Source organism: Lacerta agilis, chromosome 12 (genome assembly GCF_009819535.1).
Source record: "Lacerta agilis isolate rLacAgi1 chromosome 12, rLacAgi1.pri, whole genome shotgun sequence".
In the NCBI taxonomy this organism is placed as follows: domain Eukaryota; kingdom Metazoa; phylum Chordata; class Lepidosauria; order Squamata; family Lacertidae; genus Lacerta; species Lacerta agilis.
The window spans coordinates 10558073-10679968 of NC_046323.1; the positions used below are offsets into that span (position 1 = coordinate 10558073).

Consider the following 121896-nt stretch of genomic DNA (forward strand, 5'->3'; position numbering starts at 1 on the left):
ATTCGGCAAACAATAGTCATACCCACATTTGTCTTATATGCCTGAGAGTGATATACTTTCCAAATGAATAAGAGCCCTCCATGAATATTTACAACACGCATTGTGTCCCGGCAATGATAAACAAGAAGGAATGCATTTGCGAGGCGAATTCATTTGCTGTTTCTCCGTCAGTGTCAAGGCAATGCATTCTAAGGGGTGTAGATCATGTTAGTGAATTGTTATGAAAGCGAGGCCTTTGTGTACTCCTTGTTTCGCTACCAAAGATTAATTTGAAGCAAGGAGGGAGTTGAAGTACCAAACCCCAGAAGTGCGCGGGAAGGAAGGCAGAACATATACATTCATAAAGCCTTGCCTAATGTCATCCAAGTGTCCTTTCACTAAGAATTCATCCATTTAGAAGGCAAAGGAAGTGTTTGGTAGACCTACTCCAAAGAGGAATTTAAGTGGTGTGCATTTTATCTGACAAACGAATAAATGGATTATCAATCTATTCTAAAAGAACATTTGTTCGGACTGGGGTGAAAACATTCTATAGCACTTTCCCTGGAAGCTATCTCTTTGCAGCATCTCTATTCATTGCAATGCTATTTTCTCTCTTTGTATTTGATGCCCTCCTTTCTTTGTTTGTTTTCTTCTCTTTCATCTCTTTGGGACATTCCTTTGTGCTGCATCTTCAGCTTCATTCATGTCTTCATGCCATCCTCCCCAGTACTAGGTGCGGTTTTCCTCTCTCAAACTATATTCTTTGATGCCTAGGTTTTCCCCCCTTGAAAGCTTGGGCATTCCTGCTAATTTAAATCTGTATCAAGGCATAGCCTAGTAAACCAGCGACTCTCCTTTTGTCGCTCCTCTGCCTTTGGGAGAGATTTTGTTGATGCCTTTAGTAAAATGTTAATGTGTGCGCAACACATGTGCTGAATCTTCAGGCTTCAACCCTCAAGTCTAGGAAGCTGCCTTCTCTTGGGTCAGAGTATTGGTCCAGTCTCGCTCAGTGCTGCCGACATGAACTGGCAATGGCTCTCCGGGGTTTTGGAGAGAAAGCTTCCCTAACCCTACCGGGAAAGGTCGGAGGTTAATCCTGGAAAGTTCTGTGTGCAAAAGATGTGTTCTGCAACTGAATTGTTGGAAGTCTAGAGCAGGAATGTGTAACCTGTGGTCCTCTAGATACCATAACCTCCATATTCTCCAACATTTCTCCGATAAAAATAGGGACATCCTGTTGTTGTTGTTGTTGTTGTTGTTGTTGTTAATACCCTGCCCATCTGACTGTCAGGCTTTGGGGGATCAGATCCCTCCCCCAGTGGTAGCATTCAAGCAGATCAAACGAAAAGAGCGTTCTTATCAGATAAGTTATTTAATAATCACAACGAGAGACAAAGGAAGGCATAGCACATGAAAAAATGGTCTTGCTACCAGTAAAGGTTCACCCCCTCCATCCCCCTTAACCTACATCACTCCTATGTTGGGTAATCTGAGCTTGTTGCCATTCTATTCCATCACTTTCCAAGCCTATCTAGTCTTAGGGAAAAGGGTGGTGGGTTCAGGAATGCTGTCCAAGGACACTGAACCTGCCAGCTGTCTCTCTCCTGGTGTTTCCTCTTCTAACCATAGCTGTCAACTTTTCCCTCTTTTTAATGCGAAATTCCCTTATTCTGAATAGGATTCCTCGCGAGAAAAGGGAAAGGTTGACAGCTAGCTTCTAACTGTTCCTCATCCAGTATTTCCCAGCTTTCCCCCTCTGGACTATGCCCTTCTGCAAACCACTGTTCTAAATCAATACTGTCCTCCTGCCCTTGGGAAGGTTCCTACCATTCCTCCTCAGTCCAGTCCCTGACTGGGTTGCCCTAGCCACTCTGGGAAGCTGCCAACATAAATAAAAACATAATAAAACAAAAATAAAAATAAAAATACATGGACAAAAACTTCCATCTACTAGACCCAAAACATTTAAGCAATGTTGACTAAAGTTGCTTTTGGGGCCCCTCCAGGATTTGAGGCCCTGAAACTTAAGCTTCATTGGTTTCATAGTAGATCTACCCCTGGTTCCTAGGATCTGCTGGTGAAGGACGGGTAATAAGAAGCAGAAAGGAGGAAGAAGAGGAAGAAGGGAGGAAATAGCAGTATATAGTTCTACTTGACTCCTAAAGGAGACAAAGGAATCAGCTACGTTAGTAATGTGTTATAACACTGTGGTACTAGATGGCGCTGTAGAGTTCGATCCTCCAGCAACGTGATTTCCCATTAAGAGCTTTACAACACATTTCCCTGAAACGTTTTTTTTTGATGTGTCTAGATCCAGCCAAAGAGGTAAACAGTTGAACTTCCCATGGGAGGAGTTTCTGTAGCTCTGGTCCAGCACAGAAAAGGCTGCTCCTGCCTGATGCAAACTGACACACACACACACACACCACACGCTTTTGGGGGTCCAAATCAAGGCTGCCCCACATAGAACACATTACAACAACCTAACATAGAAATTGTCAAGTTTTGAACACACACTAGCTAGCCTCTAATAGAACACTTGTTTATTCCATAATACACATGCAAATGTGCATGGAGTGCTCTGTCCTCCATTTTAAACCACAGCCAGAAGCATATATGAAAGCCACTTAAGTAACACAAACAACGCCTATGAATATCTGAGGACAGGAACAATTACTGTACAATAGTCCATATGTATTATTCAACCTCCTTAAGCACGCGGGCAACAAAAGAACAAACGCTTCCCTAATAAAATTAATTTCAACTGAAGCGACCAAAGAGTCATGAGAACACTTCCCTTATCCTAAAAGACAGGGACACATTGGCTTCCTGATCTCCTTCAATCCAAAGATGTGAGCCTTACTTTCATTGTTGCTGCTTTTGTTTTTGTTGTTCTGTTGCACACACCTGTTGTTTATATGAAGGTGAATTTCGGGTGCAATTCTAGAAGACCACCAGAACAACCATGAACTAGCCCACCCGGCAGACCCCTCTTTCCTTATGTCAGCTTCCCTCAGCAAAGGGCTATTGTCAAGTTGTACGCTTGGTCAGAGAGGGAGCCTAACTATGAGTTTGAGGAGTTTGCATAAATTGGGCTTCATGCATACAGCTCTATGGGTAGATCTACACATAAGGGGGGGGACACTGTAAAAGTCATAGATTAAATCTTTATGAAAAAACCGCTATGGAAAATTGCATAGAAATTACTTTTGCTCTCTAGCGCCATCTGGTGTTGCATGTTATAACACATCCAAAGCAGTTTCCTTGCGAATGTAGCTGAATCCCAAGCTGACCGCGAAGTCAGTATAGCACATTATTCTTCCACTTTAATCTGACCAAACCTTCCTAACAAGGACTTCCATCCTATAAAGCTTGTGGGGGGGAGCAACACTGCAGTGTGGGGAAATGTTGTGATATGCTGTCTGTTTTTTCCTTCGGAAATATGTTGGTGGCCTCAGTTGTTCCAGGTCTTCCACTGTTTCTGTGTTGGCCAGGCCTGTTTAGAAGTGGCGGGTTTGTGACAGGTTTAAAAAATGATGGATGAAGAAAGGATCATTTTGAGTGCAGTGATACCTTGGTTCTCGTAACGGCTTAGTTGACAAGCAAAGTTGTCTCCCAAACGCTGTAAACCCAGAAGTGAGTGCTCTGGTTTTCAAAACGTTTTTCAGAAGCTGAACGTCCGACGCGGCTTCCGTTTGAGTCCAGGAAGCTCTTTACCAATTGGAAGCCGCAACCTTGGTTTTTGAATGGTTTCAGGAGTCGAACGGACTCCGGAACAGATTAAGTTTGAGACCGAGGTTCCACTGTAGTTTTAAATAGGGACGGAGTCAGGGAACAGGTGGGTAGCCGTGTTGGTCTGCCATAGTCGAAACAAAATAGAAAATTCTTTCGCAGTAGCACCTTAGAGACCAACTGAGTTTGTTCTGGGTATGGCTTTCGTGTGCATGCACACTTCTTCAGATACACTGAAACAGAAGTCACCAGATCCTTAAATATAGTGAGGGAGTGGGGAGGGTATTACTCAGAAGGGTGGTGGGAATGGGTGATCAGCTGATAGGTGTGGAAAACCTGTTGACGACTCTTAACGGCTGCAATTAGTCTTGCAGGGAAAGGCAAGGGGTGAGATGGCTAAAGATAGCTTTGTTATGTATAATGAGATAGAATCCATGTCTTTGTCAGACCAGTTTCTCCATGGTTTAAGTTTGGTGATTAGTTGCAATTCAGCCACTTCTCTTTCCAGGGAAAGAGAAATTCATTTTCAGGGAAATTCATTTCGATTGGCTGGAGTTTCCAGCCCGTGAAGAAGCAGAAGTTAACTCTCAGTGGGGAGCTAAGCAGCAGTTGAGAATTATTATTTTTCATGATGGGGAATAAAACACAGAAAGGTGGGAGCAGGTTAATATCTCACCCAAAAAAAAAAAAAAAAAAACATGAAGAGAAGGGTGTCTGAACATTTTGACCTCAGATTCTAAAACACTTCCATGTGGGAGAGCTCAGTCAGTAGAGCACAGAGCCTTATCTGAGGGTTGTGGTTCAAGCCCCACGTTGGACAAAGAGATTCCTGCACTGCAAATATTATCCAAACATTTTGTTTTGTTTTTGGTCGCTCTTATGATGCATTTCCTATTTTTTGACCATGTGTTATGTGGCCACCACAACTTAACAAATATTGAGCTCCAAAACGCTAGTAGTTGCAAAACAATAAAATAGATTGTGTGCTAGCCAAATGACTTTTTTTTTCTTTTTTCTTTTTGCTTGTTTGTCCAGGCTACACTTACAAGGTTTTACTTCTTTAAAAAGACCTTGGTACATAGTCTCAAAGTAGCATGAACAGAACTAAAGAGGTGTGAATAATCATTCTCCCCGCCCCCCCAAAAATCCATTCCACTTCGTTCTGACTTACTGAAATTTCCGTTTCATCTCGTAAAAAGTAAAGTTTTGTTTACAAAGTTTCTTCTTCAAAGGGAAAGAATTCCAAATGCCTTCCAAGAGATCATCACAGCAATCTTTTGGCATCCGCCGCTAGAACAGTGGCGAATAGCAACAAGCTCGTATCAATATCCTCATTCTATTACAATCTTGGAACACCTCCAGGAACTAATCTTCCATATTTTGTGATTTCTGTTCTGTTGGCTTGTCAAATACTCTTTTATCACGCAGCGCATGCTTTGACTTCACAAACAGGACGAGCTCTTATGCCGCTGCCGCCGTTCAGTTGCAGGGCGGGCGTTGCCAAAGCACAACTGCCATGCAGCAAAGACCTTGTTCCTACAACACCGGTTATTATACACAAGTAGTTATTGCTGTAATCTCCCGTTTGAAACAAGCGTGTTGTTCTTATTGTGGCTTCCCTGCTACCTATGAGCCTATATCCCACTTTTCCAAATTAGCTCTCAAAGTTAACAACGGCAGCACATAAATGCCATCACAGCAGCTAGAGAGAGAAAGAAGATTTGCAATCTCCAATATGGGCATCCTTAACAGTGCTAGATTCAGGACATGTCGCATTGTTGGAGAGCTGTTGGGGGTCCCGGCACTGTTCAGTAGTGAAACATCTGCTTTGCATTCAGAAAGTCCCAGGTTCAATCTTGTCTATGCTCTGGTAACCTCAAGGTGGTTGTTGTTGTTCAGTCGTGTCCAACTCTGCATGGACCAGAGCACACCAGGCACCCCTATCCTCCACTGCCTCCCGCAGTTTGGCCAAACTCATACCAGTCGCTTCGAGAACACCTGTCCACCATCTCATCCTCTGTCGTTGTCTTTGTCCATGGAGTTTTCTTGGCAGGGATACTGGAGTGGCTGGCTGCCAGTTCCTTCTCCAGGTGGATCACATTTAGTCTAAACTCCGCTATGACCTGTTCATCCTGGGTGGCCCTGCATGGCAAAGTCATAGCTTCCCTGAGTTAATCAAGCCCCTTCGCCACGACAAGGCAGTGATCCATGAAGGAGTACTACTGCATGAAGGTTAGACTACTGCAATGCATTATACGTAGGACTGCCTCTGAAGACGGTTCAGAAACTTCAGCTGGTGCAGAATTCAGCGGCCGGGTTGTTCCCTGGAGCAAGACGGCTTGAGCATATTACACCGATCCTGGTCCGACTGCACTGGCTACCAATTTGTTTCCGGCCCAATTCAAAGTGCTGGTTTTGACCTATAAAGCCTTAAATGGCTCAGGACCGCAATACCTCGAGGACCATATGAACCTACCCAGACCTTGAGATCATCTTCTGAGGCCCTCCTTCGTGTGCCTCCTCCTCGAGAGGTCCGGCGGGTGGAAACATGAGAACAGGCCTTCTCTGCAGTGGCTCCCCATCTGTGGAACGCTCTCCCCAGGGAAGTTCGCCTGGCACCTTCATTACACACCTTTAGGTGCAGGCAAAAACGTTCCTTTTAAGCAGGCCTTTGGTTGATCCAGTTTACATCCTATGCCCTTTTAAAATGTGTTCTGGGGGTGCGGAGCTATTGGGCTGTTGCTTAATTTTTATTAGGTATTTTGTGGTTTTATATCTTGATTTTATTCTGTGAAGCACCCGGAGACCCCGGGGTAAATTCAATTAACAACAACAACAACAACATATGGCACCTCCAGACAGAACTGTCTGCCAGTCGGAGTAGACAATACTAAGCAAGATCACCACTGGTCTCAAGAGGCATGCCAATTCTATGGGGCTGAGGCTTCTACAGCACCCCCCAATGTCCGCTGGGACGGGGCTCAGCCCCCGCAATCTTGAGGTGACAGAGGAGGCTTGGCAGGATGTCACCCTGACGTGGTGCAGCATTTCCAGATGCTGCACAGCCTGGTGGGAAGGCGCCCCTCCTGATGTAACAGGCGTTACACGGATGTGCAGCCCCCACAATGCTGGGCGCAACTCAGTGCCTGTGGGTCTCAATGACTCGGTATGAGGCAGCTTCCTATGTTCCTAACTCATTTACTGCTCATAGTCAGCAGAAGAAAAGCTGTCTGGATGAACCAGTGTAGTGTAGTGGTTAAGAGCGGTAGACTCATAATCTGGTGAACCAGGTTCGCGTCTCCACTCCTCCACATGCAGCTGTTGGGTGACCTTGGGCTAGTCACACTTCTTTGAAGTCTCTCAGCCCCACTTACCTCACAGAGTGCTTGTTGTGGGGGAGGAAGGGAAAGGAGAATGCTAGCCGCTTTGAGACTCCTTAGGGTAGTGATAAAGCGGGATATCAAATTCAGACTCTTCCTAATATTATCAACCAGGGCTGGACCAATAGATTTTGGTACCTGAGATAGATCCCAAAATGGCTCCTTCTTCCCCACCTGGGAAGAAGGGAGGAGGGAAGATCTACATCAGGAACAAAGCGTGGAAAGAAAAATCAACATCAGGATCTTGCCTCCTGAGGCAATCTCTTCACCTTGCCTCATGCGTGGGCCAGCCCTACTATCAACATACTTACTCCCGAGACAAGTGATACATTCCTGATGGTTGGAGTCCATGAGACACTTCATCACAATGTTGAACAGTTCTTGAAGCATCTGGTGAAGGTGCGAAGACCACAATCACAGAAGTGGGCCCATGGATTTAGGACAGGAGAGAGTGTGTGGAGGAAGGGTGGAAGTAGACAGCAGGTTTTTGTTTTTATTTTTGCTGCAGATGAAATGCTTAAAGTGCGTGAAACGGAGCTGTGAAAATTGCAGCATAAATGGAGCTTCTCAAAGAAAATGGACAGAACAGAGAGAGTGAGGTGAGCTTCAAACAAGACCGAGAGTGTAGCTGCACATGCATATGAGAGGAGATGCTGAAGCAAAACCCACTTAGGTAAGAGAAAGCCAAAGAGGAGAAGAGAAAAGTCAGTTCCCCGGGAGGACTCGTCCAGTAATAAACTCTAGTCTCTGGATTTGATATCAACTCTAATAGGGGTTTTAGCTCCAAAAACCTGCATAGTCCTCCTCTCAGCCATACCTACAGGCCTTCCTTCCACAGAACATTCCCAAATGCCATCATCCCCAGGCTCCCCACTAGATTTCTCATGCACATGTTCACAGGAATCCATCACAGGCAAGTTCCTTCAAAGTGTCAATAGTCGGCTTGCAAATCAGGAAGTACTCCTCTTTGTCCGAGTTTGCAGAATTGAGAAAGTTGTGAGAATAATGGGGTACCCCAGGTGGACATTGCTTCGGGGTTGGAAGGTTAGAAAGCTCCTATGCTGAGGGGTTTCTTACCAGCTTCTCTATTTTCTCAGATCTCTGCCTCAGCAGACTGGGAAACTTTGTCGATCCTCTGCAGTTTTGCAAGGAAAGGAGGAGGGAAGGGCACAGAGAGAGATTCATCCATCTCTTAAGATTTGCCATGGTCGTTATTATTATAACATTCTTCTTCATGATTTCTGCTGTGACTCAAGTCCTATCACAGCAGTGGGGAACCTCAACCCAAGAGTCCCAAGAGTCTGCTATTTAGCCCCAGGCCACACCCACATTTAGGCCACACCACTCCTCTGCAGGCCATGTTATCCCTGGTAGCTATATAGAAGCTCTGGGTTCAGAGGTAGTCTATCAAACATTAAAAACTTCCCTAAACAAGGCTGGCTTCAGATGTCTTCTAAAAGTCAAGTAATTGTTTATTTCCTTGACCTCTGATGGGAGGGCATTCCACAGGACGGGCGCCACCACCGAGAAGGCCCTCTGCCTGGTTCCCTGTAACCTCACTTCTTGCAGTGAGGGAACCGTCAGAAGGCCCTCAACGCTGGACCTCAGTGTCTGGGCTGAAACATGGGAGATGGAGATACTCCTTCAGGTATACCTGGCCGAGGCCATTTAGGGCTTTGAAGGTCAGCACCAACACTTTGAACTGTGGTCAGAAATGTACTGGGAGCCAATGTAGGTCTCTCAGGACCGATGTTATGTGATCTTGACAACCACCATATACAAAGATAACAGTTTTACATGTAATGATCTCCTAGCCTGCTAGTGCAGATCACCACTAAATTGAGGCTGAATAGCTCAGTCGGTAGAGCATGAGACTCTTCATCTCAGGGTTGTGGGTTCAAGGCCCACATTGGATGAAAGATTCCTGCATTGCAGGGGGTTGGACTAGATAATCCTTGTGGTTCCTTCCAACTCTACAATTCTATGAAGTGGGCTTCAAGAAGCATACACTCCCATTACCTAAGCAGTTCGACTGCCCTGCAGCATTATCCCTGCACAAGGCCTTCAGCAAGTGATGTTTCAGAAGTTGTTGCATTGCAACTCCCATCAATTTTTGGACATTGGCCTTGATGGCTGGAGCTGATGATGATGGGAACAAGACTCCGACAACCTCTGCAGGGCCCCAGGCTTCTCATCGCTGTCATGGACTGATGAAAGTATCAGCCAGATAGAAAACACGGTCGGTTTTCAGGCTGTGCGAATCAACCCTCAGCCCTTATTTATCTTCTCACCAGACTGGAAAAATAGTTTTCTATCTCAGCTTTGCCTTCACTTCTTTCCCAGTAACACAATCAGCTCTGTGCAATAGATAATTCTGCAGGAACATGAGTGGGATTTGGCCCTCATGCCCCCAGGTTATGAAGAGTAGTGTTGTATTAAACATTTTAACAACTAGGGACGATAAAGTTTGAAATTGATGGCAATGTATGGTGAAGTATCTTAAATAATATAAAATGCCCCTTTGGCTGAAAGGCGCCTGCAGTTGATAAGTTGTTAAATTACTGCTTATGGCTGACTGACTGCCTTTGGAATGTATGGGATAGTAAGGGGCAGAAATGATTATTACTACATGGATTGGAACCATTACCAGAGAAGCTGATATTACAAATGAGGAGTTATTCATCATGATTTAAAAGATTGCATTCGTACTTCTGCACATCTGGCAAGACCGTTTTGAAAAGCATTATACCCTGATTTTAAAGGCTGGATAATTGTTGAAAATGACAAATCTGTCTCCTCCTGCGGAGAAAATGGGGTATAATTTTATTTTATTTTTTTTCAAATCTGCACCAGGTCTGACATATCTATGCTACCTTTTCCACTGATCACATTATCTAGGGCCTCTCATTCACTCTGATATCCAAACACAGCACATGGATACTTCCTATTCATTTCGATGGAAAGAATAGGAAAATGTGCATAGGGGACTGTCTCCTTTTTATATGTGGATAGGGAAGGCCTGGCGGCGGCAGCAAAATAACTCTGTGTGCATGTCACAGGCCCTCCACACATAAGGGACTGCTGGACAGAGGAAATGTGATATTTATGTTGAACAAAAACTGATAGCTGTTGGCTTAAAATATCCAATTCTTAAAGGTAAAGGACCCCTGACCGTTAGGTCCAGTCGCGGACGACTCTGGGGTTGCGGCACTCATTTCACTTTACTGGCCAAGGGAGCCGGCGTACAGCTTCCCGGTCATGTGGCCAGTATGACTAAGCCACTTCTGGCAAACCAGAGAAGCGCACGGAAATGCCGTTTACCTTCCCGCCAGAGCGGTACCTATTTATCTACTTGCACTTTGACATGCTTTTGAACTGCTAGGTTGGCAGGAGCAGGGACCGAGCAACGGGAGCTCACCCCGTCGCGGGGATTCGAACCACCGACCTTCTGATCGGCAAGCCCTAGGCTCTGTGGTTTAGACCACAGCACCACCTGCGTCCAATTCTTATACCCCCCCCCAAAAAAAAAGAAGTGTCTACCCTAATTCATTGAACTCTGTTCCTTCTACCTCTTTGTGTAACAGTTTTATTGTTTAGTGGCCCAAGGCTATGTGATTGATTCCCCTCTTCATCAGATGTGTTTAATCCGTGATGCACTTGCCGTATTTAAGTATCTGGAGCTATGAAATGAGTAGGGCTATATGATGATTATTGGCAATGGTCAGGGCTTTTTTTCATCCGGAATTCGCCCTCTCAGGTGGGTGCCATTGCCGGTTCTAAGAGAACGAGGGAAGTGTTCTGATGTGTGGAGGGAAAACTTAAACACGATACAGTATTCCCCAAAAACAGACCAGAGGCAATTGTACTTCATCCAGCAGAGCTTTACTGCTACTGAAGGCAATGTGCATAATGGTCATGAATCCAATACCTTCACAAATGGCACTGTCCATAAGAAATTCAGTGCAGCACACTTAACTTAAACTTATAATAACTTACAATAAGACTAAACCTTAACGCTCTATGTATACAGAACACCACACCAGAACAAAGAGATAGAAAGAGAAAGTGTGAAACCCAGGCTCCTTCTAGTCTTACTATTATGGCCAGCATGACTTTGACAGAAGAGACAACAGAACCAGTTTAAACCATCTGTACTCAGCTTCTCAGAAGGTATAACCCAACACCATATCCTTCTATGAGAGCCAGTGTGGTGTAGTGGTTAAGAGCGGTAGACTCGTAATCTGGTGAACCGGTGTTTGCGTCTCCGCTCCTCCACATGCAGCTGCTGGGTGACCTTGGGCTAGTAACACTTCTTTGAAGTCTCTCAGCCCCACTCACCTCACAGAGTGTTTGTTGTGGAGAGGAAGGGGAAAGGAGAATGTTAGCCGCTTTGAGACTCCTTCGGGTAGTGATAAAGCGGTGATATCAAATCCAAACTCCTCCTCCCCTCCCCTTCTTCTTTCTTTCTTCTTTCTTTCTTTCACACAGAAAGAAACCTTGTCGAGACCCTCCAAGTGTCCCTGTTTTCCAGATACAGCCCTGGATTTACAGAAGCCATCCCAGTTTCTGATTTGATACTGGGATAATCCCACTTTTCCTTAAGACATCCCTGATTTAATTGGAGAAATGTTGGAGGGTGGTGAGTTAGGTAACCCCCCCCCCAAGCCAAGCAATTACAACCTTTAGGAGACATCTGAAGGCAGCCCTGGATAGGGAAGTTTTTTATTTATGTTTATATGTTTTTATATATGTTGGAAGCTGCCCAGAGTGGCTGGGGCAAACCAGTCAGATGGGTTGGATATAATAATGGTGGTTGTTGTTGTTGTTGTTGTTGTGTGTTGTTGTTGTGTTGTTCAGTCGTTCAGTCGTGTCCGACTCTTCTGTGACCCATGGACCAGAGCCCGCCAGGCACGCCTATCCTTCACTGCCTATTTTCATTGAAGAAATGTCTGTCCCTTCTCTGAGAGTCAGGGAAAAAAGGGGATTGGTCCCAGCCACATTTGGTTCTGCCAACCGTTACTAAGTTCAGTCCCAGCTTCAGTCTGCATGCAGCCCCCAGCTAATAACTTCTGAGGAAACGGTCCCTCAGCGACATCCCAGAGGTCTTACTTAGTTCTGTGGGAATGGAAATTTCCATTGCCAGACTAACTGTAAGTTTGCCTTCGGCTTTTGGCAAGGGAAGCATGATGCAGGCCCATCCGTCAGTGTGGTTTTGAAAAAAATGGCTGACTTGATCTTTCATATGCACACGGCGAGTTTGTCTGGAAATTGATTCCCGGTCCTATTAGTGTGTCTGGCGAGGAGGCCCGAGGGATCTGAGACATACAGGTGCTATAGTAACTTATAGGAGTATGGGCATCCTTGCCGGTCCTCGCATCACATTGTTCCTGCGTGGCAGATGGATGGGCGTTGTGGTATGGGAAATAAAAATATGATTAAGGCCAGTGCTTCCCCCCCCCTTCCAAAAAAAATGTTTAGGGGTACTCTCATTTTGACTGAAGGGGAAAAAATCACCATTTTATAGTTCAAATTGGGAAAAATAAATACAGTAAATGGACAAAAGTACAAAATTCACAAAATGTTTAGGGGTATGAGTACCCCCTGCGTACCCCCAGAAAAAAAGATCTGATTATGTCAGCTTCAGGTAATCTGACCTCCCAAACATGACCAGGGCCGTAGCTAGGCAGTGGCAATGTGGGCCCCCACCAGGGGCACAGGCGAGGGGGGGGGCAAAATTGGTTGCCAATATATGGTAACAGCAGCCAGAATTCTAATGGCACAAAAATGGAAACAAGATATATTGCCGACGAAAGAGGAGTGGATAATGAAAATATTGGAACATGCGGTGTTAGATAAAATGACAGGGAGAGTTCGGGAACAGCGAGATCAGAAATTTATTGGAGATTGGAAAAAAATTGTAATTATTTGAGGGAAAATACACAATTAAATACGTTAGTAGGATTGCAAGAGGCTTTGTAGTAAAGAATAAATATTGTTGTAAGATGAATAAGCAATGATTATGTTAGATATGAATATTAAAGCAATGATATATGGAAGAAATATAAAACCAAAAAGGGAATAATTTTGGAAACCATATGGAAGGTTTGAGGGAAGTCCTGGCCAAAGGAGGCCAAATATTAAATGATCCGTATGTAATAAATTGTAAATATATTGTATGTTCGTAAAGCCAATAAAAAGGATTATGCAAAATTGGTTGCCAAGACCCTCTGCCGGACACCCTGTCCGGCCAGCGCACCCTGCCTGCAGCCAGGCAGAGTGGGGAAGAGGGCGTGCTGGGCCTGGGCGGGCAGCTGCTCCTGGCTTCCCCCCTCGCTCCTTGGCCCTCCTGGCAGCCTGGCAGGGGAGCCTGCACATGCCCCAGCGCCCCATCCTGTTTGGCCAGGAAGGTCCACCAGTCTTGGCCCCTGACGCCGTCCAGGCCCACCTCACTGTCTCTCCGGGCGCCAGGGAGAGTCGCCAACTTCAAAGCTTGCCTAATCCAGAGCCACTTCTCTCTCTCTCCTCTCACACACCCTCCTTCAGGGTGCCAACCTGAATAAAATATATGGGGGGCAGGTAAACACCAGCCTGTATAATTGAGATGGAACACATGAAGAGGCGGAGCTAGCCATTCCAGCACCCGGAGCGACACACATGCTGTGCACCCGGGGGCAGGGCTAACTGCCTGCGGGGGCGGCGCCCACGGCAAGCGTCCCAAGGGGGTGCCGCGGTGGTCACCCCCCCAGGGATGACACCCGGGGCAGCCCACACTGACCGCATCCCCCCTCCTCCGCCAGTGAGCACACGCACACTATTTGAATGGCAATGCCCATTAACTGGGGTGGGGGGGTGAACGAACCTTGGCCCCAAGGAGTTGCCTCCCATGCCCCCCTCCCTATTAAAGTGGGGGTACTCCCCACTTTATGCGACTTCACTTATGCACGCAGGGGACCAGAGCGTAACCCGTGCGTAAGTGGGGAGACGCCTATATACCATCATCTTGATGTCCTCTCTCTGTTTTGGCCACTTTCAATCAGAATTCATTACAAAAAAAGAATTCATTACAAGGTGAAGTGCGTGAGGAATTTAATGGGTGCCAGGAGGGTGGAGGAGAGGCAGAAAGAAGAGCCAATTTGCCCATGGCTAGGGGGAGCAATCTGGGTGGTTCTGCCACTGGCACAAGATCACTTAGTTATGGCCCTGAACATGACCAAGGTGACATGGAGCTGGACCATGGGAGGAGGAGATTTTCAGATACATGGTTGTGTTTTCTTGGGGTTGCATCAGTCGCAGGGAAATGGCTCTCCCCCTTTTGTCCCGCAACACCTTTTTACATATCTGGGACCTGTCAATGTGACTCCTTTTATTCTTGTCTCTAGGATAAGCCGTGCCTTCTGACATTCCTCCTCCGACTTGCCTTCTGCACCTTTTATCCTCTTTGCAGTTTGCCTCCGAATGATTGTCAGCATCCATCTGAAATTGTGGCACCCCAAAATGAACAGAGGACACCAAATGAGGCATTGCAGTTGCTGGGTAGACGTGCCCTATGGACCCATCTCAAGATCTGCCTTAATTTCAAATAAGAATATAATTTACATTGATGGATAACACAAAGTCATATGTATTAGGTTTTTCATTTTGCATTTTATGCTGGACAATATTTATACGCTTTCTTTTCACCACCTGTAAATTATGACCTGAAACAACCATAAGACTTAATCATAAAATGATATTGAGATGTCTCACAGCCATAAAGAAAATCTGCAGCCTACCTCACCCCCGAGTTTGTTGTCGACATTAACACATGTTCAAAATGTTGCTGACTTTCTTATTTGATGCACATCATCTAATTATAATAATAACATTTAAAAATATGTACAATCAATCACTATTAGAGAGGAACATGCCCAGAGAAGTGTCAGAGCTTGGAGGAGCCAAGAAAACAGTGAAGCAGGCACAATCAAAATACAGAACAGCTCTTTCATAAAAAAATAAAGGAGTCAAAATCTGTCAGAGAAGTCAGCTATACAAATTAAATTCCTCTCCAGGCAGATGTGCCAATAAATGGCTGGCACACGTGTGGCAGGCAGGCCCAAATTTTCACTGATCAAAACCATATAACAAGGGTAATAGTTTCAGTGCTCGTGGACAGAAAAGAAGGAGAAGAAATCCTGCGTTCCATTTATGTCTTAATTCCCCTCTGTCTCTCGCACAGTAACCTGGGGCAGTGAAGTGATAGAAAGGTGAATCTTGTTCACTATCTATGCTGGTTTTATATGATTTTATATGATTTCTTTTGCAGTTTCCAGTGTAATAAGAGTGACTATTTGGGGGCATTCTAGAATCATGAATCTGACCATCTATGGTCTGATGAGGAGAAAGAGATACTGTATATAAGAGTAAAGAGTCCCAGGGACGGCAAGAAGATCAAACCTATCCATTCTTAAGGAAATCAGCCCTGAGTGCTCACTGGAAGGACAGATCCTGAAGTTGAGGCTCCAGTACTTTGGCCACCTCATGAGAAGAGAAGACTCCCTGGAAAAGACCCTGATGTTGGGAAAGATGGAGGGCACAAGGAGAAGGGGACGACAGAGGATGAGATGGTTGGACAGTGTTCTCAAAGCGACTAGCATGAGTTTGTCCAAACTGCGGGAGGCAGTGAAAGATAGGCGTGCCTGGCGTGCTCTGGTCCATGGGGTCACGAAGAGTCGGACACCACTGAACGACTGAACAACAACAAATTTGGGAAATATTTGTTGACGTGATCAGAGTGTCTTGTGTGCTGCTGAAGAGAAGCGTCAATGGGTGGACTGCAAGTTGGACACATAAGATCACCACCACCTACACCACCTACACAAAGGATATTACACATGCTCCTAGGGCCTAGCTAGGTCTGAGCCTTGGCCATGCTAACTGGGGTTGATGGGAACTGGAGTCATACAACATCTGGAGGCTATGGTTTTCCCAGTAGTAATGTACCGAAGTGAGAGCTGCACCATCAAGAAGGCTGATTGCCGAAGAATTGATGCTTTTGAATTATGGTGCTGGAGGAGACTCTTGAGAGTCCCATGGACTGCAAGAAGATCAAACCTATCCATTCTCAAGGAAATCGGCCCTGAGTGCTCACTAGAAGGACAGATCCTGAAGTTGAGGCTCCAGTACTTTGGCCACCTCATGAGAAGAGAAGACTCCCTGGAAAAGACCCCAATGTTGGGAAAGATGGAGGGCACAAGGAGAAGGGGACGACAGAGGATGAGATGGTTGGACAGTGTTCTCGAAGCTACTAACATGAGTTTGGCCAAACTGCGGGAGGCAGTGAAGGATAGGCGTGCCTGGCGTGCTCTGGTCCATGGGGTCACGAAGAGTCGGACACGACTGAACGACTGAACAACAACAACAACAACACCTCACTTTATTCAGTGCCAACCCTGATATAAATCTAGTTTCCAAAACAACAAACAAAAATCAAACCATTTAAAACCGTTTTTCAGATTCCAGATCTTCAAACAACATAATTTCACAGCTGATTTAGAGTCGTCTTGGCTGTTCTTCATGTTGAGGTTGTTTGTTTTTCGTTTCGTTTCGTCGTTGTCATTGTTAATTATTATTTTGTTTTGCCGGACAACGAACAAAACAAAGAGCTTAATTAAAACGAAATTAAAACCAACCTAAGGGCTCCTTCCCCACAAAACCACACTCACGTGACCGCAATGCTCTAGTTTATTGACCTCATGCAGAATCAGTCTCTAAAATGTAGCCAGCAGTACGAATTGTTAAAGTGGACCATCCGTCTTTGTGTGACAAGCTGTGATAATTGGATTGTCTGGGAAGGGGGTGGGGGGTGGGAATAACAATTGGAGGCAAACCTCAGCATGGAATTAAAAGCGAGTCAGTCTCCTGGTTAATAGTGTTATATAAAAATGCAAAGTGGCTAATGATAAGAAAAGGAAGTTCCATTAAGCCATGCGCCTGGTGCAGAAAGGTATTATTGACCCACAGAAAGATATTCAGCAGCAACGGTCAAGCAGCAAAAACAGGTGCAAAGCTGTTATGGGCCAGAGCTTCTCCATCTGTAGGTTTAATGACTTTGGATGCTAGATAGTCAGGGATAGCTGCTGTGGTTGCTTGTTTTGTAAAGGTCACACAAACAGGCATACTCCGAGATTGGGAGCAGATCAACAACTAACCAGACTGCTTTGTATGGCCGATACTTCGCCGCATTTTAACCTTCAAAAGTTTACTTGGAGGAGATGGGTAGCGATTAATGATCGCCCTATTAAACGAAACGGGAAAGAGTTGGTGAGCAAATGAGCTGGGAGGGCGGCGGACCGGGGCCACTCCTCTGTTTGATAATGAGACATCATCATTATAAGATTAGCTGGCAGGGTGAACGACACCCTCCCAATAATGCGCACGTCGCTATGACAACCGCAGAACTCGACACCCCAGAACAACTTTTATTGTGCCGTATGCAAAAGATGACACCGGTAGCGGCAACAACACTTTCGAGGTGGCGCCTGCGGATTTGAGCTGGCTGGGCTCCCTTCTAAGTCGGCGACGCGGAATTGGCCAAAAGTCCAGGGCTCCGACTTCTGGGGTTTTGTGGCTCTGGGGTGCATCTTGCAGGCTTCGTTCGGCTGTCGCCCGCCCCAGCTTTTCTCCTCCTCCTTGTTTACATGGCAAGATTGGCCAGAGGGTTAATGTGTCTCTCCCAAGATTGCTAAATTGCTGTCAAGTATTAGTGTTGGAGCACGCTGACATAATTATCCCACTGTACCCTATATAATTAGCAGAGCTAAGCCCAGGCCGCATTAATACCCTGATTAATTATGGCGGGAGGCATAAACAAGGGTATTAATGCTCCGAAAGTGCCGGGATAGCTCTTTGACAGCCCATATGCTTGTCTGCAGGACCGCTAGGGATTGTGCCGAACCGGGAGGAGCTGCGCGGTGCCCTGACTGTAATGAGAAATGAGGAAAGTGCTGAAAAATTGATGCCGCCTGCAGATTGCACAATCCGCTGAACAGCAGGGGGTCGGCTTCTTACATCTCCTGCTCTCAGTACAATATGCTAATTTCCCCATGCAGACCGAGTGTTAAAAAAGGGGGAAGAAGAAAAGATTTCGCACACACACACAAAAGAGAGGGGGGAATGCAAATGACAACACAAAGATCACTGCAGAGAAATCCATGAGCTTTATATGGATTAACTGTGTTGGAGCGGCTGCTCTTGCTGGCGTTTAACGCTTTCGGTCCCAGCTCCTGCCAGCGTTTCCCCATTTTTTTTCTGGAGGCAAAGGGGGAAGAGTCAAGGCTTCGGTCCGAAGCCGCAGGGATGGAGTGGAAGTTGGTCCCGACAGTTCTGTTCCCTCTCTAATGGCATGGCCATGTCCACACAATAGATTTAAAGCACTGTGATACTACTTTAAACACTCGTGGCATCCTGGGAGATGTTTAGGGTTCTGAGAACAGCCTCAGCCCAGTATACCTGAAGGAGCATCTCCACAGCCCAAACACTGAGGTCCAGCTCCGATGGCCTTCTGGTGGTTCCCTCACTGCGAGAAGCGAAGCTACAGAGAACCAGGCAGAGGGCCTTCTCGGTAGTGGCGCCCTCCCATCAGAGGTCAAGGAAATAAACAACTATCTGACTTTTAGAAGACATCTGAAAGCAGCCCTGTTTAGGGAAGTTTTTAATGTTTGATCTTTTATCGTGCTTTTCATATTCTGTTGGGAGCCTCCCAGAGTGGTTGGGGAAACCCAGCCAGATGGGCGGGGTATAAATAAATACATTGTTGTTGTTGTTGTTGTTGTTGTTGTCCTCCTTGTAGAGCCACCATTCCCAGAGGGATTGATTCGGTGGTGTGTGTTCAGTAGACTAGGGGGACTAGGCTAATCTCCTAAATGTTCCCTTGGCGCCTCCTTCCCAATGCCCAGGAAGCTTCTGCCCGGTTTAGGGAGTTAGGTGCAATGCTCATGTGATCAAAGTCAGGACGTTGTGACATCACACACATCAGTCCCGTCACGCTCGCAAGCTGGCGCCTCTCGCCCTAACTGTTCCCTACGAAAAAATTCACCGCATGCCACTGGACTGATTGTTATGCTCCTCTGGGAATGGCAGCTTTTGAAGGGAATAGGGATCTCCAGACAATTCTCAGCATTCTTAACAAACCACCATTCCCAAAATTCTTTGGAGGAAGCCATGACGGTTTAAAGCAGCACCATTGTGCTTGAAAGGTATGGTGTGAATCTGGCCTACGTGTGACAATCCCCTCTGTGGCTGCGTCACGGACACAAATCGTGTCATGCGAACGACACAGTAGAGAGGGTGAATCGGTCTTCTGGCAGCCTATGTCATATTCACATGCATTCAATTATTATTAGCGGCGGGTGGAGAAGAAAATTGATTCAGTTAACATATAAACCAAACTTACCTAACTCGCAGTTTCGGAAACAATACAGTCGTACCTTGGGTCTCGAATGCCTTGACTCCCAAACAAATCGGCTCCCAAACGATCGAAACCTAGAAGTGAGTGTTCTGGTTTTCAAACGATTTTTGGAAGCTGAAGTCCGAAACTGAAACAGCCAGCTTTTGAAATTTGCACTTCTCCAAAGATGGATATGTGAGCAAAAAGTAAGGGTATAAATGCATATTTTTGTGGAAATGACCTTTAAAAGGCATTCTATTGAGGGAAATAGCTTTGCAGAAATTATTATAGTGTAGGAAATTGCATACAAGAATGTCTGTATTAGGAGAAATTCACAAAAAAAAAATGCTGATGAATTTTTGTGAGGACTTAAAAAAACAACTGTGGGGAACTAAACTTACGGTTAGATAAATAAGAAACGAAGTGAAACTGAAATTGAAATATTTGCCAACCCCTAGCTATAAGTATCACATTAATCTGTGATTTAAAAACAAAAAACAAAATTTGCTTTTTAATTGTATTTTGAAATTATTTTCTCTCAAACTATGCTCATTCTTTCAAAATATGGATTTATAAAAATTATCTTTAAAATGCATTTTAAAATGTGTGTGTATATAACTGCAGATACAGCTATAGATACAGTGGCACATTTCAGAATCACAAAAGCCACTAAATAACTCAGTTCCAATCCACACGTCCATCCAGGAGTTACAGATCATGTCCACATGCATCAGATTTCAAACCCGTGAGTCAGACACAATGCTAAACCATTACTGGCTACAAACAATTTCCAAAGAGCTAGCAGTGTTCATATTGCAACAGAAACAACAAATACTACTATCGCATAAACTTTTCTATTACAGTCTGAAGATTTATCCTGATTTCCAGGTATGTATAAGCATGCCGGGGGGTTGCAAACAGTGAGGTCATAAAGAAATGAAATAGAGGGGGAGAAGTACTGGTGGCAATAATTATCTGATTAACGGTGACCATTCGAAGAAAAAAAAGTGTTGATAACACAGACATCCTGGCATTCGTAAGCCAATTTACACAATTGCTCAATGGGAGAGAGTTTTGTTTTTTTTAACGCGAACATTTCAAGTCTCCTTCATCATCTCATTTAATATTGCAACTGCATTAGCGCTGCAAATGGATGGTTGTATGTGAGGTTCCTAAATTGCATTGCATCTCCACACAGTTCAAATTAATTTGTCTTGAGAAATGCTACCAGTCTCCTTGTCCTCCAGGCTGCCAGATGTCTTCTATTTGATATGTTTTACCTTCCTTTCAATGCTCATCCTACAGTTTAAAATACTGTATGACAGCTCCATGGAATATAATTGATGGTCCTTGTTTCAGACACAATAGGCTCCAGACTGTTGCTTGCTTTGAAATGTGAATATAGCCATCCCATTGCAAGCAGGGGCATACCAAGGGAGGGCGTAGGGGGCGGAACGCCCCACGTTCCATAATGGAGGGGGTGACAAATTATCAAGGAACAATTACTGCCCTACTAGGGTGGTTCATAAAAAACCTTTTTTAAAAAATGCCTGCTCCAAAGGTCTTATCTTACTATACTAGGGATTATATAGCTATATATGAAATTTCATGCATATCGGTTAATATCTTGACCCTCCTCCACCAAAATAGCTGTTTACTTGGCTGTTTTCCTATGTTGTGAAGGCTGAAATTTCAGTTCAGTGGAGCACTTACTGTTGCCAACCCTAACCCTGTGGAAAGCCATCTAATTAGACTTTAATTCGATTTTGAGATGTTTTTAGGATGTTTTTTAATTATTCTTTGATTTTATACCAATGTTATGTATCTGATGTTAGCCACCCTGAGCCTGACTTCAGCCGGGGAGGGCGGGATATAAATAAAAGTTTTTTATTATTATTACTTGTTATTATTCCTTTGTAAGAAAATATGAAATAACGTAAAACCATTTGGGGGGGCGGGGAATCAATGGGGGGGGGGTGACAAGAAATTTTCCGCACAGGATACCACTTGACCTTCCTACGCCTCCGATTGCAAGCAGAAAGAAACCGCTTTGCATATTGACATGACTGGTGTCAAGGCTAAATTAAAAACAAAACATCGAGACCCTTCGCTTCTGAGAGAGTTCGCTCCTCCTGCCTCACCCCTTGCTGCGCACACACATACAGTGGTACCTCGACTTACGAATTACTCGACATACGAATTTTTCAACTTACAAATGAAAAAAGTGCCCGCACGCCTACAAATTTTTTGACATCCGAAGGACATCCGTTGGCGGTTTTAGATGGGGTTTACTCCGAATTTTTCGTTTCCAATGCATTCCTATGGGGAAATCACTTTTTTCGACTTACGAATTTTTCGGCCTACAAATGTGCATTCAGAATGGATTAAATTCGTAAGTCGAGGTACCACTGTATATTGAAGAGACGGTGGCAGGGACCACCCAGGAAATAGACCTCTTCTGAGATTGAGGGAATCTAGGATTTGCTCAAGTAGAAAGCAGCAAATGTTCCTTCCATCTTTACTCTGAAAAACCTTCGATTTATCTCGGCCACTTTAGTTTACTTGGTGTACAGAGCTTAAACTTCAATTTATCTGTATTACTATGATATATCAAACCCTTCATTCTTGTCTAGTAAACTCAAGAGATTAGTTGCTCCCTTCCTAGGAGAGTGCTGTGACATTTAGACCTCTTATTGCCTAATTGTGGCTTCTCCGCTCAGGCAATCACGTCTAAATAGGAATGCAACCCTTAGGAACGATTCTGTCCTTCTCCCTCCTCTCGCTTTCAGAAGATTCTGTTTTGAGTGCCTGGCAGAAGCGGAAGTTGCACAGCCTGTTGATTAATATGGGATGCCATCGCGCCGGCTCAAACCAAGCAGAAATCATGGAAAGAGGGAAAGGACCGTAGGAAATGGCACTCGAGGCACCAATCTCTGCCTGTGTTTCTGCAACAGCTGTTATATCTGACCTTTGTTACCTGGGCAGACATACTGACCTTAGAGGAGATTAACTTAGCTATATAGAAATCATAAAACAGCCTCGTAGCCTGATCTGAAGCATATTTACTCAGAAGTTCCCCCCACTGAGTTCGGTGGGACTGATTCTCTGGTAATTGCGCTTAGATTTCAGCCTTGGTGTTGGATGCATATAACTTAGAAAGAGTCCGAGCTCATAAAACATGCTCCATCAGATATTTTTAACCAACTCTTTACTTCTTCCTATGCATATTGCAGCTGTCACAAACACACAAGCATGCATGAAATATTGGTTTAAGTCAAAGCGAGCTGCCTCCGTGCCCTTTTCTCTTAGACTTCTGGAGTGGAAATTTCCTTACAATATATTGGCTTCCCCCACCCTTTCTTTACTACGGCTAAATTACAAGTTGTGGAGGCGGTCAACAGAACTGACACACATGTGGATCCTTAACAAAGTAATTGGCTGGGCACCTAGATTCAAAACACAGGGCTTTGCACACTCTCCAGCAGGAGAGAGCCCCCAACAATCTCAGAATTAAGCTTGCTGATCAGAAGGTCGGCGGTTCGAATCCCCGCGTCGGGGTGAGCTCCCGTTGCTCCGTCCCAGCTCCTGCCCACCTAGCAGTTCGAAAGCACATCAAAAGTGCAAGTAGATAAATAGGTACCGCTCTGGCGGGAAGGTAAACGGCGTTTCCGTGCGCTGCTGTGGTTTGCCAGAAGTGGCTTTGCCATGCTGGTCACATGACCCGGAAACTGTACGCCAGCTCCCTCAGTCAGTAATGCGAGATAAGCGCCGCAACCCCAGAGTCGGACACGACTGGACCTAATGGTCAGGGGTCCCTTTACTTTATAGCATGGAATATATGTTACAAAACCCTTTTGCATATCACATTTAGTCTGCTTTAATGCTCTTGCCACCCCCTCTACTCCTCTAGCAATGAACAGACCACAAACTCTTAAGAAAGTTTAAGAGCTTTACTTACTAACTCCAAAGGTCTGATTCATGCATTGTTTCATGCTGCAGCAAGGAGAACACAGGTAGAATGCTCTTGGGTGTGAAATACAGAATATAGTTTCAAACACGCGGTCTGAACTTGGAGCAAGAGGAATGGACAAAATGCAATGGTGTGAGGTCTTTCAAAGGTCCTTGTGGCAGAGGCAGTTTGAGGGTAGCATGACTGGTTCAGCTGTAGAATGGAGCACAAGAGCCAGGAGGGACTCTGAATTTTAGCATTGCACAGGGCGCCGCTGAAATTTGAGAGCCCCAAGTCTACCACTGCTTGTAGACTTCTTGGCAGAACATTTTTGATACTAAAACCTTACCATTCTTAAATCTTGCATGGTGAAGGACCTGCATTGACACTGTGTGGTTACTGGAAATCTGTGTGGCTTTCTAAGCATGAACTGAATTCTATTGCTATGTGCCGGTCTCTGTGCGTCATGACCTAAAGGCAATTAGAAGTTCCCCTGCCCAAGCTGCATTCACCCCATTTGTTTTGTTTTGTTTTTTTCTCAATCCGGGTTTGCTGGCGCCTATCCAGCCACAAACACCAGCTGATCACAAGGAGAATGCCACGTTGCAGCCATTGATCCAGCAACATCTGCCAACTCATCAGGACTCTCTCTTATTCCCTGCCTCCAGGGTTCTTCCCTTCACACTTCCCTCCAGGCGATTCTTTTAAAGAGAAGTCCTTTGACCAGCATGATGCGATCTGTCAATTACCAGGGTCTCTGAGCTCAGTCCCCACAAGTGATCATGGCATATGCTGACCGCAATAGCAGGATTTCGAGCCTGACCCTTGTGGCGAGCGAAACTAGGTGGAGACACGGTTCCTCATTTCCGATGGAAGGGAAACTGTCCCCACATCAGTTCAGGGAAGAATCTGAAAAAAGCACGTTAAGCGCAAGTAGATAAATAGGTACCACTTCAGCGGGAAAGTAAGCGGCGTTTCCGTGCGCTGCTCTGGTTCGCCAGAAGTGGCTTTGTCATGCTGGCCACATGACCCGGAAAAACTGTCTGCGGACAAACGTCGGCTCCCTCGGCCAGTAAAGCGAGATGAGTGCTGCAACCCCAGAGTCGTCCGCAACTGGTCCTAACAGTCAGGGGTCCCTTTACCTTTACCTTTATATGTTTATATATATTTATTTAAATGTAGGGAACATACAGCATCTGCTGCAAAGCATTGTGATCCAGATCCAGTGCAAGTTTGTCACCTGTAAGACCACTGAAATCAATGGGATTTAAACTGGTCACACCCACAACTTACTTGCCCCATTGACTTCAATGGGATTTAAATGTCATGATCTGTAGATGGGTGCTAACTGTGATTCAGTCCCTCTTGCATCCAGCCAGGATGCCGTACATATGCATTGACTTAAGAACAGCTCTATCAGGAAAATACTAATATGCAATTATCTTCTAAGAATACATGGCGTTCTTGTTGGAATGGTCTTAGGGCATTATGCAACAATGCCTATAATGCTGTAGGAGAGTGGAAGAATAAATCTGTTCAATGTGTGTAATTGCAAAGAAACACAAAAAACGGGAAGCTCACGAAAATTCGATAAAATTAATCATATTATTATAATAAAAAAATATTTAGGTGTTCTGCTCGTCGGAAGGAGAGAGTGTTGAGACAGATTCATTTAACTGCAAAAGGCTATTCCATTACGAAACAACTAAAATGGCCTTCTTGCAAAGCATGAATGAACTCCAAATCAAAGAGCATCTGTTGAACTACGGGAGATTAGTTGCATAGTAATGGGGATGGAGCTGGCGGGTTGTCAGTCCATTTTGCCATGCACGTTCAGTATCCAGTTGTCTGCTTGCAAACAAAAAAGGCCCAGTGGAATCAATGGGACTTTCAGTGTATTTAATTTCTTTTGAATGGCATCCAATATTTTTATTTAATCATTTTGGAAGCTCTTTTTTCCCCCAGACACATCCCCGTTATCTTATAAAACCCTGTTATTTCCCTCCCGCCCTGCATATTGAATGTAGAACAGATCACAGCTCTGTTCAGGTGTCATGCATTTCCTATCACATGATAGGAGACATCCAATGGCGGATTTACATATAAGCTAAACAAGCTATAGCTTAGGGCCCCACTCTCTTGGGGACCCCAAAAAAATTCGAAGGGGGGAAAAACTGGATGTACATTTCCAAAATATAAGATAAAAATAAAATAAAATAAAATAAAACCTACATACAGCAACAGTGTTTTGTGTTGTGTAGGCTCCTATGATGTAAGTAATGGGCCCCGCCTGTTAGCCTGCTCCCTAAAATATCCCTGGTTTGCTCATTTCTATATATAGGGTGCCTACATTCTGCATGGTTGCATGGCAACATGTAGCACGCAGCTGCAGAATGCAGTACAGCACAGTTGAATGTAGGTCAAGGTGTTGTACCTGTTATCTAATATTAAACTGATAATCAGGCAGCACAGACTATGCCTACTGGGGGATTTCATGTAATACATAATTTATTTATTTTGATCCCATTATAAAATTACTTTAGAAAAACATTCATCTTTATTATTTAGTAGGCCTGTATTATTATTTACTAGTACAGTTCCCTATTACCCCCCCCACTTGCTACTATAACACTATATATAAATATTATAATTATATTAAATATTTTACTTACTTACTTATAAAGGGTCCCCTTACCTTCAGTAGCTTACGGCCTCATCAAACCTAAATCCAGCCCTGGGGACAGCAAGGGTGCATTTTTGCAGCCTCGCCACCTCTGTTGAGCCAGAGTGGAACCTGCTCACTGCTGCAGATGGCCAGCCCCGACATGCGGAGAGCAATGGGGCCTGGTTAGCATTATGTCAACCCAGGAAACCCAGCCAGATGGGCAGGGTATAAATAATAAATTATTATTATTATCAGTGTTTTTTTTTTCCTTTAAAAAATAATATGTTTAGGGGTACTCTTATTCCATCCGAGACTCAGGAAGCACCGTGACAGGAAATGCGGCCGCCATTGGGGGTAGCAATGGAACTGACAATTCACTGTGCTAGAGAAGAAACGTGTTTTTTTTTTAGTTTCTTCTCCCGTTAGATTCACAAAACGTTTAGGTGTATGCTTACCCCTGCGTTTCCCCCAGAAAAAAAAAACACTGGTTATTATTATTATTAAAACAAAAAACAATTTTTCACTTTTGGGAATATGGCAACCCTGTCAGGAGTGCGTGCAGGAGCCAGGCCCTGTGACCAGCAGGGCTTCACAGGACTGGGGCCTTCCTAAGTTTGTTCTGGAGAGGCGAGGAGAGGCCGCACAGGTGAGGCCGCTTGGTAACTTGCTGCACTTGATGGCAAGAGCAGGGAAGGGATATAGGTCAGCATTTCCCTTCGGCTCTTTGCCACAGCAAACCGCTTCCTGCCTTGCTGCTTCAGGCCTCTTGATTCCTGCCTCCTGCTTCCTGATCCCCGGACCTCGGCTTCTGGACACCTTGCTTCTCGACCCTCGGACCTTAGCCTTCGTGACTCCTTGCTTCTCGACCCCTGGACCTTTGACTTCGTGACTTTCTGCTCCCTGACCCTCGGACCCCGGGTTTCTGGACTTGCATTCCTGCTCCCACCTCGCCATCTTGCCCCCAGTCCTGACGTCCTCTGCCTGGACTTCGTAGACCGGACCATGACAAACCCTAGATTAGCCAAAACAAAATAGGAAATTCTTTCCAGTAGCACCTTAGAGACCAACTGAGTTTGTTCTTGGTATGAGCTTTCGTGTGCATGCACACTTCTTCAGATACGTATCTGATGGTATCTGAAGAAGTGTGCATGCACACGAAAGCTCATACCAAGAACAAACTCAGTTGGTCTCTAAGGTGCTACTGGAAAGAATTTCCTATTTTGTTTCGACTATGGCAGACCAACACGGCTACCCACCTGTACCTAGATTAGCCAGCCAATCAAAGCCGTTTCCTGGGCTGTAGCTGGCAGCTTGTAGAAGCCACAGGTGAGAAGTGCGTGCAGGGTGAGGACCAAAGGTAGACAAACTACCCCCCAAAGGAACAAAACACATCCCCAACCAGAGATACAGAGATACTGCCCCTCTCCATCACTCCATAAACAGGGGAGTGATTCAATGTTCTGAACTGGTTGGAGGGAGCAAAGTGCCTGGACTCACTCCTCCTCCACTTAGAGGTGACCAGCCATGATAGCAGCTCCAAGCATAACCAGGCATACTGGTGACGTCTCATTGAATTACTCACAGTGCCCGCGATGGAGCGCTGCTTTGGAAATTTAAATGGCAGCCGGACCCATCCACTCAGGACTTTCTGAAGTGCCAGGCCCTGCTGAGGCTCTCAGACATTGACAGCTGCCCAGGATTAACAGTTGCTGACGCCGCCCCTGAGTGAAATAAAAATAAAACTTGGGTCATTTTGCTGCCTAAATACTCTGGACATTTAAAATGAGGACAGTCAGCACTATTTTTCTAGAAAAATTGGTTCCGGAACTCACCACGAACACCTCCCTTGTTCTCTTAGAATGGAAATGGCACTCACCTGAGAGGAGCCGGATCTGAGCTCCGGCTGGGGGGAAAAAAGCCCTGAAGATAGTTTTATTCCCCTTCCCCAGTCATACCTTTCCAAGTAGCAAAATATTCAGGGGATCCTATCCCACACCGGCATATTTCACTGGTGATCGAGGTGTACTTGCTTAAAAATAACATCAGCAGGATAAATTTAGAACTAGTAGTTAACATTTACGCTAATCAATATCAAGGAATTTGTTTATCATTGTAATTAGAAAGGAGATGCAGTATGAAAATTATAACACAAGGAACCACAAAATGGGGGGGGGGAGTCAAAGGAGGTATTTGTATTCTACTGTTTTTTTATTGGATTGTGTGTGTGTGTGTGTGTGTGTGTACACACACAGTGAGTGCTTTTTCTGGGGGGATGCAGGGGGATGGGTATCCTTAAACATATTGTGAATCTTTGTACTTTTGTCCATTTACTGTATTTATTTTCCCCAATTTGAACTATAAAATGGTGATTTTCTTGAGTCAAAACGGGGGTACCCCTAAACATTTTTTAAGAAATAAAAGCAGTGTGTGTGTGTGTGTGTGTGTGTGTGTGTGTACTGTATATGTATATGTGTGTGTGTGTACACACACACACACACACAAACTTGAATGTGAGGAGCCCCAAGCCAGCCTGGGACTATCTTACGAGGGATGCATGATAACTCGTGTTTGGTGCCATTTCTCCCCCAGAAAATCTCCCTCTGGCTTTTGTTGCCAAAGTTGGTATTTGCAGATATTTCCCTCCCCAACCCCCAAACACTAAATAATCACCAGCAGCCCTGCATGTCTGGGATGAGTGGGAAGACAGAGCCTCCAAGTGTCCCAATTTTCCAGGGATAGTCCCGGATTTACAGCAGCCGTCCCAGTTTTTGATTTTATTCTGGGACGTCCTGCTTTTCCTTAGAACATCCCTATTTTCATCGGAGAAAAGTTGGAGAGTATGCAGCTATGCAACCCCCAAGCCAAGGAGATAAGGAACTTTACAACCTTTAGAAGAAATCTGAAGGCAGCTCTGTATAGGGAAGTTTTTTAATGGTTAATGTTTTATTATGTTATTATATATTTTGGAAGCCGCCCAGAGTGGCTGAGGCAACCCAGTCAGATGGCGGGGTATAAATAGCAAAACAACAACAACAACAACAACAACAACAACCACATCCAATGTCATTATTTTCATAGGAGAAATGTTGTAGGATATGTGCTTCAGAAAGTAAAGACTTAATTAAATTTTCCCCTCCCATCCCTAAAGAGGCAGAGTTAGACATGGATTTTTATGTTGTTCTTGTTTTTAAACTAAAGTTCAGGAAATGCTTCTTTTCAAACTAGGTCTAAGGCCTTTTCAGCATGTTGAGGCTATTGGCAGTTTTCATTAGGGAGCATTATCACCATTATTGAATGGGACATTCCTATTTTCATCGGAGAAATGTTGGCGGGTATGGGAAGGCCAGAAATGTTGGAGGGTATGGGAAGCAAATCCTCGAGTGTACAAAATGTGAATAATGTGTGAAGCCTTTGAGGGGCAAAAGAGAAACGGCAGGTCAACTGCATGTTAAATCTCCGTCAGCACCGCCTTGTCAAGGAAAAATAAGTCCTGAGCGGTCACTGAATCACTTCTCTCACGCTGCGATTCACTTCTCTCTCTCTCTCTACCCCGTGCCTCATTGTGGAACCGGACAATGAGCTGTGAAAAAGTGTTCCCATTTGCAGACAGATGCCTTTTGGGTTACGTCAATGCTGTCGGGTTATGCCAGTAGCATCTGCTATAGCATAAGTGGCCTGTCTGGATGAAACGCAAGCTTGAAATTTCACAGGGTGCTCTTGATAAAATGGCACCGTTGACGTTTCCTTTCAACACAAACTGCAGCGGAGGGTGACTAAAGTGCAGCCAACAGGCCACATGCAGCTCTCCAGTGATATTGATACAGCCCAGCACAGATCTCTGTCAAAACCTGTCACATGCACAGCCTGGCCAGGCCAAAGGATGACAGTCAAATGTGCCGTCACCTGCTTCCTGTCGCCGCAACCTCACAGGCTGAGGAAAGCGGCGACAAACAGGAGCTTTTCTTACAGCATCGGAAAAATTACAGGTAGGTAGCCATGCTGGTCTGCCATAGTCAAAACAAAATAAAATAAAAAATTCCTTCCAGTAGCACCTTAGCACCTTGCCGACAAAGGTCCGTATAGTTAAAGCTATGGTTTTCCCAGTAGTAATGTACGGAAGTGAGAGCTGGACCATCAAGAAGGCTGATCGCCAAAGAATTGATGCTTTTGAATTATGGTGCTGGAGGAGACTCTTGAGAGTCCCATGGACTGCAAAAAGATCAAGCTTATCCATCCTTAAAGAAATCAGCCCTGAGTGCTCACTAGAAGGACAGATCCTGAAGTTGAGGCTCCAGTACTTTGGCCACCTCATGAGAAGAGAAGACTCCCTAGAAAAGACCCTGATGTTGGGAAAGATGGAAGTCACAAGGAGAAGGGGATGACAGAGGATGAGATGGTTGGGACAGTGTTCTCGAAGCTACTAACATGAGTTTGGCCAAACTGCGAGAGGCAGTGAAGGATAGGCGTGCCTGGCGTGCTCTGGTCCATGGGGTCATGAAGAGTCGGACACGACTGAACGACTGAACAACAACAAGCACCTTAGAGACCAACCAAGTCTGTTCTTGGTATGAGCTTTCGTGTACATGCGAAGTATCTGAAGAAGTGTGCATGCACACGAAAGCTCATACCAAGAACAAACTTAGTTGGTCTCTAAGGTGCTATTGGAAGGAATTTTTTTATTTTTTATTTTGTTTTGAGCGTTGGAAAAGCACAGCAGAGCAGGGGCAAGAAGAATGCCACGGGGCTAAAGCAACACATGTGGGACATGGAAGCTGTCTTGAAGCACAGGATTCCAGAGTAAACAAGCCCCATCTGTTTTATGGTATCCCCTACCGAAACACAATAGCCTCTTTATTACATGTATCAAAAAAACATAGCAAGGGTCACCGATTCTCCAAACTGCTATGTAAATCATCCTCGTTGCACAGCTCAGGAAGAAATGCTTGCCCAAGACTGCCGATGAAAGTCCGACCGGCGCATTCAGAAAAGAAATATTTTGTTTCTACCTGGAGGTATTTGGAAATGAAGACAAAGCAGAAACGTGAAGCATCTGAAAGCCATTGGGACCTCTGATTCATCTCGAGCTAGTTCTCCTCCTCCAGGGATTAAAAGGAAATCAATCTATAACCAACAGCTATAAATATGGTGCTTTTATACATTATTATTTGTCTTTAGCTTCAACAGCTCTTTCGATCCCCGTGGTCATTCTCTTTCTCAGATGGGCCCTATATTTTAAATCAGATGTTGCTGACAATAAAATTCATTTGAAACATCTGGCTTCTAACAAATAAGAGTATTACTGGAGGCAGAATGACTTCACCTTGCCGCTGCCTCTATCTGAGTCCTTTCTGTAGTGGATCGCAGCAAACCCATTGCAGGGAAATGCTCGCATCATATGAGAAACATACTTCCTGTGAGCATTTCTTTTCTCTTTTGCCTATTGTGGTGTTGTTGTTGTTTAGTCGTTTAGTCTTGTCCGACTCTTCGTGACCCCATGGACCAGAGCACACCAGGCACTCCTGTCCTCCACTGCCTCCCGCAGTTTGGTCAAACTCATGTTGGTAGCCTCGAGAACACCGTCCAACCATCTCATCCTCTGTCGTCCCCTTCTCCTTGTGCCCTCTATCTTTTCCAACATCAGGGTCTTTTCCAGGGAGTCTTCTCTTCTCATGAGGTGGCCAAAGTATTGGAGCCTCAGTTTCAGGATCAGTCCTTCCAGTGAGCACTCCGGGCTGATTTCCTTAAGAATGGATAGGTTTGATCTTCTTGCATACTACCGTGTTTCCCCGAAAATAAGACATACCCATAAAATAAGCCGTAGCAGGATTTCTAAGCATTTGCGCAATATAAGCCATACCCCGAAAATAAGCCATAGTGATAGGTGCAGTTCTGGAGGGCGCCAAGGAAGAGGCGAGGCTGGACGCGGCGCCTCCTGGCAAGAGCTCCAGCCCCACCGGCAGCGCCCTTAAGATGGCCCTGGATAGGCGTGTCTATGCAGCATACCGACGCGGAGCGGTTAAGAAGACGGGCAGCAGCTGGGGGGCAGCTCCTCCAGTGGGAAGGAGGCTCAGAGGTGACCGGTAGAAAGTGAAAGTAAAAGTCTCCTCAGTGAAGTGATAAAAATAAGACATCCCCTGAAAATAAGCCATAGTGCAGGGATCAGCAAACTTTTTCAGCAGGGGGCCGGTCCACTGTCCCTCAGACCTTGTGAGGGGCCAGGCTATATTTTTTGGGGGGGGGAAATAATATGAATGAATTCCTATGCCCCACAAATAACCCAGAGATGCATTTTAAATAAAAGCACAAATTCTACACATGTAAAAACACCAGGCAGGCCCCACAAATAACCCAGAGATGCATTTTAAATAAAAGGACACATTCTACTCATGTAAAAACAAGCTGATTTCCGGACCATCCGCGGGCCGGATTTAGAAGGCGATTGGGCCGCATCTGGCTCCCGGGCCTTAGTTTGGGGACTTCTGCCAAAGTGTGTCTTCTTGAGGAAAAATAAATATAAGACAGTGTTTTATTTTTGGGGAAACACGGTATGTATAGAGCACCACACCAGAAGGGAAAGAGATGAGAAAGTGAAACCCAGGCTTCTTCTGGCCTTATTCTTATAGTCAGCATGGCATTGACAGAAGAGATAAGAGAACCAGTTTAAGCCAGCTGTACTCAACTTCTCAGAAGGTATAACCCAAACATCATGAACCTTCTGCTTGTTTCTTTCACACAGAGAAGCTTCCAGAACTCTCTTGAATTAAGTAGAATAGGAAAGATCTCTACACATCAGATCAATATTTTCTGCACTAAGAAATGCAAGCTGACAGAAAGTTTGTAAACTGCGAGCCTTGATACCTGGGGTCTCAGGTGGAGGCTTTCCCCCTGTCCTGCTACTTCACAACCTTGAAATAGAAATCATTCCCTATTCCTTGATAGGTCATAATGATTGAGGATTTCCAACTTCCACATCGACTTTTGTGCCAGTAGTTTTGTTTATTCAGAACATTACATCACACCCCTGTTTATGAGGTGCTGGGGTAGTTCCTCTAGTGGGGGACACATCCTGCTCCTTCTGGGGTAATTTGTCCACCTATGGTCCTCACCTTGCACTCAGCTCTCACCTGTGGCTCCTAGAAGCTGTCAGCATGCGACAGTAGCCACATCCCAGGAAACGGCATTGACTGGCCAGCTAAACCAGGTGAGGGTAGCTGATGGTTCTCAAACCCTTAGTGAGTCAGGGACTTCCCCTGCATGAAAAGACAGGCTCTGGCACATTGAGCAGAGAAGACCAATTGTCAACAAGAAGTCAACTTCTACACATTCTGTAGAGGGAAGTGAGGGGCAGATGGTGTGGGAATGTTAAGGGATGTGGGGGAGGATATATTGTTTAAGATATCCTGTCCCAACTTGTGTTTACAAGTTCTATAATATCTGCAGAGTTAACATTCCCTTTTTAGCACACACACAGCAGATAGCTTGCACAGACTCGCTAGAGTCATTAGAAATATTATCCTGGTGTCTTCCCCTTTTAATCCCTCTTTTAATAAGACACTACAAAGTCTTCAGTAAAGTATAAAACGTTTACTCACAAGAAATCATCTGTTCACACAAAGGATCCCAGAGGCAGACTTATAAGTTACTAAACAGTATACATGTGGTGACTATCTCCTTATGGGAGAAAGTCCCCCTTTTCTTCTCTTGGCCTAGAGCCAAGGGTGCATCTTAGTAATGCTGCTGTTAAGATGGCAATGAGAGAGAGAAGATTGAAGAGACAAAATGGAGGCCCGGCCTGTGGTTCTTCAAGGAGAGGCCGCACCCATCTCAAGTTACATACAAGGAAGTTTTGTCTCAGTCCAGGAAGGCAGGAAGTTCCGGCTGGAGGACTGAGACAACCTTTATGTCTACTCTAGCAAAAGTTGTGTTTGACTGCTCCTGTCCTTTTTACATCCCACAGATGGGGCTTGTCAACCTGGAAAGGTAGCCCATCTGAGAGAAAGAGAACTCTCTTCCTAAACCTCCACTGCCTTGCAGGACATCTTGCAGGAGAAGGAAAGGCCAGGGAGGAAACCCTACACAAACCCAGAGTGGAATCCCAAAGGCAGTTAGATGATGCCTTGCAAGGGCAACTCCTGCAGCCAAGTTGGTGCCACGTGTATTGCTCTGCTTCCCTTTGGACCACATCAGCAAGGCCAAGAAGGGGGTGTCTTGCCATCTGTCGATCTCCATACACATTGTCTAGGCTGTGCCCCAGGGAGGTGCTGCAACTGCAGTGGTTTGACTTCACCCCTAGAGGCGCACGCCATTGTCTCTCGAGACAGACGGATGCCAACAAAATTCTGATCTGTTTGTAGAGAGGTTATATGACATAGCCTCAGGTGCTGTACTGCACTTTCCTGTGCATTTTCCTGGCACGTTCCTTATTATGAAAAGTCCAGGTCTCTTGTGGGAGTGGGAGAAGCAAGTTGGTTGTGCTCTAAATCAATTTCAACGGTGCTGGTGTGTGATTGAATCCCACCTGAATATAGACGCTATCTGGAAATGCCTTGTGGTTGCAGCTGGAGAGGGAAGCATCAATGCACCAGAGACATTTTGTGGTTCATCTTTAAATCCGTTCTTTGGCATGTATTTTTATGGGCTTTGACGTGTTTTATCAAGTGCGTTGCAAGAGGTATAGGTCCACATAAAACTGAAGAATGCAGGAGCACAAGTCATGCTATTGAGGTGAGTTTTAAAAAACAAAACAAAACAAAAAAAGGAATAGGAAGCAACATATTGACTACTGGAGTACAATTGCAATATATATAAATGGAGCAATAAGCACAACTGCCAGGGGAGAGATTCCATCAGGCAAGGCCTTCTTCCACCTGCCTTGCTCCACCCTCTAGTCTTTGCTTCTCAATTTGTATTGTATTATTTTATGTACTGTGACTTGCCATTGTTTTATTGATTAGTTTAGAAATTGTTTATTGTAAATGGTGAGTGGATTTCTGTTTAACTTTTATATGTTGGTATTATTTTATATTACTCTAATAATTGTTGAATGTTACTTTTTGATGTAGGTTGCTTATTTTAAAGTTTTGTTTTATTATCACATTTTTGTATTGCATTAGATTGTTATAAGATGTACATCTTTTTGTTTCTTCTGCTTGTAAACCGCCTTGAGTATCATAAGATACAAAGGCGGTATACAAATAAAAATATATTATTATTATTATTTTTTAAAAACTACACTAGAATGCAACGCATAACTAAATGAACAACTGCAGCTTTTTCTACCAAACGAACTGTTCAAAATCTGCAATCAGTCACTGAGAAATGCAACCAACAGGAATTCTGATTCTTCAGAGAAATCTGCATTTTATACAATCATCCAATATAGCCTTGAATCCTAGGAGGATTAGCTAGAGCATGGGTAGGCAAACTAAGGCCCGGGGGCCGGATCCAGCCCAATCGCCTTCTAAATCCGGCCTGCGGACGGTCCAGGAATCAGCATGTTTTTACATGAGTAGAATGTGTGCTTTATTTAAAATGCATCTCTGGGTTATTTGTGGGGCCTGCCTGGTGTTTTTACATGAGTAGAATGTGTGCTTTTATTTAAAATGCATCTCTGGGTTATTTGTGGGGCATAGGAATTTGTTCATTCCCTCCCCCACCCCCCACCCCCAAAAATATAGCCCGGCCCCCCACAAGGTCTGAGGGACAGTGGACTGGGCCCCCTGCTGAAAAAGTTTGCTGACCTCTGAGCTAGAATCACAGCATTTTTCCTGTTGTACACCTTAGAAACTGCAGTGGAGGGTCGAGGGAACCCCCATAACAGATTTAGAGGGCCATGAGGGAAACATGCAGAGGGAGGAAGGGTAAGTTTTCTCTCTCAACCCAAGGTCTTTTGTTAGTGGGTTTATTTAGTCGGGTACCACCCAAGGCATCTTAAAACGTATCAAATAACAAGGCAACTCAGATTATCACTGTACACTAAAGCCTCAAGCAAAATTAATCATAAAAGTGACCATATCCATCATCCCGAAAGAAAATAATAAATACCTCCATCTCTGAATAGTCCTGTACAGCTGTCAACTGCTGAACAGGAGAAGACTCCAATTATTATTATTATTTTTAAATGTTGATAGGAAGGAAGTCACGTACACATACCTGGTGTGTGTCCCCTCCCCCCAGCAGCATTTAATTTACTAGTAACAGCTGCGATTGTCTGAAGATACAGCGGGAAAAGCTTAAGAAAATCATTCTCTGCCTTGTACAGACACTGTGAATTCCAGGAATATTAGGGGATTATTATTATTTTTTAAGACGTCTCCTTGTTGTAGGTGAGGCTCAAAATGAAAATAAGAAAGCAAACTTAAGAGGATTTTCGTGCAGCATATTTGTTATTCATTTTGTTGTCGCCACAGCATGTGGGATTTGCGTACATTTAAGACATCAACTTAACGGTGTAGCCGTCACTTTCCCTCCGCCGTTGCCTGTTGATGGTATGCCAAAGTGAAGCTGCGGAATCAAAGATGGTTTAGAGGAAAGTCTGTTCGGAATATATAGGCCAGACATCCACGAGCCGAAATGAAGAGGAGAGACTGTCACATGCTGCTTTTAATGGAGGGGGTACCTTCTAACAGGAGAAATCCGCACGGAACTTGAAAACCCACCAAATATAACCAGAACTCTCCAAATTGTCACTGCATACTTCTGTTAGGGATGTCCCGCAGCACTGTTATTGTATGGAATGGCTGCACATCGGGGGCTGGCCATCCCAGAAGCCATCCCAGCTTCTGACTGGATCCCGGGATGTCCTGTTTTGGCTCCTGCTTCATAAGACGGCATCTTTGGGGTGCTAATCTAAGCTGTATGCAGTGGTCTGTGTTCACCTGAGTTTGAGTCTGGACTAGGATTTTGAGGCCCGTGATTTGATTCTATACATGATATCCAATCACATAGCATTGTCAGGGTTAGGGCTACTGGCTCTGGGTTACGACTCGCAGCTTGGGGGTTTAGGCAGCCAATCACGTTGAGAGTGGGAGTGGCCGAGGCCTTCAGAAATATATATTAGCAGAAACTCACATACACTTCATAATCCCTTGCCACGCAACAACTTGGCAGACCGAGCCTCTTGGGCTTGCTGATTGGAAGGTCAGCGGTTCAAATCCCCATGATGGGGTGAGCTGCCGTTGCTCTGTCCCAGCTCCTGCCAACCTAGCAGTTCGAAAGCACGCCAGTGCAAGTAGATAAATAGGTACTGCTGTGGCGGGAAGGTAAACGGCGTTTCCATGCGCTCTGGTTTCCGTCATGGTTTCCTGTTGCGCCAGAAGCGGTTTAGTCATGCTGGCCACGTGACCCAGAAAGCTGCCTGGGGACAAATGCCAGCTCCCTTGGCCTGAAAGCGAGATGAGCGCTGCAACCCCATGGTTGCCTTTGACTGGACTTAATCATCCAGGGGTCCTTTACTTTTACTTCTCCACAGCAAAATTTTGAGGGTTTAATGCCTGAAGCCATTCCATATTTGCCATATAATCACTACCACAAATGAAAGGCTTCCTCTTCCTTCTGGCCCTGTTTCAGCCATTACAATTGGCCGAGTGCCTCCTCTTGATATATGTTCAGGCTGCAAGGTTGTGTCAAGGAATTCTGTTTGGTTTCTTCACAGTTATTGTCCTTTCCCTGGGAGAGTGACTGAACCCTGAGCGTTTTCTGGAAACACTGACAAATGATCTTCTTTGAGCTGACATATAATTGGCACGATTTGGTGGGTATTATGCGGTAACCTCAATATGTTTTGGTCTACTGTAATCCTTGACCAGGGATGGCCAAGGATGGTGAAAACTGTATTTCAACATATCTGGAGGGCACCGTGTTGGGGAAGTCTGGTATATTTTCATGTGGTTTATTGGGGTGTAAACTGGACACTTCCATACCTCATTCAAGATGTGGCTTTTTGCTTGCATCTGAATATCACACTGAAAGCAAACATCTTTACAGCATAGGCATTCTTATTCTTATTACGTGCCAAAATAGCTAGTAATCAAGCAGTGTACGAGTTCCTGTCCAGCGGGCTTTTGATCAAATGGCAAATAAATATTTCCATTCACAATATGAGAGTTGGATCAGCAACAAAATATTGCAGTGTGCAGAGTACTACTGTAACTGAAGAAGTGTGCATGCACACGAAAGCTCATACCAAGAACAAACTTAGTTGGTCTCTAAGGTGCTACTGGAAAGAATTTTTTATTTTATTTTGTTCAGAGTACTACTGTTCAACTTAGTTGGTCTCTAAGGTGCTACTGGAAGGGAGGGCGGGAGATGCGAGCAGGGGGCAGAATGGCTGGAAATGGCACTTCCCTGGCTGTTTGAATCCAGCCACCACCACCACCACCACCCCCCAGCCAGCTATACTTCTGACCTTGCTATGGACTTTGGTTGGTCGCCTTGGTTGCCAAGGGGGCCTGGTAGGAATTTTTACCCATTTGGCAAATTGGCACCGGCCTCTTGGTTTTTCGCCTACCTCGTAGCAACCCCTCACAACTTTATGGTATTGGCGGTTAGGGATTGGAATATTCAATAGGTGATGTAATATGTGTTGTGTGTTGGAGATCAGGTTGTGCCCATCACCTACCTCCTAAGGGTATCCCTTTAAAGGGATCCGGCGTTCGTGGATCCTGTCCGATGCCCTGCTAGTGGCTAGGGCCATGGCACGACCCCCAGTGATGTCAGGGGAAGCTTCCAGTTGTATTTGCATCAACAAGCTCCTCCCACTGGTTGTTGACCCTCTTGTCCAATGCCTAAGCCAATACCACCCACATGCCGTAACCAATAAAGTTGTGGCCTTATTTTGCCCATTAACATATAATATTGTGTCCGTGTGTTTTATTTACTCCACGCGGGTGGCGGGCCATCGACCCGCAGGTTGCTAAATATTTTACTTCTGCCATAGCTCCTCATCATTGAGTTGTTCCAAAAGACACAGGACGATGACTGGGAATGTTTATGGCAATATAATAGATGGCCTCCAACCGCAGCTGAAGGGCATGTCGGGAAGTAAAGTAATAGTGATGTGCATGCAGGATGTAATTACAGCAGTAATATAATAACATTCCGTGAAACGTTATTAAAGGGGTTGCTTTGCTCTGGACATGCACGCATAGCCCCTATTAACATTAATCGAAGTTTTGCAAGGGAATTAGCAACAGAACAGACCCCCTGAATTAATTACAACCAAGCGACCCTGTTGGGTCACACGGAACGATTTGTTTCTGCGAGACGCTGTTGCCTTGAGAAGGAAGCAGCTGCAGGGAAAACAGCGGAGAAAGAAAGAGGGCACCGAGTTAGAATCTCGCTCTGAGTAATAAGGTTGTGACAACTGGTTCTGCGTGGGAAAATGAGGTTTGTTGGTTCACATTTTCCAGAAAAGGTGGGAGTTCAGCGAGAAATGAGTTAGAAAAGAATTTTGGCAAGTAACACTTTTCATGGGCAAATTCTTCATTAAGGCTGCAGAGGATCAGCAGTTGTTCATATAGCCAGCTGGTATTATTTCCAGAAAGAGAGGTGGTGAGATCTGTACCTCATATCTTCTCTTTTTGTATCCCGTTAGATGATGGCTTGTGAAAAATGATGCAGTTGTCAAATGTCTGTGTCTGTGTGTGTTTGTGCGTTGTGTGTAACTGGTGTGTATTTGGTGCAACAACAACAAAAATCATACCCTGCCTCACTCCCTGTTGTTGCTGCTGTGCTTGTGCATGTAGCCATATCATGTTGCCTACTTTATTGTGCTAGTAAAAGCTCAAAATCTGACTACCACTCACAGTTCCAGAAGTTGGGTACTGTACTCCACAATTCCAAAAACTGGGTGCTTTATTATCCATTCCAATATCTTCCCAACACACACAAACATATTATTATTATTATTATTATTATTATTATTATTATTATTATTATTATTATTATTATTATGGGTTGCCACTCTGGGCTGCTTCCAACATATATAAAAACATCATTAAAAAAATTAAACTAAAAATCTTCCCTATACAGAGCTGCCTTCAGATGTCTTCTAAAGGTTGCATAATTACTTATCTCCTTGGCTCAGGGGGCAGCATAACTCCATACCCTCCAATATTCCTCTGATGAAAGCAGGGACATCCTAAGGAAAACCAGGACATTTTGTTTTTTTTAAATATATTTATTAAGTTTTATAAAACAAAACAAAAAATACACAAATACATACATAACAAAAACAAAAACAAAAACATAAAAATATAACTTATACCTAATATTTATCCCTCACATTGTAAATAGACTTCCTCTTATCTCCTCTTCCCGCGTTCCTTGTCTATCATCTTTAGAAATTTCTAAACATCTTACCAAATCTTATTTACTATAATAATTACCTAATTATATAATCATACCTATTTTTCTTAACTCATATTCATCTATCTTAAATACTTAACCTTACTCTTAATCTACAGTCTAGCCTTCTATTCCTAGTTATATCTAATTATCAATCATACAATAATTTTTTAAGTATAATTCAAATTTCTTCCAATCTTCTTCCACTGCGTCGTCCCTCTGGTCACGAAGTTTCCCGGTCATCTCAGCAAGCTGAAAACCAGGACATTTTGGGATCAAATCAGGAACTTCTGTAAATCTGGGACTGTCCCTGGAAAATCGGGGCTTTAGGAAGGTCTGCAGCTCTCGCAGTATTATAAAAAAAGAATTAAATTTTGGGAAACGTGTCTTTCCCAGTCAATCTTAGGGAACAACATCTCTGGTTACCATTTTGTTATTCCAGCTACAACTTACACTCCACCACACACCCCATATTTAATGTGCAGCCAGCAAAGCAAAATTCTGGAGCATGCGCTTGCACCCATTACAATCTCCATCTCACCAGTCCAGAATGGTAAAAAAAAAAAAATTGTCTTTCTGATGTGTCTAGCAGGTTTTTATGTAAGCATGCTAAAGTATAAAAATCAAATATCCTTTTATCAAATGCCTGGTGGTTAGCTATTTAGCTTGGTAATTTTACAAATATTGATTAATTGATCTGAACTCCGCGGTTCTTTTTGATATATACTATACATCAAATTTTATTAGACCTTTGCCTTTTGCATTACTCCTGCCAAGGCTTTAAACTTATGTTGATGTTGCTTAATGCTGATCTGTGGTGCTCAGTCATGATAATTAAGGATAGGTCTGTACCAGAAACACAACCTACAAGGTGTGACCGGAAAGTAGGGTGAATCACCCCTGTATGCGATAATTAATGGGAACTGCCGGATTCGCGGAGGCACGTAGGAGGCGCTCGTCCGTATCTCAGCTAACATATGCGCCTGTGTCTCGGCATTTGTTGACAGGCCTACGTTCATGCGGTAGCATTGTGACTGAAAACGGAGCAGAGAGTCAATATGGAATTCTGTTTCAAATTGGCTAAATCGGCATCGGAAACCCACGAAAGGTCCACAATTGTGTACAGAGATGAAGCTGTATCTCGAAATACATTGTGTGAGTGGTTAAAGTGTTTCTGTGAAGGGTGGCAAACCATCAAAGAGGACCCTCAGCAGGGGCGTAGCAAGGGGGGGTGTAGGGGGCGGACCGCCCCATGTTCCATAATGGAGGGGGTGACAAATTATCAGGGAACAATTACTGCCCTACTAGGGCACTTCATATAAAAAAAACTTTTTTAAAAAAAATGCCTGCTCCAAATGTCTTATCTTACTATACTAGGGATTATATAGCGTTGTATCAGAGGGGGCCTAATTTGAAGTCCTGTAAGGTATGTAGCAGTTCGAAAGCACGTCAAAGTTCAAGTAGATAAATAGGTACCACTCCAGCGGGAAGGTAAACGGTGTTTCTGTGCGCTGCTCTGGTTCACCAGAAGCGGCTTAGTCATGCTGGCCACATGACCCGGAAGCTGTACGCCGGCTCCCTCAGCCAGTAACGTGAGATGAGCTCCGCAACCCCAGAGTCGGACACAACTGGACCTACTGGTCAGGGGTCCCTTTACCTTTAAGGTATGTATGTTTGAATATTTCTCGCTGTCCGATTTCTGTGACCATTCACCGATCTTTCTGGTCATCCCTTGTATATAATAATCAAAGGGGTTTACTTTGGATATTTATACTGTGAAGACCTAGACAGATGCGTTCTAAAGAAGTTCTCTTCTGTTGAGGAATTGCTAGCAGAGCTAGTTCCTTACTCCAGATCAGGGTGCCAACTTGAATAAAATATTGGGAGGGCCCAGGTAAGCCCCAACCTACATAATTGATCACATGACATGCAGCATTCACAACATTTGAATGGCAATGTCCATCAACTTTGGGGGACCCAGCCCCCTCAATATTTTAATTGAGGTGGCTGAAGATTCCTCAGCCCCTAGGAGTTGGCTCCTGTGCTCCAGATGTTGTGCTGGAAGATGGGTCCTAGAAGTCAGAAGGGATGCGGGTGGTGCTGTGATCTAAACCACTGAGCCTCTTGGACTTGCTGATTGGAAGGTTGGTGGTTCGAATCCACACGACGGAGTGAACTCCCGTTGTTCTGGCCCAGTTCCTGTGAACCTAGCACTTTGAAAGCATGGCAGTGCAAGTAGATAAATAGGTACTGCTGTGGCGGGAAGATAAACAGAGTTTCCGTGCACTCTGGTTTCTGTCACGGTGTTCCCTTGTGCTAGAAGTGGTTTAGTCATGCCGGCCACATGGCCCGGAAAGCTGTCTGTGGACAAACGCTGGCTCATTCGATCTGAAGGCGAGATAAGCGCCGCACCCATCGCCTTTGACTGGACTTAACCGTCCAGGGGTCCTTTACCTTTTTTACCTTTACCTAGAAGTCAGATGTGGTAAATACGACCTTGTGAAACAGAGAAACTACATTTTGTTCCATACGTTTCTCATTTCAGGGAGCTTCCATTTCATCCATATATATTCAACTGAAATTATTTTAAAACATAGCATAAAGACTTTTGGCCCAGCCATTGCTGGCATCCTTACTCTCTGTGTTTAATCTACCACAGGCCCTCAATTATCTGAGGAGCATCAAGCTGTCGAGCTCAGGCCCAGTTCTAATATTACGTTCTAATATTAAAGGTGAAGGTAAAGGGACCCCGGACCATTAGGTCCAGTCGTGTCCGACTCTGGGGTTGCGGCACTCATTTCGCTTTATTGGCCGAGGGAGCCTGCGTACAGCTTCCGGGTCATGTGGCTGGCATGACTAAGCCGCTTCTGGCGAACCAGAGCAGTGCACGGAAATGCCATTTACCTTCCCGCTGGAGCGGTACCTATTTATCTGCTTGCACTTTGACGTGTTTTCAAACTGCTAGGTTGGCAGGAGCAAGGACCGAGCAACGGGAGCTCACCCCGTTGCAGGGATTCAAACCGCCGACCTTCTGATCGGCAAGCCCTAGGCTCTGTGGTTTAACCCACAGAGCCACCTGCGTCCCTTTTACGTTCTGATATTACATGGTGCCTATTCCATAACAGAAGAGCCGTGGCTGAGCCACCAGAAAGCAGCGGCGTCCAGCTTTCCGGGAAGCTGCCCAATTGTTGGGGAATGACAAAGCACAACACACTGGGTTTCCTTCTCTCACATTCATCTTTGTCTCCTTGCAGAGGGAGAACAGATACCTTTAACCCCTCTACACAAGCCACCCATATGGTCCGAAACTTGCTGTAACATATGTCGGCGTTGAGAACAATCTGACACAAGGCAAACACAGCAGCAATCCTCTGAATGCTTTTTTCTTTCTCTCTTTCTTTTGGCCGAAACCAAACAGAAGGAACTAATAATGATATTAATATTAATAATAGTAATCTGCATTAAAAGTGACGTTTTTATCTCGCCACCGTCCCCAGCGCTTTGTGCCTTGCGCCTCTCAAATTTAATAATAAAAAAAAAAAACCAGACGGCAGGTGCAACAATAGATATGTGCTTGGGAGGGCGGAGAGTGGAATTAGGTAGCCTGCAACTCTTAGGCTGGAAAAGCAAATGAAAAACACACTGCGCTTCTAGAAGCCGCTTTCTTGTCAGACCCCCTGCTAAGATGAAAGGTCAGGAAACGAAAGCGAGGGGAGGGGGAGGGAAGGTATTTGACTGGGAAGACAAGCGAAAATTTAATACGAGCCAATACCGGCGCTGATAGTCCGGAGTGATTATATTCTTTGAATGCCAGATGTTAGACGCTTTCATAAAAGAAGCCCAGATATAATCCATTTAAAAACAAATAGAGCCCAGATAGATTTCCCTCGCTGCAGAGGAGAAGTTTGGGAAGCTTTGCAGTGGAGTGTGTTATTTGAGTGGAAATGGGGGGGGGGGTGTGTGCAAGAGGACCCCATGCTCCGATGACGTATTACTGCCCCCTGCAGTTTCTCAGTTTCATAGCAAGAAGGAAGGAGGAGGAGAAGGAGAAAAGGATCCCTGGACAAAGCAGCCGGGGCTCTTAGAATCATATTGCAAGGGACCACGAGGGTCATCTAGTCCAACCCCCTGCAATGCAGGAATCGATGTGGGGCTCGAAACGAAACGACCGAGATTTAGAGTCTCATGCTCTACCATCTTGCCGTGGTAATTATATCAGGTCGAATAAATGGGATGTGGTCTGAACCACTGAGCCTCTTGGGCTTGCCGATCGGAAGGTCGGTAGTTCGAATCCACACGACGGGTTGAATTGGGACCCCGGAGAAGTTCTAGAAAGTCCCATTGCAATAGGCACTCTTGAGGAATAGCTAGCAGAGCTAGTTCCTTACTCCAGATCAAGGGTGCCAACTTGAATAAAATATTGGGAGGGCCCAGGTAAGCCCCGCCCTGCATAATTGATCACATGATGCAGTGCATGCACACTATTTGAATGGCAATGCCCATCAACTTTGGGGGACCCAGCCCCCTCAATTTTTTTATTGAGGGGGCTGAAGATTCCTCAGCCCTTAGGAGTTGGCTCCTGTGCTCCAGATGTTGTGCTGGAAGATGGGTCCTAGAAGTCAGAAGGGATGCGGGTGGCGCTGTGGTCTAAACCACTGAGCCTCTTGGGCTTGCCAATCAGAAGGTCGACGGTTTGAATCCCCGCGACGGAGTGAGCTCCCGTTGCTCTGTCCCAGCTCCTGCCAACTTAGCAGTTCAAAAGCACGCCAGTGCAAGAAGATAAATAGGTACCACTGTGGTGGGAAGGTAAATGGCTTTTCCGTGTGCTCTGGCTTCCGTCCCGGTGTTCCATTGTGCCAGAAGCGGTTTAGTCCTGCTGGCCACATGACCCTGAAAGCTGTCTGCAGACAAACACGGGCTCCCTTGGCCTGAAAACGAGATGAGCACCACAACCCCATAGTCGCCTTTGACTGGACTTAACCAATCCAGGGGTCCTTTACCTTTACCTTTTTTATCAGGTCAAAGCAGCGATCTCCAAATACTTTATTCCAAAGTGCATTTTTAGGGCAATACCTTGGTTTGGCCAATCGAAACATCGCAAAATAGTGCACATGATTTTGAGAGCAACTGCGGGGAGGGTATGAGGAGCAGGATTGGTCCAGGACTGTTAAATATACCGTAATTGATGCAATTTACACAGAACTGGAAAATGTATGTGTTTGAATGAAGGTTTAAAATGGAAAATGGCTAAATGTGCGTTGGGGTTTTCCCCCAGTTGTTTTCTAAAGGACCCTAAGCTCTTTAATGGGTTGATGAATAACTGTTGATGTGCCAAGCTATGAGGAGAGAGAGCAAATCTAAGATTGGGTTAAAAGAAGGAAGCATTCAGTTAGGTCTATGCGTCAATTACCGGTATCTGTTTATATTTCAAGGAGAAATAGGGCCATTAAGAGAGTGGGATCAAAATACAACCCTCTCTTTCCAACTCAATTGCACCTCATGCTGGCATGTAGAGTGGAACTGCGATACATTCAGATGCCAACAAATCAAATATGGATTTTAGGCTTAAAATCGCGCAGAATCCTGATCCTTGTGAAGGCAAGCAAAGTGTGAAAATGTGTCTGGCAAAACTGCCTTCACTCTGAACGCATTGTGTGCGCGCTCTGCTCGCGTCATTTTGTTTTTAGGTTATGACACCTGCTAGGCTCTTTTGCACAAAGGCAAACAAGCAATCCAGCCTCTAGTCTAAGCATCTCAGCAGGGGAGCAGGGGAATCCTAGGAGACAGGATGGGAGGATTCCTTTCCTTACACAGCAGGATAGTTGCTAAAGCACTTTGTGCGATTGCGGCTGTGTGGGGGTCCCTGGCAAACACTCAGGGATGCAGATTGCGCAGTGCTCGGTGCTCCGTTCCCAACTGTGCATATTTTCTTGCCAATCATCTCTGTCGTGCTCCAGACACTCTTCCCGGCGTCTCCCGCTGACTTTAAGGATGATCCGGCAGAATCTGCGATTGGAAAAAAACAGGCAGGTGTGTTCCTGCGCTCATTCGCAGATACATCTGTGCGATTGGCACCTACACAATGAGCATGGTTTTAATTATGGAAAGGTGGCGTACAAATAAAATGGTGACGATGATGATGATGATGGCATGTGAATTATCACATACACAGAGGGGGAAAAATATGCAATTCTTATCCCTTATGGCGCAAATGTCCTTTTCCCTCCTCTGGGTAATAGCCGTAAAACCAAATCTTGTCAAGTCTTCCAGTGGCTACTGGTCGTTTACATAAGTCTATAATGTACTTGGACATTCTTCTAGGCCACCCTAGGCACCTTGCTCAGAAGGAAGAAAAAAATTTAAACCACAGAACCAAAGAGACAGATGAAGGGAAGTGATGGTACCTGGAGTTCTGTGTCCAATTTTGAGTGACCACAATTTAAGAAGGATGTTGACAACTTGGAATGTGTGCAAAGGAGGGCACTGGAAAACTAAACCTTATGAGGAACGGTTGAAGGAGCTGGGTATGTTTAGCCTGGAAAGGAGGAGACTGAGAAGAGCTAGGATAGCCGTCTTCATATATCTCAAGGGCTGTCACATGGACGAGGGAACAAGCTTCTTTCCTCTTGCTCTGGAGGGTAGGACTCGAACCAATGGCTTCAAGTTACAAGAAGGAAAATTCCAGCTAAACATCAGTAATAATTTTCTGACAGTAAGAGCTGTTTGACAGTGGAACAGACTCCCTCGGAGGGTTGTGGACTCTCCTTCCCTGGAGGTCTTCAAGCAGAGGTTGGGTGGCCCTCTGCCATGGATGCTTTAACTGAGATTCCTGCATTGCATATGATTCTATGAAATTCCAATGGCAGATCAGAAAGAACAGGAGCTCTTCTCAGGGTTTTGTTTTGTTTTTTTTAAAAAATCTGCCATTGCTTGGCATTATACGCTTTCCTCCTGTGCCCTCATCTCAAAACTTATTCCCCTTCTGTGCCCTCCACATATACATTACTCTTAATTTACACCGCCTTATGGCGGAATTAAAGGTAAAGGTACCCCTGACCATTAGGCCCAGTCGCAGACGACTCTGGGGTTGCGCGCTCATCTCGCTCTATAGGCCGAGGGAGCCGGCGTTTGTCTGCAGACAGCTTCCGGGTCATGTGGCCAGCATGACTAAGCCGCTTCTGGCGAACCAGAGCAGCGCACGGAAATGCTGTTTACCTTCCCGCCGCAGCGGTACCTATTTATCTACTTGCACTTTTGACGTGCTTTCGAACTGCTCGGTGGGCAGGAGCTGGGACCGAGCGACGGGAGCTCACCCCGTCGCGGGGATTCGAACCGCCGACCTTCTGATCGGCAAGCCCTAGGCTCTGTGGTTTAGACCACAGCGCCACCCACATCCCCTATGGCGGGATTAGTGAGACTTTAATAGGTGTCCTTCATTTGTAGCCGCATATGCACAACCTCTTCTTCCCGTTCGCCCTCTTATTTGCCCAGTGAGCAACTGTGTGGCCCTCTCTTATTTTCTTTCCAGCTGTGCCATTTTAGGCTGATCATGCCTTGGTGACCACGAGACATCTCCCCCCCCCGCCACCCCCCAGGCCTTCCCTTTGATACAGGCTTCCCGCTGTGCTCGTCTGCTGTTTGCAGCTTACGCAGAAAGCAGCCACACAGTCGCTGGTCTGGGTGACTCCCGATCGCATTACCGCCCCCCCCCCCAACACACGCACCCTGTTGTCCTTTAGTACACTAGCTGCTTTCAGAGCAAGAAGCTCGAATGTAAGAGATCACTGTTTGGGTATTTGGGACCCTCAACAGGACGGCCTGTATTCAAGGCCTCCTCTTGGAATCTTGACCTGATGGCACAGACACACTCAGACACCACCTGCTCTCTGGGAATCCTACTGTCGCGCTTGCAGCCAACAGGTGATCTTTGCTGTGGCATTCTCCCTCCCCAAGTGTGCAACTCGTTCCCTTCAGATCCCCATCTCGCTTCCGACTTCTTCACCTTTCAACAGCAGCTCTTCCTCTCTGGATGCTTTTACAAGGGTGTCCATCAGGGTGCATTTGATTTAAATCACTGGTCAGTAAGACTTGATTTCAATCCTTTGTTTTTATTTTTTTTTACAGAAAGACCAGGCGAAGGTTTCGTTTTTGGAATAATAAATTTTCAGAGTAGTTTTTACAGTTAAATCCAGTGCTTTTCTTTCTTTCTTTCTTTCTTTCTTAAAAAGTGTTTAGGGGTACTCTCATTTTGACTCAAGAAAACCACCATGCACACGAAAGCTCATACCTAGAACAAACTTAGTTGGTATCTAAGGTGCTACTGGAAAGAATTTTTTATTTTGTTTTCACCATTTTATAGTTCAAATTGGAGGGGGGAATACAGCAAAGGGACAAAAGTACAAAGATTCACAAAATGTTTCTGCGTCCCCACAGAAAAAAAGCACTGGTTATATCACAAATTACTGATTTGGTTATACCATTAGAAATACATAGACCAATTATTATTATTATTATTGTGAGGTTTAATAAGTTTAACTGTTTATATTTGGATAACTTTTCTGCTGTACTTTATCAGAAGGAGAAAAAGAATCATTTCCTTAATAACAATTTAAACAATTTATTTAACTAAAACAATAACATTATAGCATATGCATCCATGTTTGTTAACTGAAGTGGTTAAACAATTTTTAAAAAACATAGACTGAGTTTTAACACACATGAAAAACTTAAAACAAATCCTTATTTCCTGATGAATAGCCTTTGGACTATACTGTAACTTAAATAGAAAAAAGATTTTTCCTCCAAAAGCATTTTATTTTAAAAATCAAATTTAAAAGAAAAAAAAATCTTTATATATATATATCAATTTAAATTTTAAAAATCTGATTTTATTGATTTTAAAAAAAAATCTTTGATTTTTATCCACTCTGGTTGCAAAATAGTTTTCTATTCCCCGTGTACATCCTATTGATTTCTCTAGTAACTAAGTGCCTGAGAAAGGCCCTGCTAAACAGCACTTAAGATTTCCTGACTTCAAAAATAGCTTCGGACCACCTCCCTCTGGATGAGGGAGCGCTAAAACACAGGTTTCCCTGAGGGGAAAGCAGCAGGGCAAATGGCAGTGTGGATGAGCCCTTAGAACAACCATCATAATAATTTTATTATTTATACCCTGCCCATCTGGCTGGGTTGCTCGAGTCCAGCTACTCTTGGCGGCTTCCAACACATATAAAAACACAATAAAACATCAAACATTAAAAACTTCCCTAAACAGGACTGCCTTCAGATGTCTTCTAAAAGTCAGATAGTTGTTTATTTCCTTGACATCTGGTGGGAGGGCATTCCACAGGGTGGGTGCCACCACCAAGAAGGTCCTCTACCTGGTTCCCTGTAACCTCACAGTGAGGGAACTGCCAGAAGGCTGTCTATTACCTCACTTGTAACAGACGGTGTCATTCCCACACCTCAACTCTAATAACTGTCTGCAGTCAGTATTTTCACGACTATTCACAAGTAGCACATGGACGTTCAGTTTTTATATTTAAAAAAACTCAGGGCTAGCTGGTTGTAAACGTGTAGAGATGATTGAACAACCAACATTATGGTGAAGCATACCTTGCATATTTGAATGGTGAACACTGAGGTAGCTCAATTGGTAAAACATGCGACTCTTACCAATGTCTTTTATTCAATATTCACACAGAGAGACGTAGAAATGCAGTCTCTCTTGGATAATGGTGTTGCTCCAGGTAAAGTCCCACCCCCTCTGTCTCTCCTATTATACATCATTCCTACATTGGCTGATCTGTGTTTTCTGCCTCTGAGCTTTTTGTTCTCCTACTTTCAATGCCTGCTGGGTCCTGGGAGAGGGGGGTTCTGGAATGCTTTCTAAAGACACTGAATCTGTCTGCTGTCTCTCCCCTGGTGCTTCTTCTTCTTCTTCCTGCTCCTCTCCCAATATTTCCCAGCTTCTCCTCTCTGCAGCCTCTGAACTGTGACCTTCCGCAAACCACTGTTGTAAATCTATACTGTCTCCCTCTTATCTGGGAATTGCGCAGGGGGGGGGGGTCCTCCACCATTCCTCCTCAGTCCAGTCCCCTTCCAAATCTACAATTTTGTGATTCTGTGAAATGCATGGCATGTGGTTCACCTTTTCGGTCTCAGCTCCATGATAATTTTCAAAATTTGTTCCAGTTTGCTCTGTGCATGCCTTTCACAACACTTTCTCATTTACGTACGACACAGCAAGATTTCATTGGGTAGATTTTGATCTTTGTTGCGGGCTGTTTTCATGTTTCGCTCTAATGCTACTTTGTCCTTGCTAAGTGATAGAAGCCCCTTTGGAAGACAGTGCCCTACAGCTCCATACATATTTCCACACAGCTGTTGGCAAAGGGAAGACAATGGAGTTATGTTAGCTGTTTATAAGAAGTGAGCATTTGTGGAAATTAGATTGACGGGTTTATAAGAATGAGCAGGTCATACGTAAAATGAGAAATCTGCTCTTCCATCTACTGTTTCCTTGGCTTGGTTGTTTACCATAATAAATCAACCTGATATGTGTAATTGTGCCAGTTGCTGTTGTGTATAATTGATCAATTTTCTAACAGTTAGCTCCAAGCAAATATTTATTCCTGAAATCCAGAAGCTCTTGGCATGCATGTGACCGAAACACACAGAAAGCAGTGTTTTTTTGTTTTGTTTTTGCGTTGTCTTGGAAGTTAACCAGTGTACAAAAAGGAGATGTGCCTCCACACCTAGATGTGAGCTGTAAAAGGTAAAGGTAAAGGGACCCCTGACTGTTGGGTCCAGTCGCGGACGACTCTGGGGTTGCGGCGCTCATCTCGCTTTATTCACCGAGGGAGCCGGCGTACAGCTTCCGGGTCATGTGGCCAGCATGACTAAGCTGCTTCTGGCAAACCAGAAACAGAAACGGCGTTTACCTTCCCGCTGGAGCGGCACCTATTTATCTACTTGCACTTTGACGTACTTTCAAACTGCTAGGTTGGCAGAAGCAGGGACCGAGCAACAGGAGCTCACCCCGTTGTGGGGATTCGAACCGCCGACCTTCTGATCGGCAAGCCCTTGGCTCTGTGGTTTAACCCACAGCGCCACCCGCATCCCATGTGAGCTGTACAAACGAGGAAAACATCATGGCAGAAACGGGGTCAGCCTGACCCCAGCCATTGGACAAAGAAGAAGTGGCTGAAGTGAGTTTGTTTTCCACAGCATTTTGCATTTAGACTGCAATAAGGAAACGGAAGCATGTTCTGGAATGTGTGCGTGCATCTGTTTACCTGTGGTTTGTAAGTCACCTTGAGAATCATTTGACTGAAAGCCAAGATACAGATCTTCTAAGTAAATAAATGCATTCACTGAAAGAGTGGAGGCAGCTGTGTGAGATGTTGCTTTCCCCAGCTCTGCATCCCTATCAGCCGGCATTCAGAGAATATCAGGAAGTGGCTAATAGCTTTCTCAGTGCCAAGACCATTGCCGCTGAGCAGGCTGCCATCAGATGCCTTCTAAACTCTATACTCGCCTCCTTGGCTGGGGGGGGGGGGAGGTGTCACATAACTCCATACCCTCCAACATTTCTCCAACGAGAACAAGGATGTCCTAAGGAAAAGCGGGACATTCCGGGATCAAATCAGAAACTGAAACGGCTTCTGTGAATCCGGGACTGTCCCTGGAAAATAGGGACACTTGGCGGTCCTGCTAGTGCATGCAGGATCAAGCACCTAACCACAGGCCCAGGGATCCTGTATTGTGCTCAGGTTCAGCCATTATCCAGTAAGACACAAGCATGGCACAATTCAATCTATATGTATCAATGTATGCTTCCTTTTAGAGCCACAAGGTTCTCAGTTATGCACTTTTAGGCTATGTTCCTTCACATATCCCCCGCCCTCCCATTAAACTCTCACAAAGCCTGTGTGAGGTAGGTTGAGAAAGATTGACAGGCACAAAGTCTTTGTGCTTGGTATTATTATTATTATTATTATTATTATTATTATTATTATTATTATTATTATTAGAATTTATATACCGCCCTATACCCAGGAGTCTCAGGGCAGTTCACAGTAGGTAGGGGTCTGAACCTGAGTCTCACCAGTCATAGTCCAATTTTTCTCGCCTCCAACAATTTTTCTCCCCTCAGCTATACATCATTTGTGCCCCCCATGTAATCATTGGAGCCAACTCCTAGTGGCTGAGGTCCCTTCGCGCGCCCCTAATAAAAAAAATTGAGGGATCTAGCCCCCCCTCCAAGTTGATGGGCACTGCCATTCAAATGGTGTGCCTTGTGTTCAATTAGGTGAGGTGAGGCTTACCTGACCCCCCCCCCCTCATATTTTATTCAAGTTGGCAGGTAATATTTGAAAATAGCCATCAGGCAGGATCCGTGGGTCTTCTGTTGTTGTTGTTTTTGGCACCCTACTGATAACCAACCACTTCTCCTCCATTTTTTATAGTCACTAACGCAGTGTCAAAATGAAAATTATGCACCGATTCTTTGTTTTCTATGGAGTTTTGCCATTATAAACTGATGTGCTACTCATTTTAGCATGCTGTTGACAATATGTGGGTTTCCAATTTCACATCTCCAAATCTAAATATTGCTTTCCCTTTGGGAAGGGAAGAGGGAAGGCTTTGGCAGGAGCTGGGTCATGTGAGTGTTGTCTGACAAGGCCAATGGCGTAACTGTTATAGAATGGAAACCAGCTATGAGACCACAATGCTGTAAATTAGGATGTGTGGTGGTAGCTTAGAAATGCCCTCACTGAATAATCAGAAACGTAGAGGGTTGATTAGCTTTCTTGTGACTTTCCGCTCTAGAGCGTGTTATGGTTTAGTGATATATTATAATCTGCTAGCAAATTGTGCTTTTGTCAGTCCGAAATCTCATGGGTAGAAATGTGGGATAATACAGAATTTTTCTAATGTGGGTGGGTAGGGGACAGCCCAGAACAAAATGTTCTGCCTATGAGCTGTGTGTTGCACATATCAGCATTTAATGCCTCTTCTCATCCTGACTGGTACCTCCTGAGAGCTATATTTCCAATTTAGATTAGTTTAACTTGCCATAATTAAATTCGTTTAATTCAGACTCATGTAATTCTCCTTGATTTTGTTTGCTCTGACTTTATGGAAATGAAATAAATCAGATTAGGGGAAATAGGCGCCGATATCGCATTCTGCTACATGGGATAAAGCAGCTGTGTTCACACAAAACACTAGACCATAGTTTAAGTGCACCTTAGTTGCTGCGACTCCCTCTGTCCTGGCAAAGCCTATCGATGGTTGTATTTTGAACTACAACTCCCATCATCCCTAGCTGGCAGGACCAGTGGTCAAGGATGATAGGAATTGTAGTCCAAAAAAGCTGGAGACCCAAGTTTGGGAAACACTGACCTAGATCAGTATCTAAAGTCCTTGATCTCCACTGTTACAACTGATGCTAGAGATGTTAATAACTCTGTTACTACAGACCAGCCTTCCTCAACCTGGCGCCCTCCAGATGTTTGGGACTACGAGTCCCATCGTCCCTGACATTGGCTGTGCTAGTTGGGGCTACAGTCCAGAACCACCGGAGTGCACCAGAAAGGCTACTAGAAGCTGTATTGGTAGTAAATAGAGCCCTCTTGTGATTACCTACTTGAGGTTCGAGAAACATCAGGTTCGAGAGGTTCGAGAAACAGCAGGTAATTCTATACCATGAAGTGACTCTTCAGAAATATATCCCATTGCTGTAGGGTTGGGAACAGGCCAATAACACAAGGAAAACTGCTCTGCCTTTTCATTATATGTGTGTCTGGGGCCTATGTGTGGAATCAATGAAGCCTATGCATTTCTGCGAGAAGGGAAGGAGAAGCAGGTAATATGATCCGCGCTGAAGTTATTAACTGGCTCCATTTCAAAATACTCAGTGAGGCTGCATTATCATCTCTCTTGCGCTGTGCCAAAGGCATGCCTAGTGTCCTTGAGAGCGAAATTGTGCCCAACGTAGCTGAGTGAAGCATTACTTTGTTAATACACTGTGACACAAGGAAAATAATCAGCCGAAACAACTGCCAGCACTGGTTCGCTGCAAATCATAACAGGATTATCCATTAAAAGAGACCCTGTCGGTATAGCATGTTTTTCATTAAACATTCTGTTTAAGCGTTCAAAATTGGAGCTCGGGACCCGTGTTTTCTGTTCAAGGCACTATCGGTACACACAGCGTACGGGGTTTGGGCTTAACACCCATCATCCATTCTGTGTCTCCGAGAGCAAAGCTGTGCGGTGAACAGTGTAGTAGCCAAGGGCACCAGCTTGGTAACAAAAAAAACCCAGTTTAGTTATATAAAGTAGTCGTCAAAATAATTATGAGAGCCCCTTTCACTGTTCTTGCAGACCAAGAACAGTTTGATCACTTCCAAGTTGAGGTCTTCTCTCCTTCCAGTTATAGAGTACGACAGAACAGTGCAACTCCAGATTCTCCAAGTGTCCCTATTTTCCAGGGACAGTCCCAGATTTACAGACGCCATCCCAGTTTCTGGAATGTCCTGCTTTTCCTTAGGACGTCCCTATTTTCATCAAATAAATGTTGGAGGGTATGGAGTTATGTGACCCCCGAGCTAAGGAGATAAGAAACTATGCAACCTTTAGAAGCCATCTGAAGGCAGCCCTGTATAGGGAAGTTTTTTTTTAAATGTTTAATGTTTCATATATGTTGGAGCCGCCCAGAGTAGCTGGGGCAACCCAGTCAGATAGGCGGGGTATATATAATAAAATCATTGTCATCATTGAATAGGACATCCCTATTTTTATCGGAGAAATGTTGGAGGGTACGCAGCTCATGTAGGATTTATGGCAACAATGGTGATGTAATAACAAGGCAGAGATACATTCGTATTTTATTTAAAATTTGCATGGGGTGGTAGATGTGGCTGAGTTCGTGAATGCATTGTGCTTCCTGTGTAATCGGGTGCATGCAGTTTATTTTACTGCATTTTTACCCCAATTACTGTCCCCCAAAGTAGGTGAGCTCCCGTTGCTCTGTCCCAACTCCTGCCAACCTAGCAGTCCGAAAGCATGCCAGTGCAAGTAGATAAATAGGTACCATTGTGGCAGAAAGGTAAACGGCTTTTTCATGCATTCTGGCTTCCATCGCGGTGTCCCATTGCGCCAGAAGCGCTTTAGTCCTGCTGGCCACATGAGCCGGAAAGCTGTCTGTGAACAAACGCCAGCTCCCTTGACCTGAAAGCGAGATGAGCGCCACAGCCCCATAGTCACCTTTGACTGGACTTAACCTTCCAGGAGTCCTTTCCCTTTTTCTTTTCTTTTTTTACACCCTTTTACAGCAAGAAAAGAAGAAAAGCCCTGTTCTCTGGGTTACGAACAAAGGTGCTGAGACTCACCTGGGAAAGTAGTGCCAGAACAAATTGTTGAGCTACCAGCATTTATATCAAGTTCAGACCTGGCCGATCTTCTCTTGCTGGTGTTCTCGCCTGACAATTTGGTTCCATATAATGGCTTTTTCATTGTGTGTGTGGTCAGTGAGAAAGCTGTGAACCCATGCATAGAGGGCAGAGGCCACACTAGGTCATTAGCAGATCGTACAAATCAGGCATTAAAAATCCTGCAATGGGAAGTGTTGCTCCCAAATCGATCACATATATACACATCGCAGTAAGCCACACTGTGGCTTAGCTGGGGCCGTGTGAGCATGTTGACCCCTGGAGAGGCGCTTGCATCTACTTTGCTCCTTCCTGGTCAATCAATCAATCTTTATTGTGGTCCTTTTAGCAGTGTAGCGTGGTAGCTAGGATATGGTTTGTCTTAAGAGTGTCATCCAAACCTGGGATCATGGTTCAAGGCCTCTCCTCCTCAACCAAGCAAGTGTAAGTTCTTCTCTATGAAATGGCACCTTTGTGCAGTCCCAATAAGCCATTGTTTAGTTAATAATAATAATAATAAGTATTTATTATTATTATTTCTACCCCCACCCATCTGGCTGGGTTTCCCCAGCTACTCTGGGCAGCTCCCAACAGAATATTTAAAACACAATAAAACATCAAACATTAAAAACTTCCCTAAACAGGACTGCCTTCAGATGTCTTCTAAAAGTCAGATAGTTGTTTATTTCCTTGACATCTGATGGGAGGGCTTTCCTTAGGGCGGGTGCCACCACCAAGAAGGCCCTCTGCCTGGTTCCCTGTAAATTCACTTCTCGCAGTGAGGGGACTGCCAGAAGGCCCTCAAAGCTGGGCGATGGGGGTGGAGATGCTCCTTCAGGTATACTGGGCCGAGGCCGTTTAGGGCTCTATAGGTCAGCACCAACACTTTGAATTGTGCTCGGAAACGTACTGGGAGCCAATGTAGGTCTTTCAGGACCAGTGTTATATGGTCTTGGCAGCCACTCCCAGTCACCAGTCTAGCTGCCGCATTCTGGATTAGTTGTAGTTTCTGGGTCATCTTCAAAGGTAGCCCCACGTAGAGCGCATTGCAGTAGTCTAAGCAGGAGATAACTAGAGCATGCACCACTCTGGCAAGACAGTCCACAGGCAGGTAGGGTCTCAGCTTGCATACCAGATGGAGCTGGTAGACAGCTGCCCTGGACACAGAATTAACTTGCGCCCCCATGGACAGCTGTGAGCCCAAAATGACTCCCAGGCTGCACACCTGGTCCTTCAGGGGCACAGTTATCCCATTCAGGACCAGGGAGTCCTCCACACCTGCTCGCCCCGTCCCCCAAAAACAGTACTGCGGCATATGAACCAAACCACTGTCACAGCCATATGGATCTACCTTCTCCATGTTGAATAGAATTTCTCCGATGATGGGGCAGTAAGGAGGGGAGAGGCAAGTGATGAGGTTCTGTGAGCAATTCTTCGTTGACAAGGAAGCAAGAGAAGTGGCTCTTAATTCTCAGAGACCCTGAAAAGTCTTTGACAGCTTCTTCACTTACAGCCCTTGAGCCTGTATTCGCTCTTTTTAGCTTGGAGAGGCATGTTTGCATATGATTTCTGAACCAGGGTTTGCCAAATACACCTGTTTAAGAATCCCGGAAGCTTAGCCCTTTGAGATCCAACATCCATCTTCCAACAACTGTGATTTCTCCCTGCACCCTGGCCCTTTCCCCCCGCTTGAGAGCTATGATATTTGTAGATCCAGCCCAACTCACTCACAGGGCTCTAGGTAGGGCTGGGCGATATTTGGTTTTCAACAACACGATACATCACAGCTAAACATTGCAATACAGTGATACCTTGGAAGTTGAACAGCTTAGCTCCCAAACGTTTTGGCTCCTGAACGTTGCAAACCCAGAAGTGACCCAGGATTTTCCTGCAGCCAATCAGAAGCCGTGCTTTGGTTTTCGAACATTTTGGAAGTCGTTTTGGAACGGACTTCCGGAACAGATTCCGTTTGACTTCCAAGGTACGACTGTATACTGATATATCACAATGTCTGAAACAAGGATGGGGCTTTATGTAGAGGCATTGGCTGGATTCACGGTTTTTCCTGCATCGTGATTTTTGCATAGCACATAAACACATCATGATTCACAATACATTGCCTGGTCAAAAATTATGAAACCGATTATCACAATATGGACTTCAAACCGGTTTGGGACGATATACAGATATATTGCCCAGCCCTAGCTCTGTTCAGGTTTTGCTGAAAACTATGCCTGTAGAGGACAGGTTAGGATTCAGAACCGACTGGGTTTGCCCCACTCTGAGTGCTTTTTTGTCCCTGCTGAACTGTGTTGAACCTGTTGAAGGCAGATTGTACATGGGGCAGCATAGCGAAGAAAACACTAGGCAAATGGCCTGCATGATCTGATCACTGAACGCTAGTAGCACTCTCAAAAAGGACGGGTCTTCAATACAATTGCTTACTGTGCTCCTAACAACCATTTCTGCCTATGCAGAATCAGCTCGACGGCTTCTCTCCCTCGCCAGCCCCCTTCCTGTTTTCAAGGTCAATTTAATTCTCTTTGATCTTTTGGGCATCATTCACCACCTTGATAAACACAGCGCTGGAATTACCTTTCAGCTAATGTGAGTTGCTTTGCCGACTGTGTGGGAAAAAATGCACAGGGAGCATTTCTGTGTAGAAAACAGAGTCCAGAGGATTTCTGGCGCACTTCCAGTTCCTCGGAGAGTACATTTATTCATTGGTTAAGCAGGCAAACAGCTATACACTACGGTGATCAGCATAAACAATATCTGATACAGTCACATCCCAGAAACACAGAATTCTCATTGCCCTTTTTTATTTCTGGAAGTGCACATTAGTTTTCCTTTTAGTTTAGCAACAGATGGAAGTCCACAATCATGCATATACCCCACCCGCACATTTCATCCCACTCCAAATAACCCCACCCACTTCTTCAGCCTGAATCTAAACTGTTTTCTCTCTGATAGAACTCCTCCATCCTTTCTTCGCTCCTTTCAGCATGCCATCTTCCATCTCTCTCAAATCCAGGCACAGTCTCTTACCACGACCTGCAGGCCAAACCTTCTTTTAGACCAAAGATTCTGCTCCATCAACTGTCCCTTATTACTGTACCCTTATTACTTTCAACCCTGCTGAAAAGGGGAAATGGCAGTGGAACCAACCAGGAAGTGCCTGTATATGTAAGCTCCATTTTAGCCAAATCCAAGGGCAGTTCATATAAACTATTTATTTATTATTTGTCTGCATTAGCTGTTTCTGTAATTGTGGTACAGTGGTACCTCGGGTTCTCGAATGTAATCCTTTCCGGAAGACCGTTCAACTTCTGAAACGTTCGAAAAACCGAGGCGCAAAGGGCTGGCTGCAAGTTCAATTGGAAAAAAATGGAAACACATTCAGCTTCTGAGGCGTGTTCAAAAACAGAAGCAATTACTTCCGGGTTTTCGGCGTTCGAAGACCGAAATGTTTGGCTTCCGAGACGCTCAAAAACCGAGCTACCACTGTATCTTGGGGAAGCTGCACTTCAGGAAGATGCATTCCAATACACAAGCTGATCTGCAGAAAGATGGAGCTACTCTTTGGTTCATAAACTACCCAAAAAATTAGTCACTATTTCTGTCCAGAGGACACCCGGACACAGAGGGTCTCCTCTTCACCATGCTCTATTCTACCAAGTATGTGAGGATGTGTCACATTGTCAGGAGGAGGATTTGCACATGGCGATGTTATGTGTTGCTGTAGCCCTGGGATATCAGGAGGGGAAGCAAAGGCAGTTGCTACCATCAGCCATTCAGCTGTTGCAGTAGTTTGATGTATCACCACAGTGGCCATGGCGAGACAGGCACCAATGATGATAATTCTGCACCTCCACTCTTAAGAATCTAGGAACTTCCAGTGATATGTGGTGCCGACTACATGCAGATATATACACCCACAAATCCCATATGGGAAGATGCCTGCCATAAGATATATTTTCTGAATATCATAGTTGGCATAACCCTGCTGAACGACCTTAACTCTGTAACTGGGTGATGTCCCCTTCTCTGGATTAGTGAAATGAACTGAGGAAGACGTGTTGCCACTCCACATGGGACATTTGCACATGCTGAGTAGCTTCACAGTCTACTCCAAGGGGAAAGGGTGCTATGCTAAGACACATGGGGAAGGAGGAAGTGCAACTCAATGGTATAACCATAGTTTGTACTCTTAGTTATCAGAGATGATGTGAGGTCATATAAGAAAGAAGTGGGCTGTATCTAAGCATCTGTCCCGAATGCTTTAGAAACAGGATATCCTTTCTTAAGACTCATAGTGAGACTGGATAATCCATTCATTGGGGTCTTTTCAGTCTCCATATGTTCGGAGCCTCTGTTACGTTCTAGATTAAAGGATAATCATTTACAATTTGGGGAAAATACTGCTAAGAAAGTTTTAAGATATAGGCTGGGGAGAAACAGTTTTATTCTCTCAAGAACAGTGGGTAAAAACTCAATCACAGAAAATAATTTCACGCAGCCGTTTAATCGTGGCATTAAAATATCAGCTACACTAAAAACAGCTGTTGCACCCAGCAACATCGGACCAGCTCCTTGATGAAGCTTTACATTGTTAATCCGGCTACATGTTTTGTAGCAACACACAATCCATTCCTGGTTACAGAACACACTGAACTTCCAAATATTTTTCCGCTAAAGGACACTCTGCGGCAGGGTTTCTTCTTTTGAAATCAATATGCCCAGTGTGATCAGAATCCCAGCAATTCTTTCGGTCCTTTGAGATACGACAGACAGCTTTGCCAAAGCAACATTATACATTTTTAGTCCACAGTAAACAGGCCTTACATTCCTCTGTTTGGGTAATCAGGTGTAATTGAGTAAATATGCACATACAGATGCCATCGTTTGACGCTAAATTCTTGTGGAAACAAAATAAGAGGAATGGTTGGCAGATAAATCTCTCTGAAAATTTATATGTGCACCAATAAAGATTCCATTATGTGGAATATTAAACTTGTACGGATTTCATTTTTTTCCGTAGTTTCGTTCAAAGATCTTTCATGACTATAGATGTGCATTCAAATAAAATTAAAAGTCCCATTCTGTGTCTGTTTCCATGGTGCGCTCAGCTCAGCTCAACTTTCTGCCTGTGAGGAAAAACTGTATGTCTATCCAAATCTGCTCCTAATCATCACTCTCGTCTTCATCAAATGAAAGCAAGCTGCTATTTTTTACTTGCTTGGTTGTATTTTGGGAGACTGGAGAAATCCTCTTTGTCTCTTTTCTCTTCTTACTTGATGTGGCCGTCAAACCGGAGTATTTCTCTTCTGACGAACGCTTGGGAGGTTTCCTAAACATAATCTTTCCATCTCCAGATTCAGCTTCTTCATCTAGGGTAAGAATGAAAATAGCGCTTTATGTGCACACTCTCACACCTCCACTTTCCCACCTTCTGAGTTTCAAAAAAGTATGATAATCCTATCGGATATCTCAAGTATCCTGGGAAAAGGCTGCAGTAGTGCAGAATCTTATTCTGCAGTATCTTCAGACAAAGGCTGAGAGACACCACGATCTGAAACTCTGGAGAGCCACTGCAGACAATATTAAAATGAAGCAATGGTCTAAGCCAGGGACGTCCAACAGGTAGATCGTGATCTACCGGTAGATCACTGGACGTCTGTGGTAGATCACTGGTAGATCCCCTAAAAAATGATCAACATTTTAGCCCTTCACCCCCCCCAAAAAAACAGGGTGTTCCTCCTGCCTCAGAAAAGCTCAACAACTCTGACATGAACCCCTAAACAATGGGCCTTCCTCCTCCTTAAAAAAAGCTTAAAGGGGGTAAATCACTGCCACATTTTAACTCTGTGAATAGATCGTAGTCTCTTCAGAGTTGGCCACCCCTGGTCTAAGCCATTATAAGGTAGCCTTCTGTCTTTCTCAATATTATTTTTTCTAAATACCCCCCCCCCCATTCTGTCTTAGTTTCACTGTATGTGGTGGAAGTCATAACAAGGTCAGGTTGGCCCAGTAATATGTTGATCTGAGCTACTACAATGAAATTTCTCAAAATTTCATATATGAAAGCCCAGGATCACCTGACTTCAAAATTAGCCAGAGTGGAAGAAATCTGATGCAACTATTTGAAGGAAACTGGCAAACGTTACAAAGAATCTTCCTAACTCATGTAGTACTGTATATTCTGGCGTATAAGACTACTTTTTAATCCAGGAAAATCTTCTCAAAAGTCGGGGGTCGTCTTATACGCCGGGTTGAGAATCTGCAGTCGAGTATATCTCAAACTCTATATTTTAACTGGAAAAGTTGGGGGTCGTCTTATACGCCCAGTTGTCTTATACGCCGGAAAATACGGTAGGTAATTTCTACCCAAACAGTAATTTGGGTAGAATGTTCATTTTGACCACAGATATACGTCTCCAGAAAGTTAATTTCAGCTTGCTCCACGTCTCCATATTCTTTTTGATATCCGTCCAGACTTTAGAGTAATTATCTTCGTATAAATTTATATTTTTGGTAGTTATCCAAATTCCCAGATATTTTATCTTTTGGCATATCTTAAGCTTTGTTAATTTTTCATTTTTTTCCTTATCTTCTGGTAATAATTTTTTTTGCCATCAGTTTAGTCTTACTTATATTCAATTTGAATCCAGCAACCTTTCCAAAAGTGTCAATTATGTCCAATATTTTTATTAAGCTTTCTCTAGGGTTTTCAGATGTTATCATTAAATCATCTGCAAACACCCACAGTTTGTAAGTGTTCTTCCCTATTGTTATACCCTTAATATTCTTTTCTTCTCTGATTTTCCTATTTAATACCTCCATCACTAAAAGAAAAATAAGTGGAGAAATAATGATAATAAAGGATTATTTTGAATTTTTTTAAAAAAATGCCCAGTTGTTTTATACGCCGGGAAATACGGTAGGTAAGCACACAGTTAACGTGAAACAGTATTCATAAATTAAAAATAAAAATAAAACAACCCTAAACTTGAAAGTTTCCTTATTTTTTCAGGTACTATCAGTATGGATGGTATCCAACCAAGCTTAATTACTATGAGTAAGAGCAGACCCACTGAAATGAAGGACTGCCTCTTGCCCGATTTGATGTCAGACTCTGACCTGGAAGGCTAGAGTTCAAATCCCCAACTGGCCATGAATTTCACTGGGTGACCTTGGGCCAGTCACTGCCTCTCAGCCTAGCCTACACCACAGGGTTGTTGTGGGGTTAAAAGTGGAGGAGGAGAACAATGTACGCCACCTTGAGCTCGTTGGAGAAAAGGGTGGGGTATAAATGCAATTAATAAATAAAATAATATAGTTACCGCAGACAAGGAAGGGAATCTTGAGTATGTAAAGGAAGGACAGAATATAGGCCATTCTCAACAGCCAAATCATGGTCTGGTCAACACATTTAAACTAAGTCATTGTACACATGCAAGGAGTATAACCTACCAAATCCCGCAGCACAGCTTAGGTGAAACCAGCAATGAAATAAATGGTGGTTGCATAAGAGGCACTGACTGATGGATTGCAACCATGATACGTAAAGGGTATCATAATGCAGTATGTGAATGCTGGTAAATGTTGCTTGAGGAAGTCAATGAAGACAAACTCTAGAGACTAGTAATGTGTGAGATGAAGATCATCGGCAAGATTGAAGCACCTCAAAACTGTTTTGCTAGGTATGAAAGCTAGTGTCATGAATCACAAGCAAAGCCTTACGCTGAGATGGCCTGCAATTTTGATCATTTATAGGTGGCGGAGCGTTGAAAGAAAAATCTAAGCTTCTCCTCGGCAACACATTTTTCTTAACTAAGTAACAGAATGTTTTAAAAATCAATTTTCTAATAGAAACTTGCCAGAAACACTGTGGTTGATTGATCTTCATTTAATAACTTACTCTGTGCCCTTGCAACACCATTATCTTGAGATTTATAGTAAGCCACAGCTGTGATGGTACATGGTACCTTTTCCATCAAGGCTGTCATGGAAAGCAGTGCAAAGGTGGATTCAATAGGAACAAAGTGGAGTATAGAATGCACTCCTGTCATAACAATTGCACTATTTAAAACCAGTTCTGGGATCCAAGCCCAACTCATCTATGTATTTTAAGAGTTTTGCATTCAGACCTCAGCAAAGACAAGAGCTGGTTCCCCATTACTGCTCCGACGCCGCTGCCTTTTTCAATTAAATAAGGCAGAACAGGTAGGGCAGGAGCGAGCTGGACTGATGTTCTCTCTTTCTCTCTGCTCTCCCGTACAAGGTCTCGTTTTATGGCTTACTACCCATGGACTGGCCAAGACTACCATTCCGTTACTTGTCTGCATTGACAGCTGCCAGAACTTCAAACAAAATTAATGGTACAGCACAGCAACTATGGCCTCTCCCAGCAATGGGAGAGAGTGGCTGACTCCGAGGGCTGGCAGGAAGAGCAGGTGATGAACAGAAAGTTGACTCAAAAGAAAGCTCATGATCAGGGTGGATTTGATTTAAATCAAATCAAATCAATTTAAATCACTAGTCAGTAAGACTTGATTTAAATCTTTCTTTCTTTTTTACAGAACGACTCATACTTGCTGGTTTAATCTTAATATTTACAACCAGATGAAGGTTTCATTTTTGGAATAATAAATTTTCAGAGTAGTTTTTACAGTTATATCAAAATTTACTTATTTGGTTGTACTATTAGAAATACATAGATGGATAATTATGAAATTCCTGTGAGATTAAATAAGTTAACTGTTTATATTTGGACAACTTTTCTGCTGTACTTTACTGGAAGGTGAAAAATAATCATTTCCTTAATAACAATTTAAACAATTTATTTAACTAAAACAAGAACATTATAGCATATGTATCCATGTTTGTTAAGTGATGTGGTTAAACAATTAAAAAAACTTAAAACAAATCCTTATTTCCTGATGAATAGCCTTTGGACTATAATGAAACTTAAATAGAAAACTACCTTTAGAAATATTTTTTCCTCCAAAAGCATTTTATTTTAAACATCTGATTTAAATTTTTAAAAAATCCGATTTAAATTTTAAAAAATCCGATTCTTTTAAAAAATAACATTAATTTTTATCCACCCGGCTCATGATTGCAGAAGATGCAGAGCAGACAGACATCAATGCCTGAGGGGGCGTTCATCATTTTGGGATAGTGATTTTCCTCTAGATCAGGGATGTCCATCCGGTCGATCGCAATCTACATTGGGTCTTCCTCTCCCCAAAAAGCTCAACAACCAGTGGCGGAGGAAGCCTCTCCACCGCCTGGGGTGGCGGAGCGGAGGCACCCCCATGGGGGCGGAGTGTCACGACGCACGTCGGCTGCACTATGGAATTTCCGGGCATGCGTAGGGCAGCCGGGCTAGCACTGCTGCTCCTGCGGCGAGTGAGCGGTGGGTTGTGGGGCTGCCCCAGCCGTACTGCTTTACGGATGGGGCAGCCCCATGACCTGCCGCTCGCTCGGTCACTGTGGGAGCAGCAGCGTCAACTCAGATGCATTACGCAATCGCATGCTCAGAATTTCTGGGCATGCGTAGTGCATTCGGGCCGGCGCTGCTGCTCCCGTGGGGAGTCTGCGAGCGAGTGGCGGCTTGTGGGGCCGCCCTGTCCGTCCGTAAAGAAGCACGGATGGGGTGCCGGGCGGCGGGAGGGGCCGGAGAGTGTCACCCCCCTGCCCTGGAACCTGGGGCGCCCCGCCCTTCCTATGCCACTGTCAACAACTTTGGTGAATACAATGGGTAGATCCCTGCCAGTTGTTTTTTTTTGTGGGAATAGATCACAGTCTCTTGAAAACTGGACACCCCTGCTCTAGATCATATGGCGGTGTGTTAATTAAAGTGGCACTGAGAGAGGGTCGATCTTTCTGATGATGTGGAAATCAGAGGGACTAGTATAAATATGCTGTAACAATGTTTTTAATTAAACACACACACACACACACAATCAGACCTTGACTCATAGATTATCTACAGAAGAAAAGAAAACCTGCCAGCAGGTAGAGATGAGAGAACTAGGATAGGATACGATGGCTCACGGAGATCAAGGCCTTTCAATCAACAACACCAACCAATTTTGGGAGCCCTTGAGTCCGCTCCACATTGTCAGCAGTGGTGAACCGGGAAATAAATCAGCGAGGAATGACTACAGGTAAAGTCTTATGCAAGCAGTTTGCAGGAAGAATGAGAAAGAGAAGATGAAGTCCTAAATCAGCTTGGCTAACTTGTTGAAGGAAAGCAAGTTTGATTTGTGAGGGCCTGCAAAAAAAGGAAGAAAAAAAGGATACTTTTCCTTTAGCTAGGAACAAAATACATCTCACCCATTCTGAGATATAAGAGTGATGGATTTCACTGCATCCTATAGTTGGGCCAATGACCTCCAGAAACTGATGAGCTATCTATCTTTGAAAAGTTCAGAGAGGGATTTGTAAAAGAAACAAATGCTGTTAGAAGCCTGACAAAAGCCAAAGCCAGGAATTTGAGAGGAATTGCTTTTTATCGAAAGTGGCAACACAACCTTTGGCTACATACAAGATACTACACAAACACAATAAACGTAACCGGCTGTGTTATAACTCAAATAAAGTCTGTTATTTACTGTGTCATATTAGCATATCAACAAAGATGAGACATACAGTTTTAACTGAAGGACCAGAAGACCCAGTGTATAATTGTCTCTCCAATCAGCTCTTAAAAGACGAGTTCAAACATATATTAAAGTCTATTCCACATGCGTTGGAACATGTAGTCCAAAACAAACCATACATGGGTGTTGTAATTCCACAAAACAGAAGTCCATTCCACATGCATTTGTTCATGTAGTCCAAATGTAGTTCTACAAGACAAAAGTTCTGTTTTGTGGAATTACAACACCCATATATGGTTTGTTTTGGACTACATGTTCCAACGCATGTGGAATAGACTTTAATATACCGGTATGTTTGAACTCTCTTTTAAGAGCTGATTGGAGAGGCAATTTATCCACTGGGTCTTCTGGTCCTTCAGTTAAAACTGTATGTCTCATCTTTGTTGATATGCTAATATGACACAGTAAACAACAGACATTATTTGAGTTATAACACAGCCGGTTACGTTTATTGTGTTTGTGTTTTACTGAAAGTGAGCTGACAGTTGTAGGCCGGTGAATGGTTTGGTTTTACAGAAATGAAGCAGAAGTTAATTTTGACAGAAAGTGAAATAAAACATTAATAACATTAAAACTCTAAGATTAACAGATCAGCACAGCTAAGACTGCCCAGGAAGAACGTATTTGGCACAAACAAGGAAACAAATGTTTTAAAAATAGCTGGCAATGTTACTGGGGACAATGCTAAACAAGTGACGTTGTTTAAAATCCTTTAAATAAATACTGTTTGTGTCATTGCTGTGGTCCTGGACTAAGAACCTTCAGAGGCTGAACAGCGCTTCTAAGGAAGAATCTTACTAGTTTCCTGGTTCTTCCCAAATACAGTCCCCCGCCTTGGATTTTGAACCCTGGCCACAAAAACCTGGAGAAGTTCCAGATGATGGGGAACTAACTTCATATTCCTCCAGTGATTAAGAGAGCCTTGGAGAAAGCTTCCTGAGAAATGATATAGAATGAAACGAAAAGGATGTTCAAAATAACTTTTGTAAAATAAATTTTAAAAACCCAGAAGCTTTTTTTGGGGGAATTATAGGGACAGAACTACCTAAATTGTATAGAAATTTATTTATGTATACTACTACAGCAGCAAGAATGCTACTTGCCCAAAAGTGGGAAGGTAAACAGCATTTCCATGCGCTGCTCTGGTTCGCCAGAAGCAGCTTTGTCATGCTGGCCACATGGCCTGGAAGCTGTACGCCAGCTCCCTCGGCCAATAACGCGAGATGAGCGCCGCAACCCCAGAGTCGGACACGACTGGTCCTAATGGTCAGGGGTCCCTTTACCTTTACTGTTAGATTGCAAAGGCATCTATACAATCCCCAGTTTCCACAATGCTGTGCAGAACTTAAGAGACACAGCACAGAGCTCAGTTTCTTTCTCCACGATGGAGTCCCATATTAAACGGAGCTTTCTTCCAGGCTTCCTTTGCATGCTAGCAATTCAAGACGGAAGCGGGAAAGCTATACAGTATAGTTCTGTCACCATGGCAGGGCTGAGGGCTCATCAACATGATCTTTACTCACTAAAGGCAGAACACTGGATAGCTTAACTGCAAACCTTTTGGCTTTCTCTGGCACCAACTGTACGTGTTCCTCTAGCCACTTATTCAGAAAGGCTTCGCTCTAATGTTCCCACCGCTATGGTACCTCACAATTCTCAGGCCACCGGCATCGTTAAACTAAATATGTCTCTCTTTTTCTCCCCTGAAAAAAAGTGTTGAAATAAAGAGCGATGAAAACCAATCTATTGCCCCAGTGTTGAAAGTCAAGTGGTACATAAGGTTATATAAATAACAGCAAGTCAGGAAGGCTGCCCATCAGCTACACGTCAGCACAAACTCACAAAGTGCTAAAGCAGCACTTTGGGATGTAGAAAGTGTACTTTGATGCCCTAGCAGATAATGTGTGGCATATGGCTTAAAAAAAAGAACTAAACAAGAGAGAGAGAGAGAGAGAGAGAGAGAGAGAGAAACCAAGCAAATTGAACAAGACTAGAATAATATTACAATTTGAATGAGTAAGGACACTCGCTGCCAAGTTTTTGGACTTGTGCATACATTACAATGTCCCAGAGGCCAGATGTACTAGAAAAGGAGCAGAAAAAAATCAATTCTAGAGATTATAATGAATACATGAAAAAGGCATTATACACCAATTACCATTTTCTGCTCCTATGAAATTTTATCTCAGAAAAAAATTACCTTTGACAGGACAGTAATTCTCTCTAGGATTCAAGCGGAAGGCTTACAGAAAAATACTGCGCAGAAACAGACTTAAGCTCTTTTCATTTTTAGAAACTAATTTAGCTTCTAACAATAAATTAAGGTTAAGTGAAAATATTTAGATTGTGGCTAAAAACAATTCTGTTAGGAGAGATTTGCTTTTTCCTCTGAAGAAATGTGGTTGATGGAATCACTGCCAAACTGATGTTTGTGTGTTTCTGTTTATCTCCTTTGTGTGCATAGATAGATATACCGATAGACAGACAGACAGACAGACAGACAGACAGACAGACAGACATTATTATAAGCATCTGGGGTGTATGGGGTGTTAGGGGAAAGGTGGTACCTCTGGTGGGGGGCACATCGTGCTCGTTCTGGGGTAGTTTGTCCACCTTTGGTCCCCACCCCGCACTCAGCTCTCACCTGTGGCTCCTAGAAGCTGTCAGCATGTGACAGCAGCCACACGCTGGGAACAGCTTTGACTGGATGGCTAAACCAGGTGAGAGTAGCCGATGGGTCCCTTTGTGAGTTAGGGACTTCCCCTAACTTCCCTGGACAAGACCAAGAGCGGGTCCAAATGGTCAAGAAGGCAGTTTCTGCGCATGCTGTAGAGGGAAGTGAGGGGCAGATGGGGTTTGTCAATCGGGCAGGTACACCATCTGATCGTAAACCTTCACTGCCTTGTGGCTGTACACAATTGTGAGAACAGCTTCAGAAGTAAACCCTGAGGATGGTGTCTTGTACACCTCTTTCCACCAACTCCTGCAGCCAAGCTGGTGCCAAATGTATTAGTCTGCTTTCCTTTGGACCACATCAGCGAGGCTGGACAAGGGGTGTCTCGTCATCTAGGCCAGTGTTTTCCAACCGGGGGCTCCAGGATATTCCATGGGGGGCACAGGTGAAAATCACGTAAAGGGGGGGCACAGCATGAGGCTAGGGGACCACAGAGGGAAGTGAGAAGTGAAAGGGGGGAAATCGATTTTGTTTGTTTTTTAATTCCTGATCGGCTGGCTATCCACTTGGCAATCACAAGCAGGTAAGCGGGCAGGCCACCAGGGCCTACTGCTCCTTTTGCCATGCATGTTTTCTTTGAGCAGTCCTGGTTTGTTTCCGGCAGGAGGGGGCGACCACTGAGACTCCCATTTTGACCAGTAGAGCCTGCGATCCAGAACCCCCAGGTCAGGTTAAGTGCAGTGGTGGGGCGACAATGGGTAGGGCTGGGTGAGCCGGAGCTGCTTGATAAGATCTTTTTGCACCAGGTCAGTGAGGACCACTTGTCTTTAAAAATTCTCCCGTATATACAGGACTCCCTGTGCGCCTTTTGGACTGTATATGTAGGTTTCCCCCTCAGTGTCAAATAACTGAGGTCAAATAAGTGTTTACTTTTTGTAATACATGGAAGATGGATCTCCCTCGGAGGGTCCTTGGCTCTCCTTCCTTGGAGATTTCTAAGCAGAGGTTGGATGGCCATCTGTCATGGATGCTTTAGCCGAGTTTCCTACGTTGCAGGGGGTTGCACTAGAAAGATGACCCTTGGGGTCCCTTCCAGCTCTGTGATTCTATGTTTTTCTGCTTCAGCAATATTTTATTATTTTCCTATCATTTTATGTAATTGCATTTTGTATAAATTATTTTAAAAAATTAAATAAAACATGTTCTATTTACAAACAAAACATTTAAATAGCTACCTTTCTACCAGCAGGATGGGGGGGGCATGGGCGTAGCCAGGATTTTTGTGAGCGGGGCAGAACCTCAGATTTGTATTTTTTTGTTGATTTTTACTTATTGTGGGCAGTTGCCCTCCCTTGGCCACGCCCATGGGGGGGCCACAAGAAGAAAACGAGTTCAGAAAGGGGCCATGGTTGGAAAACGGTTTGTAAACACTAATCTAGGCAGCCCAGGACCTCCATACACACTGCCCAGGTTTGCATCTTAGAGAAGCCACTTCGGAGCTGCTATCGCAGCAAAAACAATGCAGGAGGCAGGAGTTACAAGTTATCGGTCTCTGCAGCCACAGCGAGTGCTGTGACTCTCCAGCTGTTTGACTTCACCCGGGGAAGCGCACTCCATTGTCCCTCGAGACAGAAGGATGCCAACAGTAAGCAGTTGCCTTAAACACGGTTGTGCCTTTCTGTCGCTTTGCCGTGGCTGTCACACTTGTGCTGTTTAGTTCCACCTTGCACCTCTAACCTTATTAGAGAGAGAAAGCATACCCAAAGGAGCCCCTAGAGAAGGGATCGGCAAGGTTTACCTTGCCTGGGCTGGTTCATTCCCGTGGAGATCCCTCCGTGGGCCGGATCGTGTCTGCACAGACGCGATTTCCGGTGTCTGCCACGGAAGCAAGTCTCCGCTGCGCAAGTTTAGCATAGCGCACGGGTACTCGCCGAGCGGGAGGCTAGGTTCAGGGGCGGGTCATGGGCTGTTTAAACAACCCCCGTGAGCCACCTGTGGCCCACGGGCTGCAGGTTGCCAACCCCTGCCCTAGAGAGATAAAGCAGCTGTAATGCAGAAAGGAGAAAGGCAGCGACTTGCACTGGCAAACCAGGGAAATGGGAAATGGTGGCAGTACTGGAAGATCAACGCAGAGGGAGTGCTAGGGAAAGGGGCAATAAGGAATCAAAGTGAGCAGAGGAGGGGGTTGGATAAGCATTGTATCCAAAGTAACTGACAAATTAGAAGGCTGCTTGATAGAAACTGTCCTTCTGCTTAGTAAAGAACGCTGAACTCAGTATTTACAAAACGTACCTGTGGTTTTGGGAGTCTCTTTAACCTCCTTTTTAATCTTCATCACTTCTTCAGCACTCAGGTCCCCTTTTTTCAAAACAATCACCTGTGGCTGTTCATCCTCTTTGTCACTTCCATCGTCATCGTCATCAGCAGCAGCCGGGAGCTGTTCTCTCTGGAAGAAAGGAGGAAAGCTAAGCTACTCAGATGGTCATTCCTGAAATAATTTTAAGGTAAGAGAAGGAAGATTAGCAGTCATCTACTACCCTCTGACCAGTTCTTTTGGGTTAAGGAAAAGACAAAACAATAATCGGAATCAGCAGAACATGAAATTATAAAATGTCAGGAAGACGGCTGGCTGGAACATCTTCTCTCTGTCATCTTCTATGTCAGGACTGGAGACATTGTTGGACTGCAACTCCCATCACCCCTAGCTATCATGGCCAATGATCAGGGTTGAACAGATTTGTAGTTCTGGAGCACTTGGTGTGTGTGTGTGTGTGTGTGTGTGTGTGTGTGTGTGTCAAAAGTTCCTGAGTCCTGTTCTTTCTGAAGGGTCTTCTTTTATATAGTAAAATAATTCTAATAACAACTACATCACCTGAATCCCACACATCATTTGGTTTTATTGTATGAATGCTCCTCTATGGCAAACCATGCATTTAATTATGTACTATGTCCAGCAAGTAAGAAGCCAATAATTTTCTAATAAAAAGAAAAGGAAAGAAAACGAAACTTTCTGACAGTAACAGTCAGTGCAGTCTGGTGTTGGTTAAACATGAAACGGCATTCAGGTCCTACCTCTGCCGTGAAGTTAGCCTGTGGACAAACTGCACCTTCACTGCCTCAGTTCATTTTTCAGTTGTCGATTGGGATAAATAGTGACCTGCCGTTCTAGGTTTTGCTGAGATAAAACATAAAGGCCCAATCCTAAACAGGAGTAATTCCAATTGAGCGGGTATTGAGGATTGCTGTTTAAAGGACTTTTGAACCATGTCACTCTTGTGCCTAATCCTAGCCATTTTCACTGGAAAGTCTGACAGGAATCAATGTATTTTTTCCCTAGGTAAATATGCTTAGGATTGCAGCATTAATTGCAAAGTAGTAGGCAAAAGATGGACGCGGGTGGCGCTGTGGGTTAAACCACAGAGCCTAGGGCTTGCCGATCAGAAGGTCGGCGGTTTGAATCCCCGCAACGGGGTGAGCTCCCGTTGCTCGGTCCCTGCCCCTGCCAACCTAGCAGTTCGAAAGCACGTCAAAGTGCAAGTAGATAAATAGGGACCGCTCTGGTGGGAAGGTTAACGCCGTTTCCGTGCACTGCTCTGGTTCGCCAGAAGCGGCTTAGTCATGCTGGCCACATGACCCGGAAGCTGTACGCCGGCTCCCTCGGCCAGTACAGCGAGATGAGCGCCGCAACCCCAGAGTTGTCGACGACTGGACCTAACGGTATGTTCTTGAGCTGGTTTACAGCTACAGATTCCAAAAATCTTACACAAAACTTGCTTCCAGTTATCAGCTAGAATCAAAAGGTAGAATCCAACTGGTGCCGTTGCACTAATACAAGACCTTTGGATCGAGACGCCTCCACTAACAGAATAGGACAGGTGATCTTTGCTGATTTTTACGCTCTACAACCATGAGATTCTACTGTTATGAGAGAGGAAGAGAACCTTTTTCTATCCACTTTCTCCTTGCCATGCGTAATTTTATAAAATTCTACCACGTTCACCTCTTAGTCACCCAAAATGCTGCTACCTTTACTCACAGGGGAGTTGCTCCATTCTCTTGATCATTTGGCACCCTTTTCTGAATCTTTTCCAGCTCTACAGTATCTTTTTTGAAGTGAGGTGACCAGAACTACTGTACCCCGTGTATTTGAAATGCAGTCACACCACAAATTTATATAGTGGCATTAGGATATCAACAGCTTTCTTTTTCCAATTCTTTCTTAGCAATTCATAACATGGAATTTGCCTTTTTCACAGTTGCCGCACCCAGGGCTAACATTTTCATGGAGCTATCCACTACAACCCCAAGGTCTCATATTCCTGTCAGCGCCAGCTCAGATCCTGTAAGTGTATATATATGCCCTTCCGGGATCCCAATGGGAATCCACCCGATCTTTCTGGAATCCAGTCTAGATGTGTGATTTTCAAAGACAGCTTATACCTAAAGCAACTCAAATGCTTTCAGATTTCTGTGAAGTGCAACTAGTCAGTCAGCTTACATCTAAAATACAAAATGTGACAGCTTTTTATCTACGCAAAGCAACCCAGCTTGAAGGTTTGTACTGCTTCTCATTTCTGCAGCCCCAGAACACTCACCAGCGCAGGCAGAATAGGAAAACAATCAAACCTACGAGACATCAAATGCAGAGCTACAAATGGGTTTCCATCACACTGCATGAAACTGTCAGAGAAGCGTTGCTACTAAGGACAAATGGAAATATTACTTTTTCTGCTCTTTATCATACTCTGCTGCCTTTCCCCCTTTGACAATTTGTTCATTAAGAAAGGATCTTGTCTGTTTTGTCCAAACTAAACCTGCTATCTATCTATCTATCTATCTATCTACCGTATATACCCAAATATAAGCCGACCCGAATATAAACCGAAGCACCTAATTTTCCCACAAAAACCTGGGAAAGCTTATTGACTCAAGTATAAGCCGGTTCACCTTTGCCGCTGTGGAGGAGGAGGAGGAACGAGCAGCCCGAAAGCAGCCCTTTGGGCTGCTCCTTCCTCTTCCTCCTTTGCCAAGTTTGCATTTATGTGAGCAGTTCAGGAATGGAACAAGCTGCCTGGGGAGAGTAAAGAACCGCTGTTCTTGTACGCTTCTTAAGGAATGGTTGACTGGGGAGAGCGGGTGGCAGCACGAGCGGAGAGAAAGGGCTTCTTTCTCGCCGCCCCCACCACCCGCCTCACTCAAGTATAAGCCGAGGGCAGCTTTTTCAGCACAAAAAATGTGCTGAAAAACTAGGCTTATACTCAAGTATATACAGTATCTATCTATCTATCTACGGTATCCATCTATCTTGTATACGGCCCTTCATCATCTATCTATCTATCCGTCTATCTATCTATCTTGTATATGGCCCTTTACCTGTAGATTTCAAGGCAGTTCACAACATAAAATTACATTATAAAAAACACAAAATACATAATTAAAAGAACAAAACAAAACAAATAACCCCCTCTCACAAAACACATTCAAAAGGGCATCATATGTCAATCAGTCACAGGCCTGGTTGAAGAGGAATGTTTTTGCCTGGTACTGTATAATGAGGCTGCCAGCTGAACCTCCCTGAGGAGAGCATTCCACAAATGGGGAGCCACTGCAGAAAAGGTCCGTCTTGCAAAAGGGCATGGCTGGAAGGCAGGCTAGAGCCCTGAACAGGAGCATTCCATACGCCAACGTCTTGCTGCAAGCTCCACCTGCAAAATACTATTTGTTAGATTTTTGTCCTGCCAAGGCAGCGTGTATAGGGTTCCCATAAGGTCTGCTCTGCGACTAGACCCAGACCTGATTAGCATCAGCAAGACTACTGCATGGCTTGAGTCTTTTGGACTTTGCTTTTGGATAGAGAGAATAATTGTATGCTAATTCACATAGACATAGAATCATAAAATTGGAAGAGATCCTAATGATCAGACCAACCCCCTGGCAAGGCAGGAATATGCGGCTTTCATTTATGGGGATCGAACCTGCAACCTTGGAATTATCAGCACCACACTCTAACCAAGTAAGTGATCCATGCTCTGTCCACACAGTGTGTGTGTGGGGGGGTATGTAACTATACTTTAAAAAGCCCACAGGGGAGGGGAGGCAAACCCACCCACCCAATCTTTACTCCCCTGTTCTCTGCTGCTTAAAGCTGCCCCTCCCTGCCTGGCTCCAATACTGGCAAGGAAAGCCACTTCCGCCTTAAGGAGGATGTGGGGTTGTGGGCTTCACAACCTCCCCACGTGCGCGGGGGAGGGGGGAGGCCAGCCCTGAGCGACTGGGGGATTCCTGACTACGTCATGCCCCTGGCCGGCCAATCGGGTTGGTCAGGGTGTGTGGCCTGCCCCATAAAGGCAGGATGCAGCCGGGGATCTCCCTCCTTTTTCGCCTTCCAGCTCTTCCGGTTTTCCCACCCTCCCGCCCTTTAAGGTTTCTTTCTTTGACTTCGGTTGGTCACCGCTGAGGGTAGGAATTTTTCCACTTGGCAAACTGGCACCAGCCACTTGGTTTTTCGCCTACCTTGTAGCAATTCATCACAACTTTCAGGGTATTGGTGGTTAGGCATTTGAATAGTTCTGTAGATGGAAAGAGGAGGTAGCGCCATCACCTGCCCCGCATATTGAAGGGTAGCCCGTTAAAGGATTCTGGGGGGCGTGGCCCTGTCCGAAGCCTAGGGAGGTTAGGGCCTAAGGCACGCCCCCTATCGGTGACCCCGGGGGAGCTCCTAGATGATGTGCATCAGCAGGACTCCCCCTACTGGTGGCTAACCCTTTCCGGACTTCCAGCGGAGTCAGATATAGTCGGTTAGATCCAATGCCTAAGCCAATACCGCTCATCACCTGTAACCAATAAAGTTGTAGCCTTTTTTAGCCCATTAACCTTAAATAATTGTGTCATGTGTCATTATTTCTACCTGGGGGGAGGGGTCTGGAATTCGCCACGCAAAAACTACGTAAAGCAGAGGAGCATGGCAGGGTAAGGCTGAGTGTGGGGTGGGCAAGTTTCACTCTCCTCTGCCAACATGCTCCTTTTAAGGGTAAAAAGTTAACTCCTACCCCTTCTTTATAGCCAAAGGGGCAGTCACGTGTTTAATAAATAGGCACAAATCTGGGGTGGCTCCAATGTTTTTTTATTTGGCTTTAATTTATTTATCAACTGCTTCACAACCAAACCAGCATGGTATACGTCTACAATCGTACAATTATTAATTTCTAGAATGATTTCAGTGGAAGCCTTCTTCAACAGCCTAAATATTAAAAATATGGAATGCTTCGTGAATTTGTGTGTCACCCTCATACAGAGCGAGAGAGGCCTATAGAGATTCAATACAACAAGCTTATTTGCATGCACTCTAGAGCTGGGCAAGAGCAGTGGGGCTTTTCATATCTGTTTTGGGACTGTGTCTCACTCACACGAACCACTTTCAAAGCTCAGTCTTCACCCACTTCTTTCGCAAACAGCTGGTGGCGCAATGCCCAAGGGCTGCTATGTCAAGAGAGACAAAGAGCCTGGCTATGCATGCAAATCTGACACAGGCACTTCTCTGGGTTTAGGACCAATTGTTTGAAGCGGTGATGCTTCTGAAGGCCAGTTGCTGGAAATCCCAAGTGGAGAGAGGACTGCTGTGCTCAAGTCATGCTTTGGGGATTATCACAGGCATCTGGTTGGCTACTGTGAATGATGGATGAGATGCTGTGTTAGAAACTAGGACAGAAAAGGTAGGTGCCAAATGGCTTTGGGGGTCTGGGTTGTGGGCGCCAAAACAGAATGTCTAGTCGCCATTGGGGGGGGGGCCGGCAACACTTTTTATTTATTATTTTGATAAGCATGAACTAAGATGCAATTCACATTAAGTGACAAATTGCTAATATCACATTTTAGCACAAATTGTTAACACATGTTTAATTTGGTGTTTACAATAAAAATATTGGTTCCAAACTTCAGTTTTGAAAACTGCTCTTTATTGTTAAACGCCCTAACATATTGTCTATCCTTAATATATACTTTGAGGCTTCAAAGCACATACATTTCAGTAATCCTTGAGTGTCAGCCAGCCGCAAAAAGTGGCACCCAGACTTTTTGAGGTGCTCGCAAATGGAGAATCTTTAGGTGCAAAATGCTCCTGGAGCCCTGCTAATTTCGAACCCTGATGAGATGGGCCATTAGTACAATCCCGCAAGCTATTCTTATGTTCCTATTTAAATCGTAGGCATTTAGGGTGTGCTTTTTGGGGGGGAAGGGGGGAATCCACCTATAACTTCTGTTATCAAATGAAGCACAGGTTAAGGGTTTGACACCAGATCAAAAGCCAGCAATGCCATTCCATGCGTGCTAGTTTGGGATCGTTGGTCAAAGTGGCCATTTATGCTGCAGAGTGTGAGAAGTAAGATTAATTCAGTTTAGCTTGCACTCCCTCTGCTGTTTGTTTCTGCAAAAATAGCACACCAGACATTGTGATCAGATCCTTCCTTTCTCAAGAAAGCAGGTCTTTTCCTATCCCCATCTCTTTCTTGCACACACTGATGGATCCACCCTGGCTAAAGAATAAAAAATGCATTTGGGAGTGAAAGATTTAGGATCTCATTAGTTAGGATGTTCCCTAAGAGAAGAGAACAGAATGCAGGGGGAGAAAGATACTCCAGGGAAAGAAAGTTATTTAAGGGGGGATTTTTATGCAAATAAAAAATCAAGGAAAGGCATTCATTCACATGATCAGACCCCACATTTGATTTCCCTGTCAAAGAGTAATCAGGAAGAACTGTGCCAAATTCTGGGAGAGAAGAAAGAAGCAGCAGTGTCTCTGCGTTGCTTATTTCATTTATCCCAAACCAGAAATGGGCAGTGACAAATAGCAGATACAAAATATCCAAAAATGTCTCTCCTGTTTCCAAAGTAAAACATTATGGAAGGCTACCAAAGTAACAGACTTATCCAAATTTCAAATATTTATAGCCAACAAAAAGCAGCACTGCGTACGAATAAATATGTGTACAGATCTAGATAAAGGTAGTCAGTCTGGATTGGTTAAGACAAGTGTATGGGATTTTAGGGCCCATACTCAAGATAAGGCGTTACTAATACACATTCAATTAACAGCATCAACTATCAACTTGCAATCAGAATGGTTAAAAATCTGAGTCTTTACCACCATTTCACTGTGCCTTAAATTAGCTGCATGATGCACAGAAAATAAAACTTTCTGCAACATAGAAAGGTGCAAGCTGTTCCTGATTAATTTTGCAAGAATTTAATAGTAACAGTAAGAAAATACCTTTATTAAAACTAACCTTAAAAAGATCACAAAGTGACCAACCCTTCATAAGACCAGATGTTAAGCACATAAACAAATTAACAGGAGTGGAGGAAAGAGAAAATAGAAATTAATGTTGGGTCTAGATTCAGTAAAATTAAATTGGATTCCCCTGAATTTGTATTATTTTTTACATGGGATTCCACATACCACCATCCTGAAGCTACCATTTGCATGGGATTCCCCCAATCAAATCATAGATTTGATCCATGGATTTCACCATTAACACAATGGATCTGGAGTGACTATGGTGAAAAAAACGTGTAAGACCTCCTCATGAACATGCATGAGTTCACATGGATTTCCCACACAATCATAATCAAATTAGGAATCACATCCACTGTCCAGACTGCACTGCAAGAATCATGAATGAGATGCAAGAATCATGAATGATATGCAAACTAATGCAATCATGTCACCAAAACTTGAATGTGAGGCACATCTTCTCAGCATGCTGCCAAAAAAACCAACCCAGCATCAAATTACATTTGAGACCGTATTTTATAAATGCTATGGTTTCTGGCAGCATCCCCATGCCTCAAAACCATGTGCCACCATAGAGGCAGTGTGAAGTACTGGGTCTGTAACTTTTATGTTACAATCCATGGGCACAAATGTGTTCTATGACTGGATAGCAGTTTTGTAGGCATCTCAGGTACAGTGGAACTTCGGTTGTCGAACATAATCCATTCTGGAAGACCGTTCCACTTCCGAAACGTTCGACAACTGAGGCGCAAAGGGCGGTTGGCAAAGTCAATGGAGAAAAAAGGGGGGAAAACTCCCCAGAAGCCGTTCGACTTCTGAAAAGCATTAAAAAACAGAAGCAATTACTTCTGGGTTTTCGGACTTCGGGTTCCGAAATATTCAGCTTCCGAGATGCTTGAAAATCGAGGTTCCACTGCATGAATCTAGAGCAGACTTTCTCAATCTTTCTCAGATGTTTTTGGCCCACAACTCCCATCATCCCTAGGTAGCAGGACCACTGGTCAGGGATGATGGGAGTTGTAGGCCAAAAACATCCGGGGACCCAAAGTTAAGAAAGACTGATCTAGAGGGTCCCTATGGATCGATGTTCCTGTGATTTATATTCATGATTTTAATATTGCAATCAATGGGCATGACTGTGACCTGTGATTCAGTGGTGGATTTGATATTATCCCATGTGAAGACCCAGATGATCCATGCCTTGGATCTGTGTCTTCTTTCTATGGGGTTGGGTGAGAGCTGTGACATACATTTTTACGGTGCAGTCCTATACTGTATGAATGCGACCCATGGATTCCTTGCAAAAGTCATGATGGCCCATGGGAGCCACACTTTGCATTTTTGGCACCATGGTGGTGCTAGCTTGCCCTGGATCTATGGATTTCACTAAGCAACCTAAGCAGAGGTTGAATGACAGTCTTGTCACAGATGCTTTTTTAAAAACAAGATTCCTGCATATCAGGGGGTTGGACTAGAATATCCTCAGGGGTTCCCTCCATCTCTACAATAATATGATTCTATGGAAGACACCAATATAAGCTTTAACTTGATGGGGTGGGGGGAAGAGCCTGTGTAAAAACCATGCAAATCCATGAAGATATTTTTTTTTCTAGAGCCAGTCTTGCAAGGCAGGATGAAAAAGCTCTTATCTGCAACTTGCCAATCTTTTTAAGCTCATTTGCTCACTTTTAGGCGACCCCAATGAAGGAAGTGAACTGCTATTATTTCTGGGGGGTTTCACCTATCGGACCAAGCCAGCTACCTGCCACTTCTGCCAGCCATTCAAAGCAGGGTTGCCACCTGTCCTGTATAATACAGGATTGTCCCTTATTTCAATGTAAACAACTATCTGACTTTTAAAAGATACCTGAAGATCATGTTTTAAATATTCTGTTGGGAGCCACCCAGATTGGCTGGGGAGACCCAGCCATATAGGCGGGGTATAAATAATAAATTATTACTATTATTACTTATTATAATTATAATTATTATCAGTTTTTTGGGGGGGGTGCAAACCCCTAAACATTTTGTGAATCTAAGTTTGGCCTCATTAAGGGGCAGTATTTCAATATGAGTAGGAAAATGAGAGTACCCCTAAACATTTTTTTAGAAAAAATGCACTATTCATAATAATAGTAATAATAATACCACTACATCCTGTATTGATACAGTTTTGTCCTGTATTTCAGCTCTTCTCTCTATCTTTGCCAAGTTAGGCATCCCTAACTTGTTAAGCAGAGGATCCCTAACCAAGGATCCAAGTTAGGGACCCACTCCAAACGCATGTGTTTGAAACGATGTGCGAAAGGCCATGTATTCAAGCTTTGGGTCTCTCCAAATTGTGGCAATTCCAGAGGGGCCATCCTGTTAGGCAAAGCTTTGAAGTCACTTCAGCACCAGATTGGTGTGTGTGTGTGTGTGTGTGTGGAATCGCCTTTTGCCAGAACAGAGGCGGCAACCCTAATTCGAAGCCGGGCAGAGCACGAGACCCTGATGCTCAAGGTCGTGGGTTCGATTTCCACTCTGGGGAAAATATTCCTGCGCTGACTATAGACGAGTTCCGTGGGCCCTTCGGCTTCTATGAAGCGCGGAAGCCCGGACACCAGGGCGACCCACTCCCCGCCTTTCCCCGCCTGGCCAGGGAAGTGCCCCGGGGCGGGCGCTCGTCGCCGTTACCTTGGTGTCCACCGTGGGCCCCTCCCGGTAGCCGACTCGCGCCTTGAAGCGGCTCAGGAAGGCGGGCTCGGCCGGAGGCACGTACGAAACCTGGTTCTTTTTGCTCATGGTGGCGGAAGCCGTCGCCGCCGCCGAGGTAAACCAAGGCGTGCGTTAACGCCGAGCGGCGGCGCGTCACGTCACGCCGACGCCCCGCCCACCGCGCTCTCCGCCATCTTTCTTTCCGTTCCCGAACTCTCTCCCCGTATCACGTGACGGAGGCTTTCCTTTTCTCCCCCCCCCCTCAATGGCTGCCCCCGCGGAAGCTTCGTTCCCGCCAAATTTAAACAGGGCGCCATTTTCAGGCTTTTAAGCCCTCAGCGGAGTCGACGTTGCCTCGGAGAATGGCCCCCGGGTCGAAAGGTAAGGAAAGACGGTGGTGGGGCGAAATGGGCTTCGAGGGAGGGAGGGAGGTTGGATGGATGGGAGCTGTGTGGGAAAAAAGCCCTTTTTGCCCTATGCATTTATTTAGTGGCCGCGGGATTTTCCCCACAGCAGCTGCTGTTGGGAGTCGGTGCTTAGGGAGGCAGAGCTGACTGAGGCTCGAGAACTCCGCATGAGAGCAGGGGAACTCTTGCTGCTAGGCGGGCGCGGTCCGCGGAACTCCCTGCGACGGGATGGGGTCGGATCCGCACACGCAGATCAAGACCTGAATGCGCGGGGAGGTTCCGAGGCTCTCTCTCTCTCTCACACACACACACACACACACACCACGGTTATGGGGGGTGCCGTGTAACTGAAGGAGGCTCTTCGACCCCTTTTTAGAAATAGGTTTTTTTTTTTTTTTTGAAAGGAATAAACCCTTTCGTAAGTTGCTTAGCGGGATCTTCACTTTGGCAAGGTAGGGCTCAGTTGGTAGAGTGTGAGACTCTTCATCTCTGGGTTGTGGGGTTTGAGCCCCACTTTGGGGGGGGGAAGGTTCCCGCATGGCGGGGGGTTGGACTATATGACCCTCGTGGTCCCTTTCCAACTTAACGTTATCTAAGGACTCGGCGGGATCTGTTTCCGTTTAAGACAGGGATCAGCAAAGTTTTTCAGCAGGGGGCCAGTCCACTGTCCCTCAGACCTTGTGGGGGGCCGGACTATATTTTGGAAAAAAAAAATATGAATGAATTTCTATGCCCCACAAATAACCCAGAGATGAATTTTAAATAAAAGGACTCATTCTACTCATGTAAAAACACAACGCAGGCCCCACAAATAACCCAGAGATGCATTTTAAATAAAAGGACTCATTCCCGGACTGTCTGCAGGCACGGCTGTCGCAAGGGGGGGGGGGCGCGGGCTGCCCCAGGTTCCAGGGGAGGGGGTGACACTTGGGCCAGCCGCGGAGCGAAACCGTTCTGCCCCGCAGCCCATCCGTGGCCGGCCGCCGGTGCCGCTATAGGGCTGCCCCACGCGATCGGGACGGGGAAGCCCCAGGAGTCGACGCTCGCTCAGTGGGTCGCCGCTGGAACAGCAGTGCCAGCGGGATGGACTGGGCATGTGCAGTCTGTCTTGACGCATGCGTCAGGATGCCCCGCCCCTGGAGGGTACCTCCACACTGCAACGCCGCCCTGGGCGCCCAAGAGGCTTCCTATGCCTCTGTCTGCAGGCCTGATTTAGAAGGCAATTGGTCTGGATCTGGCCCTTGGGCCTTAGTTTGCCTACCCATGGCTTAAGACGTGAATCGGATGGCGCAGTTGGCAATGAGCATTTTAATGAAAAAGCGATAAGTAAAATAAAAAATAAAAAATCATGGTTTCAGAGATTGGGTGAACACCTGGTTGCGATTCCCACATCCCCTTTCCAGTTCTATGGCTAGGGAACGGATACAGGGGGTTCACATGCAAACACCTCAAGTAAATTTACCAATATGAATGTGCATGCAATAAGTAATGTGTGTCCACTTCGGACAAAAAAGGGATAATTCTAAGCCCACTTTCTGTGGAGTTTACACCTCTAGGGTGTTCACATTACACCTTCCAGGTGTACCAGAGTATGGGTACCAGACCTTTGGCAATACAAGGTGTTTGCATTATGTGTGACATCCTAGCTAGCAGCTGACTATCATTGCTTCAGTTTTTTGTTTTGCCATCCCATTTTCTGTAGCTTGTTTTTATAGACACTCCATAGAAATGTGAATAATTAGCAGTTCAGTAGATAGATGTCTTACATACAGTTTTTAAATTATCACAATGTTCTCACTTTTGTTATTTAGGTGACACAGCGTTAGCAGGCTCCAGGTAAGAATCCATTAATTATTGTGTGCAAGAATGAAACATCAGATTGGGAAACTTTGTTGTGTGATCAAGAGATTTACGATTTGATCCTAATTTACAATCCGATCCTAATTTACAATCCTGACTATTCCAGAATAAATAATTTTTTTAAAAGGCATGTACGACTGTCAACCTGCAACAAAATCAGATGAATTGATGGTGCAGGTTTAAACAATGACATTTCCATAGCAGTTGCATGTATGGCGTAACGTAAGATATGTTTATCTGGTTGTGTCTGCATATTGTGTCATAAGAATGAGACAAAAATAAAATGACTTTACAAACATTACAGCTGGTTACTAGTACTGGTATACTAATGTAGCTGTTACTTGGTTTTAGTGCTGAAGGTGATGCTATCAAGGTTTTCGTGAGGGTGCGCCCTCTAGAAGGAGGAACTGTGCTTCCTGACAATGGCTTGTGCTTATCTGTTCTTTCATCAAACACTATTCGCCTGAATTCAAAGCCTGAACCTAAGATTTTTACCTTTGATCATGTGGCAGATGTGGACACAACCCAGGTAATTCAACAGATAAGTTAGTTCCTAAAACGTTAACTAAATTTTTTTAAAAAGAAAGAAAAGAGACTTCTTTGGCCATGTCCTCATTTGTACTGTAATAAAAAATAGTTTGCATTGAGCCATCTACATTAACATTAAATTTTTCAACTGAAATTGCAGATAGGTGCTTTTATTTAAGGGGCTAGTATAACACAGGTTACCCACCTACCTTATGCTGCAATCCTATACACACTTATTGAGGGGTAAGTTCTGCCTCCCCACTTCTAGCTATTCTCTGGAGAAGAGACTCTTTTAAGAATATTAGGGGGGTAGGCTGGGGAAGGACTAGACCAGGGATCAGCTAACTTTTTCAGCAGGGAGCCGGTCCACTGTCCCTCAGACCTTGTGGGGGGCTGGGCTATATTTTGAAAAACATAAATACCCTGCAAGCCGGTCCCGCAGCTGCCTCCTGATCTGGAGGAGGAACACACTCTGCACACGCTCAGGAGCACGTCTCGGCGGCGCCTGCTCACCGGCATTGTTGACGAGTAGCAGCCGCTCCATCGGTCCATCTTCGTGGAGCTCCCAGGTGGCATGCACCACACTCTGCGGCCTACTGTCCGAGGCCTGGTCGGCGGGCAGGCCGCGCACACGGAGTGCTTATGCAGGCGGTGCACATCTCGCCCTCCAGCTGCTCCAGCGTAGCCGCCAAGCGTGCCACCAACAGCAGAGCTGGGCACAGGGCCAGCAGGCGCGCCAAGCTCCAGCTGAAGCCCCGCGACGCACCCGTCAACGATGCCCATGGTGTGGCCTCTCTGTCCATGGCTGCGCCAGGTTTACCTCAGCCGCGGGCAGCAAGGCTTTGGATTGGCTGCAGAAACTGTGCTTGCTGACAATGGCTCGTGCTGCAGCCAATTGGTTGCAGGAGCTTCCTGCAGCTAACCTGAAGCCGCGCCAGCGCCGCCGCCCACCCAGAAGCCGTGTCAGTGTCACTGAAATCAGTCCCTGCGCGGCAAGGCATCCGCAGCATGCAGGGACTTGCTGAGCAGGTGGCAGGGTCTGTGGACTGGATTTACAAGCCTGGGAAACTGCATTCGGCCCCCGGGCCTTAGTTTGCCGACCCCTAGACTAGACCAAGAGAAAAATGAACATAATATTTTGGCTGCAGTTCATTCATTTTCAGCTTCCTATTATTGTTACAAAAAAGCACGCCTAGACATTCTGTTGATGCACCCATAACCTAGGGTTTAAAGTGCCATTTAGCTCCTAGCTTTCATTTTCTAACACTGCTTTAAAGTGCCTAAAATAGCTAAGAATTATACATAGATAATATATAGCCCCTTTATGTGAGCTTGCAATCTAAGAATGCTGATGAGAAAAGGGAAAAGGGAACAAAGATGAAAGTAAGGAAACAGAAGTGCTAGCTGACTGATGTGTGCCAAGATTTATGATACATTAACAATTTCTGTTTTAGTAATAGCCATATTCATTAGATATATTCTCATAATGGCTCCAAACTATTACTTGGAAGCGAGTCTCATTGATTTCATTATTTTGTGCATAATAATGGTTCTTTAGTATCAGTGGAATTGCCCTGTGTTTAATGAATAGTGTCCCTTAATGTCAGGGTATGTGTATTGTTTAATGAATAGTGCACAGTGTGTGGTTATATGTTTGTGAATACTGTGAAGTCAAGCTGTTTTTATCATTATAACATATTAAAGCTATTTTTTAAAATCTTTTCTGCCTAGGAATCAGTGTTCTCAAGCGTGGCCAAAAAGATAGTAGAATCATGCATGAATGGCTACAATGGAACCATTTTTGCATAGTAAGCGTTTAACCTTTTTATTTCATGCAAATATTAAAATATCTGATTTGAATTATATGAACTGCTCTGTTTGAGAAATACATTACCGGGTCAGACCATTCTAAGGACTGTAAATTTAAAAGCAAAAATTCATCTAGTCCATTCATCCATGTGTGGCATTAGCTTTCCAGTGTCTGTGGCCCAGCATCTTCCACATCGCCTGCTACTCAATCCTGTTTAACTTAAGGTGCCAGGAGTTGAACCTGGAAATCTCTGCATGCAACACATGTGCTCTGGTCTCTCTACATTTAACCCTCTTAAAGGTACAGAATTAACCCTAGCAAAAAATAATAATGTATAAATGAGTAAGTTCTGGTTACTGAGATATAATTATATGTGTATGCTGCTTCTTTTTCTCTTTAGTGGCCAAACTGGTTCAGGGAAAACCTTTACTATGATGGGTAAGTACAACACATACTGATTTGTGCTTAGTTGTTTATCTCATTTTAGATCGCAGCGTGGGATCCTCTTTCCCCACCCCTTTGCATTGTGTAATATTAACTTCTAACGTAGTATTTCCCAAATCTAGGGCTAGTTTCATATTAGGGTATCATTGATTTTTCCATAGTCTATGATCTAACAACATAGACCAAGGAACTGCAGTGTTCCTGTCTCTGTTAGAGATAGCCAAAGCCTTAATCAAAGGGACAGGTGAAAAAGATACTTGGAAGAGTCTTGGAAGGGATTAAAGGTAAAGGTACCCCTGACCGTTAGGTCCAGTTGCGGAGGCTCTGGGGTTGCGGTGCTCATCTCGCTCTGTAGGCCAAGGGAGCCGACGTTGGTCCGCAGACAGCTTCCAGGTCATGTGTCCAGCATGACTAAGCTGCTTCTAGCGAACCAGAGCAGTGCATGGAAACACCATTTACCTTCCCGGCAGAGCGATACCTATTTATCTACATGCACTTTGATGTGCTTTATAACTGCTAGGTGGGCAGAAGCTGAGACAGAGCAATGGAAGATCACCCTGTCGCGGGGATTTGAACCGCTGACCTTCCAATCGGCAAGCCCTAGGCTCAGTGGTTTAGACCACAGCTCCACCCGCATCCCTTGGAAGGGATTAGAGTTAGACTCATCAGGCATCAGCATCTGGGGGGTGGGGTGGAATATTGTACAGTGGTATCTTGGTTCTCAAATGCCTTGGAACCCAAATATTGCAAACCTGGAAGTAAGTGTTGCGGCTTGTGAACTTTTTTCAGAAGCCGAACGTGCTCCGTTTTGAGTGTTATGCTTCCGATTTGAGTGTTACACTGAGGTTTGTCTGTTTTCGCTATTTATTTTGCTTTTTTGTGGCTCTTTTTTGTGACTGTAACCCAGTTCAGCTACTGATTGATTGATTGATTTATTGATTGTGTGACTGCAGAAAATTGTTTACTGCTTTCATTTTATGGATCAATGGTCTCATTAGATAGTAAAATTCATGTTAAATTGCTGTTTTAGGGGTTGTTTTTAGAAAGTGCAACGGATTAATCCATTTTGCATTACTTTCTATGGGAAAGCGCGCCTTGGTATTGGGACGGAGTTCCGGAACTGATTAAGTTTGAGAACCAAGATACCACTGTATCTCTTAACCAGGCTTCCTCAACCTCGGCCCTCCAGATGTTTTGAGACTACAGTTCCCATCATCCCTGGCCACTGGTCCTGCTAGCTAGGGATCATGGAAGTTACAGGCCAAAAACATCTGGAGGGCTGAGTTTGATGAAGCCTGCTCTTAACCATGGCCTTTATTCATTAAGGCCTCCTTCCTATTTCAGAAACATTGCATACTACTAATACTAATAATGTAAACCTCCTTATTTCTGCTAGATATTTTTAGATTTCTATCCAAGCAATTCTTTCTTTCTTTTTTCAAGGTCCTCCCGACTCTGATAACTTTACTCATAATCTGAGAGGAGTAATACCACGGAGTTTTGAATATCTGTTTTTTCTAATTGAACGTGAAAAAGAAAAGGTAAATCCTTTTCTTAATGAAGATTGTGGTAGAAGTCCTTGAGGGTTCGTTTGAATTAGTAGCAATGGCATCCAGCTCTTGGGTGTCCTTCATTCATTTGGAAGAAATAACCTGCATGTTTGGAATGATTGTATAGCTTGGGATCACACTGTTTCATACAGGCAAGCAGCTATGCTAGCTTGCTACTTACACATGGTGAGTAGCAATTGGCTTCCAATGTGCAAGTGAAACGGTAAACTTCATTTCTACCCTAGTTGACCCTCCCAGCCATCTGTCCAATTTCAAGCGTAAATTTATCTGTTTCAGAATACTGTGTTGTGCCTTATTGCCTGTGCTCACTGTTCTCTTCCAACCAGAGAGAGTTAATTGCTAGGGCTGAGCTGCTACAATATTGCACTGATTAAGCTCTGTTGGCCCTTAAAGGCAAAAAAGGATACAGAGCTGTGTCAGTAGTAAAGACTGTATAGTACAGTGCTACTCTTTCCAGGTTGCAAACAGAAGAGCTGGACAATCCATTCAGTTTGTTCCAGCTTTTAATAGCCAAAACGGGTTTAGTAGGTAACAGCAGAAGGACAGCTGGTTATGAACAGGACCAAAGGTGTTGTGGTGGGGTAGGGAAGTAGGTGGGTAAACTGTTTCTTGAAGGGCTTGAAGTTGGTACAATAAAGGCTCCAAATATGTAAAGTGAAGGTAGGAGTTGGGTGGTAAAATGTGTCTTTTTGTAAACTATAAGACAGGGGTCATCAAACTACGGCCCATGGGTCAGATACGGCCCACCGGGCTCATTAATCCGGCCTGCGAACCTTGTGGACCCTGCCACCCGCTCGGTCAGTCCCCGTGCTAAACAGGTGCAGCGTGGAGACTGACTTCCACTATGCAGCACGGCTTCTGATTAGCTGCAGGAAGCTCCTGCAGCCAATCAAAAGCCGCGGACACCTCTGGGCACTGCCCCTTCCTTGCCGCGGAGGCGGCCGAGCAGGAAGGAAGTGGCAGTGGTGCGGAGGCTGCCTCCGCTGCCCAGACCAGCGGCATGGGCTCGGCGCCCCGCCAAGACAGAGGACGCCGATGCTGCCGAAGCCAAGGCGGTGGCGGCGTGAGTAGCATTGGTGGGGGAGGGGCTTTTGGGAGGGGGGGTTCGGCCCCCCACAAGGTCTGAGGGACAATTGACCGACCCTCCTGAAAAAGTTTGCTGACCCCTGCTGTAAGAGATCAATGAAGGCATGCCTTCATATTTGCTGTAAAAACCTTGTAATGACGTTAGAGGCCAGATAAAATTAAAACAGCATTTTCTGTAACACAAGTGTTAATGTTTCTTATAGGCTGGTACAGGAAAGAGTTTTCTCTGCAAGTGTTCCTTTATTGAAATCTACAATGAGCAGCTATTTGACTTGCTGGATTCTGCCTCAGCTGGACTCTTCCTCAGAGAACACATCACAAAAGGAGTATTTGTTGTTGGTGCAGTGGAGCAAGTGTTGACTTCAGCTGCTGAAGCATATAAAGTATGCTGTTTTGATAAGTAGAGATGGACATGCTTGTATGTTGTTATGGAGGCAGGACTCATTGAAGTAGCAGTATTATGATTTGAAGAGCTTAACGACAAGAAATAACTTGGGCTTCTTATGTTTGTTTTGTACCTTTTGCCCTTTAGCTCCCTTATGTTGGGCTATTTATGTTCTGCAATAAACATTCATTCCTGCAGCTCAGCTTCCAATGCCTGGGATGCAGAAGGCTTGTGCAGTTCATTATGTGTGCATGAGAACTTTTCACACTTGCCTTTCCAGCAGCAGAAATACTCATGCACCAAAATCCACTCCACAACTTGGGACTATCTGGAACAGTATTTCACAAGGTGTGAAAGGCTGCCTCTGGAAGGGGAAATCATCAACGTGGCTCATGTGTACATCGACATACACATAGGAACATCGTCGAATGACATCTTTTCATTTTAATTTACTTTTAAAAATGGACAGGTATAATATTTTTTAAAAAATGGGATAGGAGACTTGGGAAGCCATGTTCTAAGTTCCTTTTGAACAGGGATGTGTAAAACCCACGTCGTTGTCTACATGTAAGATGTTAATTTAACACTTCTTGCAGATTAGAGTTAGAAATAGAGGTTGTGATCTTTTGTTAACACATTTAAGATTAGCACTATAATCCCAGTTCTGACTGTAAAACAGTTTAAGATAAAAGTTGTTGAGCCTTTTCCATAATATATTGTAAATGCTACTCATATATTATTCTGACTAGGTGTTAACAACGGGCTGGAGAAATCGTCGCGTAGCGTCTACTTCAATGAACAGAGAGTCCTCAAGGTCTCATGCTGTTTTTACTATCACGGTCGAATCAATGGAGAAAACCAATGACGTTATGAATATTCGATCATCTGTGCTGAACTTGGTAGATTTGGCTGGATCAGAGAGACAAAAAGATACTCACACAGAGGGAGTTAGGTTAAAGGTTAGTGGCAAGACAGTGCATTCTTGGTCAATGGGAATTGGAACATGCAGAAAAGGGTTAACTCCTCCTGGAGGCAGAGTCCGTGCATTTGTATAATGCATGCTCCATTACCCGCTGACCAGAAGGACACTTCACAGTAACACCAACTTGTTCATTTCTTTTCCACTAAAAACAAAGGCATTCACTTTTATTTTCTTGTTTGTTCTAGGAGGCAGGGAACATAAACCGTTCATTAAGTTGTCTGGGCCAAGTGATTACTGCACTTGTTGATGTGGGCAATGGAAAACAGAGGCACATCTGTTACAGGGACTCCAGGCTCACTTTTCTGCTACGGGTAATGTGTACCATTAATTTTTAGGACATTGGTTTTCAAAAGACAAAATGCTTTTGACTTTTATATTATTCGGATGCCTTACTTGCGGTATGTTGTCCTGGAAAATCAATGATTACTACAATCTGTTGCCATCGGCCGCATAATGCTAAGCCACAAAGTTTTGCTTATTAAGCTCTTCTGTACACAAGCTGCATGTAGATTTACACAGCCGAAGAGTGTTTCCCTCGCTCCTCCTTCATACAAGCCAGTAAACAAATCGCGAATGGGCTACTTTAGTGTTATGTCTGAATCTGGGGTCATGGATTGTTTCATCATAATAAATCATGTGATGATCCAACAACAAGCTTTTGTCTAAAGCGGACTAGCAATTGTGGTGTGTTATGGCGAAACAAGCCATGATTCCAGGTTTGGATATACTGCTAAACTAACCCCTTTGTGGTTTCTTTACCTGCTTACATAAGTATTCAGGCTGCTTGCGCTAGCATGCAGTATGCATAATAGAGCATCATAAACCAAATGTAGTGGCAATACATATGTATGTGGTCCTCATAATAGGTATTAATCTTGCTTTGGAGCATCCTGTCACACTGTTCTATTGAAAGTGCCCCATCAGAATGTTAAGTCCTGAAGCAACACAGTCGCCTAAAACAGTGGTCTTATGAGGAGGGCGGTATCTTCCCCAAAACAAGGGTTGGTTAGAAGCGGAAATAGTTCGTGTTGATATAAACACTAGAATTAGTTAAACGATGTGCTTTTAAAAGTGCTGTATCTCAAAGTAATTTTCATGTCTTCAAACAGGATTCACTTGGAGGCAATGCCAAAACTTGCATCATAGCAAACATTAATCCGGGTTCCAGATGTTTTGGTGAAACCTTGTCCACCCTTAATTTTGCTCAGAGAGCCAAACTGATAAAAAACAAGGTATTTAATTGGGACAGAATATTGCATTGGCTATTCAGTCACCTTATTTTTCTTTACAAATGTACATGGTTGTAAGCAATTTCTTTGTCTGAAAGGGTTCTTTGGCAGAAAAAAAGTTTGCTAAATCAAAATAAATATTGTGAGTATTCCTAATCTATTTCAACTCTTATAATACTATGTTCTTGCTAAGTCTTAACATTCCAGTTGTGAAACTGAATAGACCAACAGGGAGAGGGAGAGTGCAGTTGCAGACATTTAACAAATACCTTGTCTCCTTCAAATTACTGAAAATTCTATCATTTTCTGTATTAGGAAATGGGTTGCATTCCTTTCTAGAATACATGAGGTATGTTTCACATTTTTTAGCTGTGCAACATACAATTCAATGATAATTACGTGAGATAAAAGTACCGTAATTTCTATTCACTTTGGACTTTTAAAACAGTATCAGACATTGTGGAACTTGTGTAAAAATGAAGAAACTGTCTGAAGTTCCCTCCTTGCTGTTCTCACAACCAAGACACACAAGCTTCCTGGCCTAGAACAACTCTCTGTGCTAAACCTTTACAGTGTGTATCTATTAAGAACTCGCAAGCTAGAAGAATCAAAACTGATAGGCAGAGCTATGTGCATCTTATGCAAACACATGATTCACAAATTTATAAATTTGCATATGCGTACTATTGCTTCTGCCAACATCAACTTTCAAAACCTTCCTGGGTTGCAAAGGGAAATATGGCCACAAGTTAAGGGGGTGAAGGTAGCGAGAAATGGGGGGGGGGGGAGTCAGTAATATTAGTCATGAGTAGGGGCAGCATGTAGGAACACAGAAAAAAGACTCCCTAAACTCATTCTGCACCTTCACAAAGCAAACCTATGCATTTTTGCTCCTCACGTGAAGCCTTGTGTTAAGAACATGCTTTTCTAAAAGAAAAGAGCTGAAATCAGGGGAAGGCTAAGTTCTACACCTGATTTTGTAAATGCATAGAATATATGCTGCCATGCTAGTATCATATAGTCTTCTATTTCAATATTTTCTTTTTAACCTATGGTGTTTGAAAGTGAGAACAATGGGTTCTAGTTGGCTTTGTCAGTAGGATTTGAATTATCTGATCATTAGGCGTGTGTGTTTCAATATTTTAATTTTTCTATTTAAGGCTGTGATAAATGAAGACACCCAAGGAAATGTGAAGCAGTTGCAGTCCGAAGTGAAGAAACTGAAAGAGCAGCTTGCTCTGCTTATTTCAGGGCAGTCTGTGCAAGATGCTTCTCTACCTACAGGTAAAACCTATTCCCTTTCCCCCCTTAAAACTGGTGTTTCAGGATGATTTGTTTAAGCACTCCATTTGTTTTCCATTTAAAAACAACCTCAATGTTTTAAAAAATAAAACATGACTTTTGTACAGGATCAAACTTAATTCATGCCCCCAATATATCGCAGAAACAGAATGTCGTAATAGAAAACTGGTTCTCTGCATGCCAAAATGGCACCTTCCACACACACAAGAGCAGAGGTATCAGCAAGCTTCAGAGAACCAAAGTTTGCAGAAGTACAAATAAATCTTTAGTGGGAGAAACCAAAACAGTCCATTGAGGACTGAGTGCATTTATATTCTTCCCAAAACCTTTCCTCCAAATTGCTGAGGGTGGTTTTCAAAGTCTCTCTCTTCCTGAGCTCCCATATTATCCTCATAATAACCCCGTGAGGCAAGTAACTTGCCCACAGTCACCCAGTGAGCATCATGGATAAGTGAGGGTTTGAACCTGGATCTGTGCTCAGTAGACACATACCGTATTTTTCGCTCCATAAGATGCACTTTTTTCTCCCAAAAAGTAAGGGGAAATGTCTGTGCGTCTTATGGAGCGAATGGTGGTCCCTGGAGCCGAATTGCCCAGGGGCCCAAAGCAGACCCTGCTTTTTTAAAAAGAAAGAGAGAGAAGGGGGTGTTGAAAGGACCCTGCTCAGCAGCTGATCAGCAAGAGATCGGGAGAGAGATAAGACTCCCGGCTCCCTCTGGGCCCCGCCCCCTTGCCCAGGCCTCCATTGTTGAATGTCCCTGCAGAGGGAGGCTGTTTGTTTCTCCAGCCACATGTAACTGGCTGATTAAATTATCTTTCTGCAAACTGTAGAAAGGGCTCCTTAAGAATCTGCAGAAATGTGAGTTGAACCCCATAAAAAGGGGGCTTTTCCTCTTGCTTTTCCCCCTTTGCAAAAGCTTTGCTTCTCCCCCCCTTTGCAAAAAAGCTTTCCTTTCCCCCTTTGCAAAAAAGCTTTGCTTCCCCCCCCCTTTGCAAAAAAGCTGCACAAATCTGAGCTGATCCTCAAAAAACCAGGGCTTTTCCCTTTGCAAAAAAAGCTGCACAAATTTGAGCTGATCCTCAAAAAAACCAGGGCTTTCCCCCTTTCCTCCTCTAAAAACTAGGTGCGTCTTATGTTCGGGTGCGTCTTATGGAGCAAAAAATACGGTGATTCTGACTGGTGTTGGAGGAAGAGGGGGAAATGAGGTGGATAGAATGGTGTACTAGACTAGAATTCTGAACAGGAACGTTCAGTACCACAACATGTTATTGCAAGTCCCATTTTCAGGTCACTATTTGGTAGAACCCTTTAATAGCTAACATTGACACAGAATTAATGTGTGTAAACTGTAGATACCTGTCACTACAGCTCAGGCAATGCTGAAGCTTACGGTGAAATCCTCTGCGTATTTGCTAGGGAGTAACAGTCTGATCTGTGCATGTCACCTTGAAAGTTGGTCTGGATCCAAATCTTTGGGATTAAATTACGTCTGCAATTCCCATTCATTTCAGTAGTTACTAAGTAACGAACATAAGCAGCAATTCTTCACCTGGAAGTAAGGCCCGTTGAATTCAGTGGCATGTACTACAAGGTAGACATGTTTGGAATTATAACCATGGCATTGAACCAAGCGACAATGTTTGTGAAACTTATCCTCAACTAAATGTGGGTATGATTGTTGCTTTAATGGCCGATTCTGTGCAAACGCAAGGATCCCAAATTCTGCACAGAATCAAACTGAATCCTTTGGAACTGACTTCTTAGAAAACACATTTAGGATTCTGTTGTATTTCAGTTACGCTTAATTGAAATGTTCAACAAGCTTTTGTATTTAAACATTTTTTTAAAAAAATACAAAAATCCCAAATCTCTTTATCCTTAATCTCTTTTAAATGCAGTTTTAGATGAGAAAGTTTAGCCATAATAATAAAGTGATAATGTGGTACTTCAGCTATAACATATTAAAAATCAGCGCTAAATATCTCAGTTGACACACAAAATAGACAAATAAATCTAGGGAAGTGTAACCTAATGTATTTTGTTCTACATTTTCTCTAAGGTACCCTCACACGTGATGCTGGAAATGCAGATTATCTGAACCATTTTCTTGAAGCAATGCTGTTATTGGAAAAAGCTGAAAGTGAAAGAAAGGTAAGAATAGGAATAGGTAAGAATAGGAATACTATAGTGTTAGGAAAGGTCCAATAACTTTGCCCTGGAACAATAATTTGTCCCTTTCTTAAAAGCTGAACTAATTTATTTATATGGCTCCACGCATACACACACACACACCCCAAATCAGTTGAACACAAATGTTGAGAGTGTGTGAATAGCATATTAACATAAGTTTGTGCCTTCATTTAATGATTTCTGTTGATCACATCCAAGAGAGGGTTGGACAAGGATACTTTTCATTATGTATGCGTCATGATGCTATTGCTTCCTGCTTAATCGGCTGCCTTTATTTTTTAAGATGCTGTTAGAAAAAGTTGCCCAACTAGAAGATCTCTGTGTCAAAAAGGAGAAGTTCATTCAATCCAATAAAATGATAGTTAAATTCAGAGAGGATCATATAACTCGCCTGGAAAAACTACATAAAGAGGCTCATGGCAGCTTTTTGCCCAATGAACAAGAGAAGCTCTTCGGGGAACTGAAGGAGGAGCTGAAGATTCTCAGAGAACAGGTTGCTGTATTTTTGTTTAATGTATTACCCGGATCAGGCCAAACATCTATCTACTCCGGCATTCTGTGGCAAGCCAGATGCCCCCAGGAATTGAGAAGTATACTTCTCTAAACATGGAGGTTAGCTGTTGTGGTTAGTAGCCCTTGAAAGATCTACACACAAATTGTAAGTAGGTTTTTTTGGCCAATGTACACAGCTGAACCAAAAAGAGACACACTTTTACGCTATCCCTGGTATTAAACTTGGATGGAAAGCTGTTAAGCTGATTTCAGCACTCTTCCGTAACTCATGGATCTTAATTGATTTTGAAGGTTTTGCATTTCTTTTTGTGGTTGTTGAGTTGATTTTATAATTTATAATCTATGTAATTCTGAAAGCACTTACTGAAAATCAGCTTCTATTTTTATTAACATATGTATTGACTTCAGTTGGATGCAGCAAACAATTTCATCCAAGCTGAACTACTTAACCAAGTAGCAGTAGAATGTTCCAAAGATGGATGTACTTGTGCATTTTATATTTGACTTCCTTTAGTAATGTTTTCTTTTGAAATGTTTCTAGATTGTTTTGTTTTGTTAACTTTGCTGCATTCAGTATGCATTCTGTAGTTGGCCTCCTTGGTGATGTTTTGTTTTGAAATCCTTAAACACAATATTTTAGTTTCCTGTTACATATGTTTTGGATATACACTTTATACAGGGTGAGTCTTTTAAAAGAGGCCCCATGGAACATGTGTACTCTGTATCCACGGGACCTCTTTTAAAGGACTCGCCCTGTATTTGACTTTCTTCTGTAATATTTTGTTTTGGATTGTTTTATTTGATGCTTTAATGTGGGTTGTAAACCACTTTGAGATCCTTTTTCTTTTGCATATAAAGTGGTATAGAAATGAAATTAATAATTATAATTATAATATGATCAAATAGGACACAAGCCTTTCAGAAATGTCGTGTGGGCCGTAGTGTAAAAATGTGCAAGGAACAGCGTCACTATTTAAAGCAGATATGTGTAAATAATGTGGAACCTCGGTTTTCAAGCGTCTCAGAAGTTGAACACCGAAAACCCAGAAGTAATTGCTTCCATATTCGAACACACCTCGGAAGTCCAACAGCTTCCAAGGCACATTTCTCTATTTTTTCAATTGAATTCTCCGACTGCCCAGTGCACCTCGGTTGTCGAACATTTAAGAAGTTGAGTGGTCTTCTGGAATGGATTACGTTCAACAACCGAGGTTCCACTCCATGTAGTTTTGATGTCCATTCCCTTTTGTGTGCTAGGAAACTTTAAAGAGAGCCTAAGAAAAGTAATTAGGATTTTTAAAAATTAAAACTTCCTGTACTAATATAGCAGCATACCTCTTTGGGTTTTGAGGTTTGTTTATATCATGAATTAACAGAATGTGTTATGCACAGGTGGAACAGCATCCACGAGTTGCAAAATATGCTATGGAGAACCATGCTCTTCGAGAAGAGAACAAACGACTTCGCTCCCTGCAGTCTGTGAAAAGTGCCCAGGATATTGATGCTCAGGCAATGGCGGAGTTGGAAAAAATATTTTTAGAAGCTTCAGGTAGAGAAAGCAATAGCAGAGGTATGAAAAAGCTGAAATACATTTTTCATATATGAAGTTGCATTTTTTAAAAGGTTCTCTACTCTGATCTCATAGTTAAAGCAATGCTGTTTTAACATTTTCCCTCCAAAGCAGTGCCCAATAAATTCACTGGCATTTTGTTTTCAGGTTTGATGGATTTTATGTCTGTTCCTTTGGAGGACGTTACTAGGCTGAATGAGTCGTATACTGATAAACATTGTGATTAGTAACTATGGTGGCAGTTCTTGTCATGACAGACTGCTTCAAATGAACATACTGCAGTCAGGCTGATCTCCCTCTGCCATGCTTTCTGCATATTTTAGAAGGCAATTGTCTGCCTGGCTTCATGTTTAGGATCTTGTGAATTAATAGGAGCTAGTTGCTGATAGAATAAAATGTTATGCATACAATAAAGGAAAGTTAGAAACGGCTGCCTGAAATACAGAATTGTAGAATTGGAAGGGACCTGAAGATCTTTTAGTCCAACCGAATATGCAGCTGTCCCATACAGGGATCGAACCTGCAACCTTGGCGTTATCAGCACCACGCTCTAGCCAGCTGAGCTATGCAATTGCATAACCTGGTGTCTGGCCTAATATGGCCTAGAACAGGCATAAGCAAACCCGTCCCTCCAGATGTTTTGGGACTACAACTCCCATCATCCCTGACTACTCGACCTGTTAGCTGGGGATGATGGGAGTTGTAGTCCCAAAACATCTGGAGGGCCGAGTTTGCCTATGCCTGGCCTAGAACATGGCTGCACAGATGAAATCTGCACTATTAACTCCATCATGGGAAGTATTTCCTTTGGAGATGGAATGTCATCGCAACTCCTTGCAGGAACAAAACTGATTCATTTGAACTTCCCACTACGGAAAAGCATTACTTAAAATATAAATATCCTAAATTTTTATTCCAAAAAAAAATACAAGGTTTCAAAGAAATAATAGTAATTTTATTATTTATACCCCATCCATCTTTGTGAAGGGAGTGTCTGTACAGGTGTGGGCATAGCCCACCTTACAGTGCCATGTGGTACAACCTGGGCATGCTTAACGGCTGTTTCTGAGAACTAGGCCCAAGGCTATTGTATCCAAGTGAAAGCACACATTGAGAACCTTTTTGACTTAATTAGACAGTGCTGCAGAGCTATAGATGCAAAAAAACCCACGTGACAATTGTTCAATATGCATTCAGAAACAAAATCCAATACATTCTGTAAGGAGTACAATCTTTGATCTTACGCAGGTTTTAACATTTAAAAAGAAAAATCACTGCAACTTTAATATGCTGCACAGACAGGTGAAGGTGTTCACTTTCTCACATCTAAGAAAGCGTTAATATTTAAATCCCCAACAGGCCAGCAGATGTGTTCTACTACCTCGTCAACAGACAGCAGCTCTAGTGAAAAACTGAAGGAACGCCTCCTCACCACACAGAGTGAACTGGCAAGTTCCAAACAGGAACATGAAGAATTTAAAGAGCTAACCAAGTAAGATGAATCTGTGTCCTAACATTATTCTACGAAATGCCCTTCCCCGAAAATATAAACAGCTGTTTATCAAGGGCAAAATTCTGGTTCCAACCAGAAATATTTCTAAAAGTATGGTTTCCTCTTGAGACAGAAGTTAAAAGCATCAACAAGCTTTGTATCTAACAAATGCATGGGATGAGATTATGGGGGTGTCTCCTTCCATCTAAGCAGAACACACCATCTTGAATCTTTTTCTCTTTTTTGAGATTTTTTTTTCCTTAACGAGAGTCATTTTAATAAGATAACCATGTTTGATTTTATGATGCATTCGTTTCTTTAACAGGAAAAAACAGATAGAGCTTGAGTCGGAACTTCTGTCTCTGCAGATGGCAAACCAGCATCTTGAGAAAATTTTAGAGGCAACTAAGGCATGTAAACGCCAGGAAGTCTCCCATCTTAATAAAATGCACAGAGAAACTTTAAAGGTATGAGGCTATGATAAGGAAAGCTAATTTAGCTGTTTAAAATATAAGGAAGGTTAATGAGCTCTGTACAAAAAAAAAAAATCTTATTTGGGGAGTGCGTGCATTAAAATTCATGTTTTATAATAGGGATGCACTGTTTCATAGATGAATGCTATTGAGAAAAATAAGGAAAGGAACCTGGAGTTCAGAAGTCTGAACACTAAGGAGAGATTCAATCAAACTGAGAGTGCTTGCACTTGTTTTATTTACATACAATTTTGGGCGATTTCCCCCTCCCTCAGCCAGCCCCATATGCTCCATCCTACCCTGTTCAGGAGGGCTTACTAACCCACCAGAGAGGCAGGGGGCAGGAATAAGTGGCTGCAAGAGGAGGGAGGGCAGGAAAATTTTCATCTCTTTTTAAAAATATTTTTATTCATTTTATAAGATATAAAACAAATACAAAAACAAACACAACACAAGCAACTCTTATACCAACTTCACATTATTTCTTTAAAATCTTAGGGTGACTTCCCCCGACCTCCCCTTCCTGGGTTTCATTTCCATTCTTCTTTTAGCAGTTTCATAAATTAAACATATATTCATTATCATATTTAAATACTTATTAATTTGTTATCCATTATAAATTCCCTAAATCATTTGTTTAAATCATTTATACCCATTTTTGTACCAGAAACCTCTAATTACTTCCCTAGGATTTCAAGAAATTTAGACATTACAATATTTTTTCACATAAATTTTGAATTTCTTCCTGCACAGTTTCCTTCCTCTGGTCACGCAGTCTTGCTGTCAGCTCGGCAAGTTCCATAAAGTCTTATCATTTTCATTTGCTATTCTTCAACTTTTGGTATCTCCTGATTCTTCCAGTTCTTTGCAATTAGTAGTCTTGCTGCTGTTGTGGCATACAAAAAGAAAGTACAGTGGTGCCTCGCAAGACAAAAATAATTCGTTCTGCGAGTGTTGTCGTATAGCGAATTTTTTGTCTTGCGAAGCACCAACGGGAAAATAGCGGTTTGACGGGGGGGGGATTCGTCTTGCGAGGCAAGCCCATTGACATTTTCGTCTTGCGAGACAGCCTTCCGCTAGCGAATGCCTTTCGTCTAGCGAGTTTTTCGTCTAGCGGGGCATTCGTCTAGCGGGGCACCACTGTATTGTCCTTTTGGGGGATTTCCTCCCCTATGATTCCCAAAAGAAAGGCTTCTTTAGAAAGGTGTCTTTTAACACCTTTTTCATTTCATTATAAATCCTTTCCCAGAAGGCCTTTATTTTGGGGCACGTCCACCACATATGAAAAAAGGCTCCTTCCTTCTCTTTACATTTCCAGCATTTGTTATCTGATGTGTGATACATTTTAGCAAGTTTTACCGGAGTTAAATAACATCTATGCATCATTTTCATCATATTTTCTCTCAAAACAGTACATGCAGAAAATTTTCATCTCATGAAGTTCCTTAAATTTACTTACCATATGACGCAAATCCTGTATTTCTACCTATGTAAGTGTGGGTTTTTTTTGTGTGTGTGTGTGTGTGTTTTAAAAAATCATTTCTATTACAGAATATCGCTACCCCAACAAAGGCTTATCAGCTAAAATCTCGACTGGTGCCACAATTAACCCCTGAAATGTTGAGCCCGGAGTCTATTGATATTCAAAGCTCAGGCGATAGCGATTATATTTTTAATGAGCCCATGCCTCCTGAGATGAATGAACAAGCCTATGAGGCTGTTGCAGAAGAGCTGAGAGTGGCACAGGTGAAGTTTCAGGGTGCAAAATGCAGATTTCTAAAATTGTTTCCTCAAGATGCTGTGAACTAGGAGGTATGAATGGGCAGAGTTAAGTCAACAGTCTAAGGCAGATCTACAAACCTGTGGTGAGATTGCACTTGAAATACCGTGTATGGTTCTATCTGCTTCCGCTCAAAAAGAACTGGAAAAGGTTCAGGAAAAGGAATCAAAATGACCGAGGGCTTGAAATGTCTCCTGTGAGGAAAGTTTACAATATTTTGGTCTTTTGGCAATGTCCACCAACTTGGATAACTTCATTTTATTTATTAAATTGCTACTCTTCCTCTCAAAGAAGCTCGGGGTAGCAAACACCAACATAGTAAAACAGTACCATTAGAAATAAATTTAAAAATATTTTAAGCATCTAAGCTAATAATTTTAAGGTTGCCAGGAACCTTTGAGTCATCTAATGCCTGGGTAAACAGTATTTTTTTTTTCTTCCTGAAAATGAGGGAGACAATGGCTGGCCACTGAGAGCAGGTTGCTGGACTAGATAGACCTTTGGTCTGATCCAGCAGGGTCTACTTATGCTCAGATTTTACTTGAGTGCTTTTAGAAAATGTGTGCAAAGGCTGTTCAAATGAGAGAGCTATCCGAGGCTGTTCATCTTTCTATGGAAACTTTTCTCTTTGGCCGTTTAGCTGTATTTGGACATTTGGATTCTGGTTGCATTTACAGTACAGTAAAGCTAGGGCTTTAGAACTCTTCCTGTAGATTTAGAATATATTTACATACCCCATAAGTTTGTGCAGGAATATATAAATGCACCAGAAGAAAATATTTAGTAGCGGCAAAGCAGTTGCTAGTACAATTATAAATTTGCTTAATTTTCCCCATTTTCCTGTTGCAGGAAGAATTAAGCACTCTTCAGATCAAACTAGATGCCGAAGAAAGTAAAACTGTAAAACTTCAGCAGCATATTAATAAATTGGAGCACCATTCTTCACAAGTGCAAGAGGTAAAAGAACTAGTGCAAGGACTCTTGTAGGAGGAAGTAGAAAGCTTAGTTTAATTATTGTTACTATCTGACGTAATACTTCATTATTTACTTCAACTGCATGCAAAGTGCAGTTCTAAGATTTTTCTTGAAGTGTCCATGGCTGCTTGTACCGTTTTAAGACTTAACAGGATCCAAGACTTAGCCATCCAATCAGAACAACAGGGCCGGGCAATGTTCCTTTGTAACTCGTCCATCCTGTGCATTCATATACTTATGCATTCTCATACTCAAACACTCATTATTTGACTTCTTCTTTTTCCAACTGAAGCTCTTTGCCTCAGAAAGAAGCAATTGGCAGACTGAAAAGCAAGGGCTTCTTGAAAAGCTAGACTATCTTGAGAAACAATACCAAGACACTCAGAGCAAGGCGGACAGTAAGTTTGGGTAACAATAGAATTCTGCATGATTTTTTAAACCAAAGATGTATTTTTTCCAGTGCAGCACAAAACAGTCCCAGTTTGTGCACTGTTTTTACTACTTTTGTGTGACCAAAATGTATGGCTGGAAATTGTCTTTTGCTGAGATGGGGTAGATAGGTCCACTAAGATAGGTCCACTACCTCCATCTTTTCAAAATTATTCAATTTTTCTGTAGATGTATGGGTCACTGTTCTTTGTATGTAACCCCATAGCGGATCATTTAGTTGTCTTTAGTCTGAAAATTGCAATGGAATGGGAGTCAGTGGGCACAGCCAACAGAATTGGGTGGAGGAGGAAAATATGTTCCCCTAAATGGTAGAGAGGTAGATGTTGCCTCCACGTATGTGTATGCATTTGTTGGAAGCTGCCATGCTGCTTTCTGGGTAGAAAGACAGAAAAGAATTTAAATTAATGGGAGTTCTTGGGCTTCGCTCAGAATTATTAGTGCATTTGCACATGAGCTAAAGCTCTGAAATCTGCTATACACAGAGTCTGGGGCACTCCATTAATCAGAAAAATCTGAAGAGAGGACATATGCACTTCTTTCTCTCAAAACATGACATTTTCCCTAGAATATCGCATAGAATAAAAACAACCACACATGGAATGGAATATTGGGCTCTTGAAGATTGGTTGCTTCTCTGAACACTGCTAATAGTGGAGGAACAAATCTCTGCTTGCATAATGAATGTGACTCAGCTAGTATGATAAAACCATTTTTATGGCAACAAATGCTTTCTGAAGTATATGCTAAAAGCACAGCTTAATCCCAAGTCAATACAACTGGACATGAAAAAGGGTTTGCCATCATTCCTTGAATTCTTTACTTACTGAACTGCTTTTGTGATCTTCGAAGGGTTTTGCCTTTCACAGCTTCCCCAAGTTTATAATTTCACTTTACTACTTAGTATTTCTCTTCTGAAAGATGGCGAGAATGGCTTTAGTTGGAACTTTCACATATTTCATTAGCTTTCAGGAAAGACTGAAATAAAGTGCATTTTATAAGGATTTTGTTTGTTTGTTTTTCCAAACAGTGTTAAACACTGAGGTTCGTTACCTCCGAATAGTCCTGCAGTCTGCAGACAAGGATCTGTCTGCTGTAAAAATGGAATATGACAATTTCAGAAGAACTCAAGAAAAAGAAATGGGTGAACTCTCTAGCAGACATATGAATGTACAACTGCAACTTGATAACGTAAGGTATGCCATTATTTTAACAAAGGCTTCTTAAATACATGGGAATAAGGGCTATTTCAAACTTGATATATTTCCATATGAATAGCACCTCTGAGTAAGAGAAAATGTGCACAAATGTCTCTATGTAAACTGCCATGTGTGGTGACTACTGAAACATTTACATATGCCATGATATTCACATGAATTGCTGTCTCCTACACTGAAGTACCAGCTGTGTAATATTTTCAAGAGGAAGATTTGGTTTGCTATTCCTTTTACTGTCACCTTAGTTTGTGGGGGGATTAAAATGCTAACTTCAAGTTCCACAGGCTCAAATTAGAAGAAGATTGCTAAAATGAAATGAACCTTAGGGCGTGTCTACACAGTAATTTATTTCAACAATTGGGCTTATATTCACAAGGAACTATTCCTTTTTCAGAAAATAAGCTAAGATGACAGTCTACATCTGATTTTTCAAGTTGTGTTCTAGGATACCTAGGGGTCCTTTGGCAACTTGTCAGGGGCTTGTCAGTGAGAAGATCTGTAGTGGCAGAGAAACTTCCCTGAAAGTTAAGTTGTCTGCTACTAGTAATCTTCTCTTACAATGCGCAGCTACAGGAAAGTGCTGGCTGTGTTTTAGGGCATGTCCTCAATTCACTTGAGGCAATTGTGAGGATCCTAGTGGCCTACCCATGCCTTGTTTGACAGGGTATGTCCCACAAAATGGCCCAGAATCTGGAAATCAGTATGTGTTTGAGGTACGAAGAGTCCCCAGTATGTGTTTGAGGTACGAAGAGTCCCTGGAAGGACATTGAAAACCACTGATTTTAGATTGCATCATAAGATGCATAGAAAGGCCTCCTTCTGGTCTATAGTGGTACCTCGGTTTTTGGACCATTTTTGAAGGCCCTTCGGAAGTTGAACGGCTTCCGCTGTGTGTACCTGTGTTTTGTTCTGAAACTCGAAAGCTGCAAGACAAAACCAGGCGCCTTATGATTAACGTAAGATTCTTTCGCCGAAGGCTAGAATACGAAAACATACTTGAAAGAAAGACAAGCCTGCAAGACGACTATGACAATCTGCAGGAAATACTGAAATTTGAGACTGACCAGCTAACGCAGCAGCTCACTGATAGCAAACAAGAAACGGAAGCACTGAAAACAGAGCTTTGCGTAAGTAAAGAATGTGAAAAAGATTTCACCTTTAACTATACATTGTATAGATCAGCATAATTAAAGATTCTACTTGGGAAAGGAGCAAACTATCAATTTTCCCCAATCCCTTCACCTACTGCAAGATCGGACTGGGCACATATAAGTGTAAACATTTATGCAACATGCATTACACAGGTGAAGACGAAGAGGGCGAGCCATGCATTTGCAGGCTTCTACTTGTCTATCTGCTTCTAAGGAATACCCTCTTTCTGATGTTAAAACAGCTACTACTGTCACAGGCAGTTAATTCATAGGTGGAACTGAAGATGAGCCTATGTATTTCTGCATAAACTCACCAATTCTAAAAGCTTGGCCTTCAAAACAAATTTCCTTCACTGACTTCCTGCCTAAAGCTTTTGGAAGCTCTGTGCTCACCCTGTGTTAGATCAGACACTGGTGCAGTGTCTGTATCTCAGCAGCGATTTGGATCCTTTTGAAATGCCCAGGGTTTTTATCAACAAATAAACCCCCTAACTGCCCCTGCCCTTGCAATTACTGGCAAAATGAGGGAGCACACGCCACGACTGGATCACTTTAGTAGCTTTGTGCTGTTTTCTCATTAACGAGGATTTCCCAAGGTTAATAATATTATATATTTACTTAGGAGCATTAAAGAATGAACTGAAAATACTGCAACCATTCGCCAAATGTTTGTACATCTATTATCTTTTAGAATGCACTGGGCCTGTTGGAAAGTGAAAAAGAAGATAATCAGAAATTAACAATGCAATTACAAGAAGATAAAGAGCATAATTCCAAGTAAGTCTTACCTATATGAAATCACTGACTTCAATTTTGGGTTGGTGGTTGCATCATTTGAACATTTTTTATTAGTATCAATACCTTTTCTGTGCTCTGAAATATATAAATCATTTTTTGTGGAGGAAGTAAGTGAAATATGCCCTGTACATTAGACGTTCTACATCTACCAATTCTGAAATGCCCACTATTTTAGTCGTATCCCACCCTTCCCAAGATGGGGTACAGTAGCGGACACCCTATTGTGGGTAAGCTCTTTTAAGATCAAATTTCAATGTACATAAGGAACGGGTTATCCTTAATTTTTTTTAGTTCCCTGATAATGAACCTGAATCAAAATAGTCGAAAATTAAATCAACCAAAGTTTTTGTTTGTTTGCACTTGCTATTAAACATTGCACCTATACTAGAAATATAAATTTAATTGCTCTCATTATTAAATGGCTTTTCTTTGTGGAAGATTTGCCACAAGAAGTAGTAAGTGATAGCTAACAGCAATTCCAGTAAGTTTGGGGAAGAGCTTTCTTCTGACAACAATCGTAGTGCCATTTTCATACTATAGTATAAAACATAACTAAATTAAAATTAGCGCAAGAAAAACTTGCAAAGTTTACTTTGGTTAGTGCCTTTTCTTCTGTCTCTTATAAGTGATTGTATTTGTTCTCTACTAGGGAACTCCTGAAAATTAGTGAAATCGTGGAGCTAGAGAAGCAGTATTCCGAAATGGTGTCAAGATGTGAGCAGCAGGTACAGTAGCGTGTGCTTACAAATGGAGCATTTTAAAATTAGATTTTCAGTAAATGTAGTTGGCTGCTATATTTGCAAATCCAAGGAGAGTTAATTTGAAGCCATTTTTTCCCCCTCTAGGAAATAAAGTTGCAGAAGTTGGAGCAAAATCTAACTGCTTCTGAAGAAGTTATTGTTTCTCTGCAGAAAACAAATGCTGCTGATAAGGTATGGATACAACTTGTGCACAAAATATCCTAAGCGTGTGTGTGTGTGTGTGTGTGTGTGTGTGTGTGTGTGTGTGAGAGAGAGAGAGAGAGAGAGAGAGAGAGAGAGAGAGAGCGCAAGAGAGAGAGAGTTGATATTGTTGCTTGGGTAATAAACTATCTGTTCTTTAGGAAAGAAAAGGGTTCCCTGCTGTAGCAGGCATTCTGTATACAGTTAATCAAAGTTTTGCGATCCCAGTTAAAAAAAACTTTTATTTACTTAATTTATTTAGATGTGTGGAACCTAACGAGAGAGAGAAATGTTTTCTCACAAACTTGACACTTTTTAAAGGTAAAGTTTTGGTTAAAGCGTTGATACATTTGTGGGTGTATGAGAGTCATTTACAAACACCATCCTGATGCTGGCCCAAGGAGATTAAAAACAAATTTATTATTATTATTATTATTATTATTATTATTATTATTATTATTATTACTACTACTTATAACCCGCCTATCTGGCCAGGTCTCCCCAGCCACTCTGGGCGGCTTCCAACAGAATATTAAAAACACAATAATACCTTGTGACATAGTTGCTATATGGAATTATATGCCTTAACAAATCAAGATTAATACAACATTGTTGTTTTTGTTGTAGGAAGTTGTGTCAGACTTGATGAACCAGATCCAGGAAATGAGGATATCCATTAGCCGGAAGACAGAATGCATAGAAGGGCTTACAAGTGAGCTGGAGGACATAAAAGTATGTTCCATTCTTTCCCATAGGGGACCCAGAGTGATGTGTCAAAGTAGAGTAACAGATCAACAGCAGGTTGTGCTGAGTGCTTCTGGTTTCTTTGGCTGGGCTGAAAACTGAACTGTGTGTATCACATCCATAGACCAGAAAAACAGCTTTAACCTAGATGTTCCAAAAGTCAGAAAAAGAAGTCTGGTGACAGAGCACGGAGAAACTGTTAACAGTTAATAGGAGATTCTAGCTGATGGTCTGTAACTGAGCATATAACTAATATTGTTAGATGGTCATCATCTTGAGTAAATTATTTTGTAGTATTTTTCGAGTCACTCCTTTTTTATTGCCCTTTAGTCTTCTAAATATGAAGAATTGTCTATTTTTCCAGTTTTTCAAATTTTATTTATACTTTTCAAGTTTATACATTTCACTAATTTTACAAAACAAAATAAAATAAAATAATTATTTCCAGTAGCACCTTAGAGACCAACTAAGTTTGTTCTTGGTATGAGCTTTTGTGTGCATGCACATACCAAGAACAAACTTAGTTGGTCTCTAAGGTGCTACTGGAAAGAATTTTTTATTTTGTTTTGTTTTGACTGTGGCAGACCAACACGGCTACCCACCTGTAACTGGAACTAATTTTACAATCATTTTAACATTTCAAAACTTGATTTCCTTCCCCCTCTTTCTGCGGTTCCTTAAATTTATTTTTAATATCCTCTGCATATCCAAATTAACTCAATTTGCTCATTTGTTCACCTACTTTATACTAATTATGAAGAATTGGTGGACTTTGTGATGTGTTACCAGAATGGATGTAGTCGGCAATTATCTTTACTGACCTGTAGAAATATAGATCTAATATATGTTGTTTTCCTGACACATCTACATTCCTGCTTTCTTAGTGTAAATATAATTCTGCTTTGGCTGCAAAAGAGGAAAGCAGAGCAATTATAGAAGATCAGGAGAAGCAAATTGAGGAGCTGAGGGAGGCCTTGGAGAGAGTACAAGCTGCTGACAAAATTGAGGTAAAGTCTTTGTTTATGGTGCTATTTCATATTGTATCCCTGTTTAAAGCTGCCTATAGCATGTATGATATACTTGTATAATCATTTAGCAAGAATTCGGAATGAACATGCTATTTCCTGATGTGAGTGCTGTTGATCAAATCTCAACTGCCACCCTTTAAACCAGGGGTTGTCAACCTGGTCCCTACCTCCTGCTAGTGGACATTTCAGGATTCTAGATGGGCGGTTGGGGGTTCTACGGCACAAGCTGAATCCTCCTTCCATTGAGCACTGGTGGGCGGTAAGGAAATTTTACCATCAAGAAGGATGCATTAGTGGGCAGTACAGTGGTACCTCTGGTTAAGTACTTAAGTTTGTTCTGGAGGTCCGTTCTTAACCTGAAACTGTTCTTAACCTGAAGCACCACTTTAGCTAATGGGACCTCCCGCTGCCGCTGCACCACCAGAGCACAATTTCTGTTCTTATCCTGAAGCAAAGTTCTTAACCTGAAGCGTTATTTCTGGGTTAGCGGAGTATGTAACCTGAAGCGTATGTAACCTGAAGCGTATGTAACCCGAGATACCACTGTAGGTATAAAAAAGTTGACTACCCCTGCTGTAAACAATCAAATTTTGAATCCTTGCCATGTGGAATAATGGTTTCGTCAGTGGTGGTGGTTGGAAACCAGTGAAGAGATATTTAGAGATATTTAGGCTGCATTTAGAGATATTTAGGCTGTAAGAAGCTACCGTTAGAACTGGATATGGAACAACTGATTGGTTCAAAATTGGGAAAGGAGTACGACAAGGCTGTATATTGTCTCCCTGCTTATTTAACGTATACCCAGAATTCATCATGCAAAAGGCTGGGCTGGATGAATCCCAAACCGGAATTAAGATTGCCGGAAAAAATATCAACAACCTCAGATACGCTGATGATACAACCTTGATGGCAGAAAGTGAGGAGGAATTAAATAACCTTTTAATGAGGGTGAAAGAGGAGAGCGCAAAATATGGTCTGAAGCTCAACATCAAAAAAACTAAGATCATGGCCACTGGTCCCATCATCTCCTGGCAAATAGAAGGGGAAGAAATGGAGGCAGTGAGAGATTTTACTTTCTTGGGTTCCATGATCACTGCAGATGGTGACAGCAGTCACGAAATTAGAAGACGCCTGCTTCTTGGGAGAAAGGCAATGACAAACCTAGACAGCATCTTAAAAAGCAAAGACATCACCTTGCCGACAAAGGTCCGTATAGTTAAAGCTATGGTTTTCCCAGTAGTAATGTAAGGAAGTGAGAACTGGACCATAAAGAAGGCTGATCGCCGAAGAATTGATGCTTTTGAATTATGGTGCTGGAGCAGACTCTTGAGAGTCCTATGGACTGCAAGAAGATCAAACCTATCCATTCTCAAAGAAATCAGCCCTGAGTGCTCACTAGAAGGACAGATCCTGAAGTTGAGGCTCCAGTACTTTGGCCACCTCATGAGAAGAGAAGACTCCCTAGAAAAGACCCTGATGTTGGGAAAGATGGAGGGCACAAGGAGAAGGGGACGACAAAGGATGAGACGGTTGGACAGTGTTCTCGAAGCTACTAACATGAGTTTGGCCAAACTGCGAGAGGCAGTGAAGGATAGGCGTGCCTGGCGTACTCTGGTCCATGGGGTCACGAAGAGTCGGACATGACTGAACAACAACAAGAAGCTGCATTCCAGTACCTTGGATAAGTTCCACAAAATACCAAGCTCTTCTACAGTCCTTACGCTGAGAACCTGGTTATGGTATTTCTACTCTGCCCTTCAATCAAAAAAAATTGCTTTATCTACCTTAACATGCCCTCCAGAGAAAGCAGTGTATTCCTCTGTATATACTGTGGCCTTTCTTACTTCCAAGGGTAGAATCTGGGTCTAAGCATAGAACGTGGTTTTTCTTCCTGTGTTGAAAGTTCTCCACCCATTTGCTTCAGATGCCAGCCTTTGTGAAATAACTTCATGCTTAGTGCTCTTCAGGGGAAGAAGCCTCCCACAGTTCTGGTCCTGCCTGCTGTGAAGCAACAGTGCTTTCAACGAGCTCTAGCTCTCTGTACCAAATATTTTAAATTTTTTATCTGACAATGTCGCTGCAAGAAAGGTTCTGTTGCATGTATTCACTGTGCCCCGTGGAGGAGAGCATGTGCTTTTAACATTCAGCATGGAAATAGAACTATTTAAACCACACAGGAGGCTTTTTCTAATTAAGTTACACTTGGAGTTGCCACATTGAAAGTGATGGTGTTTAGATTTATGTTCCTGCAGTGGATCCTTGGATGAATCGCCCCTCCCTCCATTAGTTATGAATACGCAAATCACACACCCTTTGGGCAGAAAACCCCTTCCTTTCCCCCCTGCCTAGCTTTCTGTGCAGATTCTGGGTGACTTTGTCGCCCTCTCACAAGGAGTAGCTTTTAAAAAAATTAATGTATCTGTTTGTACATCCTTTTCTTCTTTCCCAAACTGACTCAGAAGTATCAATGCTCTCACCACCACATAAATAAATTTGTAGTTTAGATTCATAACTCCATGGTAGGTTAAGGGTTTCATTTTGCACACTTTTTCTGGCTTCTGCCTCAATTTAAACTATATTTGAGTTGTGTGGTTAAAAATAGTCCCGGGATGGGAAAGAAATACTTGCACACATCTGCTGTCACTTTTCCTAAATATAAGATCACTTTTCCTAAATATGCAGTACAATATACAGTCGTATATTGTACTGCATATTTAGGAATATGTTGTTTGAAATATTTAGGTATATTGTGTTCGAGAACCAAGGTACCACTTATCAAACCTTGTTTTGTTTTTATAATTCTGGATAATGTTCTGCAGTTATGGAAACTATTGCATTTATTTTTAAAGGGCAGCTGAGGAAAAATAGAGGGGCAGTGAAGGCTATGTATATTAACATGTTAATTATACCATGGGCCATATAATCACTAGGCTATTTGTTGCTGCTGCTGTTCTTTGCTTTACATAGAAAGAGATTGTTTTTGAAGAACTACAGTATACTTCTGAGCAGCTCAGCAGTTTAACAGAAGCTTCTAAAAAACATGCGGCGCTTCTTCAGTCCGCACAAGAAGACCTAATTAGGAAAGAAGCATTGATCCAAGAACTTCAGAAACAGGTAAATATGAACATTACCACCTCTGAGAAATGGTGAAAAAGGAAAAACAAGCTTATTGACCTGGCCTGACCTATCCTAGCCCAGACTGATTGCTTTTGTGTTGCTATAAGAATGTCTGTTTAGACATAATGCTCAACCATGATTTAGGACTGGGGTCACTAATGTGGGCACAGTGGCACTTTTGAGGTCTTCTACTAGTTCTACTAGTTCCTGCCAAGACTGAGCTCCCACTTCAGGATCTCGTGGATTGCCATTATTTTTATTTAATAATAATAATAATAATAATAATAATTTGTTATTTATACCCCGCCCATCTGGCTGGATCTCCCCGGCCACTCTGGGCGGCCTCCAACAAATACTAAAATACCATACAAAGTCATAAATTAAAAACTTCCCTAAACAGGGCTGCCTTCAGGTATTTTCTAAATGACAGGTAGTTGTTTATCTCTCTGACCCCTGATGGGAGGGCGTTCCACAGGGCGGGCGCCACTACCGAGAAGGCCCTCTGTCTGGTTCCCTGTAGCTACAACTGTGTGGTGTCCTCAAAACAACCACCAAACCATAGGCCACCTCTGTTGGTAGTTTTGAAATTGTGGCTCCCTGCCTAGGGTCCTCTTTCTTTTTTCCCCCTTTTCCTCCATCCCCCCCCCCTTTTTGTAGCTCATGGGAAGCACCAGATTGACTATTTTTTTCTGTGCCAGTCCACCAGGGGTGGGTGGGATTGCCAACATCATTTTCCCTTGGAACCCCACCTATGGTGCTTCTTACACCATGAGGTCCAGTAACTGCAGTAGCAACTTTGCAATATGGGGTTTCTCCTCTCTCACACACACCCTTTAATTTCTTCTGCCATTGCCCATCATTGCAGCTTGCACCAGCTATGGCTAGAAACCCAAATGCACTTCCCTTTTGATTTCGGTTCCTTGCTTGTGTAAGTAGGCTATGAATATGCATCAGTTCAAATATCACAACAGACTCTAAGGTTACAAAGGAAACCCATTAGCAGCTGGAGATGTGTTATCCAGATTGAAATGCTTTCATGCTACCTCAGTATAAAAGTTGAACCTGTGTTCCCAGAGACCCTTGTAGATGTGTATAGTTTTCTAATACATGGTAGACTTAGGAACTAGCAGGATGAAACATTTGGAAATATTCCAGATTCTCAGGAGAAATATCTAGAACCATGCTTGCCTATGTCAGTCAAGATAGGCAACAATTTGTGACCTTTGAATACCAGTATTTTGTTCTGTTGCCGTTTTCTACAGCTGGACAAAAGGACAGGAGAATTGGAAAACAGGAGAAGTGACTATGAAGCTAAAGTGCGCCAAATGGACCAGTTTATGGACTCTGCAGTGACAGCCCTTCCACAGGTATGTTTGTTCTTAGGAAATCATTTTTTTTTATTACCTACAGTTACTTCCATGAAATGTATACCCGCAAGTTTGTCTGTCAGAAGAGAGATCCTGATCTATAATTAGGCAAAGAGCTGTGCTCGAAGTAAAAGGCTGTTCATTATTGCCCCTGTTGTGAATGCCCCTTGTCATTGCCAATCAATTAAAATTGTAATTTGAGCCTTTGGACTAAGTGGCTGCAAAACTGAGCATTCCTTGTATAAAGGTTTCATAAATTTGTCCCATAAGCAACTTGTGGTATATTCTAAAAGAGTTTCCTGCTTAACTGTTCAAATGATTTTGCGTTTCCTTGATAGAGCCCTCGAACTCCTCCCAACAGTCTGGCAAGATTGTTAGAAACACATGAGCAGGAGATAGCAGATAGGACAGCCTCTGCAATTACCCTGGAATGTCTTGTTTCCGAATTAAATGAAGAAAGAGATGCTAAAAATAGTGAAATTCTAAGACTAAAGGTAAATTCTTCAAGCGCTTTGTACATTGAATCTGAAAATTTGTGAACTATTGTAGTGTACATGCTTAAAGTGCTGCCATTTTGAAAATATGATCTTAATAATCTTGATGGAGCGTATTTTTTAAAAAAACATACCATTGGGCAAACAGAGATTGGAGAAAGTTTTGTGACTTTTTTTGGTGATGTGAAGCATGCAAATTTGGTATGGACTTCAAGAATACCTGGAACTGTTATGAAATGCTTATTTCAAATCAACAGAATCATATTGTCCTCTTGTTTAGGCTCAGTTATGTGAATTGGAAAACCTCCGTCTGGAAATGCATGAATTAATGGAAAGCAACAGAAATCTGCAGAGCCAGCTTGAAGAAGTGAAGAGAGGAAGAACGATCAGGTACAAATCACTGCTAAATAATAGGATGGCTTGTGTAGGGTTCTTCAGAAACAACTAAAGGGAACATTTTTTGTTTTGTTTTGCAGAATTTGAACTTATAGTTTGAAATACTACTAGACTTTGCACATTATTGCAATTGACTTTTAATAATAATAATATAATAATAATTTATTATTTATACCCCACCCATCTGGCTGGGTTTCTTCAGCCACTCTGGGTGGCTTCCAACATAATGTTAAAATACAATAATCTATTAAACATTATGGGATGCGGGTGGTGCTGTGGGTTAAACCACAGAGCGTACGGCTTGCTGATCAGAAGGTTGGCAGTTCGAATCCCCGCGACCGAGTGAGCTCCCGTTGCTCGGTCCCAGCTCCTGCCCACCTAGCAGTTCGAAAGCACGTCAAAGTGCAAGTAGATAAATAGGTACCGCTCCAGCGGGAAGGTTAACGCCATTTCCGTACACTGCTCTGGTTCACCAGAAGCGGCTTTGTTATGCTGGCCACATGACCCGGAAGCTGTGCGTCGGCTCCCTTGGCCAGTAATGTGAGATGAACACCGCAACCCCAGAGTCGGACACGACTCGACCTAATGGTCAGGGGTCCCTTTACCTTATTAAACATTAAAAGCTTCCCTAAACAGGGCTGCTTTCAGATGTCTTCTGAAAGTCTGGTAGTTATTTTTCTCTTTGACGTCTGGTGGGAGGGTGTTCCACACGGCGGGTGCCACTACCGAGAAGGCCCTTTGCCTGGTTCCCTGTAACTTGGCTTCTCACAGCGAGGGAACCACCTTTTAAAACTTTCCTGTTGTGCTTTCCAAGGATACTTGCCTCCCAACATACCTATTTTCCCCCGTTCTTGGAGCAAGTCTTTCTGCAGCACAAAAGAGAGGCGGGGTGTGTGTAGATCGCTCAAGCACTGTTGAGTGGGGGCCTTTCCCCATTGTGACACTGGTTCTGTTCTGCCAGAGGACAGGCAACTATCAGTCTGGTAGAGCTAGCTCAGAAACCAGCACATGTTTCAAAATATACAGCAGCACAGCATGCATAATTATAGGAATGTGGCCTAGGTATCAGAGTGCTCTTCCAAGGTGCCCTGGAGGGGGGGGAAAGAGACAAGATGAGAGCTTTTCCAGAATTTGAGCTTTTCTTCAGAAAATAAAACACAGCCAATTTGCAGGTTAACCATCGAAGACTGTCCCAGAAAAAGAAGGACTGGTGGGGACAATAATGAGGAGGAGGAGGCGTCAGTGTTTGCAGGGCAGGGGGTGAGATTGAACTGGTGGAAGCTGGAAAGTTCTCTCCTTATGCCCTGTCCAAAACACAGAAGTGTGTGAACCATAGAGTTGGGGCAAAAGGAGGTGGGAAACAACTATTCTCAACCGCAGCTAGAGCCTACTGGGTGCAAGAGTACAGAACAAGCCACCTAGAGCTAGGAGTTCGGAGTCAGTCAAGTTGTAGTAAGACATCTTCAGGAATCACCTTGAGTTTTAGGGCTCAAAGCTTTAATGGGCACCAAGCTCAAGAACCAGCCAGACTGAACTGTTCCCAGCAAAGCCACTCCTGGATCTCAGGGTCTTGCTTGAACCTCACACCAGGTTTCAAGGTCTAAGACCACTTACAGTCTTTGAAAACAATACTATAAGAGTGGACTGGGTCCTGGGATTTCCTGGGGAACAATGGGGGTTTGATTACCTTTATCTTTCTCCCCTGAATTTACAGAGGAGGTGCGGATTCTAGGTGGGCTTACTTCTTGTAAGGACACTTAAAACACCCAGGGTTCTCCATATTCAATGGAGAAGCAATACACGTTGCCTTAATTGAATAAGAAAATTGAGTAGACTAAGCATAGGTGATTCCAAGAGGTCCCAAGCCAATGTATAGAAACTCCTATGCCCATCTTGATATAGAATGCTGGCAGGAAACTACAAAAGCATTTTGTCCTAGCTTGCTAGATTTTGCCAGTTTGCATAGGCAGACTAAATGGAAACTTGAGCCAAGGTGATCCTGTAGGGACCCAAAATGGAAGAGAGCTGGTGCACACTAGCAACACTTCTCTGTTTCCACAGATGTTTTGGAGCTGCAGTTGAGACATGATGTCGTGGGATCATGACCTATTTCCTGGCCTTTTTGCACTCTTTTGTCTTTGTGGTGTAGCACACCTAATCCGTAAATTCAATAGGTAGCCTTGCCCTGCCACCATCTGCAATATGGGGAATAGTGACACTGGAAGAGCTTGTATTTCACATGCTCCAAATACTTTTTTTAAAATCCGATATTTAAATGGTAATTAACATTTACTTTTTATAATTGTATTTTGCATGTTTTAAGTTGCCATTGATTGTAATGTTGAGATCTGCCCTGGGACCTTGCGAACGGTGGACAAGAAGTCTTATTTATAAAGAAATAAAACAAAATAAACTATTTCTCGTCCTTGGGTTTCTTAACAGCGGCACAAAGTATCCAGATATTAAAGACCTAAGGGAAAGAGATAAGGAAATTGCGGAAGGAAAACTAGCAAAGGTACTGCATCTTTTGGTTTAATTATGGCTGTCGTGTTTTGAATTTGGTTATTGCTCATGTCCTTGACTTGAACTATTGCTTTAACTTTGATTATGTCATTTCAGTCAAGTTTATTATACAGAAAAGTAAAAAAGAAATTAGTTCATTCAGATGAATTGCTTTGGATTCAACTCCCTGCTTGCTCCCCCACGACTTTCCAAAGTGGGTGCGGGGGAGGGGGGGAGTTGCCCTAACCACAATTCCTGGTAGATGCATATATCATGGTCATATGCTGAAAAAAGCAATGTTGTTACTATGGAAACATATCTTTACAATGTACTTTCCATCAACATCAAGTCTTTTAACAGTTGCAGAGCTAACAGCAAGCACTGAAATGGACATAAATTGCATTTTTTTCTTGAAGAATATAACAAGGTTCTATAGGTGGCTATAGTTACAGATGCAGGCATTTCCCCATTTACACGGGAGTTACATTCCAAGACATAAGTGAAATCACATACATTTGAAACACCATAGACAAAAAGCCTGCAAACACCATCTAAACCTCTGGAAACCCTTTAAAAAACCAGCAGCACTTACCAGACACCAAACTCCACCACGATTGCTCCCTCTAAACCTCCTTGCTCTCCACAGGCCACAACGATTGATGCAAGGGCTCCTGGGATTGCATTTGCAAAGGCTTGTGGGATTACTAGGCACTGTTCTTGTGCCCCTTTTGCCCTTTCTGGGCTCATTTAGGGCCATTTTAAAAGTCACATGGATTTTGTGCATGGACATGCGTAAATTGGTCATTGCCAATTTCAGATTACTTGACTTGCTGAGTAATGTATCATTGCTGCTATAACTTCAAAATACCACAGTTAAGTACAGTTCTATTTTCTTTTTTACCAGAGTAAAGCACTGGAAGAAACACTGAAAGTTACATCAGAGTAAGTTGACAATTTCTGAATTGATTAAAAACATTAACCATTTGCACAGATATTAACCACTCACTTACAGAGAGCCAGTGTGGTGTAGTGGTTAAGAGCGGTGGACTCGTAATCTGGTGAACTGGGTTCGCTTCCCCGCTCCTCCACATGCAGCTGCTGGGTGACCTTGGGCTAGTCACACTTCTTTGAAGTCTCTCAGCCCCACTCACCTCACACAGTGTTTGTTGTGGGGGATGAAGGGAAAGGAGAATGTTAGCCGCTTTGAGACTCCTTCGGGTAGTGATAAAGTGGGATATCAAATCCAAACTCTTCTTCCTACACAGCTAAGCTAAATCTGCATAGCACGGAATACTCACTTTTAAGGTTAAGAAAGCAAGGGTTCCAAATGGAGTGACTTGGCTTTCTGAAACATCAATTTCTTCCTTGCTTTTAGCCAGCAGATGGCAGCAGAAAACTTGCATATTTGCCAAAAGACTGCTTTCTAATTAAATACTTTTTACAAATTTAAATCATATGAAGCTTGATTTGGAACTGAAGATAATGTACAGGTTGAACTGAGTAGAGTAGAACCAGATTACAAGGAAGGAAATGTGTTTTTGATTGATTGATTTATAATGTTTATATCCTGCTTTACAGCCCTCAAAGCAGCTTTCAAAAGGTTCTCAAAAAAAAAAGATGGAGGCAAGTCTTTCTGGCAGTTAGCAGACATTGTTATAATTCATACCTTAATGCTTATGTTGAAAATTCCCTGGATTACAACACCGTAAATGATAGCCTACGTGGCAAAAACAGTAACCGGCCAGTTGCAATTATTAAGGTTTTATGCACAAGTCTCAAATCAGTTTCATAACTGATGTGAGAAACTTGACAAAAAAATGCAGGAGCTGTTAGCTACTTTCAGAAATTATTTCTGGCAAACAAAGGAATTCGTGGCATCAGTTTTGAGATAGAGGGGCAGGTAGAATAATACCGTTGTTAAGAAAAGTTGACGTGAAAATAATGTAACTGTTAAGAAATAAGTAATGCAATAGTAGATTATAGTGACAGGCAATTATCAAAATGCCTGCATTATTTTCTGTCGGTGCAGTCTTCTCTGTTTGAGGGCCCAATGCTGTTCTACCCCTTTCCTATTTCCAGCATTGTCAACATCAACAGCAAAGGAAGCTTCGAATTAAAACTTAAATCAATGTCTGTTGCAATGTTTTTTAGTCTAGTCAATCAATGTTTAATGAAAGCCATACAGAGGTACAAATAATGTGCTTCTGCAAATCATCTGCCTGTTGGCCTAAGCACTTTGATGTTCTCCAAAGTTTAAATATTGTTATATATGCATTAGTTTATAAAAACCTATGTGGTTTCTCCTCCCAGCAGAAATAGGTTTCCCTGAGCTCAGTGGGACTTCCCTGAAACTAGAATAGGACAGGATTGTAATCTGAGTTAGTGAAAGTTGCTACCAAGTATGCAACTAAGCATCATTGTCTGATTTAGGACACAGTGCTAAACCATATCGAAGGTACTGAATTTTTTCTGTCTCCAGTGTAAGTTCCAATCAATGTGAAAGTTTCTAATGTGCCTGGGGTGACCAGTGAAATAATGACACTGGGTTTTTTGCTGGCCTAATTTTAAGGACACAATCACTCACAGGGATCAGCGGTGTGTAAAAAAAAAAAAATCATAGCTCTGGCTGGATTGTGTCCTTATTCCGCGATTGATAATGATAATTCTGCTACACCTTTTGTCATACGAATTGAGGTTTTATCTTGCATAGCTTGCCAATCTTTTTCATTTTCTTAGAACGCCTTTGCATAGCACTGCTCTTGCTTCTGTGAGCAGGAAGGGGAAATGCTAAAACTGTTAATGCCAGTTTGGCCTAAATAAATCATAAACTGTATTCCCACCAAGTACTTGTTTTTTATCATCTATAATTTGTTTTCCAAAAATGTTCTGTACAACTTATGGCAGCAATAAAATGACTGTTAAAAAAAGCAGTGCATTATTTATACATACATTAAGGGTGATAACACAGCATTAATCTTGGAGCAGACCCAGTGAAATTGAGTATCGTCCAAAGTTCTCACAAGGTTTTATTTTTTAAAGCAACATCTTAAACCTGGGGTGGGAAGCATTAATTTTTTTTTCCTATCTGGGTCCCATGACTCACACACACACACAAAATTATTTGGGGTTCACACACAAACAGCACCTGCGGAAAAGCTTTGAAAGTGCTGACGGCTTTTCAAAGGCATTCCTCCTCACCTGAAGTGAGCTTTGAAGGAGCTTTGAAGCTGACGTAACACCTGATCTACACTTTCAAGGGTATCTGAGTCTGGAGGAAATGAAGCAATGGTCCGATTGATTCTCCAGCCCTGTCAGAAATGTTCCAGTGATATCACAGGGTTTCTCTTCCCTAAAGAGCAGATAAGTGATTCAGAATAATTGAGAATCTACATGCTTCCGTGATATTACTTTGAAAGAGGAAAAATCCACCCTTTTACTTTTATCTATTGTATGAACAAATGTGTGGTAAAACTCATCCTTGGTCCCTAAAGCTGCAGTGTGATGTGGTAGAATTACATTAGTGATCATGAGGGCAGATGAAGGGATTAGAATCATAGAATTGTAGAGTGGGAAGGGACCCTGAGGATCATCTAGTCCAACCCCCCTGCAATGCAGGGAAATGCAGATGTCCCATACAGGGATCGAACCTGCAACCTTGGCATTATCAGCACCACACTCTAACCAACGTGTCAGTTCACCAAATTACTCTCAAATAAAAGAGGTGTGCTTTCCTCCCCGCACTCTCATGACCCAAACGAGGGTGAGAGTTCAGGATATGAAGTATCACCTAAGGTTTACTATTAAGTAGCAAACAATGGAAGATCAGGCAATTAAGTTCTAGTTGGTGATAAATTTCCAGCTATATTTTAAAAGTGTAAAATTCTGCATTTGGAAAAAGAAAAGTTGGAAACTTGCTGCAGAATAAATAGCGGTGAATAAACTTCTTTGAGTGGCAGTCAGATTCACAATGTCTCTCTGTACAATCACTTTTGACAGGTTAGAAGAAGCCAGGAGGGAGCTTAGACACAAGGAGGCTGCTTTTCAGGGAATACTTCAAGAGGTGGAACGAACAAGAGCTTTGGAGTTTAAGGCCTTCACTGAGAAAGAAGAAATGAGATCGAAACTGGAGGAAACCTACGAAGAGAGGGCAAAAATTGAAAAGGTTTGTATGCTGTGAGTTGGGACAAAAATAGAGCAATTCCGTACCACATGTGAGAGATTTTCAAGTAGGCTTTCATGCAGGGGTTGTCTTAAGTCCATGACCTTCCCACCCCCCGGAAGTGTGGCCAAATGGTCAGGGGATGATGAGATTTGCAGTCCAGCAAAATCTGGAGAAGGACCGCAGGATAGCCATCCTTGCTTTAAAGAAAGCATTAAAGATATAGTTCATGGGTAGGCAAACTAAGGCCCAGGGGCTGGATCCGGCCAAATCGCCTTCTAAATGCGGCCCGGAATCAGCTTGTTTTTACATGAGTAGAATGTGCCCTTTTATTTAAAATGCATCTCTGGGTTATTTGTGGGGCATAGGAATTCGTTCATTTTTTCCTTTTCAAAATATAGTCCGGCCCCCCACAAGGTCTGAGGAACAGTGGACTGGCCCCCTGCTGAAAAAGTTCGCTGACCCCCTGGGTTGTATTCTGTGCCATTTAAGCTACATTCACTATTGCTCTGGTGCTTCCCTTGAAATGCAGGAGATGTCCTCGCTAAGGAAGCAGATTGAGTATCTTGCAGAAGAGAACGGGAAGTTGGTTGGTCACCAGAATCTAAATCAGAAGATCCAGTACCTTGTGAAGTTGAAGAAAGATCATGCTAAACTGATGGAGGTAAAATGAGATGAGAATCAGTTTAGCTTCTGATGGGAGCTGGAACAAATGCTTGAAGAAAATAATACTTTTGTTCACTTAATAGATCTAACTTTCGGCCTTCCCATTCATCATTCTCTGGGGTTCATACTTTGAGATAGGATCTCTTCTTTCTAGTTTCTTGAGCCCAGACTCAAGTAGCTTGGTTCACGGATCCGAGTTTCTAAATATGTAAGCATGCCTAGGTGCCTGCATTTAACCCTTGCAATTCTCGTTGAGTATTCTTCTCTCTTTTGTAGGAAGTTCAAGTGCTTCGTGTTGAAAACTCTTTTTTGAAAAGAAAGAGTGGACTTTGTCAAGAACCATCCTGAAACGGCATCAAGAGTTTTAATTTTATTCACAAAGACATGCGAAACACCTCGATCAGGGTTGTTACAAATTATGTTACAAATTCTGAGTAAAGCATTCTTGCTGCAGGTAGATCTTCTGCCTCAGTGTAGTTCTCCTTTCTTACTGAGCCATGGTGCTAATTCAGTCTCGATGTTGTAGGTGCTGGGATTATCACCATGACTCCTTATTGATGTACTGTATTAGTATGACTTTTAAAGTTTCTTACCTTTCCTAGATGAATCCCTGTAGTACTTCTTTCAGAATGTGTATATACTGAATGTGAGGGAAATTAGATGAATTGTTTACTTGTTAAGTAATGTTTTCTACTACTAGGTTTTTATTTCTTCAGTAAAACAAAACTAAGATTATATTTTATACTGTGGGCAGTGTGAACTGTTTTGTTATTTGTTAATTAATGGTCATTTTTAACCAGACACCCTATAATATGAAACATCCCTGTAAACGGCCCAAGACCAATATTAAACAGAATTGCCAGTGGTTGTGTATGTCAACTGTACCCAGCTCATCTTGGAAGATCACAACACAACATTATTAATCAGACTGAATAAAATTCATGGACGCCTATTACAGAAGACTGGGAACGTTAGAATTTAAAACCGGTGCACAGGCACCAGAGGCAATAAACGAAAATACTT

The 121896-nt window shown here is 43.3% G+C and overlaps 2 protein-coding genes across 2 annotated transcripts; one reads left to right on the plus strand and one right to left on the minus strand.

Annotated features, from left to right (window-relative positions):
* Window positions 1–60424: 60424 nt before the first annotated feature.
* KIAA1143 (KIAA1143 ortholog) lies at window positions 60425–81372 on the minus strand. The gene is made up of 3 exons (XM_033165416.1): window positions 81228–81372; window positions 71555–71708; window positions 60425–61308 (listed from the first exon to the last, which is right to left on the minus strand). The coding sequence occupies exons 1-3, from the start codon at window positions 81333–81335 to the stop codon at window positions 61103–61105; spliced, it is 468 nt and encodes a 155-aa protein (XP_033021307.1). The 5' UTR covers window positions 81336–81372; the 3' UTR covers window positions 60425–61102.
* Window positions 81373–81552: 180 nt separating this feature from the next.
* KIF15 (kinesin family member 15) lies at window positions 81553–121613 on the plus strand. The gene is made up of 35 exons (XM_033165260.1): window positions 81553–81629; window positions 83467–83491; window positions 83867–84044; window positions 85775–85851; window positions 86254–86291; window positions 87741–87838; window positions 89158–89337; window positions 90089–90298; window positions 90507–90632; window positions 91431–91553; window positions 92711–92834; window positions 94913–95004; window positions 95327–95536; window positions 96949–97126; window positions 98486–98618; window positions 98944–99085; window positions 100643–100837; window positions 101721–101828; window positions 102139–102244; window positions 103324–103489; window positions 104487–104637; window positions 105353–105438; window positions 106109–106184; window positions 106305–106391; window positions 107028–107132; window positions 108029–108151; window positions 111140–111286; window positions 112552–112656; window positions 112995–113150; window positions 113431–113540; window positions 115989–116061; window positions 116953–116990; window positions 120045–120210; window positions 120740–120871; window positions 121150–121613. The coding sequence occupies exons 1-35, from the start codon at window positions 81611–81613 to the stop codon at window positions 121219–121221; spliced, it is 4155 nt and encodes a 1384-aa protein (XP_033021151.1). The 5' UTR covers window positions 81553–81610; the 3' UTR covers window positions 121222–121613.
* The last annotated feature ends 283 nt before the right edge of the window (window positions 121614–121896 follow it).

Excerpts from the sequence above, each read along its gene's own strand:
- KIAA1143 (XM_033165416.1), bottom strand. The coding sequence starts at position 81,335 with ATGAGCAAAAAGAACCAGGTTTCGTACGTGCCTCCGGCCGAGCCCGCC. Across the intron at positions 71,709-81,227 it reads GGCCCACGGTGGACACCAAG|AGAGAACAGCTCCCGGCTGC; the intron begins GTAACGGCGACG and ends CCTTTCTTCCAG. Across the intron at positions 61,309-71,554 it reads AGAGACTCCCAAAACCACAG|ATGAAGAAGCTGAATCTGGA; the intron begins GTACGTTTTGTA and ends TTCTTACCCTAG.
- KIF15 (XM_033165260.1), top strand. Across the intron at positions 95,005-95,326 it reads AAGCTGAAAGTGAAAGAAAG|ATGCTGTTAGAAAAAGTTGC; the intron begins GTAAGAATAGGA and ends TTATTTTTTAAG. Across the intron at positions 101,829-102,138 it reads ATTCTTCACAAGTGCAAGAG|CTCTTTGCCTCAGAAAGAAG; the intron begins GTAAAAGAACTA and ends TTCCAACTGAAG.